Source organism: Rhinolophus hipposideros (assembly GCF_964194185.1).
Source record: "Rhinolophus hipposideros genome assembly, chromosome: 11".
NCBI lineage: Eukaryota > Metazoa > Chordata > Mammalia > Chiroptera > Rhinolophidae > Rhinolophus > Rhinolophus hipposideros.
Window position 1 is genome coordinate 5146926 of NC_138057.1, and position 124280 is coordinate 5271205.

The 124280-nt window shown below is 41.1% G+C and overlaps 2 protein-coding genes across 6 annotated transcripts; both read right to left on the bottom strand.

The window, feature by feature from the left end:
• Nucleotides 1–1630: 1630 nt before the first annotated feature.
• On the bottom strand, nucleotides 1631–11723 carry NXNL2 (nucleoredoxin like 2). 3 transcript variants are annotated; one of them, XM_081065529.1, is made up of 3 exons: nucleotides 11593–11723; nucleotides 10728–11079; nucleotides 1631–2198 (listed from the first exon to the last, which is right to left on the bottom strand). In XM_081065529.1, exons 2-3 carry the CDS (start codon nucleotides 11027–11029, stop codon nucleotides 2030–2032), a joined length of 471 nt encoding a protein of 156 aa, XP_080921655.1. In that variant the 5' UTR covers nucleotides 11030–11079; nucleotides 11593–11723; the 3' UTR covers nucleotides 1631–2029. The 3 variants fall into 3 exon arrangements, with proteins under 3 accessions (XP_080921655.1, XP_080921656.1, XP_080921654.1); XM_081065530.1 differs by lacking the exon at nucleotides 11593–11723 and adding an exon at nucleotides 11339–11431; XM_081065528.1 differs by lacking the exon at nucleotides 11593–11723 and adding an exon at nucleotides 11191–11431.
• Nucleotides 11724–32428: 20705 nt separating this feature from the next.
• Nucleotides 32429–100177, bottom strand: SPIN1 (spindlin 1). Of its 3 annotated transcripts, none has more exons than XM_081065531.1 (6): nucleotides 100057–100177; nucleotides 80346–80553; nucleotides 59394–59442; nucleotides 44429–44682; nucleotides 39551–39784; nucleotides 32429–35973 (listed from the first exon to the last, which is right to left on the bottom strand). In XM_081065531.1, exons 2-6 carry the CDS (start codon nucleotides 80395–80397, stop codon nucleotides 35774–35776), a joined length of 789 nt encoding a protein of 262 aa, XP_080921657.1. In that variant the 5' UTR covers nucleotides 80398–80553; nucleotides 100057–100177; the 3' UTR covers nucleotides 32429–35773. The 3 variants fall into 3 exon arrangements, with proteins under 3 accessions (XP_080921657.1, XP_080921658.1, XP_080921659.1); XM_081065532.1 differs by lacking the exon at nucleotides 100057–100177 and adding an exon at nucleotides 99749–99906; XM_081065533.1 differs by lacking the exon at nucleotides 80346–80553 and having other exon boundaries at nucleotides 100057–100152.
• Between the last annotated feature and the right edge of the window lie 24103 nt (nucleotides 100178–124280).

Below are 124280 nucleotides of genomic sequence, written 5' to 3' on the forward strand. Positions count from 1 at the left end.
AGTTTTGCTATTGTAATACAAGCGGCAAAAAGGCACTTGTAGAAACAGCAACCAGTGACATAGTTCCCTGGTAGAAGGCTCGGTATACTCTGCCTGGAATGAAGAGAAATGAATTGTTAGTGGTGTTACTAAGGGACAGGTCTCTGGTAACAATAATAATGTAGAGGACGGTCATTCTCCCGGCATGGGCCATGCCCTGGGGAAGTAGGCACATGCCCACAGGGCAGGTATAGCTCTGCAGTGGCCTCTGCCCAGGACCTTCCCTCCCTCGAGGTGCCCGAGTGCCAAGTACACGCAGCTCCAGGAGCTCCCCAGCCGCAGCCACGCTGTTCCAGCCCACGGAGTTAGCATGGATCTTGGGCTCCCTGGTGGCAGCTATGAGCATGTTTACCAGGAGGGCTGTATCTCCACTCTGGCTTTTAAGAAGTCCATGGTCGTAGTTACACACACACACACACACACACACACACACACACACACACACACGGTTTGTTGACATTCCACCTGCAAGAGATGCCCACCCATCCCCAAGAATGTGTGGTTGAAATACCATAATTAGATTATAAATGTTCTCACTGAAAATAAGCCATGGCAGCCATGTGACGGGAGGTAGGCGTTAGCTTAGCCATGGTCATCATTGTGCCATACATAAATGTAGCAAATCAGCATACTGAACACCTTAAACTTACACAATGTTGTGTGCTAATTATATATCAATAAAACTGGGGAAAAATACTACAATTAAATGAGTATCCCATGTATTGTTGTAGGAAGATAACTGCATTCCTACATGCTTTATTTATGGGGCAAATAATTCCACCAACTACACTGTTAAGTCAACGCATGGACCCCAGTGACGCTGCGCCTCAGTGTCCAGTGGAGAGAACTAACTGGTAGAGGACAGGAGAGGGAGGTCGAAGTGATTGGGCCATGGAGTCCCCAGCTCTGCTCTGATTAAACCCACAACACGGTCTCACCCTCGAGGACTCAGCTCTCACCTTCAGGCACCAGAGCAGCCCAGCGCCTCCATCGCTCTGCCCCACACTGCTACACATAGGGGCTCTTAGGGGAACTCGGGGCTTCCTGGGTCCCACAAGGGACAGCTTTGCTCCAGTTCCCAGATGAGGGACCCGTCAGCCCAGCGGGGTGGCAGATGGGGACTGGGCCAGAGGTGGATGTCAGTATTTCAGGCTTCCAGTCATCGCGATGACAATGCAGTTAGAAAAGACGCTGGGGGACTGGCCAGGTGGGGCAGGCCGCCAGCGAGAGGAGGGTCCGAGGGCTGGAAGCTGGTACCTGGCCAGCTCCCCTCTTGCTGTCAGCAAACACTGTGTCTGGGCTTCTGCTCACTTGGATCCGTAAGCCTCTCTTAAGAGAGGTCAAGGTTTGATCTTGAAGATGTGACTATACAACCTTGAAATTTTCACCTCTTTCTAGGCTATGATGACGCCATTAAAAATAAATGTGAAAAAGAAAACAAAGAGAAGACAAGAATCCCAGGAAGACTCATAATTGGAGACTATCCTCTCTGAAAAACAGAAAAGGTGTTTGAGAACAGTGTTTCCCGAGGGCTTCACTCGCTTTGGAAGGGCACTTGCTTTGCCGGGAGAAAAAAGGAAATCAGAGGTCTCCCATGGAAACAAGTTTGTTTATTAAAGCATTGAGATTCTGCAAACTTTAGTAATAAATGGAGCTTTGAAACCACATCCTTATAATAAATAGATCTCCAGAAAATGTGTCAATAAATGTATTGCTTTAAGCCTTCACATGTTTTGCGTAGATTTCCAATAGCTCAGTGTGAATACAGTTAAGCTGATGTGGCGAAAGCTGTGCTGAGAATAATGAAAATAGCTACAACCAAAAACAAAACGGGAGGACGTACTCCCTAAGGAGCGTTTTCTTTCTGCCACATCTGAGTGCTTCTGCGCTGACACACTGAACCGGACCACCAACTCTTCTCCCTGTGTTCTCCAGGCATGCAGCAGCCGGTGTGTCGCACACCTGTCCAGGTCCCCCGGCTTCCCCCACTTCAGACGGAGAAATTCTGAAAGACATCGGCCGCCTCCACCCAGTTCCGGAAGCAGGCCCGCCCCAGCTCCCGGATCTGCTTGCGCCCTTTGTCCGTGATGACCTCCCCGCTGGGTTTCAGGATCACAAGCTTGGGCGTGGCTGTGATGTGGTATCTGGTCCTCAGCTCACTGTGGGAGACAAGAGGGCAGGCCAGGGGTTAGTATGGGGGCAGAGGTTCCTTCTAAAAGGACCAGGGCCTCCCCTGTGCCCACAAGCCCAGCAAAGCGTCAGAACCCAGCCTGCTCGTGCCCTCCACCTGTGCTGGGGGGTGGGGGGGTGTGCTTTGACCTTGTCTCCTTCTTGCTCTTTTCCAGTCCAGACAGTCCTATCCCAGAAAAGTGTCTACAGTGGTGCGTCTGCCACAGGGGACAACTGAGGCCTCAATGTGTGGCTGCTGTGCCTGAGGGACTCAATCTTTCATGTCAATTTCAATTTAAGAAGCCACAGGTGGCTAGCAGCTAGTGGCTACAAAGTATTACAAAGTGCAACTCTAAATACACAAATCAACCCAATAAATTGCTATCCCTCTCTGCATCTCAAGAGGTTGAAAAACATCAAGTACATAGAATGGTGAAAGTTAAAATCACATGAGTTCTAAATAAATGCAAAGCCTTATTCAACTCTCTGCCCTACAAGTTTAAGGACACGCTGATGAACAGTAGGATGAACCATTTCTTGACTACTTTCCCATCAAGTGTAACCCCATGAGTGGCCTTTCTACCAAATGATTTGTATTTATCTAGGGAAAGGAGCACCGTCCTTCTTAGTTTCCCAAATCTCCCTATAACCTTCACAGGGATTACTGCCCTCAGGACAGGACAGCTGATGAAAATCCCCTTCCTGTGTCTATGACCAGCTTGCAAAGGCTTCACGTCAACAGTAATCTGATTTCCCTCATATGTCACCCTCAGGACTGTGAATCTGAGTAGAAGGGAAAATGCACTTAAGACCCTCCTGTTACCAAATCTTCCCTGACATCTCCATTAAGGTCTTCCCACACCCAGGTCAAAGACAAAGCTCAACTGGAACAGGAAAACCCAGTACCTACACCCGAGAAAGGGAGAATATACCTTCTTTTCAAACATCTAGGAGACAGTGACAAACTGGCCGTGCTCTCAGTCACACAGGGGGTCTTATTAAATTTCAAATAATCAGTAGCACAGAGACCACTGAGACCATAACGTAATGGAATTGGAAACCAATAAAACTAATTTTTTGGGGAACTGTTAAATGAAGGCTTCCCCATTGTAAACTTAACTTTCATTAAAATCCTATTCATGTTTTAAAACCTCTTGATGATCCTAATCATGCTATTATTGGTGAATTGATTTCTTCAATAACCTTGGTTGAACAGACCGGTAAAGTTTATGAATGACCTCCCTCACATTTTTCTATTTCCGAACTCTCCAACAGAACCACTGAGCTCACCTGATAGCACTGTTCCAAATGCTCTTACCATTGGTACACTAACACTTAGAATGACTTAACTAATTTCAACTTCTTTCTTTTTCATCTGCCAGGTCTTCTGTTGTCTCTGTTGTGCTAGGGCTATATTCTCCAGAAACGTCATCTGTTTGACCAGACATAACTTCATCAGTCTTGGCTGAAGGGTCATCACTACCTTTCTGAAGAATCTCCGTGGCTTCATACTCAAGTACCTCTGATGGAGTCAAAGGTTCCAGACGAACACTGCCTTGCTCACTGACATCAGAACTAACAGATTCAGGTTCATCTCTTTTTCTCAAAAACTGATCAATGTTAACATCACCAGATGTTAACCGCAAATCCTTCCAGACTGTCAGAGCATGTAAACAGAATGTTTGAATCCGTGTACCTCCATACAAGTGTTAGCCTGCCAGGCTGTAAGCTTACCTTAATTAAACTTTCAGTGAAAGTGAAATTATTAAAATATAAATTTATATTTGTGCTTTTTGTCAGTGTGTAAACTGTGCAGAAATCCCTTGATGTACTAGTTGTATAAAGCAGAAACCCAGTGTTGAAACTGCTGTAGCAATTATGCTTTTAATATTGTTTTAATGATCTTTAGAAATAGACCCATAAAAATGGTCTGGAAACCAAACCAAAGTGTGGCATAATGTAGATACTGGAAAGCATTAAACTGAAAACATGTTCTGGCATGAATTCAGCCATGTTTAAGTGACTTTTTCTTTAATTGTAAAATAAAAACTTCAGATGGGACCTAAAGCAGTGATGTAAAAATTTGGTTTGGGATATTTAGTCTAATTTATCCATAAGACAGCTGCTAAATTGATTTTTTTCAGTTTTTTATCACCTAGAAAATAATAGATCTAGAAATGAATAATATGAATTGCAGTAGTTTGCTTTGAAGTACTAATAAACTTTTATTTAAAATGCTACATTTTTACTTCTTAAAATGTGCTTTGAATTCTTAAATTTTGTTTCACTGAATGTTAAATGTTTTAAATGGCTATTAAAATTCTGCTGTATATAGTAGTTTTTGAGTAAATATTTGCAATAAAAATCTGTCCCTGAAAAAAAAAGAAAAAAAAACCTAATTTTTTTTGGAATGAGCTTAAGAACTAAATAACCATATGTTATATGTGAAACAGCAATGCAGACTACAAAATAACACAGAGCAACATGAAATATACTACAGATCCCAAGCTGGAGATACAATTTGACACAGTTAGGAAGCTGTGGTCTTAAACACCCTGATCCAAAACTAGAAGGCGTCTAGAACGAGTTCTGCCTTTAATTCAAGAAGCTAGAGAAACAATGACGGAGCAAACGCAACAAAAGCGGAAAGAGGAAAAAGAAGACCGAGGACAGAAATCACTGAAATAGAAAATGAATCACATCAGGGTGAGCAATAAAACTACACCTGGTTCTTAAGAAAGACTGAAAAACGGAGCAAAGCTCTACCAAGACTGGGCCAGGGAGAGGGAAGCCAGGGACACAGGCAGACGGCTCTTGTCACTCCTAGAACACATGGCAACTGCTGGGAGGCCCGTTCCTGAAGGAAACCCTGCACACGGCTGCCGGTCTAGCAGCGTCTGGAAACCGGTCCACACGTGTCCTCTACTTATATGAGGAGGAAAAAGGAAATGGGAGGAAAAGAAATATGGGCGCTATTACATAAAAATGAACATGAATAATGAGAAAGACACACTACAGACGGCCCTGATGTAACAGCATCGTGGGACTGACAAGCCCGAAACACAGAGTAGATGCAAATCCACATCAGACTGCAGACTGAGGGACAAATGGATCTGTCACAAAGAGCCACGCAGGTATGGGCACTCAGGCAGGGCCAATGAAAAACATGGCCGAGATGACCCTCCCCAATGTTTTCAGAATCCTGCACAACACCTGAATTTTTTCTGCACAGGCATAAAACAAAAATATGAAAGAACCCAAGTAACTCGTTGTACACAAGCTGTGGGGACATGGCCGGCTTTGTCTGGCTGTGTGGGCAGGTGGGTTATGTCAGCACCTGACTCTGGACAGTGGGGGCAGGGCATGCAGTGCCCACCCTGCTTAGCAGGGAAGCAGTGGCCCTGCCGGGGCTTTGCCACCCAAGGCCTTGGGGCTTACCATCAAGGAGGAAGAGCCTGATGGGCTTTTGGAGGGTGGTGAGGTGAGGGGATCCTGGAGGCGGAGCCCACCTGGAACCTGACTCAGCCTCTGCATTCTTGTCAGGTCCCATCACTGCTGCCACTGGTCCAAGGTCCAGCCTTTGGGCAGCATGCCCGGAGCAGCAGCACCTCTGATTGTGGGATCCCGGGACCAGCAGCAGCGGCATCGCCCAGGAACTTGTCAGAAATGTAGTCTCGGGCTGGCCCAGTGGCTCAGGCGGTTAGAGCTCCATGCTCCTAACTCCGATGGCTGCCAGTTCAATTCCCACATGGGCCAGTGGGCTCTCAACCACAAGGTTGCCGGTTCAACTCCTCGAGTCCCACAAGGGATGGTGGGCAGCGCCCCCTGCAACTAAGATTGAACACGGCACCTTGAGCTGGGCTGCCGCTGAGCTCCCGGATGGCTCAGTTGGTTGGAGCGCATCCTCTCAACCACAAGGTTGCCCGTTTGACTCCCACAAGGGATGGTGGGCTGTTCCCCCTGCAACTAGCCACGGCAACTGGATCTGGAGCTGAGCTGCGCCCTCCACTGAGGGCGCCTAAGACTGAAAGGACAACTTGAAGCTGAACAGCACAGCACCCTCCACAACTAAGATTGAAAGGACAACAACCTGACTTGGAAAAAAAAAAAAAGTCCTGGAAGTACACACTGTTCCCCCAATAGAGTCCTGTTAAAAAAAAAAAAAAAAAAAAAGAAAGAAAAAAAACAAGAAATGTAGAGTCTCCTGCCCCTGATGGTGGACGTGGAGCCCACTAACCCAAGTCTGCCAAACCTCCCAGGGCCTCCAGCATCCCCTCCAGGGACCAGGAGGAGAGGGGAAAGAGCAGGCAGGAGCGGAAGCTGAGGACGGGGCCCTCCACAGCTTGGGGAGCAGAGGCCTGTGGCTTGCTGCTCAGCCTCCATGACCCTCCTTTAGAAAGCATGCCTCCTCCACTTTCTGGCATTAACCAGCTGTGTGACTTGGCAAGCTATTATAGGTAGTCTCCCTACATCCCCGATTCCTTGTCTGACCGCTGAATAACAGAGCCCACTTCCTGGAGTTGTTACGAGGATGAAATGAGTAATACATGTACAGCTTAGCTAAGGGTTTGGTGTATAGTAAGTACTCAACAAACGCTGGCTGTTCTCTTTGGGTGGGATGACCCAGTACCAAGTCCAGCTTGGCCTTGTGTGGTGAGCAAGGCCTCGGCCCCGGCTATACTGACAGTACACGAATGAGTAGGTAGCACACTCAGAACCAGTGAGTTCTGTGGAGCACTTACTTATGTGCTAGGAAAGAGGAAGGTGTGAGAGTGTGCAGCCCACCACAGCAGCCACTGTGTCACTGTGAGAGACTGCATTTGCCAGGCGGCCACTGGCTGCAGCCTGGGCATGAAGGACATGGCCGAAGGCAGAGCCACAAATCCTCAGTGGCCTCCCACCTCCCTCGGACCAGCTCCTGGGTGCTGAGTGTTCCAGGTAAGCTGATTAATAACCTTTCTTGTTTAGGCTTTGCTGTTGTTTTAATCACTTGCAACATAAAATCAAACTCTGAGGCAGTCAGGGGAATGCAAGGCAAGCTGGGTTTTGAGGAGCACGGAGGTTTGGAACAGATATTTTGTTGCTCCAGGTAATCTTCAAAAAAATCACCAGTGTGGGCGCTCAAATCCCCACCCAGGCAGCGTCTGCCTGGGGACAACTGTAACCTTGGAACCATGAAAGAGGCACTTAACCACCCTCCTCCCCTGGAGTCATCTCAATCCCCTCTGGGCATTGAGCTGTGTCCAGAGAGACGAGACTGTGCCTTGGAAAGGAGAGAAACTTGTTATTGGGCAGACAGAAGCCATTATAACTGGGCATTTAACCATTTGGGGGAAATCGAGTACCCGGTTCCTCTTTGCCCCTGGTGCTGGGTGCTGTTGCTATGTTGGCCCCCTCGCTTCACCTAACACAGTGTGTCCTTGTCCCTGGCACAACCACTTCTAGGTTGCCATGGCAACTTCTGGCTCCAGTCTCTTTCCATCTCAACCACCAGCAGACTGTTACAGAGCAAATCTATTTGCTCCACTCACCCATCCAACAAGCACCCTGCAGGTGCCAAGCCCTGGAGAAGGTCTGGTCCAATCTTAGGGCTACAGAGAACTGCCCCCAAAACACACACTGCTACACAGCCTGGCACTGCACTCCAGCTATGAAGGGCACAGGCCTCCCAGGCCAGAAATGCTCCCGGTGTCTCCAGGGACATGCAGGAGGGGCTGCCAGGGGACTCCAGGGTTGGGGGCTGTGGCATGTGCAACCTTTGGGGATGGGAAAGTGTGCGGAGTGTTCTGGAGCTTCAGTTGTCCAGTCTGGATAATAGCCACCACCAAGGAGAACGAAAGGCTGTCAGGGGCATCCAGGCAGCAGTGGGGAAGTTCCTAATGTGTGCAGAACACAGCACTCTGCTGGCTGCTGTGGGCAAGTGGGGCCAGGGCAGTAATCTCCTCGGCCCCTTGGTCACAGTGAGGGACCCATGCTGTCTTCCCTCAGCGGCTGTCCATTGGATTACTGCTGACTACAGAGTCTAAGGAGGAAGAGAGGACATCACCACACAGCCCCACAGGTGTGGCGAGTGGGCGAGAGGAGGGACTGATCTTCGAGGCCTGAACACGTGGATGGCACCGAGGACAGGCCATCCTGCCTGGCTTCCTTCTCTTTGTTATGGGCCCAAGAAAGAAGGAACAACTAAATTTGCCAGCAGGAATTCCTGTCACATGCTCTCGTGCAGGCAAGACCTGCTCAGTAGTGATGTCACACAGATTTTTTGATGGTTTCTCAACAACACTCATGCCCACCCAGGCTCTGGAACCTCAGCAGACCCCAAAGCGGCCTGGAGCAGACCCCCCTCCTCCTGCTCTGGCGCTGAGCGCTGCTCCCCACCATAGGCCAGGTGCATGGAGCACCTTGGCTTCCAGGTCTACAGGTTTGGATTGGATGGAAAACCCAGCTGGCTGTAGCTTCGTTTCCTGGGTACAGTACGGTTCCATTAGAGACCTCGATGCAGTGGGGTGGAGTCGTTGCGTGTGCCAAGCTGCTTGGCCCTGCCCTCTCAAGCCTGGGTTTCTAGCCCTTCTGGGCCTCCTGACTCATCAAGTCCCAGTCAGGCCCCAAATCCACTGAACCTGCAGCTCTCCAGTCCTTTCCTGCTTTCTACTCAGTGCTACTTTCTTCATGTAGATCCTGGACCATCAGAACATTCTCACTGGTTCGCACCCAAGAATCCCCACAGAATATCCCATTTCCTAACGTACACACAGCAGTGACACGGTGAAGGAAGTGCAGTCTGGAAAGGGACAGGACAGGAGCTAACTTCCCCAAGAGGAAATACTGAGGGATAAGGCTGGGTCCCCCAGGGAGATCAGACGCCTGGACTGACATGGCCAAATGAGGCCACCTGAGCCCTGAGCTGCTCAGCTGACTGCAGGGAACCTCAGCAGCTTCAACCAGATAACCAAGGAAGTGGAAGAGAGATCCGATGACCCTCCTCCCAGCTTGGGGCCCTCAGAGAAGAGGTAGCTGGGGCAGAAAGACGGTTCCAGGGCTAGAAGTGCTGGCCTCTGCACCTCAAGGCACATCTGTGAAATGGGCAGTACACACCAAGTGCTGGCACACAACCAGCTGTCCTCAGGTGCCTGTGACGTGTAATTATACTCAGCCTCCAGCTCACCCCATGGGTGAATCCCAGAGCTGGGCTCCAGGGGCCTGAGCTCTTGACTTGATTACTATCACTTTCAAAACTAAATGTGTTCTTTCAAAAGCTGTGTATAAGTCAAGTACTAAGCAAATCAAAACACATTTTACAACCAACACAAGATGCAATGCTATAATGCATCCTTTTGCCAAGTGAATCTCGGTCATTTGGATTTATCTGGTTGACTTTCCTAGTCGTGCTGTGACAGAGGCCTGAGGAAGCAGGCTTGCCCCTCTCATCACTTCCTCTACATGACGGAAAGCAGGTGTTGGGGGGGGGGGGAGTTATATTTCCATTGAACTTCCAAAGTTAGCTCCCATTTTTAATTGGCCAGAAAGAGTGTCATCTGAGGACAATTAATTTGGTGGTTAATGCCACAGTTGAATAATCCCCAGAGAAATGTGGCACGTACCCCTCCCTGTAAAACAAAGCCCAGAAATTCTCCTCTGCATCTAAGGGGATGGTGGGGTAATGTACTTTGTGAAGCACGATTTAAACCCAAATCTGGACGCTTGCACCACAGGAGACCCAGCATCCTGGACTTTGGGCCCCTATCATACTCCTCCTCCGCTAACTCCCCCCGTCCTCCCTCCTCCGCATCGTGGAGCCCGTGACCAGCCAAAGGAGGCCTGTGGTCAATTCACAAATTCTGAAATCCAACAAATCCCTGTCATGTCTTTTCTAAAGCAAGGGCAGAATGAGATCCTTGGGGCAAGATTTTAGTCGCCTCTGACATCTGTCTCGGCAGGAATCCAGGAACCAGGTTCCCTGTACAGTTGTCGGAGCAAGAATCACCTCTCCTGTTAGGAAATTCCAGTCACTGGCAGTAAAAATAAAAGTGCAGCGTAGCCAGCACTGGGTTCCTCCAGCCCCGGAGCTCCTGGCCTTCCCCCCGCACCTCGCCCCAGCCACCACGCACTGCAGGCCTGGTCGGCAACCCCCCAGTCTCCGGTTCTGGCTGAAGGGCCCTCCCGGGTTCCCTCTCCGGCTCGCCTGTGGGCGGGGCGGGGCGTTCCGGGCTGCGGCTCCCAAGGTGGGCTCCGCTCGCCGCAGTATCACCGGAGCTCGTGAGAAATACAGACCCTCCGAGCCAGAGCCTGGGGTGCGACAGGGTTCGAGGTCAGCAAGGCCCCGCGGTTGCGGACGCTCCAGGCTGCCAACTGCTAGAGCCTCCCTGGGAAGCTGAGAAGAGACCACAATGTACCCCAGAGCCGCCCAACCCCGACGTGCGTGGGCAGGATCGTCGGAGGCCGGGGCTCCACACGGCAGGGAAAGGCACGAGGCACGGGCCTCGGGACGCCCTGGCGGCCCCACTCGGGGCCCCACTCACTGCCGATAGGGGTCGTGGAAGGGCACCGCTAGCCAGGCGCCCGGGAGCTGGCGCAGGAAGTCTTCCATCTCCTGCGCGCTGCGGTCGGCCGACACCAGCACCACGGCCAAGGGCGCGGGCGGCAGCGCCTGCTCCACTAGCTCCGCGTAGAAGTCCCCGAGCAGCGGCGTAAAGTCGCGGCTGGGCGCGCACCTGGCTGCCGCGAAGTACAGCGCCACCACCTTGTTCTGCAGCACCGCCTCGGCCTCCACCCACGCGCCGCCGGGGGTCACCAGGCGTCGCCCGGCCAGCACGTCCACCATAGCCCGCGCGGGGACACCTGCGACGGAGGACACCTGACGGGAAAGGACACCTGGAGAGAGAAAAGGGAGAGGGCGGCAGTGAGCGAGGTGGACGTTCACCAGCCCGGTACAGACACACCTGCGGGGGCGAAGGGCGGCGGTGAGCGCAGGTGGAAGGTCACCTGGAGGAGGGCTGCGGTGTCCCGCCCCTCTTCGCACCGCCTGGCTCTCGGGCCGCGCAAGACTCTTCAGACCTCCACGCCAGCCTCGGCCTCCGACTAGGGAAGGGGCGTCCGCACTGGGTGGGCGCGGGAGGACACCCCCAGGCACCTGCGGCCCCGGCTGCTACCTCGGTGCACCCGCCTCTGGAGAGCCGAGTCGCCCGGGATTCCTGCGGCTCCAGAGCGCTCCTCTCTGCGGCCCGGCCCCGCCCCGCCCCGCCCCGCCCCGCCCCGCCCCGCCCCGCCCCGCCCCGCCCCGCCCCGCCCCGCCCCGCCCCGCCCCGCCCCCTCACTCCCCGGCCCCGCCCCTCACTCCCCAGTGCGCTCCGCCCCACGACCCTCTTCACCTCCCATCCCCCTTACCGGCTCAGCTCTCCGTCTCGTCCCACTCCGCCCCGCAAGCTGCCTCCCGGCTCCCGGCCCCGCGCGCTGTTCTCCCCTCCGCGCCCTGGCGCCCAGTCCACGCCCGCTCCCCTTCTCCTCGTCCCTACTCTGTGCTCTGTCCCGCCCCACCTGCCACGGGTGTCCCGCAGACAGGGGAGGAGCAGGGCTGTTTGGCCTGGAGGAACAAGGGCGGGGCGGTGGGGAGACGCGCCCAGCTCTTTCCCGGGATTTCCCAGACTTCTTGCGCCCAGGCTGGGAGGTTCCCAGAAACCTTGCAAGTAACGGGGAGATTTTCAAAGGACGTTTTTCACGGAGAAGAGTGTGAATGTGCCTGGCGCTGTAGGAGGCCGTGGTATAGGCCTTGAGTCAATAGACTCAGCTCTCGTCCCCGGCGGGGGAGGCACTCGCGTGGGTGTTGAATTTGTGAGGGCCAGAAAACTCAGCAATAAAAGAATTCTAGTGCAATATTTAAAAAATTCAAAATCAACGTCAAAATGTTCAGTATGACCAAAACTCAAACGTGTAAATAGGACAGGATCCCACCCTGATCTCAGACGCCAAGGGCGCGCACCTCACCCTGAGTACCAGCCCACACGCCGCCACCAGGAGCTTATATTCCAGTGGGGACTAAACAAACAAAAACTAGGTGAATGAGGAAAATTCATTGTGTGTGCTCTGGGGAGGGAAGGGGTAGGAAAAAGGACAGGGGAAGGGCGGAGCCGTAGGGGGCGGAGCCGTAGGGAGCGGCGCGGTTTGAATGAGCCGTGGGGAACGTGGAATCCCGCTGACCCCTCCCGCTTCCCTGTGAGAGGAGCAGGACCCACGGGGACACTGCACTACCGTGTTCCCCGGAAAATAAGACCTAGCCCGACAATCAGCTCTAAAGAGTCTTTTGGAGCAAAAATTAATATAATATCCAGTCTTATATTATTATAAGACCGAGTATTATATAATAGAGCTGACTGTCCGGCTAGGTATTATTTTCAGGGAAACACGGTACTAGCCCAACCTCCGGGGGTCGGTTGTGTCAGTGCACTTGGCAGAGCCGGGGCTAAGGGGAAACTCTGTCGAAGGATTAATGATGCCCATGAAGCACGCTGCCAAAGCGTCTATTCACTGTCCTTTTAGAAGAGTAGGGATTTATAGGCGAATACGAAAAAAATCGAGAGGAACTGTGAGCAGTATAAATCTTGTATGTGGAAGCCCCTGACTTTTCTTAAATGTTAGAAATAAGGTGAATGGAATGTCGCCAAACTCTAAACATCAACAAGACTGCATTTTCACCTGTTTGGCCTTTTTTTCTTCTAGCACAACAGTGAACATTCCTTTTAGTACCATCCCCCACTGGAGAAATATCTAATTATTTGTATAAATGCTGTGTGCTGAGGGTTGGGTGCCTATTTCTGGGAAAGCAGCCCATCCAGGCATTCCAGGGAAGCCGGGCAGCCCTCCCCTGCCTCCAGGAAAATCTGGACACAGTAGAGGCTGAAGGGCAGATGTCCCTCCTCACCAGGGGACCCTCTTCTTGTGGCCACTCTTGAGTGTGTGTGTGTGTGTGTGTGTGTGTGTGTGTGTGTGTATCAGTGTTTTGGTAAATAAAGTTGGACAAAATAATATGGACAAAAAAATGGCATTTCACTTCCATTCTGTGCCAAGACTCTTTGGTTGTCCCTCTGGTCCTGCCTTTCTCATGAGTCTATGCTGTCTTCCAGATTGAGCCCCGTCCCGTGTTCTCCAGGCAGAATCACAGGCTGTCAGTATCACAAGGGACCACCTGATTAGCTGCTGCTCACCTCCAGGCCTCACTGCAAGCACTGGATCGCCAACCACTGCTGTCCCCCAGGCTGCCCACACGCCATGTGCCAGAAGTCTGCCACCCAGCTCTGCGAGGACACAGAGCTTCTTTTCTCATTTTCCTGCCTTTCCTCTCAGCTTTTCAACAGTGTCCACTCATGATGACCTTCTGGTTCTCACCATTTATTTTCCTAAAAAATGAAAACTTTAGTTTTTCACAACTTTAGCCCTGACACTATTCCCCAGCATTTGACCCAAAGCACAAAGACACTTTGTGGAGATCACAATCTGCCTCGTTCAAATGAACAACATATAAAATACCACACTCTTGGTCTAGCCCCCATTTTCTGAAACAAAAGTACCATCAGAACCTTGTTAGAAACACATATTCTCAGGCGCCAGGCCACACTCAGAATCACAAACTCTCCCTCTCTCCTTTTCTTCTTTTTGGAATTCGGGTCTCATCTCAGGAGTCTCCTAAAATATTTACTGAGGTATAATTTACGTTATCATAAAATCACCTATTTTAAGTGCATAATTCATTTTAGTAAATTCAGAGTTGTACAAACATCGCCACAATCCAATTTTAAACATTCCCCTCACCCCAAAGACTCCTAGTGTCACTGGCAGGTGGTCTCTATTCCTAGCACCAGGCAACCAGTAATCACTTTCCATCTCTAGCTTTCCCCTCTTCAGGACATTTCATAATGCTATGAGCATTAATTTACACGTATTCTGTAGACATATACATATTTTCAACTATCATGTGTATATTCCTAGGAATCTGGAGTCTTAGGATAAATTTATAATTTACTTTTTAAGAAACTGCTACTGTTGTCAAAAGGGGCTGCACCACATTCTCCACATCTTCACCACCATTTATCATTGCCTGTGTTTTGGATTAGTCATACAAGTGGGCGGGAAGTAGCATCTCAGTTGTAATTTGCATTTCCTTAAGGACTAAGAATGTTGAGCATCTTTTTGTGTTTATTGACCATTCGTATATCTTCTTTAGATAAATGTCTACTCAAATCCGTTGCACTTTTACTTGGACTATCTGTCTTCTTGTTAAGAGTTCTTCACCTATTCTGGATACTAATCCTTTATTAATGATTTGCAAGTATTTTATCCTAGCCTGTGGATTGTTCTCTTTTTCTTAGAGAGGCTTCACAAAGGGTTTTTAAATTTCAATGAAATCTATTAAATTTATGATTATGGTTTCAATGACATATATAAGAATTCTTTGTCAAATCCAAGGTCATGAATATTCTCACCTATGATTTCTTTTAAGTTTTATAATTTTATCTCTAACATTTAGTTCTATGGTCTATTATGATGAAAGGTCTAAATTCATCTTATTGCATGTGGATATCCTATTCTTCCAGTCTCATTTGTTGAAAGGGCAATCTTTTTTTCCATTTAATTACCTTAGTACCTCTGAGGGAAGCCAATTGACCATGAATGTAAGAATTAAGGATTAATTTCAGGACTCTCAATTGTTTCACTGAGATGACAGATAAATAGGTCTAGATATATCCTTATACCAGAACCATGCTGTCTTGATTTTGTGGATTTATACTTAAGTTTTGAAATGAGGAAGTATACGTTCATATTTATTTTTCAACATTCTTTTGCCTATTCTGAGTCCTTGCACATCTCCATAAAACATTTAGGATCAGCTTGTTTGTTCAAAGCCTGCTAGGATTGACAGGGATTGCCACATTTTCTTCTGATCCATGAACATGTAATCCCTCCCTTTCTTTAGATTTCCTTTAATTTCTTATCAGTATTTTGTAGACTTCAGTGCACAATCTCACACTTTTATTAAATTTTTTCCTATTTTAACCCTTTTGATGCTATTGTGGATGGAACTAATTGCATTTCGGATAGTTCACTGCTATTCTTTATATAGAAATGCAATTGATTTGTTATCTAGATCTTCTATCATTCAAAAATGCTGAATTCATTAGCTGTTTTGTGTGTATCCATTAAGATTTTTAAGATAGAAACATGTCATCTGCAAATAATTTTATTTCTTTTTTCTTGATTGATTGCAGAGCTACTAGAACTTACAGTGCAATGTTGAATAGAGGGGTGAGACTGGACACCTTTCACATTCCTGATCTTAGGAGGAAAAGTTATTCTTTCACCATTAAGTATGATGTTAGCTGTTGAAATTTATGGAAGAAATTAATCAGGTTAAGAAAATTCCCTCTATTCCTTTTCTCCACACTTTGAGATGACTTGTGTGTCCTCTGGAATACATTCATTGGTTTTTTAATTAAATCTCTCTTGAGTGAATTTGAGAGACGTCACCAAAACGGCGGCATGAGGTGAGCCTCTGTAAAGCTCCCCTGGAATTTACAACTAATCGAACACCAATAACTCCACAAAGGACTCCCTGCATAGCAACAGGCAAGATGAAGAGGCCCACTACAGAATTCACCTAAAGGTGGGAGAATCGCGCAAGCAGCTGGGGGGAGGGAGAAGAGCGGAGACAGAGCCGCGAGGGTGCAGGATGCAGACCTAGCTCAGTGCTCTAAGCTCGCTGCATCCCGGAACTACCGCCGCTGCGGGAGAGAGAAGAACTCGGACAGCTAGGGCTCCGCTTATGGCCCACAGGGCTGAGGGGGCAGCATATAACACGGCTGAACCCAACGCTCACGGCAGAGACCTCGGAGGAAAGACTGAGGGAAGAGGGCTGAAATCGGTGGTTTAAGCCCTCACTGCCCAGCGGAGAACGGAAGCCTTAGGCGCTGAGAGTAGCCACCCCCTCCCTACCCTCCCAGAGCTCGCCCCGCCCCCACCTACCCGGTGCTAGAAGCAGAACAGTAGCAGCGTCAGATCAAAAGAACAGAATATTTGCTGTTCTGAGTACTGTGGCCCACAGACACAGATTCGCAGCCCAACTAGTTCCAGCAAAGGGGAGGGAGCTGTGGAAGCAGGATAGGCTGTGGTGGTGGTCGCTGCCATTGCTCTGGGCCACCTCTTACAACTCACCCCACCAGTGGCCCCACCTATCTGGGCAGATCCCTGGAGGAGTAAACAGAACTGCTGAAACATATGGGCTCTGAATCTGGTGCAGGAAGAACCTGGGAACTTCAAAAGCTCTCCACATACCCACACGGACACTGAACCCTGTGACCCAGGTGAACTATTAACAGAAGAGAAGCCCGTCTTCCAGGGAATCCCGCCATTGTGTGAGAAGCTGGAATAGTGCAGAAAAAACACAGCACTACCATGTGAGAGAGAAAAAAAAGGCTGCAGTTGGAGAAAAAATAAAACATTGTACCAACAAGTGCTGGAAGACAAAAGAAAGACCTCTTCCTCTTCCTGGCTGTTGCAGAAGCCACTCCCGTAGATGTCTAGGAAGAGAAATAATAAATCAATAATTGCCATTAATAACCAAGGCAACAGGAAAGCTCAGAAAGAGAGTGAAAGTCTTCAGCAAGGGAACTTAAAGATATGGAAATATGTGACTTAAGTGACAGAGAATTCAAGATTGCAGTTCTGAAAAAACTCAACCAGATGCAAGAAAACACAGAAAGGCAATTTAATGAACTCAGAAATGCAATCAAAGAACACCATGAGCATTTTATGAAAGACATTGAAATTTTTAAAAAAATCAAAAAGAATTTCTGGAGATTAAGAACTCAATAGAAGAAATTGAGAATTGAAATAACCAGCTTAGATAGTAGAGTTGACCAGGTGGAGGAAAAAATCAGTGACATCAAAGATAGAAACCTAAAAATTACAAGATGGAAGAAGAAAGAGACTTGAGACTTAAAAAGGAATGAAAGAACTCTACAAGAACTTTCTGACTCCATCAGAAAGAGCAATATAAGAATAATGGGCATACCCGAAGGAGAAGAAACAGAGAAGAGAACAGAGAATATATTCAAACAAATTGTTGATGAGAACTTCCCAAACTTGTGGACAGAACTGGATCCTCGAATCCAAGAAGCAAATAGAACACCTAATGACCTCAATCCCAACAGGCCTTCTCCAAGGCACATTGTATTGAAGCTGTCTAAAATCAATGACAAAGAAAGAATCCTCAATGCAGCCAGGGAAAAGAAGACGGTAACCTACAAAAGAAAGCCCATTAGATTATCATCAGATTTCTCAGCAGAAACTCTACAAGCCAGGAAGGAATGGAACCAAATATTTAAACTATTGAAAGAGAGAAATTAAGAGAGAAGAATAATATATCCAGCAAAGATATCCTTTAGGTATGAAGGAGGAATAAAGACGTTTGCAGATATACAGAAGCTGAGGGAATTTTCTAATACATGACCTGCACTACAAGAAATACTAAAGGAGCTATATATAAGGTCGATTACTATTCGACCACCATCAATAGGGACAATCTGTGGCAATCAAAGCATAAAAAGGCCTGAACCAGAATATGGGAATGGAAAAAGTAAGCGTGCTGAAGAAAATGGAATACTTAAATATCAAAATTTCTTTTACATAAACTTAAGGGTAACCACTCAAAAAAAAAATCCAGAACTGAAATATGTACTGTAATAAAAGAAGAAACAGAGGGAAACATCACAGAATACCACCACACAGAATTCACCCTAAATGTAAATGGACTGAACTCACCAATAAAAAGGCACAGAGTAGCAGATTGGATAAAAAACCTAAACCCAACCATATGTTGTCTCAAGAGACACATCTCAGCTACAAGGACAAGCTTAGACTCAAAGTGAAAGGGTGGAAATTGACACTTCAAGCAAATGGTACCCAGAGAAATTCAGGTGTAGCCATAATGATATTAGATGAAACAGACTTGAGGGTGAAAGAGATAACAAGAGACAAAGATGGACATTTCATAATGGTAAAGGGGACTATACTACAAGAAGACATAACAGTCATCAGTATTTATGCCCCCAATCAGGGAGCACCGAAATATACCAAGCAACTACTAACAGAACTAAAGGGAGAAATTCACCACAACACAATTATACTAGGGGACTTAAATACATCATTGACAGCTATGGATAGACCATCCAAACAGAAAATAAATAAGGAAAGAGCAGCCCTAAATGACACGTTAGATGAAATGGACATAATTGGCATATATAGAGCACTTCTTCCTAAAACATCAGACTATACATTCTTTTCGAGTGTACATGGAACATTCTCAAGGATAGACCATATATTGGGACACAAAATCAGCCTCAGCAAATTTAAGAAGATTGAAATCATACCAAGCATATTCTATGATCACAAAGCTTTGAAATTGGATATCAACTGCAAAAAGAAAGCAGGAAAAAACACAAATACATGGAGATTAAACAACATACTTTTAAAGAATGACCAGGTCAAAGAAGAAATTAGAAGAGAGATCAAAAGATACATAGAAACAAAAGACTATGAAAACACATCCTACCAAAATTTTGGGGATGCAGCGAAAGCAGCTTTCAGAGGGAAATTTATGTCATTACAGGCCTATCTCAAGAAACAAGAAAAATCCCAAATAAATAACCTCACGTTACACCTTAAAGAACTAGAAAAAAAAGAACAGATGAAACCCAAGGTCAGCAGAAGAAAGGAAATAACAAATATCAGAGCAGAACTAAGTGAAATAGAGAACAAAAAGACAATAGAAAAAATTAATGTGACAAAGACCTGGTTCTTTGAAAAGATTAACAAAATTGACAAATCCTTGGCTTGACTCACTAAGATAAAAAGAGAGAAGACACTAATTAACAAAATCAGAAATGAAAAAGGGGAAGTTAACACAGACACCAAAGAAATACAGGAATCATCCAAGGATACTATAAAGGACCATATGCCACCAAATTCAATACCCTAGAAGAAATGGACAAGTTCTTAGAAACTTGTCCTTCCAAGACTGAACCATGAAGAACTGGAAATTCTAAACAGACCGATCACCAATAACGAAATTGAATCAGTCATCCAAAACCTTCCAAAAAGCAAAAGTCCAGGACCAGATGGCTTCACTAGTGAATTCTACCAAACCTTCAAACAGGATCTAATACCAATCCTGCTCAAACTCTTCCAAAAAATTGAAGAAGAGACAGTACTCCCTAACTCATTTTATGAGGCCAACATTACCCTGATACCAAAACCTGGTAAAAACAACACACAAAAAGAAAACTACAGACCTATATCTCTGATGAATACAGATGCAAAAATCCTAAACAAAATTCTAGCAAATTGAATGAATACAACAATGCATTAAAAAGTTTATTCATCACGACCAAGTGGGGTTCATCCCCGGGGCACAAGGATGGTTCAACATCCGCAAATCCATCAATGTGATACATCACATAAACAAAATAAAGAACAAAAATCATATGATTATATCAATTGATGCAGAAAAAGCATTAGACAAGATACAACATTCATTTATGATTAAAACACTTAATAAAATAGGTGTAGAAGGAAAATACCTTAACATAATAAAGGCCATATATGACAAGCCGGCAGCTAATCACATCATTAATGGTGAAAAACTGAAGCCCTTTGCTCTATGTTCAGGAACACGACAGGGCTGTCCCCTATCACCTCTGCTTTTCAACATAGTGTTGGAAGTCCTTGCCAGAGCAATCAGGCAAGAGAAAGAAATAAAAGGCATCCAAATTGGGAAAGAAGTAGTTAAATTGTCACTCTTTGCAGATGACATGATGCTATATATAGAAAACCCTAATGACTCCACCAAAAAGCTGTTAGAAACAATCAACGAATACAGTAAAGTTGCCGGCTACAAAATAAACGTACAAAAATCCATTGCATTCCTATATACTAACAATGAAATCTCAGAAAAAGAAGTACAAAAAACAATTCCCTTTGCAATTGCAGCAAAAAGAATAAAATACCTAAGAATAAACTTAACCAAGGATGTGAAGGACCTATATGCTGAAAACTGTAAGACATTTTTGAAAGAAATTGAAGAAGACACAAAGAAATGGAAAGACATTCCGTGCTCATGGATTGGAAGAATCAACACAGTTAAAATGGCCATATTACCCAAAGCAGTATACAGATTTAATGCAATCCCCATCAAAATCCCAATGGCATTTTTTAAAGAAATAGAACAAAAAATCATCAGATTTGTTTGGAACCACAAAAGACCCCGAAAAGCCAAAGCAATCTTAAGAAAAAAGAACAATACTGGAGGAATCACACTCCCTGACTTTAGCTTGTACTACAGGGCTACCATAATCAAAAGAGCATGGTATTAGCAGAAAAACAGACACATAGACCAATGAAATAGAATTGAGCACCCAGAAATAAAACCACATAAATATGGACAGAAAATTTTTGACAAAGAAGCTAAAAACATACAATGGAGGAAAGACAGCCTCTTCAATAAATGGTGCTGGGAGAATTGGATAGCTACGTGCAAAAGAATGAAACTGGACTGCTATCTGTCACCATGTACCAAAATTAATTCAAAATGGATCAAAGACTTAAGCATAAGACCCGACGCAACAAACTGCATAGAAGAAAACATAGGTACTAAACTTATGGACCTTGGGTTCAAAGAGCATTTTATGAATTTGACTCCAAAGGCAATGAAAGTAAAAGCTAAAATAAACGAATGGGAATATATGAAACTTAAAAGCTTCTGCACAGCAAAAGAAACTATTGACAAAATAAAGAGGCAACCAATTGAATGGGAGAAGATTTTTGCAAACTGCCTCCGATAAGGGTCTAATATCCAAAATATACAAGGAACTCATGAAGCTTAACAACAAAAAACCAAAAAACCCAATTGAAAATTGGGCAGAGGACCTGGAGACATTTCTCCAAAGAGGACATACAAATGGCAAATAGACATATGAAAAAATGCTCAACATCACTAATCATCAGAGAAATGCAAATAAAAACCACAATGAGATATCACCTCACCCCAGTCAGAATGGCTTTCATCAACAAGACAAATAGTAACAAGTGTTGGAGAGGCTGTGGAGAAAAAGGAACCCTCATACAGGGTGGGAATGCAGACTGGTGCAGCCGTTATGGAAGGCAGTGTTGAGGTTCCTCAAAAAATTGCGAATAAAATTACCATATGACCCAACAATCCCTCTCTTGGGTATCTACCCCCAAAATCTGAAAACATTTATTCATAAAGACACGTGTGCTCCAATGTTCATTGCAGCTTTGTTTACGGTGGCCAAGACATGGAAACAACCAAAATGTCCTTCGATAGATGACTGGATAAAGAAGTTGTGGTATATATACACAATGGAATACTATTCGTCATTAAGGAAAGATGATATAAGAACATTTGTGACAACATGGATGGATCTTGAGGGTATGATGCTAAGTGAAATAAGTCAGACAGAAAAAGCAGAGAACCATATGATTTGACCGATATGTGGTATATAAATCAAAAACAACAAAAGAACAAAACAAACAAATGAGAAACAAAAACTCAGACACAGACAATAGTTTAGTGGTTACCACAGGGTAAGGGAGGTGGGGGGAGGGAGATGAGGGTGAGAGGGATCAAATATATGGTGATGGAAGGAGAACTGACTCTAGGTGATGAACACACAATTTGATTTATACATGATGTATTACAGAATTGAACACCTGAAATCTGTGTAATCTTACTAACAATTGTCACCCCAATAAATTATAAAAAAAAATGACAGTTCTCTTATACTAAGGCTTCCAGGTAATAGAAAAAGAGGAATACATCCTGATTAGCCTTGATATTAAAACCTGTGTAGTACATAAGTAAAAATTCATTATAATCTCTTTGTCAATATGGATGAAGAAAAACAATTTAATCTATGTGTAATATATTCACTGATTTTTAAAGAGGGACAATACAGAATCATGTAGTACAGAAATGTAAACTTGAAACCTATGTCACTTTAAGAACAATTGTCACCCCAATAAACTTTAATTGGGAAAACAAATCTCGCTGGATAACTCATATATACCTAAAACCTTTCTGTGTCACTAGATTTGTTGAAGATTCTTTTATCTCTATTCATGAGGAATGTTGTTCCATAGTGTTTTTGTCTGGCTTTGATATCATAGCATACAGCTAGTAAGTATTCCCTCTTCTATTTTCTGAGTCTGTGAAAGATTGGTGTTATTTCTTCTTTAAATGCCTGGTAGCATTCACCAGTAAAGCTATCTGGCCTCAGACTTTATTTTTTGACAAGAGTCCACTTTCTAGTTAATTCCTTTACTTGTTATAGATCTATTGAAACTTTCTATTTCTTCTTGAGTAAGTTTTGGTAATTAGTCTAAGACCCATTTTACTTGAATTGTCCAATGTGTTGGCATAGAGTTGTTCATAGTATTTCCTTACAATCCTTTTAATTTCTGTAATGCTCCCTCTTTCATTCCTGATAACGGTGATTTGTGTCTTGCTTTCTTGGTCAGTGGAACTGAAGTTTTGCCAAACTTGATCTTTTCAAGGACCCAACTATTGGTTTCATTGATTTCTCTATTGTTTTTATTTTCTATTTCTTCCATACTAATCTTTATTATGTTTTCCTTTTGCTTTGGATTTATTTTGGTCTTCTTTTTCTAGTTTTTTTTTTTTTAAGGTGGAAGCTTAGACAATTGATTTGGGATTGTTTTAATATACATTGAGCTATAAATTTCCCTCTAAGCACTGTTTAGCTATGTTCATTAATTCTGACACTGTTGTGCTTAGCACTTATTTGAAAGTGACGTTCAATTTATTTTACCAACACCTCTTCAATGCTCACTTATTACAGATTTTGCTTAAGTCAGACTCCCTTTAAGGAAGGTAACAAAGAATTTAATATAAAACATAGGTTGCTAGTTAACCAAGTCAAGCTCTGTATTTCAGATTCTGAAATGTAACATTAAGCATATTAAGATGTCTCTTTCTCTACCTATGCATGTAGTCCAGTAATCTGAGTAATGTGAGTTACCTAGAAAGTACACATGGGTGCATTCGGTATCAAGCCACTGCACACACATCCCATGTCCGAACTCATATGGTTTGTAGCCCAAGTTCCAGCCTCACAACAACTATGAACTCTGTCAAATACACAGCAAAGGTAGTCGGTTATTTAGAGAAACTCCAAGTGCACTTGACAAATTAACTGTGATAAAATACTATCATTTTGTTCCTATAATAAAGTTGTTTCTTGTAATTAATACTATCTTCCAAACTTATGATATAAATCTACTTTCCAAAGTTTACTTAATGTATGAGAAAATGAGAGAGCGTCCTGCAAGAGAAAATCATTTGGTACAATGTATTTCGGTCTGCAGGTTTCTTATGTATTGTTTAAAAACCATCACTGGGTATCTTTTCAGGAATGGAATGAAGGTCATCTAAATGTGACTTGAGTTTCATTTCAGATGGAACTACCAACCTCAGTTGAATGCTGAAGCCTGAGGGTTGTTTTGCATCAGGAAGTCATTCCTAATGGCCAACACCAGACAAGGGTCACCTAGAACTAACATAGCCTGGCTGTGAACGGGCAAAACACAGGACTCCACGTGCTTGCTGATCATCTGAGCAACCTGGGAAACACAGTCAATGAACTCCAAGCAAAACAACTTTAATCATTTCCACAGTTCCAAAGTCCTTTAAGAATAAGATTCTCATATTGATATAAAATTTAATCTGAAGGTTTAAAACAGAGATTTAGGTCAAGGTTATTAGAAATATAAAAGTATATCCTCATCATCCCTGAAATGCAGCCTTGCAGATATGAAAAACTCCCCGACTTTAAACTCCCTGTAAGACCTAATATGGGAAGTCTTGAACTTGAGTGTACACGAAATTTCTCAGGGGTAGGGGAGTAGTGCTTCTTAGACTAGTTTCCTGGGTTGCAATCTCAGTCTACGTGAAGGCCAGGAATCTGTAAGGGTCACATTTTAATGTGACATTTTACAGAGGGTCACATTTTAATGACCCTCACCCAGGAAACTATGCAGCAGATTCTCACAGCAGATTCTCTGAGCCTAAGAATTTCTCATTATTACTCACCTAAGAATTGAGACAGGAGCCTAAGAATTTCTCCTTCTTACAGATCATTCTTAAAACCATCCATTTCTGATGATTAAGAAAATTAGTATGCAATAAACTTGTTTCTTGGCTCTTTAACCCCTTCCTGCCCCCAGAAGAGTAAATAATGGTGCGTTACCAATACAATGTCAGACCCTGAGGAAAAAGCACACAAAAAGCCACCTTTTAAAGATAAAAGGTAGCAACTGGATTTTCTGGAAGGGCTTACCTGGGCTCATAATAGACCATTAAAAGCATGTGAACTGTAGACAGTGCAAGGGAAATAAAGGTATCAAAAGATGAGGACTAATTTGTGTAAAACAAAAAGGTCACATCAACAAACATTTCATACGTTACATGGTGCCTGCTTAGCCACTGCTGCCAACAGGCCACCTGGACTAGTCAGCTGCTCTTTTCTCAGCAACCCTGGGTCACCGACGCATGGCATAAGATAGAAGGGGGCCAGTAAACCCTCACTGGCCTGCTCAGGCACCACTCAGAGAAGGAGTTCCCATGCTGAATGAGGAAAGTGCTCCTAACTACCATGGCAAACCCCGCAATCAAACACATGCTCTTGTCAGTCAGGCAGGACCAACTCCCAAGGCTGCAAATCCAGCATGGTGACCTGCGATTGCGATATGGCTCTGCAGTCTGTGAAGCCCTTTTCTTCTTGCGCCTCCTGACCATCCACAACAGAAGCGTAAGTGAGATAGTAGTTACATGACAGATCGCTGTGCAAACAAGGCAGCTCTCTCCCTTCCAGGCAGTAGTCCGAGGGGAAGCTGGGAAGCAGGGTCCTTGGGGACATCATGACTTCTGAGGTGTGTCATCTCAGCATCCAGCTGACAGGATACAATCATCTTTACCGGGGACTACATTCGCCACTGGCCATCAGGCCTGGGCCGCTCCCTGGACTTCACAGAGGTGGTGGTAAGTGACAGCACCAACACTCAGGTGGCCTGTGACACCAACCAGGACCTTTCAGAAAGGCTGTGGAGGAGGTAAGAGAGGACAGGACAGCAGAGGTGTGCCCTGACTCTACCTGGGCCTCCACCCAAGTGCTCAGCTTCATACTCGAAGGCAGTCAGAAGCTAGCAGGCACCTGACATGGACAGCTTTTTAAAGATGGACTCTTGGGTGAACTTGAGATGAATCTGGTCAGAGCGTTTTTTCTTAATGCTTAAAAAGGTACCCTCAGCACTATATGAACTAACTCACTGCTTTTATCAATGATATACTTTCATAAATTTCCCTTTTCGGGGACAGTCTTCCCATGGTCACTCAAATCCAAAACTTTTTCAAAAGGATACTCTAGATAGTACTTCCCAGTAAACTAGGACTTATCCGTCTAAAAAAATTCATGACGTAAGATTCTTAAAATCTTGCCTTTGAAGATCATAAAAGGAAAATCAAGCACAAAATTGCATTACCATGGTCCTTAAAAAGGATTGTTAATAAAGGTATGGCAATTTCAGCTTAACTCATAGACATGATTTCACAAAGTACAAAGGAATTTTGGTAATATGGTTAGTTCTAAAAGGGACTTCCTTTTCTTGGAAAAATTAACAATTAGCATCAGAATAAATCAGTTGATTATAAAGGCCTCGCAAATCAATTTTGAAAAATTTCTAATTTACCTTCAGTTCAGTGCTTAATCAGCACATGAACTATTAAGTCAAACCTAGGATTCTTTCCACAGTATAAGGGAAACATTAAAATACCTTGATTCATAAATCTTATTTTAATAGTTTTCTGTCCTCAAAATATTTAAACTTTTCTGAAATCCACTAAATCCTACAATATCCCCATCAGAGAGGCAAAGATGATCTTCTCAAAGGAGGAAGCGATAAGAATACAGAGCCATGTTTAATTGGGTAATTCACCCAGTTACCGTTAGCATGGGTATCTACCCAAAACCACACCTAGTGCTTCACACCATTTCAGCTTGACACTGGAACTAGAACTGTTTTTAAACAGGAAAATGTGACATTTTTAGGATATTTTAAATTATGAAGACATAAAAACTAGGAAAAAGGTTTGGGATTTTTCTGATAGTAATGGGAAACAACCTGAAACTTAACTTTGCAATTCATGGTCAATACAGGGCAGTATGCACATAAAACCTGAGAAGCAGCAGATATGATGCCCGACCAGCAAGACCCCGACCACAGCCAAACGGAAGTGGTCCTGACCAGCGCCACCAGGGAAAGCTCGCGAGCGCTGCCTACTTGGGGAATACAGGGCAGAAATAGCTCTGGTGGATTCCCAAGTACTAACATCCGCTGCTTGCGGTCAGCTGCAAGAATCAGGGTTGTAAATGGAGAAATTGCTGCAACTTTCGTTTCGCTGTGTTCTTCATAAAAGCCAAAGCACCTCATTCTGTTTTCAGAGAATTAAAATGCCTGAGTGGTCGCTACCAGATGTGAGCCCTCCGTGGAGCATGGCTTGGGGGAGAACGCTGGTTATTCATAAACGCTCATCAGCCAAAGCCCAGGTGTAACTGCTGGTACCAGACGGCTGCTGAGCCTGGGATGCAGTAATACTTAGAAAACACATAAGCTTGCTAGCTCTAAATTACCTTGACAGTTTTATATGCAATAAGGACTGTCACGTATTCTGAGGCATTTTGTAAAAACAAGTTTATCTTTCCTAAGTGCTTTGAAGAAGTAGGAAATAATATTATCCTGGATAAACACATTAGAGTTCAGAGATGTTTAAAAAAATCATGTAGGGAAAGAAACTGAGGCACAGAGACGTTTTAAAATAGAGAACAGAGACCAGACTCCAAAATCCCTAAGTGTATCAGGCCTGGTGAACTCATCCGGCCAAGTCTAGCTGCCACACAGAACAGTACCCCCCAAAATCCCCAACTCATAACCACCATGACTTCATGTGCTGGCGAATTTTAATCATGTTAACAGTGACAAGTTTTAGGAACCAATTCAGTTAACTTCCTCTGAGGTTAAAGCCCTCTGAGGAGGGGGTACACAGTATGGATTTACATTTACCTCAGAAAAAAAAGAGCAGTCTTCCACAGGACAGCTTAAAATTTCACAAAGGATGGAGAACTTTCAAAAAATAATTACTATTCATGCCCACTTTGTTCTATAAAAGATTTTAGGTAGCTTATCAAATTATTTGTATATATCCACATTTACAAAATATACTCGAGGAAAATGTGCATTTTTGCTACCTGAATAGCATTAAAGCTGAAGTAGGTTTTTTATAAATTACAGTCAAGACTTGGAAGATATCCACATTTGGAATTCCACTCTTCAGAAGTTTCAACCCTCGCCTCCTGTTAACATTTCTAAACTGGAAAACTAGAGTGTCCCCTAAGCTGTTACCCCTGTAGAGTAAGTCAGCTGTTAGTTTCGCATCCTTACGACAAAAACATGTGCTTGGTGCCCACATCCTCCACTTGCCCAGGCGCCAGTGGAGTAACACGGGCAGCGGTCCTGTTGTCAGCTTCCCGTCACCATCCTCTGGCAATTTTCAGGTTCTTTGAGCACACATTTAACATAGGATGAGATTCTGCTGCAATTTAAATAAAGCAGCTGGCTTTTACTTAGAGTGTGGGGACCAATGTTAACTATCCATACCAGAAATTTAATGATGGGATGTCCAAAAACGAAGGTAGATTTTAACACCTGCAAACTTTCCCGCCCCCCCCAGGAACATAATCAGCTTTTAAGACTTCTCCAAAGAGGGAACAATTTCAGATTATCTTAGAATGGAGAAGAGAAGGCAGTAATTAAACCGAGTGTGCAAAGGCCCAACTAAGGGTGGAATGCAGGCAGTGATCACTACTCCCGCACCGCACACACAGCTCCACTTCATCATGGGCATAACCGGCCTTTTTAAAAAAAGACAGCTTCTGTCTTTGACAGCAATACATCCTGAAAATGGACCTGATATTTAAATAACTACCAATCAGACCATGAGCAGACACTGCGAAGTCTAGCACCTTATGTTTCCCAAAAGCACAAGGAGTCAGTTTAGCGCTCATGACCACTGTGACAATGTGAAAACGTGAACAAACCACAGAGGTGCACGTACCTTTATTCATAAAGGGTAGTCTAGTTCTCAGTCACAATAACATATAAAATGTGAAACATCCCACTGACATTTCAAGAGTGCTTATTACTACAATGTTTATTATGCAGGAGATTAGTGTTCTGAAAAAACGTAAAAATTGACATCTTCCTGACGTCACATGATACATGAAACTACGTGGAACTAAAAGTGTGAGCTCAAACATCAAAAAAAAAAAATCAAAGCAAAACATGGCAAAGTCTTAAGTAACAATGCTGCCGTCTGTATAAGGCACTGCCTCCTGATAAACAGCATGAAGGTGACATTTCCCCTTTACGTCAGGCCCGGTTTTACATCATGCACATGTTCAGCATCTCAAAGTCAGGGGCAGGATGCTCCCCATTTATAGACAAGGAAAACAAGTTAGAAAGGCTAAATCATTTGCCTGAGATCACACCTGTAGCACTTGGACAACTCGATCTAGAATTGAGCAGTTTGGCTCCTCTTTCAATGTTCTTTTTAGTACACTAAATTTATCCATCCCTTTTATATCAATAGAACATTAGTACTATTTTTAAAAGTCTGTCAAAAGTAATGCCCTGCCCATAGAATTTATTTTCCATTGTAAGGTTAACAATAAGAAAGCCCAATTAAGTTTTAATATTCTGCTATGGGCTGAATTGTATTCCCCCAAAATCCATATATTGGGAGTCCTAACCTCTAATACCTCAGTGTGACTGTATTTGGAGATAGGGCCTTCAAAGAGGTGATTAAGTGAAAATGAGATCATAAGTGTGGGCCCTAATGCAGTATGACCGGTGTCCTTTTAAGAGGAGACCAGGACAAAGACACACAGAGGGAGGGACACGTCAGGACACAGGAGGAAGACGGCCATCTACAAGCCCAGGAGAGAGGCCTCAGGAGAAACCAACCTGCTGACACCTTGGTCTTAGATCTTCAGTCTCCAGAACTGAGAATAAATGTCTGCTGTTTAAGCCATATTGTCTGTGGTATTTGTTACAGCATCCTGAGCTAACTGTTACACATGGTACGCATAATTTTATCACAAAGCACTCCTACAGTGGTCTACCACATGCATTTGATTAATCAGAGCATGACCCTTTTTAAAAACACAATTACCAAACAAAAAAAGGGCCAGTGATGATGGCTGAGACATTTCTGTACTTTTCCAGAATGTGTTTAACAAATGGACATCTGGTAGCAGGTGTTCGTTTCCTGTGCAGTGATATGATCTCTCTCCCTTCAAACTGCTCGGAAGCAGTTATTCCAGTTGTGGGATGATGTAGACTGTGGACTCCGTCTGCCCAGATTTATTTTTCAGTCTTTGGCATACTGCTTTCTTTACCACACAGGACTGTTGTGATAAAGACCACAATCTTGTCCTTCCTAGTGTGACAATTTGGGATAAATTAAGAAACAAACTCAGTGTTTAGAACTACGTGACCATAGTATACAGGACAACTCAAAGCACCCTTTTGGTAAAAGAATGTCCTAGTAAACAGCAGACACAGACACACACACACACACACACACACACACACACACACACACACACACAGTAAACACAGTCCACAATAAAGAACCACTTTCAGGAAAAGGACCAGAGGACCACTCTCGTTTTTCTAACGGGAAGGCCCAGAGCCTACCACGTGTACGTGGCACAGAGCATGGATAGTACCTCCCAGATTTCTTGCAAATTGTTTAGGAGATAAATTCAAGGCAAAAGCTTGAAAGCTATTTTTGCAATCTATATTTGAAGAGAATTCAGAATGCTGAATTTCAACTCAAGTTGTTGATAACTCTGTATGTTAACATTGAGGTTTTAAGGTCTTCCTTTCCAGATCATAATCTGCTTCAGCAGCTCCAACATGAAGACACAGAATTTTAAAGTTATATGTAATATGCCAATCCTATAAAGGATTTTAGGTAATTCACATGGTACTCCAAGCTTTTACGTTCCCCTAAAGCATGAATTTTCAAGCATAAATGAAAGTAACAGAGGAGAATGGAGATAAAAGTGGAGGCACGAACATGTCTACAACACAGTTGGCAGCCTAGTCGCCTGCTTTTAACAACCAACGAAAAAAAGACATGCAGGGAAAGGGCCCACCTGTACTTCAGTGTCAATGTTGCCACCTGATCCAGTGCCCTCACATAAAAATTAAGCAAAATAATGCAATGTCATATTTATCAAAATGATATGCCAAGGCAATACCCTCTAACCATCTACCCAAGTTACCAAAACTTAGTTTTAAGGACAATATAAGGGCGACAGAGACTATCTAAGAATGCCTGAGGAAAATAATTTGAAGACTCACTGAATTCTCTGAAACTCGGCAGCCTAGAAACTTACAAATACATGACATAAAACAAACTAATTACTATAAAAATTAGATATAAGATTGTGTACTATGGACATCAGAGGTCCAGGTTTTGTAAGAATATTAATTTAATGACATGTTTTAAAGTGTCTTTAAAAATAGAAAATAGTATCTACATTCTTGTAAATTATTTAAATTTCAGCATAATTTCACTCCAAAATAAAAGACATTCAATTTTTAAAAAATAATAACAACTTTGGGTTCTAATTCTTACCATACAGAGACATAGATCCCTACATTCTAGTGACCAATGTAAAACCATTTATTAGGCAATATGGAAATAAGGAAACACCTTTTGCTATGAACCTACGATAATTCAGGTTACAAAAAATTATCATAGAAATTAGGCTATAGATTATTCAAATCATTCCACCGAAGTCATTTCATTCTGAGGCATTAACAGCGTGGAGCACGGAGCCTGGGCACAGCGTGGAGGGTCCAAGTCCTGATGACCTCTGAATCCTGGACAGGTGACCCAACCCCTACCCCCTCCTCATTTGCACAACACAGAGAAAAGTTGTGCCTTCCTGACGGGATTAACAAATAAATGAAATAATGGGTGCAAAGTGCTTGGCACTGCTTTTATCATCAGAGAGCTGGAAAACAACTGAAAGGTGGGCCCATCCCTGCAGTTCTCCAGTAGTGATGGTGGCTGCTTTAAACAGACTGGATTTATCAGTTTACAAACAGCAATCAGCAACCACCAACCATCAGGCTTAACTTGCTTTGATATGCGTATTTTGGGAGGAAAAAACTTCCCAAGCTGTACCTTCCATACCCCGAGAAAATGACTGTAAGGTCTAGCCCTGGTGAGGGCCTGTACTTCAGGGCTCACGTCCTCGCAGCTCCTCCCCTCCAAAGCCTGAGAGGCTGCCCTACACCCACCTGGCCATCCCCTTGGCCATCACAGCTGCTGTGCAAGACAAGCCTCCCTCAGCCACTCTGGCAAGAGGGAAAGGCGAGCTGGCCTGGCCTGAACCACAGAACCCTTCAGCCAAACTCAACAAGGAAACATTTAAAAACACACACACACACACACACACACACACACACACACACACACAAAACTCACCAGAAAAACAAATCTAATTAAAGGAACATCATAAACTCTACTTTTTACAGGTCATAGTATCGCCTATATTTCTTTGTCCTTGCCACTAAGAAATGGACACTTTTTACTACAGAATCTCATGGATTGGTATTTAAGTATTAATAAAGCATTAGAGGCAGTATATAAAGCAAGAATAGATGTGAAAGTATAAAGTATACATTTAATTATATTTAAAACAATTCGGTAAGTTAAAAACTCTATGATAAATTAAAACTTCTCCTTAATGGCAAATCATAAATTTTAATATTTTTGAACTATGTATCTGGGATATGGATTATTGTGCCCTCTCCTTTCAGATATTAAATATTATCATTCAAATAAAAATTCTATGCTTGTTTCTATGTATATCTAACATTTATGTGGTGAGAAAAGGGATAAAAAAAGGTTACTTAAAATCTTAAAGAAAAACTTTAAAAACTTTTTTTCAGAAGCAGGTTTAACATATCACATTTTGCTCAGGAGCACAAAATTTACAGTCAAAAGTTGCACATAAAGGGTTTATTTTAAATGTTTTAAGGATAGGATAGAGTTACATCATAATTATAAAAATTACTTACAGAATTAACAGATTTATATTGTTTATACTTCTAAATGCAGAAAACAGGGAACTGTCTACACATTGTATAAAATTAAAATTAAAAATGAATTCAAGCTTGAAAGGTGAGGTCATTTACCTAATTTGAAGATGCGAACACGAAGACCTCTGAACTATACACATTCGTTCAGACTGCACTAGAATGATGGAAAAGACAAAAAAGCGCAGCATTTCCAAGGAACCACAGACATTTCAACCATAATTATTTTGTTATAATAATTGTTCCTGTTTTATCTTTGGAGTTTTTTTTTGTTTGTTTGTTTGTTTTTTAAGACATCAGCTTAAGAATGTTTTCAGGCACTACAATTTGTGACAATCAGAACAGTCTTCTAATGGGTCCACAGCGTTCAGAGATTCAAGCCCACTGCACTTTGGGGTTTGGCACGTAAAACAATAATAGAAATGAAATCCGGTTTAGAAGCAACTGTGATTGTTTCAAGATGCACAGTCCCTTCAAATGCTGCATGACACACACAACTGGAAAATCACCTTCGGTTGGTGCTACACTTGCTTCACCAGTGCATTTTATCCTACATCCACTAAACAGCACAGTAAGCAAATATACAGAAAACTGAAAACAAATAAAAACAAAGATAGAAAACAAAAAACCTAAATATCTTTAACATGCACTTTTCGTTAGTTACATTGAACATTCTACTTAGAATAGAGCATGCAAAAAAGGATGGTCTGCTTTTAAGGTTTTCCTTTGAAGCTTTACGTGGCAGCCAGACATCACACACACGCACACACGACACAATAATACTATAGCAGGTCAATGAGGAAGGCCAATACATTTTATACAGAGATTCATGTCTTGTGTTGTCACAAGTCCCATGATAATTTTGGAAATTAATGTTGGATTCCTAAAACAAGGAACCAACATTCAGATACAAGGAAAACGCAAGCAATGCATGCAGATCTGAAACATGAGCCTAAAACGAAGCCTGAAATACTTGGCTAGGGAGCAGAATAGTCACAGCATCAGTAAGTGTGGTTTAAGCCACCAAAAGAAAAAAGAACAGGAAAAAAAAAAAAAGGAAAAACAAAAAAACCCCTTCCCCTTCCTTCAGCCTTAAAGGCAACAAATGGAACAATAATTAATGATAATAATCACTTGTCACATTCATATAGAGTGGCAGATCATGTGATATTGAAGTTGCTAAAGGTACTTGCAGAAAAACCACAATGCAAGTCAGTAAGTAATGCCAGAAATGTTCCAACTGACCCAACCCTCAGGATACTTCCAAAGGATTTTGTTTTTCAGCCCAAAGTCCCTGGACTGGGTTTGCCCAGTGTGCGCCCTAAACACACTCACTCTGTGGGCCACGTGTCCACTTGGGCATGGGGAGCCGGACTTGGCTGTGAGATTCACATGCAGGGACTCTTACACGAGCCACCAGGAACACAGATGACAGATGTACAGCATGACACTTGTTCAAGCACGGGAGGAGCGTCTAAGACCTGGGTACTCACTGCTCGCCCTGGGCTGCCCACTGGGCACACTGCAGAGAACAGGGCATGTATGTACACGGTAGGTGGGGTTACCATCCAAGGGCACAAGGCACACCTTCCTGGAAGTGAAAATGGGCGTCATGCAGACCACGCGTAGCAAGACCTTGAAACTACAGAATCTGTATGCTCAAGGACGGCCACGGGGGAGGTCGCAGGGACCTCTGGTGTTTGACTGACAGCCCGAGCGTTTAGCCTAAGTCTCAGATTAGATTGCCAGTCTCCACAATAGACTGGTTTCACATACAGCCTTTCTTCCAGCTTTCAAACCGCCAGGGCTTATCCAAAACAAAGTGACAGATGGGCGTTTTGTTGCTAAACCAACCACTTTTTTGGTTAAGATCACCTTGCAGGAACAAGCCACAAGAGGATTCTGTGGCTGAGGGCGGCTATCAGTCCCATCTGCAAGCTAGTGCAGGCGACTGCCCTGGGGTGGCGGGCTCCACCGCATGAAACGAAGCCACATCAGCAGCACACTGGGAGCAAAAACCACAGCACCTCCAAAGGTGTTAGGAGACCTCAGCTGGTATTTGTCTAGACATTCTTTGTGGGGGAAAAGCCGGGGGAGAAGCCTTTGGACCATAATCATGTTATCAGTAACAACAGTAATAAAAATAAAAGTGTCCCAGAGAACTTGTTAGAGGGCAATACCGCCATTCTTAAGCCTACATTTCTAATATAAAAGCACTATGTTCCTCCAGGAACTTACCACATACACACAAATGACTGATATACAGTTGCCTTTTAAATCCAAGTACTAAAATCCAGATTACTGATTTGTACAAATAATAGACCAAATGTGCCGTCCAAAATACACCAGCATTACACTGTGTGGACCAAGTACCTGGGCTTTGCAGAAATAAACAAAACAAAACAACAACAACAAAAAACCAGTACTTATGATAAAAAATGTAAACAAAAAATTTTACAAAGCTTAGACTTAAAGGCAGCCTTTTACAGATTTCTGTTTTTAAAAAGTCTATTATGGGTCATTAACTGCTGAGAAGTGATTCATATTTGGACTTCCAGTTTAAAGCCTCCAGGCAAAAGGTGCTCTGAACTGTTGACTTTCTAAACAAGCTGAACATCCCTATGTGCTTCCTGTACCCCAATTTAATTTCAAATAAACATAGTAATATATTAAATATGACTGACTTGGGACAAGCACTCCTGTTAAACTGGAGAAAATTATTTAACCCCCATCCCAATCCACAAAGAAAGGACTGCCAATGAAGTGTGTGTGTGTGTGTGTGTGTGTGTGTGTGTGTGTGTGTACACAGATCTGTGTGTGTATATATATTATATATGTATACACACAGATACAGATAGGTAGATATCAATACATATATATCTCAAAAAGGCAGTAACAAAAATACCAAACTATGCTTGCATTGTGGCAGCAGAATAAGAGTGTTAAGAGTGAAGGGGAAAATGGACAAGATCTATTACAGTTTTAATAGACTATGATACTTGCTTAACTTTTACCAAACTTGCCTGTAACTCCCCTCCAGACAGACTTCTTTTAAGAGGAAGGAGTTCCTTACACAAAATGCTTTGTGTTCACATAAATCTGTACTATTCAGAACAAAACCAGTTCTGCTGGCAGAGATTGTGGGTTCGCAGGGACATTTAAGCTTTCATTAAACTGGAAAGCAATCAAGTCTTTATGTCTACAAATTATACATTTAATAGTTCCACAAATTTGGCAAAGTTCATGATGACATCTAGGATGTTTTCACCAAATCGTAGACATAAATATGGAAATCATCATCAAACTTGATGAAATAGACAGACGGTTTAGCTTCTACTTGATGGATGACCATGCCAGTCCTTTTAGAGCCATCTTCTTTGGCATATTCCACTTGTTTGCCTACCAGGCTGTCCACAACTTCTCCTGGTTCCCGTTCTGCTGGAGGTGAATCATCTATATTTAAAGGGGGAAAAAGAATTTAAAGTCAACTGTAGACACACACCAACTCTCGTGTCTATTTTAATGAAAACTTAAAAAAATTTAATATCCTGTATTCATCTTATCTAGACCAAGTGTCAGCAAACTTTTTCTTCAAGACCAGACAATAAATAACTGGGCTTGAGGCCAGTCTTCGCTGTGTGACAGCAGCCACAGATGACACATGAATGAAAGGTGTGGCTGTGCACCAGGAAAACGTCCATTACAAAAACAGTGTGCCAACCCCTACCATCTAGATACGTAAACAATTAAAAAAAATCATAACCAGAAATTCCTTTGCCTCATGTTTTAATTATGGCCGTAATTACTAGAGGAGGTCAGGACTAAAAGAAGGAAAGGGCCAAGAAAAAAAATCTAAATAATTACTTATCTTCTTAAAAATAAGTCTGAGTTACTCTGAAACAGGATTTCAAAGCAGACAATACCTACTGGGATTACTGAGAATATGCTACACATTTAAAATGCCGGAGTACTTCTGGTCTTACCCTGTGAGTAAAGCTTCTTTCTCAACTTCACTGCCTTACACACCGTCTTCCTAACCCAGTTTCAAAATACAAGAGATTTCCCATGCTTTAAAAATAGGTGCTAAGTGACCTCCATCCCAGGACCAATTACAACCTAATCTCTGAGGATGCTTGAGGCACCTGTACTCTTTAAAAGGTCCCTAGGAAAACCTGAGTGTTGGAACACAAGGCCCTTATGACCTAGCAGGAACTCCGTTCTAGGAATAGACACGAAGTGAGAGCAAATCAGGGCCACTAACAAAGAAACAAAGTAAAAGAGAAAAATTGGGGGGATGGAGCTAGGCAGTTAACAATTCTATTTTAAGAAATCCTTATACTGGTAGGTGCCGGAAAGCTCAACCTCTTTTCCACGTAGAGGGTCTCCAGGTAGGGCAACCAGACATCTGGTTTCACACCGGACCACCCAGGCTTATGCCAGCCTCCTGGCATAACAGTTAGCAGTGCACCGTTTTATTCTCACAGGTATCCTGCTTTGGATCATCATCATGTATTTATGTTAATGGTAGTTTCCTCTTTGATTACAATAAATTCTCTCACTAAATGACACAATTCAAACCCTATTCTTATCTCTGGTACTAAGAGTCACACACAATACAACCAAAATGCTTGCACATACACGTTACCAGTAATGCTTTTAAACAGGGTTGTGAAGAGGAGACCTAAGCTGAAATCTTCTCTTCAAAAATGCCTTTCCCTCAGGAAGCAGCAGCATTCTACCATGTTTTCATGACCCTTCATGTTTACAAAAGAATTCCAAAAGCATGATCCCATATATTTTACAATAACCCGAGCAAAGCAGCCAGAGATTCCAACAGAGGCCACTGCAGAGCGCTTGGATTCAGAGCATCGCCACCACTTCTAATGGCAAATACACTTCCACACCACTCACAAAAATATTTAGCAGTTTGGAGAACTAAAGGAGGAAAACGACGTGTGCGAGGGGAGAGGGAAAATATGCAAATGACCTCACACTTCCTATAATCAAGTCCGCGGTACGTACTTACTTCGACTGCATATATCTCTACAAAAAATAAAACTCAACTATTCATACAGATTGGAGAAATGCTTTTAAGGATGGTCTCATGATCATTCCTACCTATACAAATATTTCCTATTACACATTTATAACAAATGTACATACAAACTTCAAAAAATCTCAGAAGGTAGAAAGTCAGAGCTTAATGAACACGTGAGTAGGTTCACTGACTGGCTTGTTCACAGGAAGAACTTTAAAAGAAAAAAAAAGGAATAGAGATGGTGTCACATTGCTAACATAGCAAGTGTCTGTCCAGGGCTCCGTGTGTTTAAGCAAAGGCTATAGAGTAGTTTAAAAAGGAACAGGCTTACCCAACAATGAAATTTAGAAAATAACTCCATTCACAATAGCATCAAAAAGAATAAAATACTTAGTAATAAATTTTAACAAGTATAAAATTTATACTCTGAAAACTACAAAACACTGTTGATACAAATTTTAGAAAAAAAAATCTCAATAAATGGAGAAACATCCCATGCTCATGGGTCAGATGGCTTAACACTGTCGATGGCAATACTCCCTGAACTGAACTAGAGATTCAACACAATCCCCATCAGAATCCCAGCTGACTTCTTTGCAAAAACTGATGAGCTGATTCCAAAATTCATATGAATTTTTGCAAGGGACCCAGAACAGCTGAAACAATTCTGAAAAAAAAAAAAAAAACAAGTAGGAGAATTCACACTTTTGGACTTTAAAACTTACTACAAAGGAATATAAGCAAGTGTGGCACTGGCATAACCAAACATATGGGCAAATGGGACAGAAGTGAAAGTCCAGAAATACACTCATACATCTATAATCAACTGATTTTCAAAAGGGTGCCAAAACCATTCAATGGGGGAAAGAATATGTTTTTCAAAAAATGGTCCTCAGACAACTGGATTATCACATGCAAAAGAAAGAAGTCAGGCCTTTAAGACACACCTGTATCAAAGATCTAAATAGAAAAGCTAAAGACCTATATGTAAGAGCTAAAACTATAAGACTTAGAAAACGGGTAAAGCTTCATTCATAGCCTTGGATTTGGCAAGGGATTACAAAATACAACACCAAAAGCACAAACAACAACAGAAAAAAATAGATAAAATGGACTTCACAACACCATCAAGACAGTGAGAAGAGAACCCATGGAAGGAAAGTATCTGCAAACCACATTCTGACAAGACTTCTACCTAGAACACCCGAGTATATCTCAATAGCAAGAGAACCCAACTGGAAAAAGGGCATTTCTCCAAAGACATACAAATGGCCAATAGCTATGAAAACATATTCAACATCTTTAGTCACAAAGGAAATGCAAACCAAAACCACAATGAGATATCACTTCACAACCACTAGAATAAACAAGCCAGATAACAATTAGTGTTGGTAAAGATGTGGAGAAATCAGAACCGCATACACTGTTGATGAGAATGCACCATGATGCAACAGCTCTGCAAACAGAATAACCACCAGCATCAGCCTATCAATCCCACTGCCGTGTATATACCCAAGAACTGAAAACACGTGCCCACTCAGAAACTTGCACACAAGTGTTTGTATCAAGTCTTCATAATAACCAAAGGGTAGAGAACAATCCAAATGTCCATCAGCAGACGAACAAATAAACAAAATAGTCTATTCATACAATGGAGTTATACTTGGCCATAAAAAAAAAAAGTGACACATACAACACGGATGAGCCTTGAAAACACTATACTAAGCGAAAGAAGCCAGTCACAAAAGACTACTATATACTCCATTCACATGAAAGTCCAAAGTCCATAACAGGGAAATCTATACAGAAAGTAAATTACTCTTAGCAAAGGCATAAAAAATTTCACCTGCTTGGTGTGTGCCTGAAAGAAACATCACTTATCTCTAATAATTAAAGTAAAACATGTATCTGCAAGTAATCATGCATCTTGTTCGAAAATTCAAATTGCTTTTGAATTATCAAAAATAAAAGTTGTCAATCCATAATACTTACTAGAATCCGGCATAATGCGAAGGTCGCCTTCTTTATAATCATCTAAGAGCTGATACATGTACAAGACGGGGTCTTTCTCATAGGTGATATAAAACCACGTGTTCATTATAGGGGCGCGTGCTAAGACCATTCCCCTCCACTCGTCTTTCGAGCCATCCTCTGTCTCAAACATGTGCTCCACCGCTTTGCCAATCATTGTGTCGGCGAGATGCGCATCGCTGATTCGAGAGGTTGCTGGGGACAAAAAAGCAAACATTGGTCTACAAAGGGTTTTACTGAATATGCGCTGTAAAGACCGAACACATCCCAGGAGGCTACCTGAAATGCTGTTCGCACGATACACGCCACACCAGTCACCTGGCGGGATTAAGGACAGCCATCAAACTCACACTGCCGGGTCACCCAGATTTGATTCCATAGGGACTATTTTGTTGTCCCATGTCAGGTATTTTGAGATTCTGTTTTTTCCTTTTCTTTTTGTTCTGAACTCATTTACATTTGGTACTGTTATCTAAATTAGTGCTTTTAATTGTTCATTCAAGGTATAAAACGTTTTGTTATTGTTTAAGTTATATTAAATTTTGAGATAATAGACTTACAGAAGAGTTGCAAAAGGAGCATTCCTATATAACCTTCATCCACCTTCCCATCTTACAATAACCACAGACCATTTATTAAAACTAAGAAATTAACCCATTCAAGGCACAGTTTTTCCCTCTTGCTCCTACAATCTATGACCACAACAACCAGAGATCTTTGCGGCACTTATACCAGACTGCTGTTCATTTGCCTGAAGTGCTCCAGTGCTTTCCTTTCATAATTTGAACATGTGCTTCTCACGGGCCACCTTCCTGTGTTGGCCCTCTTCCCTTCCGTTCTGTCACCTTCCACCTGACTGCGTCCACCTCAGTGACACCCTCTACTACTCCCCATCCAGGTCACGCACTGCTCCCGCACCTTCAGGGAATAAATCCCAAGAAGGTCCCCTCCTGCAGACTCTCCAGGACCATCCTGGTGAAAGCAACCCCACCAGTGAGTCACCTCACCCAGTTTTGTTTCTTAATGGCATTTACCATTATCTGCAGTTATCTTGTTTCATATGTTTGTTTATTTGTTTTTGGCCAGACACCATTATGCATGCAGAGGCCTTTCTGACCTGTTTCCAATACCGAACCCACAGTAGTTCAGTATTTGCTGTACGAATGAATTATTTAGGGGAGCTGACCTCCCCACAGGTTCATCAACAGCCCTCTGCAGCCCTGCTCCACATTCTTTACAGTAGGTAAAAATTACAAGCTTCATTCCTTTTTTTTTAATACTGGGAAATTACGGAGATTCCTACTAAATATAAGGTTTCTCCAGTCCTTAAGTTTTAGACAAATGTCTCTAAAAGAAATTAGCATTTCTCTTTTCACTCACGAGTGCTTCTGTTTCTGTTAAATGAAATTCAAAGGAATAAAGACTAGAATTTCTTGGTAGACATACTGCTATCCAGTTTAACAGGACATTCTAAACACATATGATGGTTTTCTTTGCTTAATTAGGCAATAATTAATAAAAAGTACACACTTTTTATTAAAAATTCCCCACTGTGCATAACGTTAAAACAAAATCCCACTAGTTTCTTCATACCAGAAGTTATCATCTTTTTGATCTCAGGACTCCTTTACATTCTTAAAAGTTTTTGAGCATTTGAGCAAATAAAAGAGTATCTGTTTATGTGGATGACAACTATCAATATCTATTTTAGAGATTGTAAATGATAAAACTGAAAATACTTATTTAAAAATACCTACATAAATTTTAATGAGAAACACTATTTTCTAACAAAAATTTACTAAGACTGGCATAATTTAAAATTTTTGCAAATTACTTAATGTCTAGCTTTAAAAAGAACAGCTAGATTCTCATATCTGCTTTAGCATTCAATCTGTTATATACCTTCTTTTGAGAGATGCTGCTGAAAATGGAGTATTCTACTAGTCTTTTCAGATAATTCTAGATAATTTATGATACTACATCAAAATTCAACACGTAGTAGCTCCTTAAAGGTTAACTGCAATGTAGAAGCTAAAACCATTATCAGTAAATATGTCACACTGATAAATTAAACCACATTTATCTCCAGAATATATAAAGAACTGTAATCCAACAAAATAACTTGATCAAAAAAATGGATGAAGAACTTGAACAGACATTTCTGCTAAAACTACATGTCACCGGCCAAAAGACATATGAAAATATGCTCAATATTACTGATCATCAGAGAAATGCAAATCAAAACCAATCGAAAATAATAAGCATTGGTGAGGATATAGAGTAATGTTACATACACACTATGGAAAACAGTATGTATGTTTTCAGAAAACTAAACAAGGAATTGCCATGTGATTCAGCAATTTGACCTCGGGGTACACCCAAAACAATTGAAAGCAGCGTTCAGAAGAGATATTTGTTCACCCATGTCCATAGCAGCACTGTTCACAACAGCCAAAAGGTGGAGGCAACCAAAGTGTCCATCTACAGATGAACAGACGAATTGATAAATATGGTCTATACATGCAATGGAGTATTATTCAGCCTTAAAAAGAAAGCACATTCTGACACATTCTACAACATGAATAAATCTTGAGGACATTATACTAAAAGAAGCTAATCAGAAAGAGAAACACCGTATAATTCTACTTATGAGGTATCTAAAAGAATCAAATTCTTACACATAGAAAGTAGAATAGTGCCAAGGACTGAGAGGAGGGGGAAAAGGGAAGTTGTTTAATGGGGACAGAATTACAAATTTGCAAGACGAAAAAGTTCTAAACATCTGTTCCACAACAATGTGAATATATGTTAACACAACTGAGCTGTACACTTAAAAAACGGTTAAGGTAGTAAATTTTATGTTGTGTGTTTTTTACCACAACAAAACAAAAAAAATCTTTTGGTCTTCAAATGGATCTTTTGCAAATACATCATTTGGTAATGCCATGCATTATTCATATAGAAAGTACTGTGTTTGCTGAGTTATGCAGATCTTCCAAATAGTGGGAAACTCCAGTGTATAACTGAAAGAGTGAGCGTGAAAAGGCAAGTTTTATCTTAGTATTATTATGAAAATACATTTGATCTCATCAACCTCCTAAATGGGCTTTAGAGAATCTCAAGGGTTCCCAGGCCACACTTTGGGAACACTTACGCTGTACCATCACATGCTTTTAGGCTCACTGATTTACTTCTTTCTCTGCCTTTAGCTTAAGGAAAACAAAATTCTAAATATAGTCAAATGTACTGCCTGAAACAAATTAAAGACTATTTTCTTCCTACATGGAAAATAATTTTTCAGACTAAAGTATCACAGGGACTACTATATTTAGTTATTAATTAAATTAGGCACATGATATACTGCTAGTTTGCATAGAGTCCCTTGTTATTTCCTTTGCTAAATTGCTTTGCTATTTACAAAAGCAATCCATGCCTACTGTTTGGAACTGGGATGACCCAGAACTAGAAAATAACACTGAGTAACCCATCACCAGAGATACTTACATATTTTGGGGTATTTTAGTTTGATCAAATCTTTTTTCTTTTTTTTTTTATTAAGATGAAAATATTTTTTTCTGTTCTATGATGACAAAAGAATGAACTAACACAGGTCATGCAGCATAACGTAGTAAATTGCAAATGAGCTAGTAGTCTTGTCCTAAAAGGCATGGATACTAAAATTCTGGGTTTAGAAAAAGGAAGCGTGATAATTATTTAGTACAAATAATTGATATAAAGGTATGGATAATATTTTTTAAGTCATGAAGGTCAGAGTCATCAATGTTAGTTTGTTAGGTGGGAAATGCACTGATGTCATGATCAAGAAGAAAGAGAATGTGCCTCATAAGGAAAAATAAGTGCTCAGTTACACTTAGGATAAAAATGTTAAAAATGACAATTACTATCACACAGTTACCTTTGGGAATAATAATTTAAAGAAAGATTTCTGTGAAAACTGGACTGTGCTGATACAGGATGAATAAAGACTTAACATTTGCCATCTAAAGAGAAGATTAACAAAAACTTGCTGCTCTGGCAAAGAATTATGTTTGTTAATAGCATAGGCTTTTAAAGACAGTTCCAAAAGCATAATAGCAGCATCACCTGTAACAGTATCAGCTGTAATAGTAAGAAAACATTTCAAAACAACTGCTCTGAAGGAAGTAACATTAACTTGGGTGTATCCATCCCACTGATCTGAAAAGTATTTTATTTTACTCTTAAAAAATAAAATCAGTCATTATTTAACCGACAGCATATGCCTTAAAGCATTTTAATTATGCAAGACAAAACTGACACTGTACATATTTTTTATAAAGAGCTCTTCATTTTCATAAACATTGTGAAAACAAACCCTAAAGGATATATAATAAAGTTCACAATTTGGTTGCTTAAATTTAGCTGAATATACAATTATCATTTACATAGTAACATAATGAAAGATAAACTTCACATAAAGATTCTAAAATACATGCATAACATTTTTCTTAGTTATTATAATCCAATGAAATAAATACATAATATATTTGAGCTAATGAGAAATATTCTTACTCATCAGAGGGCAGACAGTGAGCAAAAAGGGAGACACATTAAAAATGATTAAATTGTAAACTTCTTGGGGAAATTTTACACATATTTATATCCTCCACAGTTCCTTGAACTGTAGTTTTAAAACATTCACTGATCAATTTTTGTGGTATTAGGTGACTGATTTAAATGTGGAGTGCTTGTGCTCCAATAAAAGTAAAAATACCAATAATGCAAAAGAAGAATCAGAAAGCCCCCATTTCAATAATCATTTTTAAAGCATATAAAGCACAAGTAATAAAGAGAACTTACCAACTCTATCAGGGAGGACTTCAAGTGCAGAAACTCTTTCGTCTTTGTTAAGTTCTAGTCCATAAACACAGTCAAATCCATCGTATTTTATAAGATACAAAGAAGGGTTCACAGGCACCTGGTCCAGTACGGTGCCTTTCCACTGGGTGACAGGGCCACTCCCTTCCTTCCACCCATGCTGAATCCTGCAGCCAACGATGTTCCGCCGGGGCTGGGACACAGGCTTGCTCGGCCCCACGGTGCTCCGGTGTTTTCTGTATTCACACATACACACAGTTAAGGGACGCACTCCTAGACCCAACACCACTGATGCTCGCTAGCACGCTCTCACTAAAGGCCCCCGCCTGTGCCAGCTCATGTGGCCACTGCCCAGTCCCATCGCTATGCAGTGTGGCTCACGGGTGGGGCCCTTCTCCACCGTATGTGTACACGCTGTGTTGTCAGTAGGAGATTCTTGTGATCCCAACTGTGGACAGGCACAAAAACTTGACTTGTCAATAGCAATTTAAGCCCCAATATTAAGCATCAGGTTTTTTTTGCTGAGTTTCCTACTTCAATCAACTCACAATTATCCAAATTAAAGAGCTACATGCATATGGCTTTATAGAATATAAACCCATTTCTAGTCAGAAAGAAATTTTAACTATTCAATTTCACCCATTCTAAATGCTTACATAATTTTGCTCCCACTGACTTAAACAGTAAGATTAAAGTAGACAAATGTCCAGACTGGTTTATATCCATGCATTACACCATCATTACTTCTCTAGAAAACATAATCTTAAACACTTAAAGTTGTGACAAATATTTAATACAAGAGTAAAAATTATTGAAGCCAACACCAAACTACTGGATCTTTCTCAATCATTAACACTTGAAAAATCTACACATAATGTTTACAAATAACATGTCTGGCTCCTGATATCAGGAAAAATATATTTGTTTCACCTAAATATCCAAAGATATCCAAAGGGGACAAGACTTGGCCTGAATACAAACCGAAAGCCAAAGCCATGCTGGCACCTGGATGCTGTTATATGCCAAGAAAAGAAAATTTAGAGCAGAAAAGAATTCCCCTCCTACATGTACATGGGCATAAAGCTCATTTGGTACACCATGAATAAAAGTGATTAACAACCGGCATAAACACAAACTTTAAAAAAAAATTATTATAGGCTGTACTCAATATTATATTAGTTTCAGGTGTACAGCAGTGTTTAGACATTTATATAATTTATGCAGTGATCCCCCAATTAGTTTAGCACCCACCTGGCACTATACATAGTTGTTGCAACATTACTGGCTATATTCCCTATGCTGTACTTTATATCCTCGTGACTATTTTGTAACTACCGATTTGTATTTAAGCCTATCACCTTTCCCATCCAGCTCCCCAATCTCCCCTCCCCTCTGGCAACCATCAGTTTTTTCTCAGTATCTACGAGTCTGTTTCTGTTTCACTTGTTCTTTTTGTTCTTTAGATTCCATAGATAAGTGAGATCATAAGGTATTTGTCTCTTACTTATTTCACTTAGCATAATACCCTCTAGGTCCATCCATGTTGTGGTTACAGTAAGAGTTCATTCTTTTTATGGCTGAGTAATATTCCACTGTATAAATGTACCACATCTTCTTTATCCAATTGTCTATTGATGGGTATTTTGGTTGTTTCCATATCTTGGCTACTGTGAATAGCACTGCAGTGAACATAGAGTTGCCTGTATCTTTTTGAATTAGTGTTTTGGATTTCTTCAGATAAATACCCAGAACTACAATTTCTAGTTCATAAAGTAGTTTTAATTTTTTCAGGAACTTCTATTGTTTCCCATAGTGGCTGCACCAATAGTGCACGAGGATTCCCTTTTCTCCACATCCTCTCCAGCACTTGTTTGTTGCTTCACTGATGATAGTCATCCTGACCAGAGTAAGGTGATATCTCATTGTGGTTTTAATTTGCATTTCTCTGGTGATTAGTGATGCTGAGCATCTTTTCATGTATCTATTGGCCATCTGTATGTCTTCTTTTGGGAAATGTATATTCAGGTCCTCTGCCCATTTTTTAATTGGATTTTTATTTTTTTGGTGTTCAGTTGTATGAGTTCTTTGCAAATTATGGATATTACTGCTTTACCATCAGATGTATCATTGGAGAACATCCTCTCTCATTCAGTAGGCTGTCTTCCTTTTGCTGATGGTTTCCTCTGTTGTGCAAACTTTTTAGTCAGATATAGTCCGTTTGTTTACTTTTTGAAGTCCCATTTGCTTCCCTTGCCCGAGGAAATAGATCAGAAAAAAATACCACCAAAAGCAATGTCAGTTTACTGCCTATGTTTTCTTCTAGGAGTTTTACGGTTTCAGGTCTTACACTGAATCCGTCTTTAATCCATTTTGAGTTGATTCTTGTAAATGGTGTAAAAAAGTGATCCAGTTTCATTTTTTTGCATGTATCTGTCCAGTTTTCACAACACCATTTATTGAATAGAGTGTCTTTACCCCACTGTTCTAGCCTCCTTTGTCACAGTCTGGATGACCATCTAGGTGTGGGTTTATTTCTGGGCTCTCTATTCTGTTCCACTGATCTACGTGTCTGTTTTTATGCCAATGCCATGCTGTTCTGATTACTATGGCCTAGTAGTATATAGTTTGATATCAGGTAGCATGCTACCTCTAATTTTGTTCTTCTTTCTCAGGATTGCTTTGGCTATTTGCGGTCTTTTGTGGTTCCACACAAATGTTAAGATTATCTGTTCTAGTTCTATGAAAAATGCCATTGGCATTTTGATTGGGATTGCACTGAATCTATAGATTGCTTTGAATAAGTAGTATGGCCATTTTAACAAGTTCATTCTTCCTATACATGAGCACCGTATATGCTTCCATTTATTTGTATCTTCTTCAAGATTTCTTCAGTGTCTTATAGTTTTCTGAGTACAGGTCTTTTACCCCCTTGGTTAAATTTATTTCTAGGCATTTTTTGGATACAATTACAAATGGGATTGTTTTCATTTCTCTGATTCATTACAGGTGTATAAAAATGCAATCAATTTCTGAATATTAATTTTGTATCCTGCTACTTGACTAAATTTATCAGTTTATAGTTATTTGGTGGAATCTTTAGGTTTCTCTATACATATGTCATCTGCAAATGAGTTTTATTCCTTCCTTTCCAATTTAGATGCTTTTTGTTTCATAAGCTGTGGTATTTAAAACTACAACTGTATGTATTTTAAATAGACCCATTTAGTGAATTTAGTAAATTTGGTGTAAAAGAAACAGGTTACAGCAACTATCTGGGCTGCCTCGATGAGGCTTGGAATTAGTTCAGACAGGCCTTTATCTAAGCAAGATGGAGAACATCGTCTGGAGAACAAACCCTAAAGGAAAATTCCAGTCACACTGGAAAAAGGTTCGCAAGGTTCTGTGCAGGACTGTGAGAAGAACAGAAAATGCCGGGCACGCTCCAGCGCTCGAGACTGCAAACACCAGCAAAACTGCCTTCCAGGAAGACAGCACCTGCGCTGAGGACACACTGCTGGGGACAACACTCTAAAACAGCAGGGTAGGGTGGCAAGACAAAGAAAAGAAGAGGTTGAGAGGTTGAAGGGCAAAGCCCAAAGGAGGCGGACCGCAAAAGGTCTGATCCAGGAGACCACACAGAGGCTTGACTTTAAGTCTGCCAAGGAAAACAGAGAGCTGAGAGCTCTGTAGAGGACATGAAAAGGGTAGTCTCACCCTTTTCATGTACAGGAGACCAGGAGACAACTGTGCTGGGACCAACTCAGGATGATACTATAACAATCAGAATGAGAACCAACTGGAAATGGAGGCAGACCCAAAACATACACCCAACACACTATAGGAAACTATCACCTAACTCAGACACACAACAAAGGCTATGAAAGAGGACCTGACTTCAGAAACAAGACAGCTACACAAGACATGAGGAAAATCAGGCCCAGTTCAGGAAACAAAGCAGCAATTTGAAAACTTTTCAGAAATGAAGACTAAATTAGAGGACTAGGAGAACAGAAACACAGGACATGTAAGGAAACAGATGATGAAAGAGAGACAGATGGGGCAAAAGATACAGAATTAAGAGATGGTGACAGATACGAAATTCCAACTTCTATATAAGAGGATTACCCCAAAACTAAAATCAAATAAATGGAAAAGAATACTCAATAATTCAAGAAAAAAGTCCTGGAATAAAAACTTAAATGTACAAATGCACCCCTAGGAAAACTGACCCAGAACTACTGACCCTAAGACATTCTAGTAAAATAAATGAACTTTAAAGAAAATAACGTCTCCTGGGCATCCAGGCAAAAGAACTACATTATGTGTAAGGAAGAGAAAATCAGAATGACATCAACGCTGTGTCACAAGACAATGGAATGACAAAATTAAGGTTCTCAGGAAAGAAAATATGAGCCAAAGGTTTTATAATCAGCCCCAAATTCTATACTGACCTCAAAGTAAAAGGCCACAGACAAAACTGTGAATGTGTAAGAATCTGGGGAACACTGTTCTCACAGATGCTTCCCGCAAAAGTTACAGACAGGATAGGAGTTGCAGATAATCATAGAACACCTGGAAGAGTTTCAGCAGAGGGCTAATAGAAATGGAATACTATCTGTTATCTGCCCTGACAATCATTTTAACATACCACTCTGAAAATGGGAGGAAAGAATATGTAAAGTACAAACAACTTGCTGAATAAAAGGGTATTACAAGGAACAAACTACTTTACATTCAATGCAAAGAGGAAGGACACAGCCAAGAGTTAAATTCAACATTGTTCACAGGAAGGAACCAATCTGTATCACCAGAAAAAAAAAAAAAAAAAGACTCTGCAATGTAAAACTTAGTGCAGACAAAAAAGCTTAACGAGGCATTATCAAGTCTGTAACTTCTAACTACCAGTAATACGCAAACATAAGACAAAGTGAAATTCAAGACCTTTTCATATTCCCTGGGATTGCGCCACTACATCCACTGGCCTTCTGTGGAAAATGGCTGGTGACAGTGATAACATTTCTCCTTTAAAATACAAGAATCATTTTTAGTATTATATTTTTCTTCAGAGACAATCAATTATCTATTTTCTTTTGATCTTCAAGCACAAAGTCCTAGTGATACATGCTGTATCCAGGATCAGGCTTTCTTTCCCAAACCTCACTAAGGAAGTTATTTACTCATATGCACCATTTTGTAATTCACATAGACATTACACTATTACTACCCAAGTTTCAAATACAGTATCTTCACTGATGAGGCAAAAAAGGATTAATAAAAGTGAGCCTAAAGGGGGACTGCCCAGGCCTGCATCCCTTCCCCAAGAACAGCCCAGGCTCATCCCCTAGAAATCAAGATGTCCAAACACTCCTAAAAAGAGGAGCTAAGACCCTAATGGGAGTAATCTGGTTTTGATGCCTGCACAAAATGTTGAAACCTGTCTCTTACTTGAACTCTACCCTCATTATAATACAATTAACATAAAATGAACATTAAGGCTTGCCCCCACATGAGCTTTTCTGTATACATTCTGGGTCGCTAAGAGCATGCAAAAGCATGCAGAAAGAAACTAGTTATATAACCAACATGTGTCAATCAAATTACCTCAGTCACATCTCCTGCTATAAGCAAATTCAATTACCCTTTCCTATATAAGAGCTAACCTAACGTTAGGCGCAGTTGTCTGCCCCAGCAACTTCTATGCCGGCATCTTTCTTCTTGAATAAACTTACTTCCTTGCTCTCCTCATTTCAGGCCGAGTCTGTGCATTTCTTCACCTTTTGCAAACAATCAGGGGTTAATTCCAATGATACAACATTCACCAGTATGATGGTTAATTTTATTTAATGTGTCAATTTGGCTGAGCCACAGTACTCAGGTATTTGGTCATTATTCTAGTTTTTTTCTTGTGAAGGTATTTTTGTAGAAAAATAACATGTTATGTCAGCAGACTGCCCTCCATAGTGTTGATGGACCTCGTCCAATCCGTTGAAGGCTTAAGAAAAAGTGTTCTCCCCCAGTGAAGAGGCTATTCTGCCTTGGGACTTCAGCTGCAACATCGACTCTTCCTTGGCTCTCTAATCTCTACATATAGTTACCTACACACTTGCCACACGCATGCACACACTACTGGTTCTGTTTCTCTGGAGAAAACTGTCTACAACCAGAAAAAGATTCTATCCTAGGCTCAGAGACACGACATTTCTACTACCTTGATTCTCAACAAAACCCATATAAACTTAGCAGAGAGAGCAGAAAAGGGCAACTGGCAGCCTCAGAGCAGTGATTTTCCAGCACAGTCACTCAGCCTCTCCACACTCATTAACTGCATTCTTCTGTGCTGTGCAGTTGGCTCCTGAAGAGGGAGATGCTTGACGCTCCTTTAATCACATTTCAGAACAAGCGGCTTTCATCCCAGTCACCTCCAGCGATGGTCACAAGGCTCACTCCTCCCTCTCCTGAGCTTTACAAGGGACTCAAACAGGGCCAGTGGGCACTCTCTTTCAAGTGGCTCCGGTATCCTTTAAGACACATGACCCTTTCTATTGCATGGATTTTATTTCCTCAACTTCTTTAAGGGAATTTTAACCACCTTTTGCTGTGGTATATAATATGCTTGGATCTAGTCTAACACTCAATTTTGTGCTTATAATGCTTCCATTTCCTTACCCCTTTCTTCCTTTATCTGTACGTTAGAATGAGGGAGGTTTCTCCGTAACAAAGTTTCTAAAGAAAGCTACAGCTCTTATTTCTAGTCTTACAGCAATTCCTTCTAATTTTTGAAATACCAAATTTAAACTTAAACGTACCTTTCCCTTCCCCAGACCAAGCAACACTAAAAACAAACAAAAATTCTTTAAAAAAATAGTAAAAATTGTAAAAGCACATAGTAATCCCAACTACCCACTTTTACCACACTGCTGAAATTCACGTTTTTGTTCCCAATTATTTTTCATTTTGCTACTATCTTAAGAATAATTTTTTAAAATATTTCCCTATTTAGAAATAAACAAGAAAGGATTTTTATTGCTTTTTCCTTAACGTTTTCATGCATTTTCTTCTTATGTCTATTTTGTCTTTCGAGATGTAGCCTTTGGTCCATCAGATAGGATTCACAAATGCAAACTCTAAATTCTTGCAAGCATCAAAATATTATTTTGCCCTCATCCATGAATACCCGAGGTGTACAAGTCAGGTTCTGAATCCCTTTCTGCTCAGCACTTTTATTGGAAAAAACTATTTTCATTGTCTTCTCTCTCCCAGTTACAGATAACAGATGCCAACCTGATCCTTGCTTCGAGGGTAATCTGTTTTTCTCTTTGAGCTACTTTTAGAATTTTCCTTGTTCCTGGATTCTGAAATGTCACCAGAACGTGTGACACATTTTTAATGAACCTTCACTAGCACTTGGTCTAGAGAGTTGTGCAAAATCATCTTCCTCCTCCAGCCCCTTCGAAACTCTGTTAGACGCACGGTAGCACCTTCATTCAGATCTAGCCTCTGCGACTCAACTCCCACTCCTACTGGTCACCAAACAGCTTCCTTATCTTGAATGGTTTTTCTAGTTAATGCCTCTGATCCCTGAGGATAACCACTTCCTTTCCTGATCCCTCTATGAACGCTTTGGTGTGGGCCTCATCTGTGTTAGTCCTGGAGCTGTCTGAGTGGTGGTATTTTTCGTGCTTACTAATTCCTGTTTTGCTCTCTTGTTCTAGGTCTGAGTTCCTTTTGTGCTGCCAATGCTCCTCAGTAACTGATGCTTCTTCATGCTCATATTTAAAATGCAAGAAAAGACAGAGTGGAATCTGTGGCCGTGGTGTACTTCTTCAGACCAAGTCGGGGTACTGGAGTCTGAGCAGTAAGTGCAGATTCTGATAAGCAGCCATGACCAGGCAGTTGCAGCGCAGCTGGGAGTGGTGACAGGTTTAAGTCAGGAGAGGAAAAGCAAGCACCTGCTGCTCCACTGACACGGCTGGTTTCTCGCCCATGACTTTGGCGACTGTGGCTGCCTTTGCTGTCTCTGACCTGGACTGGACAGTAGGGGTCTGGTGTGAACATTCAGTTTTGGAGGTCTTCCTTTTCAGCTCAGAATGGCTAAGAGTTCCTCAGCTCAGCTTAGTTTTTCTATAAATCTGTTCTCATCTGTTTCACATCTTCCAGAAATTTCTCAGTGTTCTAGTCTGCTGGTGAAATGATCTTTCTGTATCAATAACAAGACTGAAAAATTTGAGGCGTTATTTAATGTAAAGTATAGTGAGGTATTACTTTCTATCTGCTTACAGAGCAAGTACAGCCCTCTGAGTAAACAAACACGGTAGTGTTTTCCCAAAAATAAGACTGGGTCTTATATTAATTTTTGGTCCAGAAAACACATTAGGGCTTATGTTCAGGGGATGTTATCCTGAAACATCATGCTAGGGCTTATTTTCCAGTGAGGTCTTATTTTTGGGGAAACATGGTAGCACGCCACTGTCCCACTAATTCCATGTCTAGGAATTTATTGAAAGAAAATAATGGATGAGCACAATGATGGCTACAGTGATATTCTGAGCAGTGATCGTAACGGGAAACAGGAAATAAAAAATGTTCCACAATAGGTCCCACTGATTCAATAATTAAGAGTGTATCGACATGATAACTGCATATCTATTAAAATCATGGAAAAGAATTTAAAGACATTTAAAAAAAGCACAAATGAAAATATGACATGGAAAAGTTTTATACACACAATTATAAAGAGACTTCTAAATTATACATTAAGTTATTAACAGCTGTAACCTCTGGATGATGGCATTAGAAACAATTAGGTTGTCTTCCTCTGTGTTTACCTGTTTTCAAAATTTTCTACGATGACTTAAGCATTTCACATTTACAAGTAGATAAAACGCATTTTTTAATTTAATTACTGCTAAATTAATGCAATGCATGTCCCAATCCTACAAGGATTTCTATATAAAGACAGACTTACACATTTTAATGTTATCAATTCCAAATTCTATTTCTATTGCCTTTTCTCAGTCAAGGGTAATTTCTACTTTTAGAACATCTACTTTTAAAACTAGTTCTAAAAGAAGACCTAATACAGACACTATTTCTGTCCAATTTGTTTATTAAACAACTTACTTTGACTGAAAAGGTAGAGACAACAAAGAGTTTTCTCCTCAAAGAACACTGAAGGTAAAACGAGTAATTAGAATAACATATTACTTTTCAAAATCATTAGTCAAGCTTTTTTTTTTTTTTAAAAAAAAGATTTTATTGGGTAACAGCAACAGGACTTTATTGGGGAACAGCGTGTACTTCCAGGACTTTTCCAAGTCAAGTTGTTATCCTTCAGTGTTAGTTGTGGAGGGCGCTGCTCAGCTCCAGGTCCAGTTGCCGTTGCTAGTTGCAGGGGGCGCAGCCCACCATCCCTTGCGGGACTCAAAAATTGAATTGGCAAGCTTGTGGTTGAGAGCCTGCGCTCCAACCAACTGAGCCATCCTGGAGGTAGCTCAGCTCAACGTGCCCTGTTCAATCTTAGTTGCAGGGGGCGGAGCCCACCATCCCTTGCGGGACTTGAGGAAATTGAACTGGCAATCTTGTGGTTGAGAGCCCAATGGCCCAGGTGGGAATCGAACCAGCAGCCTTTGGAATTAAGAGTATGGAGCTCTAACCGCCTGAGCCACCGGGCCGGCCCTAGTCAAGCTTTTTAATTAATGGAACTTGAATGCCTTTGCAGCCAAAGTTTACAAAGATTATTTTAAAACATATATTAAAATAGTAAATATTATTTAATTTTAAATGTAGAAATACGTAGGTTGTTAATTAAATTCTTCCAACTAGCATCTACTTGAAGACAAGGTTTAGTGTGTCCCTAAATAAAAGTAATACAGTAAGAATATCTAATATTGGGCAAATGGTGGTAACTACTGAAGCTGGGTAATAGGGATTCCGGATATGTTGCATACTACTCTATAAGTTATATATTAAACAAGTTCTTAAATTTTAACATCTAATTGCTAATTTAAAAAGAACAAGAAAAACTTTAATAAAAATTAAATCTTACTTAGATGAAATAGTGTATACAGAAGTAAACAATAGCACATGTCAGATTACTGGAAGAAGGTATGAAAAGGACACAAACACCCTTTGGTCATCTCTAGATCGTGCAATCAAAGACCAGCACAAACAGAAATGTGAGATTAACAATAAAGGAACTTTTTAATTTAAAACGAGGGTTCCTTGAACATGGTGATTTTGATTTATGTTCTCCCTGATATATGTATTTTTAACAGCCCTCAATCTCGACTTTCTTGGGAAAGCGTCTAAAATATTAACTATCACCTACCAGGTAGTCAACAAACAAACAGCAATATCGAACACAAACCCTAAGACACTGCATTCAACCGAGGTCCTCTGGAATTACAGCCAAGTGGAAACAACAGGTTGTATTCTATCTTAACCCAAACAATTCAAAGATAAAAGTAGAAAAACCAGAATTAAATACCAGTCAACACTTTCTTTGTTTCTTATCTCCAGAAGGTATTTCTTAAAACAAATGTTCAAGAAAAAAAAAAATAAAGTGATTGCAAAGTATGTGGCTTCATTAGGCTTGAACTGACATTTGTCCTGAAGGCTAAGAACACCTTTTCTTAGAGTTGCGTTGGGAGTTAAGTGCTGACCAAGTACACAGCATCTGACCACCTTTCGTTGCTGTAACTGTGTATACTAACTTCCACGCAACTTGACTTAGTTCTCTGACGTGGCTAAGATATCAGCCCTGATGATGGCGTGGGCCAGCACTTCTCACACACTCTGGCATGCATCCATCACCCGGAGAGATGCTGAAAGAAGGGTCTGATTCCACCGCCAGGTGTGGAGAGGGACCAAAGGCTCTCGAACAAGCTCCAAGTGCTCTGCTCCTGCTGACCCAGGCACCACAGCTGGGCAGCACTGATTCAGAACCAATCCTAATTTCTATGCATCCATAGTCCCAAAAGGAAAAACTGACAGTGTGGCAGTTATCTACTTTCCTCAATACTTCAAATAAGTTCTGAAAGTACCATTCTAATTATTTTGTCATCAAGAAAAGAAATCCTGTGATGGAAGACCTTTCGTCTTTTATCCTCGACTCCCTTAATGACTTAAATTGACCACATTCCCATCGGTAGTTAAATGTCTTATTTTGGTGGCCATACTTGTTACATCATCACCTATCACAATTCTATGAGCCATACCTGTCACACACTATGTACTTTTTTATATGAATTAATTACTGACACTCTTTCCTTAATTTATTTAACACTGTGATATAAAAGCAGTTCCTTACTGTGTTCCAGCCGATTTCAGAAGAAAAAAATGATTACATCAAAATTGTCTTTTTGCAAGATGCACACCAGCAAATAAAGAGGAGAAAAAAACTGCTTTTCTGATACTTGTTGCTTGATAAAAGTTCTGTAACTGATACCGTCATTCCCAGCTTCAAGTGACAATACAAAAACAGGACAGAGAAAGAAATCAAGTTTTCCACCCCAATCACTAAGGTTTCTTTCATTACTTAGTCTACAGTTTACCCTGAGAATACCTGAGCCGTCCAAATGACCTGAGGGTCTCCCCCAGTGCTATCCACTTTCACTGGGATGAGGAAGAGTTACTGCGAGTTGATTAAAGAGTATTACATGTTTTGAACAATTGAAAACTGTCAATACCATGTTTGATTTAGACGCCCACTCTAACAGTTATCTAGTTTGTGTGTTGATGACTCAAAGGTCACATTTTTCAGATATGAGACAACAAAGCATGCAGTTCAAGAAATATGGTGTGGTACTGAATATAGGTTCTAGAAACAGAATGTTTCTTAGTTGTATGAACTCAGAGAAGTTACTTAACCTCTCTGCATAGGAGGGCTCATGGTTCCTACTTGAGGGGATGCCATGAAAACTAGATGAAAGCACAGCAGGTGTATGAGAAGGAGGGGGAGAATGACAGTCTTTGTCAGTGACTAACATTTATGACTTACAAAAAGGAAGAAAAGCATTCCCTGGAAATACCTCTACGTAGCGTATAACAGTAACAATTCCCGTCCATTTTCTAAATGTCTGTTAGTAAGAAATAGACCAAAGACCAATCTCGCCCTCCAACAGTACCCTGAAATGGAAACCAATCCACTACTCAAATAAGGGGGAAAAAATAAAGATTTACATTTGAGAACTGAAACAACAAACCTCTATAGCTAAATTCACCTTAGACTCCCCCTCAACTGTACTTTCCCTTCAGATGGAACTTTCCATGCAGACTCATTTCCCAACTTCCCGGGAAGTCGGGAAACACTTGTCCACCAGCTTGCCCCCAAACACAGCAAGGGGCTAGGCTTCCGGGGCAAAGTTATGTACCTAGAAAGAAGGTACATAACTTTCTTTCTATTTACTTTAAAAACAAAAACACAACCCAGCAACGTAAGGTTTCTGGGTGCAGAGGCACTGCTCCCGCACCGCAAACCAGAATCCCTGAGCCCTCCTGCCACGCACAGGGCAGGAGTTCCACCCTCCGGAAAAATGCTCTGCTGCACCCGTCTGCTGGGCATTCCTGTAACTCTCTCTCAAGCAAGCAGAGGTGTCTGCATGTGAAGTTACTGCTCAGCCCCCCTGTGCCAACATGAGCAGGGAGGCAGGCAATGGGAATCCCAGACTCCAGCTCTGCTTGTCTGTGAACACTTCATTTGCAGAAGCATTCTATGTTGAAAGCTGAAAACCCCGTGGGTCTAGTCCAAACCTGGGATTTTAGCCACAAGGAAGCCGAGCACCAGGCAGGTGAAGGAACCCACCACTGCGACGCTGTGGTTCCCATGTCAAAGTCAGCTCCTGGGTGGAGCCTCTCCACGAGCACCACCCAACTTACCTACCCTCCAATGGGGAGACTTGTTTCGGGTCTTTTTTTCCACTCCACCTACCTTTTGTACAGTGGTACCTCGGTTTTCGAATGTAATCCGTTCCGAAGACCGTTCGAGTTCTGAAACGTTCGAAAACCGAGGCACGGTTTCCCCACAGGAAGTAAATGGATTAATCCATTCTAGACCTTTAAAATCAACCCTTAAAACTGCAAATTTAGCATGAATTTTACTATCTAATCATACCATAGATCCCTAAAATTTATGGCATTCGTAAACCATAATGTTCATCAACCGAGATGTTCTCAAACCAAGGGGGACTGTATTTATTTGCATTGAGATTGGAAAAAAAATAGGAAAATGATGGATACTTTTCAACTTCTCCCTTTTGCTACACAGTAACATGCTCACAGCTTCTTAGTCTGTGAGATGGGCACTATTAAAGCACTAGATGGAGTCCCCGCATCACAGAACACCCAGATGGGAGACCCTTTTAGCTGGCACACACATGAATTGCAAAACTTAATAGGCATGTGTTTATTCCTAGCGCTTTAGGGGAAAAAGGTAACTAGTACAAAAAAAGCCATGAGTTAATGAACAATATAGCTTAGGATGAGGCAAATGAAATCTCCCTCACCAAAATGCATAGTAACAGCCCCAAGAACTCAGATCCATGAGTGCCTGAAATCCTACCTAGAAATTTGTAAAAACAGATAAAATATGTACATTACATCCTCAAAGCCACTTATTTCAACCAAAGTGGCAAAATCTATTTTGCATTAACTGTTCTGTTCTTGCAAATTTAACAGGTAATTTGCTTTTATTCCCCACTGTATTTGGCTTATCACCATCTTTTATTTGTGCCAAGAAATGGTTTACCATTATGATATGATGATGAGGAGATATGTTACATCAGTTATCAGATCACTGGATATGGCAGAGCCACGAGGGTGATGGGAAATGAAATGAAATTTGAGAAGCACTTTACCAACAACCTCAGGGACACAAGAGCACACTTACCTTCACATTTTTACTTTCCAGGTCATTTCGTGACCTGAGTTATCACAGACATTTATATTATGTATTCATGTATTCATTTAAATGGACACAGGTTTGCTTTCATCACCAAACATTACTAAAAGGCACTATCTTTCATGCAGACCTTCCCTAAGAGCCCAGAACCCTCTCTCACACTCTTCAACCAAAAAGGTGCAAGGAAAGTAACTGCTATAATGAGAGGCTCAGGAGGTACTAGGGTACAGAAGGGTCTCTTCCATATTTAACAAGCCACAATTAAGATCCGTGCTATCAGAATTGATTTGTTAGAGGGGATTCCATAGTGCAGTAGCAGTCACCAGTACTGGTTGGTAGTTGTGGAATCTATTAAATATAATATAGTACAGGTGGATATTATTATTTAAGACAGTATCTCAATTTTCTCCTTGGACAATTGCGTTACATGCAAAACAATTCCAGAGAAGAAAAAAGTGACTTCTGTAGCCTGGTACCTACAGAATTTAGGACTTCTAACCTATTTGTCACTTAAAATACATGGCTATTTTACTATCTTTCAACACACATATGCTTCCTCTAAATTACAAGCTCTTCATTCATCTGAAAATGTTATAAAGCAATGAGTGTGCAGGCAGTGCGTTGGCCAGGCCCTCGAGCATGAGCTATAGTCTCTGTCCACAAGGAGCTCCTAGTCCAGCAGCGGGTCCAAGAGCCAGAAAGGGATGTGAGGGCCAAGAGCGTGGAGCCCTTCCAGGGAGAGAGGCGGAGGTTCACCAGGAGCCTGCCACAGCTGACACTTCATCCAGCCATCCAGCTCCCATCAAGCTGGAGGTGAAACTGTGGCCCAGGGGTTTCTAAAGCCTGAAGGACAGAGCTAGGCTCACTGAGGCCAGGCACGGACACGGAATGTGCAGGGCCGTGGTCCACACCACTACTCAGGGTGCAGTGAGGCTGTGTGTGAGCAGGACCTCCTCACTCCAGAGGAGGGCCTCACAGGAGCCACCTTATACCCCACGTCACCACAAGCCACAATCTGCTATCTTAAAAGCCAGTTTCAGAATAGCTTACTTGTGGGATGTCCTCTTCTTCATCATGCTTGCAGATACACCAGCATGGCCTAAAAGAGAAATGAGTATAAGTCAATGAAAACTGGATAAAAAAGCAGTTCAAACTCAAGAAAAATATTAACTTACAAAAACTGCCATAAAAAGCATGAGATGAGAATAAACTGTAAACGGCCAACATGTGGGAAAGCCATTTGTTTACTGAACTTTCAAAAAGGAGACATAAGGGGTTCTGGGAAGATAAAACGATGGGAAAACAGTTCATTTTTCCAAATTGGCCATAAAACACCAAACCCAAATCATGTGGACAAAAAATGCAATAAAAAAAGTGACAATCCTAACCGTAAAGTACTAAAAGTTACAGAACCTGTATTCCTGCCAGAAACAACTAAAAATCTGGACAAAAGATATGCAACATTGAGGTCCAGACATTGAGAGAATGAGCAGCACAGGACTATGGGACCAGGGAACAGAAAGCCGTGCGAGTGTCCTGCATCAATCCAGACTGTGTTCCAAACACCTGTGGAGGAGGCTGTGTGAAACCAAGAACACTGTGGCTGTGCTCAGTTGGGAGTCAGGCTGGAGGTACCTGGGAGTTGTGGGCAGTGCTGGCAGTGAGTGGATCTCAGAGGAGGCTCCAAACACAGTGGGTGGGGGTGGGGGACGTGGAGGGTTAAAGTCTTCAGCTAGATAATAACATGCTAAGGCATGAAGGTCATTCAAAGTCCACCTAGCCACTCTTTGAAGCCAAGGGGGCAGTCAGTAAAAATCAAAAGGTGTCCCTTAGCAAGAAGACTGAAGTAGCCCTAAGAAAAAGAGCCACAGACCCATCCTGGCATCTACTTCTGAAACAAACTCCAACATTCTGTAAAAGACATCAACAAAAGCTCAACGCTCTACAACACATTTAAAATATCTAACTCCCCAACAAAAATTACTAGACATGCAGAACACCAGTAGACTGTAACTCTATAACCAAGTGGGTTATGACCAAAACAATGTAATTAGCAGGCAAAAAGGTGAAAAGAACTATAATAAATATACTCAAATATTTCAAATATTTAAAAGACACTTAAAATTTATAAAAGGGATAGAAAAACAATGAAACTGGTGAAAAATACATGATCTGAAATTTAAAAAGCACTGAATGTGATTAATAGCAGATTAGACCCCATAGATAAAAAGATCAGTGAAACTGAGACATTGTAATACAAAGTACTAAAAATGGAACAAAAAGGAAAAAACTGGGAAAATAACGGCCTCAGTGCCCTGAAGGCCACATAACATAAATGAAATTGGACTACTCCACAAAAGAGAGGACAGCAGGGTATAAGGGGGAAAAATCTGAAAAACTAACAGCGAAAGGTTTTCCAGATGTGATAAGTATACACCATATAGCCCCAAAGATAAATACAGCCAAAGTAAGATAAAAACAAGGAAAACCATGCCAAGGCACGTCCAAATTTCTGAAAACAATTGACAAAGAAAGTATTTCTAAAATAGCCAAAGAATAAAAGTCACATTAAATATAGGGAAACAGAAAATACTGGTTCCAAATTTGTCGTCAGAAACAATGTAAGCCAGAGACAGTAAACTAAATCTTTAAGGTGCTGCTAAAATAAACAAAGCAACCTACTTGTGAACTGAGCATACCTCACTCAGCAAAAATACCTTCCAATCCGAACAATGATAACATATTAAATGTAAATAGTCCCAACGCAGCAATTAATAGACCATATAACAATATAAAACAGGAAGATACAATATCAGACAAATTAACCAGGATCGTTATCGAGCATCAAAAAGGAAATTTCAAAAATGATAAAAAGGGTCAATCAATCAAGAAGCCATAACAATCTTAAATGTATGTGAACCTAATTATAGAATACTGAAATACATGGAGCAAAAACTGACAGAATGAACAAGAAAAATCGACATATCCTTCATTTTGAGATTCGAACTCTTCTCTCAGTAGTTAATAGAACAGTGGGTAGAAAGTCAGAAAAGATAGAAAACCTGAATATCACAAGCAGCCAATTTGAATTACTTGGTATTTATAGAGTGCTGACCCAATACTGCCAAAAACAAACATTGTCCCCAAGTTTCCATGGGACATTCACCCAGATGCACCATATGACACTCAGATGCAAACAAACCCTCAATACACTTAAAACAACATGCAATCATGAGGAGTATGTTCTCTGACCACATCAGAATTAAACTAGCAAGAAATAATAAGCATTTGGAAAGACCCCAGTATTGAAAATTAAACAACCATCTTCTAAAAAACTCACAGTTCAAACACAGAATCACAATTAAAATTCAACTATTATGAACTAAAAATGAAAACACAATCTATCAAAATCTGTGGAATACAGCAAAAGCAGTACTTACCCTATTAATCAAAATTCACACTAAATAACAGAAATATAAAGAAAACAAAGAAAGGACTTTTTACCATAAACCCAGAACAGAGGATCCCCTGGGTTGAGAAGAAAGGCTTCTGGGTTATCTGCAAAATTCTCTCTCCTTGGCCTTATGTTAAAGTGCCCATTTTTTAAACACAAAATTTCTGTACTACTGTTACATTTAAAATCTTAAAATGTTAACTGAGAAAGGAGGTATGTGGTGAATTGTCTACGTGACTGTCTGTTCTAGTGCAGCGACAGACAGCACGACACGGCCCTGCTGCTGAGAGCCGTGCTCACCCACTTTCCCCCAGCGTGTCTGCATGGACTCAAACAAGTGGGCAGCTCGTAGATGAAGGTAAAATACAAACAGAGGGAAAGTAAATCTACCCGAAGCATCCCTGAACGTGTCTAGCTTCAAGCGGATGAGGAGGTAACAAATGCAAAAGCAGAACTACAGGATTCAGCCAAGTGCTCCTGGCTGCGCAAGAGGCATGAGGACTCCCTCCCAGCCTTCCCACACTGAACACACAAGGAAAGGGCAGAAAACTTTAGCATTTGCTGTGCCCTCAGCGTAACGGCCACGTCCCCATCCCTGCATCCTAGACAAAGCTTATCAGGCCTGACACATCCCCATTTAGAGTGTACCATGGCAGAAACAATCTTCTACTGACCGCTCAAGAAAAGGTAAGCCATTTGTAATTGCCCCTTAATTTTTAAGTATGAACAGACAAACCATGATCAACACTTTATATCACTAAGCACATAAAAAGCCACATCAAGACTCGTAGGAAGGCCAGAGAGGCAGAAAGAGCAGGTCCCACACCCATGGTGTGGGGATGTGACGACTAAGAATTGCAAGGGACATCTGGGGCTGGGGAGGTCCCCACCCCAAGGAGCAAGGGGTCACTGCACCACACCGGGAGCCCAAGGCACCAATGCTGGGAGTACCCATAACATCTAGCTGTGAAAATCAGCAGGATATTGGGAGGAAGACAAAGGGCTGTAGGAGATTGAAACATGTTGCTCTTAAAGGGCCAGTGCAGTCTCCTCGCGTCCTTACAAACTCATTCGCTTGCTCTAAGCTCCAGTGCAGGGGCAGCAGTAGCTCAACCAGCACCAGGGAAACATGAAGCGATGAACTGAACTACTAACTAACTTCAGGGTGAAGGCTGGAGCAGCAGGATTCAGGGCAACTCTCTTCCAGGGACCAGTGCTGGCAGGAGCCAAATCTGTGCTCTCCATTAACTTGGTTAACACTGCTTGCCACCCCCGCCCGCTAACCCCAGTGATTCCCGGAGACTCCACCCCACCCGACTCATTTCTCTGGCCCAAGCTTCTTTCAGTGGCTCCTCCACACAAGCAGCCTGCCTGCTCACTTTCCCAAAATCTCTCGAAATTCCACAAGCCACAAATAAGCAGTGGCCACCTCAGCATGCCCTGTAGCTCTTGCTAAGCTGATGCAGGCCCAGCACAAGTGGCAACCGGTCATAATTTGCACTGTAACTCCGATCAGGTGACCCCAAGCCTGGCATAAGTGGTGGCCAGTCTTGACCTGAAACGTAGCTTTAACTAAGTGGCCACAAGCCCAGCACAAGTGGCAGCTCACATCATGGTACCCATGGTACCCAGCTCTTGTGGCAGCCGGCCTCAGTTCATAGGGTAGCCTCTCCCAAGCGCCTCAAAGCCAAGCACAGGCAGTAACCAACCACAGATCACTGTGCAACTCCTACCAAGGGGCCACAAGCATGGCACAACCTGCAGCTGACCTTGGCCTTCACTGGAGCCCCCCCAAGAGGCTCCAGTCGCAAAACACCTGGTAGCCAGGTTCAGACCACACCAGAGCACCGTCAAACCAGCTCCAAAAGACACATCCAAAGGGCGGGCTCAGCTGGCATCAGAGACCCACTACAGCAAATCCTCCTCCATAAGAAGTCAGCCCCTTTACAACAGCTATAGTCACAGCCAGCCCACACAGCCAGTCAGCCTGAGGGTCGGTCCCACCCACTGACATGCCAATAGCAATCGAGGCCCAACTATTACAGGAGGGCACACACAACCCACAGGAGGGCACACACAACCCACAAAGGGGACAATCTGGAACACAGGGTTCAGGTCACCAGGGTGACTGTACCAGTAGGCCTCATAGGACACCTACTATATAAGGCCACTCTGCCAAGACTGGGAGACATGGCAGATCTACCTACTACATAATAACAAATAAAGGAGTCAGTCAAAATGAGGCGACAAAGAAACATGCCCCTAATGAAATAGGGCAAAATTCTAGGGAAAAAACTATACAAAATGTAGACAAGCAATCTACAAGGTACAGAGATCAAAACAGTGGTTATGCGGGCACCCAATGAACTTACGGGAAGAATAGATGTCCTCAGTGAGAACTTCAACAACAAGATAGGAAACATAAAAATGGAAATAGAAAACATAAAAAAAAAAGTCAGAAATGAAGAATACAATAACTAAATGAAGAATACACTGGAGGGAACCAACAGCAGATTAAAAAAAGGAATCGAACCAGCAATCTGGATGACAAAGTGGCAGGAAACACCCAATCAAAACAACAAAAACAAAAAAGAATTTTATAAAATGAGGACAATTCAGGGACCTCTAGGACTTCAAACGCAACAACATTTGCATCACAGGGGTCCCAGAAGGAGAAGAGAAAGGGATGGAAAACCTATTTAAAGAAATAACCACTGAAAACTTCCCTAATCTGGTGAAGGAAATAGATACACAAGTTCAGGCAGCACACAGAGTCCAATCAAGATTAAACCAAAGAAGTCTGCTCCAAGACACATAATTAAAATGCCAAAAGTTAAAGACAAGGAGAGAATTCAAAAAGTAGCAAGAGAAAACAGTTAGTTACATACAAGAGAGCTCCAGTAAGACAAGATGATTTTTCAACAGAAACTTTGCTAGCCATAAAGAAATGGCACAAAATATTCAGAGCGATGAAAGGTGAACAGATACACCCAAGATTACTCAGCAAGGCTATCATTTAAAATCAAATAAGAGATAGAGTTTTCTAGACAATAAAGTTGTTCGTGACAACTAAACCAGCATTACAAGAAACGTTAAAGGGACCAAAATAAGGGATAGGAAACAGGAAAAAAAAAAAGTTATCACTGACAAAGACAAACACTTAGTAAAAGATGTGGATCAACCAGCTATAAAACTAGTACAAAGGTTGAAACACAAAAATAGGAAGATCAGGGGTAATTCCAACAATAAATTAAGGGACACACACGCACACAAAATAAGTAAAACATAATGACAAAACCATAAATGTTCAGGCGGTGAATAAAAATTGTAGTTAAGTGTAATATATTCACACTTGTGTGACCATCAACTTTAAATAGACTGCTATAAACATAGCTTGTATAAAGGAAGCATATGGTAACCGCAAACTAAAAATTTATAAGAATATACAGTAAAAGAATCCAAACACAACACTACAAAAAGTCATGTACATACAAAAGAGAGTAAGAAAGGAACAAAGAAGAACTACAAAAACAATCAGGAAATAATATGATGACAATAACTATGTACCTATCAATAATTACTTTAAATGTAAATGGACTAAATGTTCCACTCAAAAGACATAAGGTGTCTGAATGGATTAAAAAACACCACCTGTACATATGCTGCCTACAAGAGACCCAGTATCAAGAGACACACAGACTAAACATAAGCGGGTGGAAAAAGATATTTCATGCAAATAGAAGCAAAAAACCAAAAAGCGGAGATAGCAAAACTTATATCAGACAAAATACTTTATAAACAAAGGCTGTAATAAAAGACAAAGAGGGACATTTTGTAATAATAAAGGGATCAATTCACAAGAATTTAACTCTTGTAAACATCTATGCACCCAATATCGGAGGGCATATGTATGTATGTGTATATATATATATATATATATATATATATATATATATTCTAAAGCAAATATTGATGGGACACAAGAAAGAGACAAACAGTAAGACAATAATAGTTAGGGGACTTTAACACCCCATTGACATATGTGGAAAAGATATTAGGAAAATTTGCCTTCATTGGCTGATGTTAGCTTTTGTCTGTTAGCTTTTTGTTCCCTCACATGAGAGATTGCATGTGAGGCTGGTTAGCTTAAGGTTAAGAAAATTCTCCCTCATCTCATTCCAGGCAGGGGAGATAATGAGGTGATGAAGAGTCTTTTTGTCTGTTTCGCCTGCATCAGATGAGGTGAAGAAGTAACTAAGTTATGTCAGAATGACGTGATATACAGAATGAGGTGACAAGCACACTGCCAGGCTTTCGAAGGCCTTGGGCCGATGGTCCCAGGCAAGAACAATAAGTATTGTTTGTCCGAATGAACTGGCCTTCAGCCGGATAAACAATATTGTTATCACAGTAACTTCGGAACGCTCCCGGAACTGGCCATTCCCTGAGAGGGAGGCAGGAACAAGGAGGTTGGCTCTAAGGTACATCTGAAAAAATATATAGGACAGACCTCAGATGGCACTGTAGTTTCGTCATTTGTCATTGGTGATTCTTCATTCTAACGTTTTGGAAACATGTATGCAACATGCAGCTTACAACATCAGGAGATGCCCCAACTTCCAGGCACGGACCTGGGGAGGTCTGGCTGGTTCCCCACCTCTTCAGTGTTGTTCCCCGGTTAGCCTTCTTAAGTACTTGTTAGCATTTTGCAACCTTGCATACAGCTTGCAGCTTGTAACATCAGGAGACTCCCTAACTTCCAGCAATGGCAACAGCAACAACATTCTTGAGAACTTGGCATTTTGGAAACTTGTGTGCAGCTTGCAGCATCAGGAGATGCCCTGTCTTCCAACAACAGCAGCAGCAGCAGCAGCATTCCTGGGAACTTGTGAGCATTTTGGAAACTTGTGTGCAGCTTGCAGCATCAGGAGCCACTTCAGTTTTCCAGCCATGGACCTGACAAGGTGTTTTTGTTTTGTTTTTTCTAACAAGGTTTTGATTCCTGACCTTTCCACTGTTGTTTCCCCAGTTTGGTGACCTTCTGACATCTACTGTAATAGTTGCTATTCTATAGAGTTTATTACTGCATTTAAATACTCCTTATTGATGTCATTTGTGTATTTCGCCAAGTGATTTTTGATCAATAGTAAACATATGTTGGGATCTCTTAAACTTATATGTATACTCCTTTGATATGACATTGTATCAATGTGTATAGTTTAATCTTAACCACCTTTACTTTCTCTCACTAGCACATTCTATTAATTGCCTTTGTCTTTTGCTATTGCATATTGCTAAATAGATTAGATATTGCTAAATAAATCAATTAGTCCCACTCTACCATGTGCTCCTCTTTCTTTCCCCTGCTCATCGTTACAACACAGATCTTTCAGACAAAAAAATCAACAAGGAAACAGCAACCTTAAATGACATGTTAGACCAGATGAATTGAATTGGTATTTAATAGAGTATTCCACCTCAAAGCAGCAAAATATACATTCTTTTCAGAATATGCAAATGAAATATTTTTTCAAGACAGACCACATATTAGGCCATCAAACAAGTCTTAATAAGTTTAAGAAGACCGAAATCATATCAAGCATGTTGTCGGACAACAACTGTATGAAACTAGCAATTACAAGAAAAAAACTGGAAAACACACAAAACATATGGAGGATAAACAACATGCTATTAAACGATGAATGGGTTAATGAGATCAAGGAAGAAAACAGAAGGTACCTGAGACAGATGGAAAGGAAATCACTACGACCCACAATCTATGGAACATAGTAAAAACAATCCTCAGAGGGAAATTCATAGCCATGCAGGCTTAACTCAAGAAACAAGAAAAATCTCAAATAAACAATCTATTCCTACACCTAAAGGAAGTAGAAAAGGAACATCAAACAAAGCCCAATGTGAGCAGATAGAAGGAAATAAAGATTAGAGTGGAAATAAATGAAATAAGGTATTGAAAAAATACAAAAAAAAAAAACAATCAATAAAGCCAAGAATTGTTTCTTTGAAAAAATAGACAAAATTGGTAAACCTTTAACCTGATTCATAAAGAATAAAAGAGAACACCCAAATAAATAAAATCAGAAATGAAAGAGAAGTGACAATTGACACCACAGAAGTACAAAGGATTATATAAAAAAAAAAGTACTAAGGAGAATTATATGCCAACAACAAATTGGACACTCCGGAAAAAATGTATAAAGTCCTTGAAACATACAATCTTCCAGACTCAATCACGACAAAACAGAAAATCTGAACAGACCCAATTACCACTAACAAAACTGAATCAGTAATCAGAAACTCCCCACAAATAAGTCCTGGATAAGATGGCTTCACAGGTGAATTTTACCAAACGTTTAATGAAGAATTAACACCTATCCTTCTCAAGTTATTCCAAAACCTTCAAGAGGATAGAAGGCTCCCAACCTCAGTTTACGAGGCCATCATTACCCTAATTACAAAGCCTGACAATTACAAAGAAAAAAAAAATTACAGGCCAATATCCCTGATGAATATAAATGCAAAAATCCTCAACAAAATATTAGCCAAGTGAATTCAGCAATATCCTAAAAAGATCACACACCATGACCAAGCGGGATTTATTCCTGGGATGCAAGACTAGTTCGTTATCTGCAAATCAATTAATACAATACATCACAAACAAAAGGAAGGATAAAACCATATGATCATATCAATAGATGTCGAACCAGCATTTGACAAAATGCAGCATCCATTTATGATAAAAACTCTCAGCAAAGTGGGAATAGAGGGAACGTACCTCAAGATAATAAAGGCCATGTATGACAAACCCCCGGCTAATATCATACTCAACGGTGAAAAGCTAAAACCGTTTTCCTTAAGATCAGGAACAAAACAAGGATGTCCACTTTCACCACTTTTATTCAACATAGTACTGGAAGTTCTAGCCACAGCAATCAGGCAAGAAAAATATATAAAAGGCATCCAAATTGAAAAGGAAGAAGTAAAACTGTTTGCAGATGACATGATAATATATAGAGAGAAAACTAAAGATTCCACCAAAATACTATTAGAACATATGAATTCAGTAAAGTAGCAAGATACAAAATTAATATTCAGAAATCAGTTACATTTTATACATCAATAACAAAGTATAAGATAAATTTAGATAATACCATTTACAATTGCATTAAAAAAAACACCTAGGAATCAATCTGACCAAGGAAGTAAACAACTTAGACTCAGAAAATTGTAAGATACTGAAGAGAGAAATTGAAGGAGATACAAATAAACAGAAGCACATACAATGCTCACTGATAGGAAGAATTAACATTAAAATGTCCATACTACCCAAAGCAATCTATAGATTCAGCGTGATCCCTATCAAAATACCAACGGCATTGTTCACAGAATTCAAACAAAATAATCCTAAAATGTATACAGAACCACAAAATACCCCACATAGCCAAAGCAATTTTGATAAAGGGGAACAAAGTTGAAGGTATCACGCTACCTGATATCAAACTATACTACAAGGATACAGTAATCAAAACAGTATTGTCCTGGCATAAAAACATCCACATAGATCAATGGAACAGAATAAAGCCCAGAAATAAACCCACGGCCTGTATGGTCAATCTATGACAAAGGAGACGAGTCTACAAATAAAATGGGGTGAAGAAAGTCTCTTCAATAAATGGTATTGGGAAAACTGGACAGAAACATGCAGAAAAATGAAACTAGATCACTTCCTTACAATATACAAAGGATAAACTCAAATAGATTAAAAGCCTTCAATGTAAGACCTGAAACTATAAAACTCCTATAAGAAAACATAGGCAGTAAATTCTTTGACATTTCTCTTAGCAGTATCTTTTGGGATATACTTCCTCAGGCAAGGGAAACAAAATAAAAAGTAAACTAAAAGCTTTTGCACAGTGATGGAAACCAACTAAAACAAACAAACAAACAAAAGACAACCTACTGAATTGGAAGATATTTGCAAATGATACATCCAATAACAGGTTAATATCCAAAATATGTAAGGAACTCATACAGCTTAACACACACAGGAAAAAAAATCCAATTAAAAATGGACAGAGGACCTGAATAGACATTTCTCCAAGGAGGACATACAGATGGCCAACAATGCTCAACATCACTAATCATCAGGGAAATGCAAATTAAAACCACAATGAGATATCACCTCACACCTGTCAGAATAGCTATCATCAATAAAACAAACAAGCGCTGGCAAGGACACAGAGAAAAGGGAACCTTTGTGTACTATATAGGTAGGATTTGCAAATTTGTTCAACCACTATGGAAAACACTATGGAGGTTCCTCAAAAAATTAAAAATGGAATTACTATGTGACCCAGCAATCCCACTTTTTGGGTATTTATCCAAAGATATCCAAAACACTAATTTGAAAAAACAAATGCACCCACCCCTCTGTTCATTGCAGTATTATTTACAATAGCCAATATATGGAATAAGTAAAGTTAAACTTTCATTTTTCTTAGCTATAATCGAACTACTAATATTTTGTTCAGAATAATATTAGTAAATGGAGAACAAGAGAAGGAATTTAGAATACTTTGTATTATTAGGTATTCTCACTACCAGTGAAGGAAGGAAGCACTACAGGATTATTTTAAGGTGGACTTGGAATAGTTATAAACTATTTGTATTGCAAACTCTAGGGCTAAAAAAAAAAAAAACTGTTTTAAAGCAACTGTGCGGAGGGAGCTAACCTTCCACATGGTCAAAAATCCACTTTCTGACTGCCCCAAAACTTAACTAGTAATAGCTTATTGTTGACCAGAAGCCTTACCAATACCATAAACAGTCGTTACCACATACTTTTATGTTATATATATTATGGTCTGTATTCTTACAATAAAGTAATGTAGAGAAAAGAAAATGTTATCAAGAAAACCGCAGGAGAGAAAATACATTTACAACATTAAATGAAAAAAAAAAAATCCACATAAAGTGGACTTGCAGAGTTTAAACCCACATTGTCCAAGGGTCAACTATAATTGATATGCTAAGAAAGAGAAAAAAAATGCAATCACGTAAAATGCTCAATATAAAACTAAAAGACAGATAAAGAGTGATGTCAAAAATTCAAAGAAAGTAAGAGTAAGGAATAAAAAAACTAATAAATATGGCAAACACTAATCCCATAATCACCTTAAATGTCAATGGTCTAAACACACCAATAAAAATACATTAAAAAAAGAGAGAAACTGTCATAGGCCATCAAAAAACAAGACCATATTGTATGCTATCTACAAGAAATGCACTTTAAATACAAGTTACATTTAGATTAAAAATAAATAAATGGAGAAAGATATACCATGGTAACAATGACCAAAAGAAACCGGGACTAGCTGTCTTCATTTCAGAGAGAGATTTCAGAACAAGAAAAGTCATCAGGGATAAACAGAGGCATTCCATTATGACAGAGATATCAATTCTCCAATAAGACATAACAATCTTTAATGTGTACATAACAACAGGACATCAAACTACAGGAGGCAAAACGGACAGAACTACAAGTGAAAATACATGAACCCACTATCGTAGCTGGAGCAATACCATTCTGTCAGAAATGGACAGATCCAAAAAGCAGAAAATCAGTGAGGACATAGTTCAACTGAACAGTACCAGCAATCAACTGGATATAAATGACATCCACTGAAAACTTCATCCAGCAACAGCAAAATACACCTTCTTCCCAAGCTCCTATGAAGCATTCACCAAGATAGACCACATTCTAGACCACAAAATACACCTTAACAAACTTAAAAGAATAGAAATCATACCACATACGTTCTCCAACCACAATGGAATTAAACTAGATTCAGTAACAGAAAGACAGTTGGAAAATCCCAAACTACTTGGGAGATTAAACAACACACTTCTAAATACATGGTTCAAAGAAAAAATTTCAAGACAAACTGAAAAACATTTTGAACTAAATGAAAATCCAACTTACCACAATTTGGGGGATGCAGAGAAAATTTTGGTCCTTAACGGGAAATTCATAGCATTGAATGCATATGTTGGAAAATAGGAATGATCTAAACATTTTTTAAAAAATCTAAATTCCATCTTAGGAAACTAGAAAAAGGCTCAAATTAAATACAAAGTAAGCAGAGGAAAAGACATTATACAAATTAGAACAGAAATCAATAAAATTTCAAATAGGAAATCAACAGAGAAAAATTAATGAAATCAAAAGCTGGTTCTTTGAAAAGCTCAGAGCCGATAAATCTCTAGCCAGTATAACTAAGAATAAAGAGATAAGATACAAATCATTAAAATGAGAAATAAAAGAGGGGACATCACTACACATCCCATATATGCAAGATATATATGAGGTGAACTACAAAACTGATAAAAGAAATCAAAGAACTACATAAATGGACAGATATTCCATGTTAATAGATAGTAAAAACAACACTGTCAAGAAGTCAGTTCTTCCCAACTTCATCTACAGAGTCAACGCAATCCCAATCAAAATCCTAGCAAATGATTTTGTGGATGTATCAACAAACTGATTCTAAAGTTTGTAAGGAAAGGCAACAGGCACAGAATAGCCAACAGAACACTGAAGTAGAAAAAAGTTGGATGACTGATTCTACTAGACTTCAAGACTTCCTATAAAACTACGCTAATCACAACAGAAGATCTATTTGTCCACTCTTATTGGTGAAAGAGTAGACAAACAGATCAATGGAAGAGACTAGAGCCCATAAATAGACTCCATAAATACAGTCAACTGATCTTTGACCAAGAAGCAAAGACAATACAACAAAGAAAAGATTGTCTTTTCAACAAACGATGCTGGAACAGGACATCCACGTGCGAAAAAAAAATGTAGACAAAGACTGTACATCCTTCACAAAAATTAACTCGAAATAGATCATAGGCCTAAGTATAAAATGCAAAACTATAAAACTCCTAAAAGACAACATAGGACAAAATCTAGAAGACCTTGGTTATATTGAGGAATTTCTAGATACAACATCAAAGGCCTATCCATGAATAATTGATAAGCTGGACTTCATTAAAATGAAAAACTTCTGCTCTGTGGAAGACACTGTCGATAGAATAAGACAAGACACAGACTAGGAGAAAGTATTTACAAAAAACATCTGAAGAAGGACTACTATCCAAAATACAAAAGAACTGTTCAAATTCAGCAATAAGAAAACCACCTGATTGGGTCAGCCGATGGCTCAGGCGGTTGGAGCTCCATGCTCCTAACGCAGAAGGCTGCCGGTTCGATTCCAACATGGGCCAATGGGCTCTCAACAAGGTTGCCAGTTCTACTCCCGCAAGGGATGGTGGGCTGTGCCCCCTGCAACTAATAATGGCAACCGGACCTGGAGCTGAACTGCATCCTCCACAACTAAGACTGAAAGGACCACAACTTGACTTGGAAAAAATCCTGGAAGTACACACTGTTCCCCAATAAAGTCCTGTTCCCCTTCCCCAATAATGAAAAAAAAAGAAAAAGAACAAACAACCTGATTAAAAAACGGACCAAATACTTTAACAGACACCTCACCAAAGAAGATATACAGATAGCAAATAAGCATGTGAAAGATGCTTCACGTGGTATGTCATCAAGGAAATGCAAACTCAAAACAATGAGGCACCACTACACACCTATTAGAATGGTGAATATCCAAAACACGGACTGACAACACCAAATGCTAGAGGATGGAGAGCAACAGGAACTCTCACTCAATGCCAGTGGGAACGCAAATTCGGCAGTTTCTTATAAAACTAAATATACTTAGGTTTGTGCAAAAGTAATTGTGGTTTAAAGGTTAAGAATTGCAAAAACCACAATTACTTTTGCACCAACCTAACATATGATCCAGCAATTACGCTCCTTGGCATTTACCCAAAGGACTTGAAACCATGTCCACACACACACAGAACATGGATGTTTATAGAAGCTTCATGCATAATTGCCAAAAGTTGGAAGCAACCAAGAAGTGTTTTAGTAGGTAACTGCATAAACTGCACTACATCCAGACAAAATATTTTTCAGTACTAAAAACAAATCAGCTAAAAAACCATGAAAAAACACTGAGAAATCTTAAATGCATATTACCAAAAAAGAAACCAATCTGATAAGTATACTTACTGTATGATTCTCACTATATGACACCCTGGAAAAGACAAAACTATGAAGACAATAAAAACTCAGTGGTTAAAGGTATTAAGAAGTACAAATTGGCAGTTACAAAACAGTCACGGGGATGGAAAGTATAGTATGGGGAATATAGTCAATGATATGGTAATAACTATGTATGGTGTCAAGAGGGTACTGGATTTATCGGGGGATCACTTTACAAATTATATAAAAGTCTAATCACTATGCTGTACACCCGGAACTAATATAACATTAAATGTCAACTGTAACTGAAAAATGAAAAAAAAAAGTCGGTGGTTGCCGGGGTTAAGGGGACGTAGCGATGAACGGGTGGAGCACAGAGGATTTTTAGGGCAGTGAAACTGTTCTGTAAGACACTGTAATGGTGGATACATGGCATTATACGTTTGTCAAAATCCATAGAATGTGAAGAGTGAACCCTAAGGTAAACTATGGATTCTAAGTGACAATTATGTGTCACAGTAGGTTCATCAATTCTAACAAATATACAGTCTGTGTGGGACTCTGCCCGTGGGGAAGGGTAGGGAGAGGAATGGGGTGTATGAGAAATTGTCTGCCCAATTCTGCTGTCAACTTAAAACTGCTCTAAGAAAATGAAGTGTATTTTTTTAAAATCCTTTAAAAAAATGAAAAGGTACCAGACTTATTTTTCCATCATGAACACTGGGCTAGGCAACAAGAGGTAAGTGATGCCTTCAAAGTTGAGGTAAAATGATTTGAACCCTGTACCCAGCTAAATTACAATTGACATTTACATTCATGTATGCATTCAGAATTACATCTCACACAATCTTCTCTCAAAGTTATTGCAGGATACTCTTCAGAAAACTAGAGAGAAAAACATAAACACACAGGTGCCGAGAAACCACAGGTATAACCCAGAAGTGCAGGAATCCAACAGGAAGTCGGCTGAAACCCACACAGATGGAGCAAGAGAACAGGGACTCAAGGAGGGTTGTCGCCAAGTAGCTGACACCACACAGTAGGGAGATACATTACTCATACCACAAAGGTTGGCAACTCTGACATTTTTTAAAAGAGCTTCTGAAAGTAGAGAAGAAAAACGGATGAGACAAAGGAAGGCCAAGAGGCCCTTACAAACAAGTAAGACAAGATATTCAGCCTCCCACTTAAAACTACACTGAGACACCATTTCTCACCCATCAGATGGACAAAAGTCCATGCAGTTGATAACACACTACTCTGTCAAAACAACGGGAGAGAGAAACACTTACATACTGCTTGCCAGTAGCAATGAAAACTGGCGCAGAGCCCACACAGGGGTATCTGGTGGTATCTCACAGAATAACACGGGCATGTAAAATGTGACTCAGTTCTACTGCTAGAAATCTATCCCAAAGACACTCTGGCAAGACATGGACCAGCCTATTGACCGCAGTTATTATTTCTAATAGCAGAAGAGTAGAAAGAACCCAAATGTCCAAATAACTGACTACTGAACCAACTAATATGACACTCCAACACAATGGAATCCTATGCAGTTGTGTAAAGAAAGAGCCAGGAGGATACTGCTAAGCACTGATGTTAGTTTGTCATCAAGAGTGGGTTATATCACCCATCTGAGCATCACAGATTTTCCAGAGGAAAACAGAACAAGATCCTTTACTAGAAAGCTACATCTACTGATTGAAATGAGAAAAGAAATAGAGCCACATTTACAAAACAAACTGTTCTATGACTCACAAGTTATTTCAACTGTACTAAACCATAACGGGTAAGAAAACCTACATTATACTCAAACTGTTCTAACAGAAGCTCATTCAGATACATGTTCCAAATGACCAACTTTTAACTTAACTTTGTGTGAATTCGGATACTGCAAAATAAAGACCAAGCAAGGTCTGTCCCAGCAACTCATGTGGATTAGAAACACTCACCGACGCCCCTCTACACCACACTCACTGCTTCCATGCCTCAGTTCACTCATTCCTCCCCGCTGAGCACCTTTGCCTCTTGTGAAGTTTCCCTAGGAAGCTTGTCAAGGTGACATTCTCCCTGCTGCTCAGCAAATTTAATAAACCCAGCTTTGAATGACTGGCAGCGGTCTCTGGGGGTGCCACTTCAACAGATGATAACAGAGTATGACTTTATAACTTTAAGGGAGAAATCAGGAAATCTCATCATACAAGCAAGAAATGTGAAATCTCATCTGTTGAGAAACCCACGAACGTGGGCATGTGGAGGCCCCAATAATGCAAGTGAAGTCCACCAGACAACAATGCCCATCTTCACAAACAGCTTCCAATCAACTTTTCTGTGCCTTGCCTCGGATCCCAAGAGATTTTGGGAAAACCTCCAGATGAAACAGAGTAAAAGTAAAGAGACACAAAGACACACATAAGAGGCTGAGCTAATTCAAGAAACGCTTTTTAGAACCACAACTTACAGCCTCAGAAGTATAAGCTACTTCTATGCATGAAATAAGAGAATAACAACAACAACAACAAAAATACAGCTCCTAGAAATTTAAAATGTTTATTGAAATTTTTTTAAGGTTGGAAAATAAAGTTAGTAAACTTCCTCAGAAAGAATGGGACAATAGAAATAAATAATTGGAGGTTAAAAAAACAATCGACCTAAGAGGCATAACATCCAAGTAGCACGTGTTCCAGAGAGAAGAGAAATAATGAAAGACGGTCAAAGGAATAACACAATTGCACAGGAAGGATGAAGCCAAGGACTGAAAAGCCTGAAACAATACATGTAAATAAATGTAAAGTTTCAGAACACATAAAGACAATTCTTAAAGTTTCTAGAAAAGAGGGGAAAACCACTGGACACATACAAAGGTTCAGAAATGAAAATGGCATCCAACTTCCTCAAATAGCAACACTGGGATCTTAAAGACAATGAATGGAGTAGTGCCTGGAAAATTCTGGATGAAAAGTCATTTCCAATCTAGAATCCTTGACTGAGCATAAGAGTAGAATAAGGACAAGGTTGATGCAAGGTCTCAATAAAAACTTCATTTTCTATGTGTATTTTTGAAAAATTATTAGAGACAAGAGATAATTTCAAACAAGCACAAAAGAGCATGAACATTCCACTTGCAGCTTTAACAACCAACTCAGTTGCTGCATACTCCTGAGGCTTCTGAGGATGTATATGCTTACCCTAGGCGAGAGGCTACACTGAAAAAGGAAAGGTCTGGCATCCAGTAACAAAAAGAAGCCAATGTATGCAAGGAAAAAGGAATTCCAGGGTGATGATGTTGCAGCAGGCAGAGGCCGCAATCCACACAGATCAGAAAAGGACAGAAGGCACTAGAAAAACTCTAAGAAAATCACAAACAGGTGAGTTATCTATCACACTTAATATGCAGGAAATTATACTGAGAGGAGTTTCATGAAGTTATCGGAGGGTTTAAGAGACTCCAAGTTGCAAAGAAATTTAAGCAAATATAAAAAAAATAATGCAATCACTAAATTCCAGGAAAAACAAAATGCTGTACAAAGAAAAAAGTAATCATACTGCATTACTTGGCTCAAAAATACTTATACAGTAATTATATGGTAATTATAATCAAAATAACAAATACAATTTTATCCAAGATCTTCATTAGGAGACTAATGGCAGAAGGAGATGTCATGTGAAAAAGCCAAAATCCTCAACAGATGTCAATACATAATATCTAAAATTGTACAAAAAGAGAGTAATTTGTGTACTCAAATTATTTATAAATTTTGAAGGTAAAAAGAAAAATCAATGAATGGAGCTCTTTTTACTATAAATCTCTGGCACTACTCGACATTTTTAACTGAATTTTTATCAATTTGGATAAAAATAAAATCAACATTTTTAAAATACTTGAATTAAATATAGCAAAAATTAGTTGTTAAATCTGAGTGTTAGGTACATGGGTATCTATTATTACCATTCCCTGTACCTATCCGTCTGATTAAAGTATTTCATTAAAGGAAAAAATTGCAGCCTTTGGCAAACTAGTAAAAATGGAGGCTAATGCCACGGAGAAAAAAATAAATGAAAAACGTTATATAATAAGACTTGCTGTCCAATGTCATTAGACATACATAAACTATTATTTTAGTAACCGATTAAATTCCAATCTAATTATATAAATAAACCTGTTATTTTTAAAATAGAAATCTCTACTATGTTGAACGAGATGTATAAAAAGAAAGTAAAAATTCAATTTTCACACTGATCGCTGACTCACACTACGTCAAACACAGCGTCAGGTACGGGACTTGCCTTGCCTGCCCAATCCATTTACCACAGCTGCGTTTTAAATCCTCTGCCACTCCTCCCATTCACAAAGCACATGCTCCCTTCCCTTGAACCTGGGCAGGCACCGTGAGTGCCTCGATGAGTAGAATACAGCAGAGGCTCCGCCAGAAGAGCACGCAGCTGTGCCCGTTTCTCTTGGGACACTCCCTCTTGAAGCCTCATGTAAGAAGCCCGGCTACCCCAAGGTCCAGCACAGAAGAGATGCCTAGGAGCTGGACCTGTTGAAGCCACCGCGCTTTAACCTTTGAGATGGCACCAGCCTAAGGGCAGAGCTGAGCCACCATACCAACTCTGGAATGCCTACGTGGGCTTCCTGTAGTGTAAGTGAAAGAAACCCCCCTTTGGTGAATTGTCTTTTATTTGTAAATGGGCACGTTCGTTATTGACATAGGGATTTAAAAGCGAAGAGCCTTTGTCTATGTAACAGGAAGAATGATTACCACAATTTTATAAACAATACTGTAAAGGAGTCAGCAATCTTTCTAAAATAGGATGTATCACATAACCGTGAGAAACAGCATGACCTCATGGTCTAACAGGCCAACTAGAATTTACAGAGTACTCACTTTGTCTATCCCTATGCCATATCCTCTGAAAAATAACAAAAAAAAAAATATAAGATCAAAATACCGACTAGGATTAACAACCTCTCCCTGGAAAATAGTAACGTCTCTTGATTTAACTCCTTCGGCTCCTTATACCACACTACACATCACTTTCATCAGCTTGCTCTCCTAACAAGGTGACTTCAAAATCAGTGAAGAATCTGCAATGGTGTACATAAAAAGAACTTCGGAAAATGAATTACTATTTCAAGTAACAGAAACATGGGACACTTCACTGACCAAAAATTTGACAGCAATTTTTGCAACTAATGAGATGAAATAAAAAATATTTTTCTGTGAACAGTACGATGAACAATGCTTTTTGTAGAGCAGCTATAATGGGCCAGGCACCCAGCTAAGCACCTGACACACACAAGCTCATTTATTTCTCATAACCCCAACAAGTACCGGCACATAACCTAATAGTCCCATTGTTTAGATGAGAAAACCCAGGGTTCAAGAGGATACAAAATGCACCAGTGTTCTTTTATACAGCTAATTAGAGTAGGATAGAGCCCAGGAGAGATGGGATTGGAATAACACAGTCTCAGATGCCTTACTTGGCAGTCTGTCATCACTACCACAAATTAATCTTACTGACAAATATTGAACAGTTACATCAATGTTATCATTCTAAAAGAGAAACTGAAATAAAAAAGAGATAAGGAGTACTTAAAAATCAGAATCCCTGTGGCTCTTCTACAAAGGAATTCCAAATACTATAGTTAATAAACGTAAGAAATAGTTCTAAATCACACTGCAACCATTTCTGTCAGATTAAGAATTTTGCTAGCGTAATTCTCAGACTCATTTATCAAAGAACCTTAAAATGTTACGATAAACTTTTTCAACACTCAAATGTATTTCTGAAAAGGAAAAGAATCGAAGTCCTAAAGAAAATATCACTTACCTATTTTACAGTGTAAGCCTGTAAAATTTATCTTTGTTTTGGGGGTGGATAAAAATTATACAAAGTCTAAACTTCTAGTTATATTAGCTGTGTGCCACATAAACAAGAATAATTTCTATTAAATAGCCATTTCCATGCATTTCATTCCAGTAAAGTTATTTCAAATATACAAAAATTCCGAATCTATCTTTTCCCCTTAAAATTGCCATAAATAACCTAAATCTTACTAAATCTAACACTCATCTAGTTGCCTCACTGTCACTTCTTTCAAAAAGAAATGGCAAATCCTTTATATACTATAATCCTATTAACTAGTTATTTACATTCACTTGCTAAATTTATTGGGCATCTATAACTTGCTAGAAGGTGAGACCACAGGGAAAAAATTATGACCCCCGCCTCTCAAAAAACTAAACCTGTTTTTTCGCATGTATGTGTATGAAATACTGGAAACCACAACGCTTTCAAAAGATCAAACCACTAGGAATTATGTGACAGTATTCCTCAGTTTTACACCTCTTTTCAGTTTGTTGCACTAAGGTATGCAGAGAACTGCACTGCCTACCTGCATCAGCTCTGGACCGCTGGCCAGGTGTCTTCCCGAATGGGGTCTTCATTCATCTGTATTTAAGTGAGCAGCAGAGCTGCTGAACTAGGGTGAAAATTCAATATGCTCCAATTTGAAACTGCACAGAATTTCAATGTTCTTGTTAATCCATCATCCAAGTGCCTCTTTTACAAGTTCAGCAAAAATACGTGAAATCATAAGCACTCTGTAAAATAGTGAAATAATAGTTCATTACTACAGCATCACAAGAGCAAAATTATCCGAGTAAGCCATCAAATGTGACATCAAATTTCAAACATAACATTAGCTAAAATGCACCCTGCCCAGAAGCAATTAACTTTTATTTCCTCAGACCTAGGTGCCTGGGACAGCTCACAGTGAGAGAGAAAAGGAGGTGCTAGACCCTTCCATGAGTAGGTCTGGAGCATTTCCAAGCCCTGAAGTACAGTTCCTCAGAGGACACAGCATAGCATCTGGCTTCCTCCACAGTAGCTCTACCCATTCTGCTGTCAAGGTCAGAAAAGGGTGAATGCTGGCTGGGGTGCCGGAAGAGATTCAGACCGGCATGAATGGCCCACCTCCTTGGTGGGACACAAAGACCTATCGCATGGGGGCGACGACATGTGAGGTCAGGGTGGAGGAAAGGTGGAATAACAGCTGGAGAGGAGACAGCACAGGAGTCAAGTTCAAGACAGAGCCACAGCTCAGTGGAAGGTCAGCAGGCCAGCGCCTTGAGCAAGAGAAACAATTACAGCCAAAAAGACTACAGTCCGCTTTCTGCTCCCAAGCTTCCAGAAACCAGAGGAAAAGACCAAGTAACTTTGAAGGAGCCTCAAAGAAACTTCAACTCATGCAAAAGTTAAGATATCTTACAGAAGCAGTGTATCATTTAAGCCAATTTGGTTCCAGTTTCAGTCCACATAGTACAACATATATAGAGACATATTCTCATAAAACACAAAATGTCCACTGCCCGACATGACTACATTCAGTTCTCATGTATTAGTTTTAATGTCTGTAATTTATAGCCATGTGTTCAATGCTGAATTAATTTTCTAGAGACTAAAATGTAACAAAATAGTTGAAATAATTTAAAAGCTTAATGAGAAAGAGAGGAATTAGTTTGGTAAAAATTCTTAACCATGTAAAACTTTTATTATTCAAGGATGATAGATTTAACAGTGAATGGACTGTACAATTCATCAATGAATATTCAGTGAATGCCTACTGTTCAGAACTTAGGTAGGAGGAGAGAGTACACAAATAAGTAAGGAACATAAATAGTGTCTCAAGTAACGATAATTCTGATGAATACCCAGGAGCAGCATCTTTTCTGGAAGTAACTCTTCCCTGTTCAAGGTCCCAAGTGCTCTTCCTACGAGCTGCACCAGCCTGCCTCATGGCCCCAAGCCGAGGGCAGTGCTGTCAGGACAACTGGCGGGTCACCCATCTTTTCCTAAGAGTCCATCTAACAGCCACGCAAGCCCACATCCCTCTGCAGTGCTCAGCACCAGACTCCTCAGCTTCCCTCATTCCGGGCTCCCACACTCATCTCCCCTGACCTCCTGGACAATCCCTGTCTGTGCAAACTCTCCGCCGGCTTCTGGAAGGCCGAATGCTTTTAGCGAAGTCTGTTAGGTGTTCCATCACCCTGCAGTTCTCTCAGTGCCGCTGTGTGTCCTCCCCATGTCTACACTTACGCACTACCTCCTGCCTGAACCCCCACAGGGAGGCGTGCGCGCCAGCACTCCCAGGGCAGCAGCCCCTTTCGGCTGCAGTCAGGTACCTATCAGGCCTCTAGCCATCTGCCCACACCGAGGACTCTGGTACCTGCTGCACCTGTTTTTCTACCACTATCATCACAGTCTTAGCAACATGTGATGCTTACAACAACCTGTCCCCAGTTCTTCAACATCCTTACTTCAGACGACCGCCTCCTCCAGCCACCTATCTCCTGTCACAAGCGACCATTCACCACCTGTATGACTGCAATACCTCTGGAATCTTGGCTGCAAGCATCTCACACTCAGAGCCACCTCTGATCATTCCACTGTTTAACACTAACACCCCTCGCTTAACAATTCTTTGGTGCAACCGTTACCTCCATCATGACCATTTTGTCTTTGTCCCCTTGTCTTCCCTGGGGACTGACTGAGATCCATGGACAGTCAACCACTACAGTGACTTCCTTGCTTTTCTCCATTTTCTCCCTCCTCTTCTTTTCACTTTGGTGGCGAAACCATAACCCAACTACCTGCCTACTATGCCTACAATTTAAGCTGGTAACTATGGCTGAAAAACCGCAAATTTATAATCTCATGTCTCAAGTGATCATTCAAGAATACCACCCCAACATCAGCAAATGACCTTGTTATGTGCTAGGAAAACAGAAGCCAACAAGAGAACTACTCACCTTCTCACCGCCAAATTCACCATTAATTGCTATCCCCTGCTGATACAGTAACGTGATTGTTTAAGTTCAAGCCTTTCACTTGTCTTATCAATCCCATCTCTGTCTTCTGTATCAATTTCTCTCTTACCACTAGTATTCCCACGATGTAATTCCCAACTTTAAAAAAGGTCCCATGACACCGCTCCTTTTCTCCACTTCTATTTACTTCAAAGATTAAGGAATGTTTTAAGCTACACAAATGTCAATGTAGAGCCTACCTTAATAAATTACATTGGTTCTGTAACAAGACAAATTTAGCCCACCACCATTCTTAAGGGTATACATTCTCCTCTCTAGCGTTAAACTTATCTTGGTAATACTTTCTATTGTTTACCACTTCGTTAAAATTTTCAGGATGAACTCATTAATACGTTTTTAAAGTATAAGATATAAATTGAAGAGCTGCAATGGGGGAAGAACACAAGGAGCTTTTTTGAACAATATAAGAATGCAAAATTTCAGAGGAAAGTCCTCCATTTTTGACTTGCAATTAATATTCCAACTGCCAAATCTTATCCCAACTCCTGTAAGACCAGAAAGAAATGTAGAGACTAAGTGAAAGGAAAACACTGAAGAGTGCTAACTAATGAAACCGTGGCTTCATTTTTCTTCAATAGTTGCCATATAATACTTTGAAAACTGAGATGAATTGGAGCTTTCCTGAAACAAATCTCACTCTCTTTTGACTAGAAAGGGCAAAACTTAATTTTTTCATTTTTAAAAAGAACATACTATTTTTACCTTAAGTTATACTAAAGTGCGTAATTTAGTAAATAAGACAAACGGGGGGGGGGGAATTTAAACTTTACATGCTGATAGCAAAATCTCACTTCTAGGATAGCAGGAATTATATGTACAAGTTTTTTCAAATATTACAAAAAATGTTCTTAAATGGAGCTTAACTTCAAAGCCATAAAAAAAAAAAGACAGTCCTGTATTCCGAGAGACCCCCCCACTAGGCTGAGGAGAACAATACTGCACAGCACCACAGGATGACCCACGACTACCTGATGATAAACGCTCCCTCACGACAACGGAGGGACCAAACATTCAGCACCACTAACAGTGAGCACGCGCACTTTACAGAGGCGCGTGCTCCAGATGTGACACGACGCGGAATACATGCATCGCTTAGAGCGCATTCTTGTCCAAAGGGCTGTATCTACATCTACTTGATTCTAGAGCTAATTTACAGTTTATAAGACATACAGGTGATACAGGAGCAAGTGAAAGTTTCTACAAGACCAGTGGGCCATACTCTTCAAAAAGTCGTTATCATATGAAAAAAGGTAGACATAACTGCTCTAGATTAAAAGCAACTAAAGGGAGACAATAATTAAACCCTGAATGGAGAAATAAAAGCTCGGAGAAATAAAAGCTATAGGAAATATTTAAGACAAATAGGGAATTTTAAACAAGGGCTAGTGTATGAAGTTATAGAATTATTAACCTTTAAAAGCACGATAATTACATTGTGATTATGCATGAGTGTACTTATTCTTAGGAAATGCACGTTGAAATTTCTAGAGGTAGATTCAGAATGTCTGCAGTGAATTTCAAATGGTTCACAGGAAAATGATACATACACAAATACAGAAAAAATGGCAAATAATTTTGAATCTGGTGAAGAGCATACTGTTATTCTTTTAACTTTTATTTCAATTTGAAATTTTTCATAATAAAAATCGGGGGGTGGGGGAATCATGATTTCCCTTTGCTAAGTCCATCTTTATTAAATATAGCTAACTATTCAGCCTTGCAATTTTGCTAAATCATCTTTAAAATGCGTCACTGTGAAGGCGAGACTGTTCCATGCCACGACTGCTGCTGAACCCTCAAGCTAGATCGGGAGCATAACACAGACTGCCTGACCAACGCCTGCCCTATGCCCCACGGTGCGCGGGTTCCTGGAACAGGCTGCTGCCCTGCCCTGCCCTGGGCAGGCACGTAAGGAATTCTGCCTTATTGGGGCGGGCCCCACACCAGTACCCTACACAGGCTGCCCTGTCCTATATAACTCCTCAGGACCTGCCATGCGGCAAGGAGGATATCCATATCGTCTTGCCTCCGCCCCAAGACACACCTTCTCTGGAAGTTCCCTTAATAAACTCTTGAAGAAATACTGGAGTTGTTAGCCTCTTTTTTGTTCTCTCAGCCTCCCAAAATTTCCCAGCAGTCATGAATTTACTTTTGAGACTCAAAATTCTCAAAGAAGGTCACGAGATTCTCACAAACTATTTTGCAGAAAAACAAGTGTCCCAAAGCACACACTGTGTGTCACGCACTGCAGTACATGATCAACTCACAGGCTCCTCACAACCACCAGAAGGAACAAGCTATAACTGTTCTATTTTGGAAATTCAAAAACCGCTTCACAAAAGTTAAAATAGCTCACGCACAGTCACACAAACTGCAAGTAGTATTGCTGAGATAAATTTCCTATTTTAAAAACACATAGACAGCTCCCACAAAGGAAGAAGGCACCACAAAAATCAATGCCACCCTATCCTGTCTCCATCCAAAAAGGTTAAGAAATGGTGTTTCAACATTTCAGATATAAAAGCAGTAATAAACAAAATAGAAATTACATATCAAAATATTTGCTGCCAGCTGCCATCACCAAACACTGCTGTTTATAAAGAGAAACTGACTTTCTAAAACTGTTCAAGTAAAAATGCTAAGTCCCAAAGAGGTACTCACACCTGGATCACTAATGGAAAAGTACACAGGAGCACTAATGTTCAAACACGGCAAGTGTAAGCTGAAGTCGGGCTGCCAACACGTTGTGTTCCAGTTGTTGTCCCAGAGGGGTCAACATGGTAGCAGGAATGTGTTATCACAAATATCTAAATGAAGAAGGACATATGGATAAAATCTGAATAGGACCTAAATACTAAATACAAAGTAATTTTCTCAATTGTGATATTTGCGTTACAAAGAAAAACACCTATTTTAACAAGCCTCATGATGTCTGAAATTTACTGTACTTTTCAAATAGCTTAACAAAAAATGTTAATACAGCACAATATTAGCAAACGAATGTCAATGGAGGGTACATTTACATAATTCACTTACAGTTTCAACTTTTCTACATATAGGAAATTTCATTTTAAGTTTGGGGGAAAACAGCAGACAGAGGAGAGCAGCCACACTTGGAATTGGTGGCAACACAGACTTACTGTAGGTGCTCAAAAGTCTGTAACCTATTTCCTAAGTTATGATTTTTCAAAACAGATTAAGATGACAAAATATTTGTAATTACTGAATCTGGACAGTGAGCACGCAGATGTTCAACAGCCTACTTCAACTTTTCTATATGCTTGAAATTTTTCACAATAAAAACTCAGAGGCATCTAAAACTCAATGGTTTTAAAATTTTGTAAATCTGGAAAGGAAAAGCAATGGAATACAACTCAAAGCCTTCCTAGGTACCTAGAAGAATTTACCAGCAAGTGCAATCACAAATGCTTCAATGGATGGCACCTAAAAATTACAGCCTCCCATATAGGCTGTCCCTTTGCCGAAAACCTCCTCAATATTAAAATAAAGGACTCGGGGCGGCTGGATGGCTCAGTTGGTTAGAGCGTGAGCTCTGAACATCAAGATTGCTAGTTCGATTCCCACATGGGCCAGTGAGCTGCGCCCTCCTCAACTAGACTGAAGCTGGAGTTAGCGTCCTTGGTCAACAGTGCACTGACTCTACTTACAGTTACACACCCACATTCCGGAGGGTGATGATACTGCCTCCTTGGAAGAGAACCAGAAGCCTCTGAGGCCCTCCCAGACCGCACCAGACGTGCTTCTTCTTCTGGCTGGTCCTGATTTGGATCTTTTTCTGCTATAATAAAACTGTAATTCATAAATATGGCACTTTCTGGAGTTCTAGTAAATTGTTGAACCTAAGAGGGTCATGAGAACCCCAAATTTGTAGCCAGCTGGTCAGAAATGTGTGTGGCCTGGGTAACTCCAAGCTTATGGCTGCTGTCTGCACTGAGGGCAGTTTTGTTGGAGGTCAGTGCCTCAGCTTGTGAAGTCTGTGACCTCACTCCTAAGTCGCTGTGTGTCAGGACTGCAGTGCAGTGACACACATATCTACAACGCTCTCTAGTATTGCCTATTATCAATTATTTGTTGGTCAATATGTGAAAGGGGTAAGTCAGAGACCATCTCAATATACTTTTTGATAAGCATCAAAACCTGTCATTTTAATATCTTAATATATAAAATTTTTATCTGTATGTTAACAATAGTCACTTAACATTACTAGTCATGTTACTACATAAAACTTGTTTTCATAATTTTATAACTATTTAAAAATAATTGATTTCTTTTGTGATCCCTTGTATTTTATTTATTGTATTCAGAAACATTCTAGGAAAGTACCCATAGGTTTCAGACTGCCAAAAGGTCCATGGCCTAACAACCCCCGCCTAAAACCACTGGTAACAAGCAACTATGAATCTGCGTCGGGTCTTTAAATGCCACCTGCAGGCATCAATGCTAAAAATGAACTTCTAGTAGGGATGGACTAATAATTTAACTTCTCTCCTGAAAGCTAAAAAAAATCAAACTGAAATCTAAAAGAACACCCCAACAGAAACTACCAGGAACCAGGATTCCTTACTGGAATAGCTAATTCCAAGTCAGAGGTGGGAAACGAGAAGCCGAGAACACCTCTGTCATGCCTGGCAGAAGCCAGGAAGCATTCAAAGCCAGAAAGACAGACATCACTGGACTGGTGTCAAAGAAACAAAGGGGGTTGTTTTACACTCTTTTCTTTACTTGTGCATATTATCAAAAACTTCCAAGACAAAAATTTTACACTGACACATACACTAAAACTGCTTGAAGGCCTCAAAGAACTTAAAAATAGTAGTACTCACAATGGCACGACCTAGGGAAGTAAACACCACATTTGGAACCACTTTTACCCCCCCCCACCCCCCGCCCCCAGCAACTGCCAAGTGTTAAGGGACAGCTGAAAGGCTGATGGCTTTGAAAGGTGTGGGGCCAGAGGCAAGCACGAGGACCTACCAAAGGAAGGAGAGGACTGGTGAACTCATGTCACAGTAGATGGAATACTAAATTGCTCGCAGGTGGCTGGAAGAATTGTAAGAAGCCAGGCTAAGAACTGCAGCCCAGCTACAACTCATCTTTACCTTAAAACTGAACTGAGGTGATCTCAGACTGTCCACTCCCTCAGATGCCTGGCAGAAGCAAGCATAAATCCTCTCTAGGAATATCATCCTAAATCCCAATTATTTCAAATAATTTTAAAAACGTAATCTACTGCATATGCACACATGCACAATCTAATTCACAAAGAGACAAAATAAAAACTTGCAGAAACAACAAAGTAAGAAACCACAAAAAGCAGACCCATAGGGCCGCCAATTATTACACAGGCAAAATCATAATTTAAAACTGGGGGAAGAAGAGTACAGAAATAAAGAAAATTATTAAACAAAAAAAATTAGAAAGTTGTGTAAGTATTATGGTCAAAAAGATAAGACATAAAATAGAAAACTTTGGTAGAAAACGATCCAAGAATCAGATTTTCCAAAAGTTGAAAAAAAAAAACAGAAAAACCCCAATAAACTCAATAGATGAGGTTAACAGCAGGCTAATCTTGTGTTTTTTTAAAAAAAAATAGTGAACAAAGAGAGATCAGAAGAAAATATCCAGAATGAAGCATGGAGAGGTAAAAGACTAGGAAGGCTAACATGCATATAAATGGGCTCTCAAAAAGGGTAGGGGACCAGAAACATGAAAACAATGCCTGCAAACTTTTCTAAACAATAAAAGGCATTACCACAGATCCAATCGGACCCATAAACACAAAATAAAAAAATATGTACATAGACACATCATAGTAAAACTGTTGAACAACAAAAACAAAAACAAAAACAAAATCGTAAGTCTGAAATAAAAAAGACAGGTTCCATTCGTGGGAACAAATATTAAACTGGCAGTTTACCTCTCTTCCAGAAAGAATAGAAGCTGAAGATGTAATTCAGTAACTTCTTTCAATGCCTTAGAAGAAAACTGACAAGTTAGGATTCTGTATACATTAAAAATATCCTTCAAAAAGGAAGATCAATTTGAGACATATTTAGACTAACACATACTCAGAGAATTCATTATCAGCAGTCACACAACAGGTGGGAAACCTAATGCATTCTTCAGGCAGAAGGAAAATATTTAAAGATGGAAGGGTTGGAATTACAGCAAGGAATGAAGAGCAAAGCGGGTAAATCTACAAGGCTACTGACTGCACAAATTAATAATGTCTTAAGATAAAATACACACAGAATTTTAACACTACAACAGTGATATGCAAGTGAAAATGAGATAAATGTTAAGTGCCCAGGAAAAGAAATAACCAAATATTAGATTCTGATAATGCAAAGATGCATGTTTTAGTAACTTTCAAGAGGAAAAAATATAAAAATTAAACACATGGAGGAAGGCAAAAAAAGAGAGGAAAGGCACATAAAACAGGTACAATAAACAGAAAGCAATTACTAAGTAACAGATTTAAACTCAAATGTCTGTTATTTTGTTAAATGTTGATGGGTCCTGGAAAAACACACTTAAAGTTGAAAAAAAAGTAAAGGTGGAAAATCTCCTAAAGAAGGAAAAAAAGGGTACAAGTATATATACACTACATGTACTAACCAAAGATAGTACAGCTACTTTACAAGGAGGGACAAAATTTGAAAGACTGAATTCATGAGGAAGATATACAATTCTGAACATGTATGCACCTAATAACATAACCTCAAAATATATAAAGCAAAAATAACCAGAACTGAGAAGAAACAGACAAAAGCAAAAGCAAAGTACATGTGTACATTTCTTTTGTTAACCAATACAACCAGAAGACTGAAAAGAAAAGGAAAAAAAGAATAAGGATGTAGAAGAATTTAACATGATTAACCAAGTTGAACTGACAAACGTAAAACACAGCACCCAACAAAAAGCCGTATTCTTTCCAAGCGAACACAAGACATTTACAAAAATCGATCTGTTGGGTTATAAAGCTTCAAAAAATTTCACAAGCTTTTAATTACAGTGTTCTGACCACAATGGAATTTAGAAATCAGTAAAAAACAAATAGGCAGAGAACAAAGGCCTCTCAGAGCAGTGAAACTATTCTGTATGATACTATAATGGTGGCTACATATTTTAAATTTGTTTAAACCCACTGAATATGCTACACCACCAAAAGTGACCCCTAACATATAAACTGCGCTGGACTTTGTATGACAATGACGTGTCAGTGTAGGTTCATCCACTGTAATACACGTATAATCTGGTACAGGACACTGATCATGGGGGAGGCTGTGCATCTGTGGGGCAACAGCACAGGAGAACTCATCCTTTCTGCTCTATTTTGCTGCGAACCTAAAACTGCTCTTAAAAATAAAACCTATTTTAAAAAGATAGGTTAGTAAGTATGCTGTGGTTAAAAACAACTCCAGAAATCTTAGTTGCTTAATCTCACCATTGCTCTTAAGTTTGTGACAAGTCTCCTCTGCTCACATGTCATTGCGTAAGACAAATCACATGGCCACACCTAACTTAGGAGGCAGGAACCAGGGTAAGATACTACTACACATCCACTGGCACGACTAAAATTAAAAAGACCAACAATGCCAAATATTGAAGACGGGGAGCCACGAGCATGCATTCACTATAGCAGGAACAGGAACTGGTATGTCCACTTTGGAAAAGTCTGGCACTACCTACAAATACTAAACACAGGTATAATATGTGACCCAGCAATTCTACTCCTAACTCTACCCCACAGAAAACTGTGCCAGAAACGTGTCTGAATGTTCACAGCAAGTCATCTCACAGGAGCCCCAGGCCAGCTGCCAGGTGTGAATATGGAAATGAGGTGAGCCCCCTGGACCACCTACCCTGGGGAGCTTCACCTACCAGGCAGTTTAGCTGAATGACTCAGCAGCTCTGCTGAAGCCATCACTGCCCTCCTTCCAGCTGCAGGCTCCCCATACACAGACTTTCTAGCAGCAGAATGATAAAGCAGGCCCACTCCTGCAGGACAAGGGATGCCTCTGACCCAATTTTGGCTGGAGCACCTCTCGCTGGCCTTGCTTAAACTTTCTCAGAACTGCACTGCAGTCATAAGACATTTCCCCCTTCTTCCATCAGTCCCACCTCCAGAGGGAAACACTGGTAAGACTTTTCAGCATCTACCAGCACACTGTTGTGCAAATACTTAAAACATAATACAGATACACAAACATCTTGAAACGCACACACACCAAAATGGATATAAAGACCATTTACCATTAACCCCAATACTCCCACACATACAGATTTGTATACTTGTGCAAATATACCTATACAATAAATTCCTAGCAGTTGAATTGGTAGGCCAAACAGATTATGCACCTTTTAAATTAAGTATAGTGAAGTCGCTTTCCAAAAAGGCTCTACCAAATGAATAGTCCCACCAATGATATGAAATATTGAAAGACCGTGTATTTTAGTTAGGTAAACCTTATTTTGTGGACTAATATTTCAAAAATAGTGAAAAGTATGAATGAAAAGTACATGGGATTGCTTTTATCTTTTACTGTGTAATTTAAAGGAAAAACTTTTTAAGATTCAACAATACCAGAGTAAACCAAAACAAATGACCAATAGTTGTAACCCAGAGATTAACTCTCAATTAAAAAGGCCATTCAACAGACCTGCCACCCTCAGATCCAACTACCCGCACTGCATTTATGGACACCAGTTCAGTGCAGCATTTCCTGCTGTGATTTTTCTAACCTACAAAGAACAGTGACCAGCGCTCTCAAAAATACAGGGCTCCTCTTGCAAATGTCTTATGGCTGTGGGATAAGACACGAGTACTGAATGCCCCCAGGGTGGGCAAGCAGGTCTTTCACAACAAATCCACTCCAACACTCCAGTCTCAGTAAGTTTTTGGACCCTTCCTGTATTGTACACCAAGGAAGTTCTAGCATCTCCATTTCGCTTAGAAAAGGCCACCTTTTGGGTTGTTTAAGGCAATCAACCAAAGAGACCTTTCTAACCATTCAAGCTACAACACTGAATTCAGAATCTTGGCTTATAGGCCCATATCAACGAATTCAGCCTAACCCTACTTTATGTTCCTTCCACCACTATACCACTCCCTTAAGATCCATTCCCACACGTATTCCCCAAGTTCCTATGTATAGAATGCCAAAGCAGAGGATCTTCTGGAGGGCAGCACACCTCCTCCTGAGTCACACTTTTCATCTCACCCTTTGGGGTTTGCAGGATTATCATAAGAGAGGCCAATTACAGGTTTTTCCAGCAAATGTAGACTAAGTTGTTCAGGCATAAAATGGAAAGGCTGCTTTTCTTGGCAGAGAGCCCAGCAAATTTTAGGGATTCAAGGTCTCCATCTCAATCGGAATCTGACCATATGCCCCTAATCCAATTTTCAGGATCCCATTCCTTACCAATCAATGCTCTCTTACAAACTGGGAATTCAATTTGTACTTTTAGGGCAGACACAGAAACTCCCTTATGTGGAACCTGAGTTGGAAATTTAAAACCCTAAGTTCATCATTTCACTTTGTAATGTTTTAACTTAGCTAAACTGAACCACAGTCCCCAGAATTTCCTTTCGTGTTTGTTTCTGGTTTGGGCGGGCCACAAGGGCTCCTTGTACAGCAGGTGGAGGGCACAAGCAAAGGGGCATCTCTGTAAGCTGCACCCACTGACCTCGCCACCCACCTCACTCATGAAAGGTGTGCTGGGGCCTGCAATGACTGCAGCAACTACTGGATCTTCTCTCCCATGCTCTTCACGCTCCGACTCCTGGCCAGGAGAGTGTGGTTAGTTCCATAGCAAGGGCCCAGCTCTTGCAGGTTATCCACACGACCAACATCGCAGGCACCAGAACTGACACAGCTTTCAATTTGGCCTGCTGTGGCCTCAGCTTGCTCGTGTTCTTCCTCACTGCACATCCATCTTCCTTTCCCAAATGCCTGCCCTGTGGATTTCAATCTCCAGCATCAGGCACATAGACAGCAGCCTTATTGTATATAAGCTGCTCCATCAGCTCCTACACAACAACTCAGATACCTAATTACCACTGTCTCACAGACCCCTGTGCAGCAGACCAGACATAACCGCACAGCCTCCACCTTCCCTTGGACAATTCTAGCTACTGCCCAGGGTGGTTGAGCACCCACAACCCAGGAACTGAACAAAGTACTAGAAAAGTAATTATGGGCAAAACCAGGGATAATGTCTGCTTTCATAAAGCTGAGCCCTTTTGGGAAAATAAAAATCCTTTAAGTCATGTAAACTACTAAAACAAGGACAGAAAGTATTCCGGACAGAGGAAAAGAACAAGTGCTACGCTCCCTTGTGGAGGGCAAGATGGTGGGCACAGAAAATGGTAGAAGGACCAGCATGGCTGGGACTAGGAAACCAAGGGAAGATTTAGTGTAGTGAGGCAAAAGCCCCAAAGGATGACAACTTATGTATGCACTTGAGGCTCTGTGATGTAGTTCTGCCCTCAAAACAATTCGAAGCTATTGAGAGTTTTAAGTAAAAGGGTGACATAATTAGATCTGCCTTTTTAAAATGAAATTTTTTTTTAAAGATTTTATTGGGGAAGGGGAACAGGACTTTATTAGGGGACAGTGTGTACTTCCAGGGCTTTTTCCAAGTCAAGTTGTTGTCCTTTCAGTCTTAGTTGTGGAGGGTGCAGCTCAGCTCCAGGTACAGTTGACGTTGTTAGTTGCAGGGGACACAGCCCACCATCCCTTGCAGGAGTCGAACTGGCAACCTTGTAGTAGAGAGGACGCGCGCTCACACCAACTTAACCTTCCAGGAGCTCAGCGGCAACTCAGCTCAAGGTGCCCTGTTCAATCTTAGTTGCAGGGGGCAGAGCCCACCATCCCTTGTGGGACTCGAGGAATTGAACCGGCAACCTTGTGGTTGAGAGCCCACTGGCCCATGTGGGAATCGAACCAGCAGCCTTCGGAGTTAGGAACATGGAGCTCCAATCACCTGAGCCACCGGGCCGGCCCTAAAATGTAGTTTTTTGACACTAACAGAATTACAAACATATGTATCCATTTTACCCCCAAATCTCACTATCTTAAAGCTGTTCCTGCACAAATACAAAACAGTATAGCCACAAGATTTTCACTACTGCAATATTTACAAGTGTTCGTCATTAAGAGACAAAATGCAGGCACAAAAAAAGTGGAAAAGAGCTTATATAAAGTGACCTTCAGAATATATTAAGTAAAAAGAAGGCACACATAGAGTTCTATATTTTAAGGAAGAAGGAAAATGAAAATACACGTTTGAGCTTACATTTACAAAAATGAAGCAACAGAAGAATAAGCCAGAACTAATAAAAATGGGGCAGGAGAGGAACGAATAGAGGGGGCAGGACGGAAGGGAGGCCGTAAACATACCCTTGTAATACAGCTTTAACTTCTGAACCACGTGTTTTACGTACCAATAAAATACATTAAATTAAAGCAATCCTTAAAAGTTAAGGAGGGCTGGCCCGGTGGCTCAGGCGGTTGGAGTTCCATGTTCCTAACTCCGAAGGCTGCCGGTTCGATTCCCACATGGGCCAGTGGACTCTTAACCACAAGGCTGCCAGTTCAATTGCTCCAGTCCCTCAAGGGATGGTGGGCTCTGCCCTCTGCAACTAAGATTGAACACCGCACCTTGAGCTGAGCTGCCTCCTGGATGGCTCAGTTGGTTGGAGCGCAGATGCTGCACCACAAAGTTGCCGGTTCAACTCCCACAAGGGATGGTGGGCTGCGCCCCCTGCAACCAGGAACAGCAACTGGACCTGGAGCTGAGCTGCGCCCTCCACAACTAAGACTGAAAGGACAACAACTTGACTTGGAAAAAAGTCCTGGAAGTACACACTGTTCCCCGATAAAGTCCTGTTCCCCTTCCCCAATAAGAAAAAAAAAAAGCTAAGGATTTCATGCAAATAAACCAAACTAATACTCAGACTGGTACATAATCAGAGGGAAATTCTTTTCAAATGATTCTGAAATCCAGAATGTTAACTTTATATCCTTACGTGGATACATTCTAAGAATAAAAATAATGATATAAACCCATAATCAATTTATTTATTAGTGTTTTCAAACTACTATATTTATATTGTAGGGCAAAGGAAAGTGACTAATGCTAAGAATGCAAATTTTCAATAGTGTGAATTGGAAACATCAATACAAAATCAAAATGTATGTATTTCCCAAGTAAACCCAGTGAAAGCTGGGGCATCCCAGTAGCAATCAGGGTGCACAGCACCAGGTTTTGGTACCTAAATTCCGCTCCCAGATAAAAGGGGCTGAAAGAACCAGCTGACAGGTACTGGGCAAGAAAAACACAAAACGCATCTCAGACATCTCGTGTCAGGAGCAAGAAACAGTTCAAAGATCAATGAGGTTGTATCCAAGGGAAGCGAATTAGCTTCAAAGGACAACACCACCCTCAACTTAAGGCAAGCTGGGGAAAAAGAATGATAAGTAATTGATTAAAAGACACTGAATACACAAAAATCCGTGGGCCACAGTGATCCTCGAGAGAGAGCAAAAAGGAAGCTCACAACAAACCAATCCTTACAAAGTAAAAAGGACATTCTTATCACTTGTATCAGAACCTAAAACTCAAGCTAAGACTATTCAGATAGATGATGAGTTAATATTACAGATAGATACATAGATCATATACATGTCTACAACGTATAGATGATTTATAAATAAATATATGTCATATGCAGATTCTAAAATTAAACGTAGGTTATAAGGATATAACTATAAGCAAAATGAACTCACTAGAAACAAATAATCTAAATTTTTAAAAAGTTGTTTTGCTTTTGTATTTTAAAGACATTACTGCAATCTAAAAACATCTAAAATGTTAAATATATGGCGATGGAAAGAGAATTGACTCTGTCTGGGTGGTGAACACACAATGTGATAATATAGATGATGTATTACAGAATTGTACACCTGAAATCTGTGTAAATTTAACAATTGTAAATTTAACAAAATTAACAATTGTCACCCCAATAAACTCTAATTAAAAAACAAAGAATGATTTACTAGTGTTTTCATTCACTCTCTCAACATTTGGATAATACCCGTTCAATGAATCCTTCCTCCCCCCCACCCAACCCAATCCCCCAAAAGTCAACACATGCAACATTCTAGTAACTCCAGACTGATTCCTCCTGCCTCAAATGAGTTCACCTAACTTCTCCAGCAGGCTAGACGCTAAAGACTAGAGATCCTACACTGGCAGGTTACTCCAATACACCTTTCATGATGTTCAATGCCTGTCAATGGCTTCCATCACCTACAGGATAAACACCCATTGCCTTAATGTGATATGTAGAATTATTTAAAATCTGGCCCCAAATTGATCCCTAGACAAACTGGCGATGACAAACTACAGGTGGTGTCAGCAGGGGTGGTCATCATCGTGATCAATCCCCACAGAGCACTTAATGTACCCAAGAGCCACTGCACTGAAACGTGACACCTGATGAAGTAGACGTCCCCGTCCCATTCTACAACTTAACATACACAAGAGTAAAACATAACGAGGATTATTGGGATTCAAACCCAGGATGGTCTCAAACACTGTCTTCATGCCTCTGCTCCTGCTGTCGCTCCATCTAGACTTCCACGCTCTCCTACTCTGTATTCTGCAGGGGCATAACCTTCTTTCCAGATACCCTCAATAGAATTTCCTCATTATATTATGTGTATCTTCCTACCAGACTGTGAGGTCTCTAAAGGCACATCTTTATATATTATGTTCATACATGACTTGTTCTAAAAAGGACTTATGCCAATTTTAAGACCGTAAAACAAGCACCCAATAAAGATTTAATTAAAAATTAAATTGAATACTGGGCACAACTAAGCAACCTGGTTACTTCAACATGAAAAAGTCATGCTAATAACTACAGCAAAGTTCAAAAGCAGGAAGGGGGAGGAAATCAACAATGTTTGGCACCAACTGCTCTTTTTCAGGAACTGTATCGGAAACTCGAGTGTCCATTTAATTTAATTCTCATAATAGCTTTAGATGATAGGTTTCATCCCAGTTTACAGCTGAGGAATCCAAAGTTTTAAATGGCTACGTGATGAATCAGCTATGTGGCTTTGGACCAGTAGGGCTGAATTGCAACCCAACTCTTCTGAGTTGAAAGGCCATACTGTCTCCACATCCAACTCCAGAACTCATCTCCTTTTCACAGTACCATAATGTCTTCCAAACTGAACAAAATACTTGGACAAAGTAGTTGATTCCCCTCTTCCTTTTTACTCAAAGAGAACTATTTAATTAAGCATTTAATAAACATAAGTATTTACATGGATATACATTAACTGTTCTTTCTAAGCAAATTAAGATCCTGCTAACAGCCAAACCAAAAGAAATATCCAACAGCATTATTTTCAATCTCTAAATAATCCACATGAGTAATTCCAGAAACAACAGTATCCTTTTCATGTATTTCTAACATCCCAGGAAAAAAATGCTAACAATTAAGGAATGCATCCAGGGAAGTTGTAACTGTGTAATCAGGTAAGTCATGGGGACATGAAAACATTGTAATTAAATTTCTTCTAGTTAAGACTTCAAATTAATAACTCTCATAATATCTCGATACAATAACAGTCAAATTTGAGGTACTACGTCCCATAAGTGCACAGGCACACACAAACCACAACAATCTCCCAGTTCACAATTAAAGGAGAAGAACCACTCATTATCTAAGATATACTGTGGACACCCATGACCAACATTACCTAGACTTCATGGATGTTAATAGACATTACACTAACAACAAAACAAAAAGGGATCTGGGGCCGAATATGGAAAACACTACTGCACTGTTTCTCTCAGGCCTTAATGTGATAGTGTGAATTGTGACCCTAGGGGAGAAGAAAAGGACACAGCATTATTTCCCAAACTTACCACTTTTCCTGTAGCATCTCTTAGAGATACAGATGCTCCTCAATTTACAATGGGGTTACATCCCAAAGAACCCATCGTTAAGTTGAAAATACTGTAAATTGAAAATGCATTTAATACACCGAACCTACTAAACATCATGGCTTTGCCTAGCCTACCTTAAACGTGCTCAGAACACTTACATTAGCTTTCAGCTAGGCAGTTAGGTTAGGCAATTACTCATGAGTAACTGCCTTCCTCATCTTCTAACCAGAAACAGGACACACAGATGGGTATTTTGTAAACATGATGGGATGCAAAAACCCAAAACACAATACCCAAAAATCACTGGCAACACAGTACACAGTAGTGTTGGTTGTGACCACAGGCCTGACTGGGAGTTGTGGCTCACTGCCCAGCATCACCAGAGTATGGTACTGCATATCACTAGATAGGGAAGAGATCAAAATTCAACGTCTGAAGTCCGGTTTCTACTGAATGCATATTGTATTCACACCATCATAAAGTCGAAAAATCGTTAAGTGGGATGTCTGTTGTGTCACAAATAATGCCACCTTAAGCAACACAGTTTTGGATTCCAAAACTAAGTAAATATTGTTACCATATTCTGAGTCGGTAATTAAAGGTACTGTCAGAAACAGTCTTAGCGGAATTCCCGGGATCATTCAGTCTTAAAAGTCCTAAATTAAACATAAAGAGATGACTAAAGGCCCTTTTTCCTTACCCATTTCACAGCATTTTAACAGTAACCATTTCACTACTCAAAAGATTAGAAATTCTACTTTATTTCTCACAAACTACCAATAATTTCGACACATAGTGTGCAATCTTTACAGATAATCAAAACTGATAATAAACGTTCTGTACATTAGTAGCTACAATTTTTTGGTGTTTGCCCATTAATTAGGGCTGGGGGAGGGGATTTGGCAGAAGCCCTCCTCATTTCACTTGAGCCCCAACTGAAATTTCACAAAAGTTCAGTCTCTAAGAGTGTTCACAAGCTCAATCTGTTCTAGTACACACCCCCAGTACAGGTTTAATTTTCACTTCCTAACAAAAGCTACGTAGAAAGTAACTACTGTATTCTCTATCAATTCTTTCCAACTGCAGAGTTCCTTCCAGAAAATTCCAACAGGAGAAAGTTATATAGGTATTCGCATTTTGGTAAGTATGTCGTCTTTGGCAAAAATCACGTGACGTAGTGTGAGCCTTTAAAACACTGAAATGTATTGTGTTGCTTTTTGATGTGTGGCTAAACAATCCTCCTTTGCCACTTCAACATGCAGGAAAAACCATCTCCAAAATCCGAAATTCCATCCCACAAGTGAAAGAAAGCCAATAAATAGGAAACAACTGCGCACACAGACTTGGGGTGCCTATTTCGTGGCACTGACTGCGGAAGCCGTCACTAAAAGCCAGGCTGGTGATGTGGGGGTCGCACCCCAGGGCAGAGGCGGGCAGAACAGCCCCGAAGGCACTGCGCAGTTTCCGCGGCGTGCGATTCCTCTCCACACGCTGCGGAATGCGCTCAAGGTCACAGCGAGAGAAAAAGTGTGAGTGAGTGCGCAGACCCGCCGCCCGCCCGTCTCGGGGAAGGCGCCCACGGTGAAGGGCGCCGCGAGAAGAGCGGGGCGGCGGGCGTCACGGGGAGTGCCGGGGCGAGGACAGGAGGGCACCGCTGGGCCGCCGGCGCCCGTCCCCGGAGCTCCCTCCCTTCTCTCCCCGGGTCACAACCCTGTCCCTCCCCCAGCACAGGGTCCCGCACCGCCTAGCCCCCGGCCCAGGGACCCGTCCTCTCCTCTCCCCTCCCCGCGTCCCTCCCTCCCTCCAACCCCCCTCCCGCGCCCCGGGGGACGCCCGCCCTCCCCCTTTCTCCACCCCTCCCACGCCCACAGGGTCCCGTTCCCCTTCCCCAGCCCAGCCTGGGTTACACAACACTCACCCCGCCCGCCCCCGCTGGCACCCGCCGCAACGATCCCCCCCCCCCTCGGCCCGGGACCGCGCAGCCGCGGCGTCCGGAACAAAGCGCGCGGTGCGGCCGGGCCGGGGGCGGCGGCCATGTTGGCGGGGGCGGCGAACAAAGGCGTGCGGCCCGAGGCCCCCACCCACGGCCCGGCCGGCAGGGGGCGCTGTGCAGGCGCCGCCCGGACAATGAGCCGCGGCCCGTCGCTCCCCGGGCGCCGCCGCCCCTCATCGAGCCCAACGCACCCCCCTCACGGCGCCCTCTCCCCCACGACGCACGTGCCTCACCTGCCGGCCACCGAGGCCGCTGTCCGCAGCCCGCGGGGCCCGCCGTCCCGCGCCGCGCTCCCGCCCCGACCGAGCCAGACGGCGCCGCCCCGCCCCCGCTCCGCCGCCGCCACCGCCGCCGCCGCCCGCCCCCGGCCGCACGGCGCACGCGCACTACGCCGGCCGAGTGCGCCGGCTGCGCGGTTCGACCCCGGCCCGAAGGGCTGCACTGCGCAGGCGCTGCAGGCAGTGGGCGGGGCCTGGCGCTGCTCACCTGGCCGCAAGGTGGGCGGGGCAGGACTGAACTCTGCAGGGCCTGGCCGGCGACGGGGCAAGGCCCGGTGGGCGACGGAGCGGAGCCTGGCGCGGCTCACCTGGAGGTGGGGCGGGCGGGGAAGGACTGAGAGGGGCGGGACCTGGCGGGTGACGGCGCGGAGTCTGGTGGGGCGGGTCCTGGAGCTGCTCTCACCTGGTGGCGGGGCAGGCGAGCATGGCCGCCAGGCTCCAGGTGCTTTCCGGGAAAGGGCGGTGTTCAGGCCGCGTAGTCCCGGGAGCCGAGGTGGACGAGACTGGCGCCGGAAGTTAGGCCTCCAGGGAAGTTTCGTTTTCGCTCATCGGGAGGCCTTTAACCAGCCCTCCTTGTCCTTGTATTGAAGCAGCAAGTTGGTCTGCGGCGCTCACGCTGCCCGCAGGATGAGGCCAGGCACCTTGGCAACGGCGTCCGCAGGCTGAGCCGTGCTATCCACCGCGGGCCGCTTCCCACGCGGACTCCGCGGTGGCCCGGACCGGGCCGCACCTGCTCACTGCCCTACCTGGCGGAGGGGTGGTCTGGGAGGCCTCTGCAAGACCTGACGTCCTCCCAGTGGCCGGCCCCCACCGCAAACGGGAGTACTCGCGGGGCTCACCTGAGATCAGGAGCCAGGCATGCGCACGTCAACTTATTTGACTTTGCTTCATCCTAAAAGCCCTTTGAGCGTTAGGGTGGGTGTTTGCAGGGATAGAGAGGAAGGAACAGTTTTGACTCCTATGGGGGACCTGGAGGCTGAATCCCGGTTCTGAACCCCAACCCCTGCCCGGTGCTCTCCCCTTCCCCCAATTTGCCCCACTTCCAGCCTAGGCTCTCCCCTTCCCCCCAACAACCCTTCCTCCAGCTCCCACTAGCCGGTGTTCTCCACGTGGTTCCTCAAGTGCGAAAGCACAGCCATATCATAATACACCGCCTCCCCAAGTGTTGTCAGTGTAAATGACAAGACTTATTATTAGAAAGCACTTCGTACACTCTAACTTGCAGCACACCTGTTTGCAATACTCTTTGGGATTTCACTAGCACCCTTTTCTCCAAATAAGGTTGGTACGTGCCTTCTCCAATTGATCATGTCAGATAAGCACTGGCAGGCACGGGAAGTTCACAGGCCAACTAGAGGGCCAATTTAGATACAGACATATAAAAGTGAATCATCGTACTTAGCAGTTAGGAAGTATTGGGAAATTGTTACTTCTGTTTGTGCGTTTAATGTTGATGCCCCAGAGGGTAGTGGAGCATTTCAGGAACAAGGAGGAATGGTGCCAAGGAGCTGGTTGGAACACATCAGTGGCTCCCTGGGTTTTTCCACCTCACCACTATTGACATTTGGGGCCAGATAATTTTTTTTCAAGGGGAATGTTTGACAGCATCGCTGCCCTCTTCCCTCTAGATGCCAGTAGTATACCCACTCTCCCAACAGTACCACAACCAAAAATGTCTCCAGAAAAAGCCCAATGTGTTGTGTCATGTCCCCCGCCTCCTCCCTGAGAACCCCTGGTTTAAATGTTGCCTCTAGTGATGGTCACTGAAGCTATCAAGGCAGCCAGCCCTATGTCAGAAAAGGCCACGTTCTCCAGAGGACAACTACCAGTTCTGCTAGTAGTATCTCAACTGCCCTCTGAAGCCTTGCTCATTAGCATGCCGAATGTCAAAAATGGGTTTTTACATCACCCATGCATATCTGCCAAAAATCTTTAAAATGAATCTGGTCACCACGGAGTAAAAAATCAGACATCCCTGTACATTCTGCAAAACAGCTCCACCAGACTCTTCGAAAAGTCTATACAGTAGTACATCGATTTTCGAATGTCTCCATTGACGAACATTTCAGTTTACAAACACTGTTAACCCAGAAGTAAATGCTTCGGTTTTCGAACTTGCCTCAGAAATGAAACATGTCACACGACTTCCGCTGAGTTGAAGATCCTGAGGTCTAGCCGTCGGCTGTTTTCGAACGTTTCAGAACTCTAATGGTCTTCCGGAACAGATTACGTTCAAAAACCGAGGTATCACTGTATCAAGAAAAGCACAGAAAAGCTAGGGAATCACTCCGAACATAGTAGGAGACCACCAACAAATCATCACAGGACCCTTCATCATACACCAGGTTGAAGGAAAGAAGTTATGAAAGAGAATTCCAGGGACAATTGGAGAACTTTGTGGAATAATATTAGTCTTACTGAATCATAATTAAAGGTTTCAGTGTGGTAATGGCTATTAATGAGAATGCCTTGTTATTAGGAGATATGTGCTGGATTATTTAAAGTCAATAATCTTTGACTTTATAATAATCTCTGACTAATTTAAAGTCAATAATCTTGTGGTGGCTACAACTTCCTTTCAAATGGCTCAGAAACAGGTGTGTTTTCTATAGAGATAAGCATATAGTGCAAAATGTTAACAAATGGGGATCTAGATAATGGTATATGTGTATTCATTGTACAATTTTTTTCAACTTTTCTGAAAAGCTAATTTCTTTCAAAATAAGCTGGAGAAGTGGAATTCAAGTTATTTCATGAATTGCTAGAATGCTCAGTAAGCCGCATTGCTTCAGCTTCACAGGCTCCCCCTGTTCTTTTCCAACTTGCTGACCAAACATTTACAGAAACCTAAATATACAGAGCATGCCAAAAAGTGTATACACACTTTAAGAAAGGAAAACTATTAAAATTGTAATACTCACTATATACTGATAACAATAGATGAATACAAGTCACGTTGACTTCTGCAATTACAAGAGGTGCTCAAAGTGGGTACCATCAGCATCCAGGCACTTCTGATTATGGCGAACTACTGCTTCAGCAACGTTGACCAAAGTGTTCACTTGTATACATTTTTTTGACACCCCCGGTATAGTTCATTCCTTTACAATTTCTCAACCATATTTGACTTCTGGATTTTAGATCTGCGTGGCCTACGTCTATTTTCCTCCTACAGGAAGGAATTCATATTTGCTTATACCTGTAGTAGGGCCTATGTTTCTTTTAATGCTGTGTCCCTGGGTTCCTACTTGGGAATATGGGAATTTCTGCCCCAGAGATGAATACGTTTGTTGACCTAAAAATAAATGGCCAAAGTGAGGCAGCAAGCATATATTTGAGATCCAAAAGAATAGCCATTGGGGAAGTACTGATTCAGGCAGAAACCCAAATAGCGTTCAGGTTAGGAGGCAGAGGCAAAGGGCTATTTATAAGAAAGGGAATGGGAACAATTACATCATTAGAAGGAAGGAATTTCTATAGGGGTAGATAAGCTAACTTAGTGATGCTAATTCTAAAGAATGTTTCTAATTCTCAGTCCAGTAGTCATAATAACTGCTTTCTGGTTGTTTTTGCAAACAGTTGTTTGGGATGTAATGTTGCTTTAGGCCCAGTCCAAAGGTTATTTTGCCCTGTTTTAACATTCCAAAGGGTTGAAGCAAAGACTGCAAGGCAGCTCTGGAATGGCAGCTCAACTCCATTTTAAAGTGGCTCCATTTAGTATTTTTTTTACACATTTGTGATATGGGAGTGGAGCGAACTCAGACCCACTGGTGAACCCTGGTATATCTACCCTACTGACATTGATGTGATACTGGAAACCAACCCTTTTCAAATTAGTTACATAATTATTCAATTACGCAACATAGCAGAAAGTATTCAGAATCCAGTATATACCCCTTACATAGGGATATTTCTTTGTATTGGCTTAACCTCTAGGTGGATGAGCTTGGTGGGCATGCTCTCTCCCAGTGCTGCCTGGGTCACCCCCAGTTGGTCCCACAGCCTGGTCACAGGCAGTGGGGGCAAAGTCATTGAAATGGGAGTGTTCAGGGTTTTTACACAGGGAACACATTGATCCTCATGGATGGGGCTCATGCTGGCTCTCCCACTCCCACCTGTGACTATATGTTTGTGGCTACACTGATGAAGCAGCCCGAACATGTGAATCCTGATAAAATGGTGGGCACACTAGGACAGAGGCAGCTCTTCTCTCATGGTCCTGATCAGGCGCTGGGCCAGATCTCTCTGACTGACAGCCATGTTGGTACACACTCTACAGAAGGAAGTATAAGATCCAGAGCCTTCCTGGATGGCCAGCAGTAGGACCAGAAAGAGGGGAAGGGGTAAGGAGAGCTCAGGAAGGGCAGAATCAGCTGTGCCGGGAACCCCTCCACTCGTGGCTACAGGAGGCTGGAATTGGTGCCAGTAGATTCTCCAAGCCTCTCATCACCCTTTGTCATCTTATCTTTTATCACCCTTGCAGAGGACAGATCCTTTGATTCCTTTCCCTGCTGTATCTCTACTGCCTAGGATAGAGCCTGTGAAGAGAAGGGGTTCATTAATGACTCTACAGAAGAATCTGTGGTCTCTAGACGGCTTCCCCAGGTTTGTGTCACAACATAAATGCTAAAGTTATTCTTCTAGAGGAAGTAACCCCTTAGGAAAAACAATCAGGTTCCCATCCTAAGATGCTAATGCTGGCCCTGGAGAAGCCACACCCAGTTCTAGGCCCAGGCCCCTGTCTTCTGACCCCTTCCCCACTCCCCCAATGCCCTCTCTAGGGTCCACCTCAACTAGGGTATGAGTCCCCTCCTTTCCCATTCAGAATGGAAGGGGTCTGGCCACCTAGATTCCATGGAAGCCTCAGGTCAGGTAGACCCCACACTAAAGTATCTTCCTATTGAAGGGGGAGGGAACTGGCCTGCTGCAACTCTCTCTGCTTGGATGTCTGGCAATAGTGGGATTAGAAGTGTCAAAGAGGGCCACTTTTCTCTCTGGAATCCTGTCTCTCAGAAGGTACTCTCTCCACACTCATTTTTGGCTTGATATCTTGTTCCTGGAACCTTAGCAAAATCACAAATGAGAGTGCCATGCCGCTTCCAGGCTTCTCTCAAACAATTGAAACTGTCACTGTCACAGCACTGTTGAATGTAAAGTTATAACAGAAGAGCTTTTCCACTCCCTGGCTCAACAAGTATCCAATGGACCCTATCAGCAGGAGGAGTTGCATTCGCCTCTGGAGAAAACGCTATGTGTACATACACAAGCTATGTACGCTATGTGTACATAGGGGATGCTATGTGTACATGTCACATTTACATGTGACAAAAAGGTCATGGAGAGAACATCACATGGTGCTAAGGAAATGTTTATTGAATCAATGACTCCAAGAGAGAAACAGCAGAAGCAGAATTTAGCCATCTGGTCAACTACATACGCAGCTTCCTCCTCTGGCTCCCTCTTTCCTCCCTCCAGGTCATTTTCTATAAAGGAGGCAAATAAATGCTTATAAATGTCACTTCTTCAGAGAAGCCTCACCTGATCACCTGCACAAGTAGATTGTCCTCTCTATTCTCTTTTACTTAGATCCTTGTGTATTTTTCTTTGCAGTTCTGATTCTCTTTTGTAATTACATACATTGTTGATTTGTTTACTGGGTATTGTCTGTTGCCCTCCCTATTATAAAGCCCAGAGGGCAGAAACAAGATCTATTTTCCTTAGCAACATACTTCTTAGGGGACAGTAAGTGTTCAACAACTATGTATTATAAATTAATGCATGACTTGTTCTGGGAATACTGGATCTTATGGATTTATTAGGACACAGAGATTGTGAAGGGCCTCAAACGCCAGAATACTGGGAACTTTAAACTCTCCTTACCTACTCTTACAACGTTATGTCAGGATCAAAATAAAGTTTACACGTGTGTAGGACACGTGTAAAAAGTTTCATCATCCAGTAGGAAACAGCTAAAGATGTTCGGTCAGGTTTGTGGTTGACTTTGTTCAATCAATCTGGTGCTATCTAGAGGAGAATTTGCAATGGGAATCATGAAATATAGCAGGCCATGAAGAAAGTTACTATAATAACTTTTGGGTACAGGATTTGAACTGAATGGAATACTTACGAAAAGAATAATAACTTTCAAACAGCAAGCAAACTGGATACTTGATAATAGTGGGGAGTTATTATTTTAGTGGCAGGGGGATGATAGTAACATTATGGTTAGGTTGAGAAGGAGGAAGTTCTCACTATTAAAAGAAACATCTTGAAAGATTTTAAACAGTATGATGATACAATTATACTGATTTCTCTCAACAAATTAGTTTGCCTGTTTTTGAACTTTTATAAATGGAATCAAACAGTGACATGGCTACAAATCACATATTCCTTCAATATTGTTTACGTATCCCTATATGCAATCTGGAATATATACTTGTAGGATATATTCCTGGAAGTGGGATTCCTGAATACAGCGTGTGAGTCTTTGTGTTAATAGACACTACATGCACACAACAATATCAAAATTTTAGATCTTTGTCTATTTAACAACTGAGTAAAATCATATCCCATGATAGTTTTTATTTGCATTTCTCTCACTGCAATAGAGATTGGTCTCTTTTCATATGTTTAAAAGTCATTTGATCCTAAGGAATCCACTAAAAATATCACAAGAAATAAATGAGTTCAGCAAGGTTGTAGGACATAGATCAATGTACAAAAATCAATTGTATTTCTATACACAACAATGAACAAACCAAAAGTGAAATTAAGAAAACAATTCCTTTTATGATAGATTTCAAAAGTATAAAATAGAAATAAATTTTAACAAAAGAAGCTCAAAATTTATACTCTGAAAACTACCAGAAAATGTTGAAAAAAGTTAAAGAACTAAATCAGTTGAAAGTATCCAATATTCACAGATTGAAAGAATATTTATACATGGCAATACTCCCCAAATTGATCTACAGATTCAATGCAGCCCGTATCAATATCCCAGAAGACATTTTTGCAGAAATTGACAAGCTAATCCTAAAACTAAGATATAAATTTAAGGACTCCAGGATCACCAAATCAACAGTGAAAAAGAAGAATTGAGTTTGAGGAATGATACTTCTTTGTTTTTAAAACTTACTACAAAGCTACAGGAAGCAAAACAACATGATACTACCATAAGAGTAGATATATAGCTAGATGGAATAGAGAGTCCAGAAACAAACCCTTACATTTATATTATTCTTTATTTTTTAAAAGACTTTTTATTAAAATATAGCTAATGTACAATATTATATTAGTTTCAGGTGTACACCATAGTTATTCAACATTAATGTACCTAAAGAAGTGATCACCATGATAAGTTCAGTAACCAACCATCCGACAACGTACACTATCACAATATTATTGACTATATTCCCTAGGCTGTACATTACATGCACATGACTTATTTTATACCTGGAAATTTGAATCTCATTCCTTTTCACTTTCCCGCTCCTTTTTTAAATTTTTCAGTTACAGTTAACATTCAATATTAATTTATATTAGTTTCAGGTGTACAGCTTAGTGGTTAGACATTTATATAATTAACAAAGTGATTCCCTGAGTAGTCAGTCTAGTACCCACCTGGAATTATACATAGTTATTATATTATTAACTATATTCCTTATATTTTACTTTACATTCCCATGACTACTGTGTAACTACCAATTTGTGTTTCTTAATCCCTTCATCTTTTTTCACCCGCACCCAAACCTCCTCCCATCTACTAGCAGCCATTAGCTTGTTTCCTGTATCTATGAGTCTGTTTGTTTTGTATGTTCATTTATTTTGTTCTTTAGATTCCATATATAAATGACATCACATTGTATTTTTCTTTCTCTGCCTGACTTGCTTCACTTAGCATAATACCTTCCAGGTCCATTCATGTTGTTATAAATGGTAAGATTTTTTCTTTTTTATGGATGAGTAATATTGCATTGTATATATGTACCACTTTTTTATCCAATCATCTGTTGATGGACACAGTTGCTTTTGTATCTTGGCAATTTTAAATAATGCTGTAACAAAAATAGGTATGCATATATCTTTTCAAATTAGTGTTTTGGATTTTTTTGGATACCCAGAACTACAATGGCTAGTTCATAAAGTAGTTCTATTTTTAACATTTTGAGGAACCTTTATACTGTTTTCCATAGTAGTTGCTCCAATTTCCAATCCCAGCAACAGTGCATGAGGGTTCCCTTTTCTCTACATCCTTGCTAACACTTGTTGTTTGTTGATTTATTGATGACGGCCATTCTGACAGGTGTGAGGTGGTATCTCATTTTAGCTTTAATTTTCATTTCTCTGATGATTAGTGATATTGAGTATCTTCATATGTCTACTGGCTATCTGCATGTCCTCTTTGGAGACATGTCTACTGTAGGAAAGATGTTAAAGAAAATTTGCCTTCATTGGTTGATGTGAGCTTTTGTCTATTAGCTTTTATCTGTTCCTGTAGGTGAGGTGATTTCTGTACTGTGATCAGGGGTTGAGTAAATTCCCCCTTTGGTCTCATTCTCCTGAGCAGGGGAGACATGAGATGAAGTTTGTTGTTCTGTCCGTGTTGTGAGGTGATAGTTAGCTTAGGGTTAAAGAAATTCTTGCTCAGAGGTTGAGAGCATTCCCTCGTCCTTCTGTCTGTTTCACCCACATGAACAGATGAAGTGAAAAAGTAGCTAAGTTATATCAGGACAACGTGCCAGACATGTTGCCAGGCTTTGGAAGACCTGGGGCTGATGGTCCCAAGCAAGAACAGTAGATACTGCTTATCCAGATGAATTGGCCCTTTGGCAGGATTGGCAACATTCATTAGCAGTAACTGCCGGACCCTTCAAGAACTGGCCATTCCCGGAGGGGAAGGCAGGAACAAGAAACTTGGCTCTAAGGTACATCTGAGAAAATACACAAGACAGACCTCAGCAGGCAGTGTAATTATTATTATTTCATCATTTGGTCATTTGTCATTGGTGATTTCTCACCATTCTAACATTTTGAAGACCTCCTGTAAGCAACATGCAGCTTACAACACCAGGAGTTGTCCTGACTACCAACCGCGAACCTGGTGAGGACTGGCTGATTCCCAGACTCTCCAGTGTTGTTCCCCACTGGAGGTTAGTCCTCTTGAGAACTGGTTAGCGTCTAGACAACTTGTGTGCAGCTTGCAGCTTGAAACATCAGGAGACATACTAACTTCTAACAACAACAACAGCAACGACAGCAACAACTTTCTTCAGATTGTTAACACCTTGAAAGTTGTATGCAGCTTGCAGCTTTTCGCATCAGAAGACACCTTGACTTCTAACAACAACAACAGCAGCAACAACGCCAACAGCAGCAGCATTCTTGGGAACTAACAAGCAGCGATGTGGGAGACGCCTGAGTTTCTCTCAGCTACAGACCTGGCAAGGTTTTGAGTTATGACTTTTCTAGTACTGTTCTCTCCCAGTTTGATGAGCTTTTGACATCTACTGTAATAGTTATTATCCTATAGAGCTAAGTACTGCTTTTGGATACTCCTTAACGATGTTATTTGTGTATTTAGCCAAGTGATTTTTAATCAATAGTAAACATATGTTGGGATCTCTTAAACTTGTATTCATGTGTACTCCTTTGACATGACATTGTTATCAGTGTATATAGTTTAGTCTTAACCATCTTTACTTTCTGTCATTAGCACATTCTATGAATTGCCTTTTGTCTTTTGCTATTGCATATTGCTAAGTAAATTGATTAAATATTGCTAAATAAATTCATTAGCCCCACTCTATCGTGTGTGTCCCTCCTCCTTTTCCCTGCTCGTCATTACATCTACTCAGGTCCACTGCCCATTTTTTAATTGGATTGTCAGTTTTTTTGATGTTAAATTGCACGAGTTCTTTATAAATTTTGGATATTAACCCCTTATGAGATGTATCATTGAAGAATATCTTCTCCCATTTAGTAGGTTGTCTTTCTGTATTGTTAATGGTTTTCTTTATTGTGAAAAACTTTTTAGTTTGATGTAGTCCCATTTTTTTATTTTTTATTTTGCTTCCCTTTCCTGAGGTGACATATCAGAAAAAAATATTATGAAGAGCTATGTCAGAGAGTTCACTGCCTATGTTTTCTTCTAGGAGGTTTATAGTTTCAGGTTTTACATTTAAGTCTTTAATCCATTTTGAGCTTATTCTTATATATGGCATAAAAAGGTGGTCTAGTTTTATTTTTTTTGCATGTATCTGTCCAGTTTTCCTAACACCATTTATTGAATAGACTCTTTAACCCATTGTATATTCTTGCCTCCTTTGTCATAGATTAATTGGCCATACAGGTGTGGGTTTATTCCTGGGCTCTCTATTCTGTTCCATTGATTTACACATCTGTTTTTTTATGTCAGTACCATGCTGTTTTGATTACTATACCCTTGTAGTATAGTTTGATATCAGGTATTGTGATACTGCTATTTTATTTTTTTTTTGTAAGTAGGGCGCAGCTCACAGTGGCCCATGTGGTGATCGAACCGGAAACCTTGGTGTTATTAGCACTATGCTCTAACCAACTGAACTAACAGGCCACCCCAATACTTCTAACTTTGCTCCTCTTTTTCAAGATTGCTGTGGTTATTGGGGGGTCTTTTATGGTTCCATTTTAAAATTATTTGTTTGGGTGCTGTGAAAAATGCTATTGGTATTTTGATAGCAATTGCATTGAATCTATAGATTGCTTTGGGTGTTATGGACATTTTAATAATGTTAATTCTTCCTATTTATGAGCACAGCATATGCTTTCATTTATATGTATCTTCTTCAATTTCTGTTTTCAGTATCTTATAATTTTCTGAGTCTAGGTCTTTTACCTCCTTGCTCAGATTTATACCTAGGAGTTTTTTTTTATGCAATTGTCAATGGGATTGTTTTCTAAATTTATCTTTCTGGTACTTTGTTATTGGTGTATAAAAATGCAACTGATTTCTGAATATTAATTTTGTATCCTGCTATTTTACTGAATTCATATGTCAGTTCTAATAGTTGTTTGTTTTGTTTTTTGGGTTTTTTTGTATGTGGAATCTTTAGGGTTCTCTCTCTATATTATCATGTTATCTGCAAATAATGACAGGTTCACTGCTTTTTTTCCAATCTAGATGCCTTTTATTTCTTTTTCTGACTTATTGCTGTAACTAGGACTTCCAGTACTGTACTGAAGAAAAATGGTGAAAGTGGGCATCCTTGCCTTGTTCCTGATCTTAAGGAAAACACTTTTAGCTTTTCACCATCAATATGATGTTAGCTGTGGGTTTGTCATAGATGGTTTTTATTATGTTTAGGTGTGTTCCCTCTGTCCCTACTTTGCCGAACATTCTTATCTTAAGTGGATGCTGGATTTTGTCAAATGCTTCTTTTGTCTCTATTGGTGTTATAATATGATTTTATCCTTTTTTGTTTATGTGATGCATTACATTAATGATTCGCAGATATTGAAACAGTTTTGCATCCCAGGAATAAATTCTACTTGATCGTGGTGTGTGATTTTTTTAATGTATTGTTGAATTCTCTTGGCTAATATTTTGTTGAGGATTTTTGCATCTATATTCATCAGGGATATTGGCCTATAATTTTCTTCTTTTGTAATGTCTTTGTCTGGCTTTGGAATCAGGATATGATGGCCTTGTAAAATGAGGTTGGGAGCCTTCTATCCTCTTGAACTTTTGGAATAGCTTGAGAATGATAGGTGTCAATTCTTCAATGAATGTTTGGTAAAATTCACCTGTGAAGCCATCAGGTCCAGGACTTTTGTTTGTGGGAGTTTTTTGATTACTGATTCAATTTTGTTGGTAATAATCAGTCTATTCAGATTTTCTGTTTCATCTTTATTCAGTCTAAGAAGATTGTAGCCAAAATCCTGCTGAGTCAAAACATCTTTTTTACATGAGGAGCTGTACATCATTTGAAATAACTCAAATGATATATAAATCCAAGATACTTATGTTTTTAATAATATGGTGCCACTGCAGGGGGTAGAGACAGTGAGGAAGAGGAAGAGAATAACAGGGAGGAAAAAAGAATTGACCTAAACTAATCACTACATGAATTGCTTCGCAGCTTTTATTTATGGAAAATCCTCACTTGGGGTATCTGAGAAACAATCTAGTAAATGTATTTTGTTTCATATTTTGTAGCAGTCAATTATCAACCAGTAAATAATATCTTTGATACTTGTAATTATTGCATACAGAGTATTTTTGTTAAAAAGGTGATTAACTCTTGCATTTATTTTACAATGCTTAATGTAATAAACTTCCAGTCAGATTTCCTGTAAAAGAAACCAGGTAATATGTGTATTTAAACCACAGAAATAGTATACCAAACTATTTAAAAATTAGTTTTTTTCTACTTAAAATATTGTTTAGCTTAAGACTTCTTGGGGCATTTGTAGAAGCAAGTTAAATTCAATGTTTTTTTATTATTTTTTTGTAAGCAGAGATGGTTTTTACAATTGAAATAAATTTCAGCTAAATAAAATATTGCTAGATATTTTAGTTAATAAAAAGTTGCCTGTATAATTTCTGTAAATTATACTTGTTCTGAAAAAAGTGTAATAAATGCCCTAATGATAAAAAGATTGCTAAACAAAGAAAGAAACAAACAGAAAAATCCTACTGAGTCAGTCGAAAGAAAATTCCCCATCTTCGATATTGTAGAAGAGGAAAGACTTTCCCTCTGCCTCCTTAGGTTCCATGGCTGAGTCTATGAAATATACTGACAATAGGCAGATTAGCAGGAGAAAAGGCATAAAAATTCATTCATTTTTAATATTATATGCATGGAGGCATCACAGGAAAAAAAGTGAATACCCCAAAAAAGCAGTGAGAGTTTATATACCATCTTAATAAGGGGGAAAGATAGGGGATGTGGGCCTCTTAGGAGAGAGTCAATGATGTTTAGGAAAGATGACTGGGCCCTTAGAAGAATAGATAGGAGGTTTGGGACAAATTTTGTTTGGATGTGGTTGTCACCTCTAGTATCCTCTCCTGGTGGATGGAACTCCCAGGGAGGAAATTTAGGACAATAGAGTTATTTTTGGAGACTCTTTCTTTAGGTTAATCAGGGAAGTTCAGAAAAAGTCCCCACATTTGTTGTTTTTCAAGTGTCTTCAGCTTAAAATAAGCAATATACCAAAGTGGCGTATTTGGGGGTGGCGTGTCCTAATTCTTTCACTACCTGCTCGCCCTGTGTACCCTTGATGTCTGACAACCCCAGCCTGCCTTCAGCAAGAATTCTGTTAAGTAGCTTTAGCATGAATCCCCCACTCTAGCTATCTCTTAGTGATTCTCCATGGACTTGACCACTACTCTGCTTGTCCCCTGTAAACCCCGAGGCGTCTTTCCTGCATTCACAGTTGGGCCTGATCTCTTACTCCTGTTATAATAGTTTCGACACCTATTGCCATAATCCTGAATAAAGTTTTCCTTACTATCTTAACAAGTGTTAGAATATATTTTTCTTTAACAGGGCTATGGTTTTAAGAAGTTCGAATTGAATTTTCTAAGCTTTGAAGCATTAGAAAAACCTAACTCATAGATTTTTTTCAGTATACACTTAAAGTATTGATTCCTTTTCATGGGGTTCAGGACATCTCTGCCTCTTGGCATATTGATATTTTAAGGTGAGGGAATTTGAGAAATAACAGGCACAGGAAGGGTTCTCTGACCTCCCCTTTCCTCTGGAGCAGGTCATAGACTCTTGGGTAAAAGGTGCCCTCCCTGTACCTGGAGGAAAGGAGCCTCCTTAGCTCCAAGACGGAGGGATGCTGAGAAGATTCTGAATGAACAGGACTGGCTGTCTCCCCCACTTCACTACCTTGACTTTTTACTCTTGTCCTGTCATATTCCTCCACAACCACCTACTTTTCACCAACCCTAACATAAAAACCCAGGTTTCTTTGGGTTTTCATTTCTTTATGAAGGCTCCCATGTCACGTAAAACTTATATTAAACAAATTTGTATGCTTTTCTCCTGTTATTCTGCCTTTATCAGTTTAATTTTCAGACTAAGCCAGGGACCCTGTGAGGGTTGAGGACAACTTTTTTCCTCCCCTGCACTTAGGATACCTATGTTAGGTTTTTCATTGTCAGTTATTTCTACTGGACAAATAATTCTCCAGGTAATCCACCAAAAGAACGGTTTATTTGGGAAAAGAAAAGGAAAAAAGCCACCAAGGAGTGTGTATATGCAGACTTGCCAGCCAGTGTCCCAACCGGCCACCCACGTGGAAAAAAGAGAGGCCAGGACCAACATGGCTTCCCCCTTTATTTGCATCCCTCCCCCAGAAATTACCACAAATTTCAACAGGAGGAAAGACTGGAAAGTTAACAAGGGGCCCGGCTCCACTTAAGTGAAATGAAATTAACAGCAACCTATTGTTCCCAAAGGCTTGGAAAGGACAAGGAGACAGAGAAGCTTGAGAGACCTGGACCAGGAAAACATGGGGCATACCCTCATGGGGATCTAGGCCCTTTTTGACTCCTTTAGCTCTGCGAGGCTCCAGTTCCAGTGAGAATGGGTGTGTTTGGTCTCCCAGAGCTGCGAATCTTAGCTGTGCCCACAAGCTGGAAATCTACTGGGAAATGTTTTATTTTAAAATGTTGATTTCCCAGCCCTAGCCCAGAGATTCTCATTGATGGTAATTGGCTGGGCTTCCTCTGGGCCTTTGTCTTTTCCAAAGTACCCCTGGGAAGGGAGCTCCTGCTGGGGTGGGGCCAAGAGTCTGCACCCACCTGCATGTGCTCTGGTGCAGGTGCACTGAGGATTGTTCTCTGTCAATGTGAGGGAAACATAGTGGCAAATAAAATCTTCTCCCACCCCAGAAAACCATTCCACAAAGGTAGAAGAGAAAGAAAATGTTATTACCAAATAAGCATTAAACCAGAGTATGATGCACATTATAAGCAATCTACTAAAAGGATTGCAAAGACTGAAAGAAGTCTCATTCTTTTGTGCTCCATAATCCCTCACTTTAGGTAGGCTTTGCCGTCTGGAGTCAGGTGACAAGGCAGCCCACCTCCTTCTGGGGGTCTGGAGGATGGGGGCTTCTCTGCCTTGATGATGACATTTCAAAGAGGCCCAAGCCCAGGGCCTCAGGAAACATTCCTTTAAGACTGGTAAGAAGCATACTTGGTAATTAAAAACTTAACATGCATTTGAAAAGGACAAAGAAATTCTGGAAGAAAAGGGAAAGGAAGAAGTCTCTCCTCCTAATTTCACAGGGGAAACTGAAAGCTCTTTTCAATTCACATTTGCCTCATCCCAACTGGGGAGCCCTCTCCATTTGCCGGCTAACTCACACACAGCTGCCCTGTAATTCCTGCATTGGCTGTGATATAGGCTCACACACCACCTTCCACCAAGACAAGGGCCATACTTACCAGAATTCTCCAACTTTCCAACTGAATCACCTTGTTGGTGCAAGGCATCACTGGCCTAGAAGGACTAGCTCAGTAATGGTCCTGAAGTTTGGCACAGCAGGGCCGGTGTGCGAGAGCTCTCACTGCAGACTAGGATTTGGGCTCACAAGGAACCTGCTGGTCTTAGACTCAGAGCTACGGGAAAGGACGGTAGGACGCTGGCTGCCAGACTGCAAACTCTCAGCTGCACCCAGAGCATCGTCAGCACAGCCATAGTTGGTGTTACAGATGGGGATGTTTTTGCCAGTTTCCAGTGTTCTGAAGGGACTTCCTGTCTCAAGGGCTGCTTTGCAGCATTCTAAGGAAGAAGGTTTCATCGTTGTTGGGGAGAAGTCATGTGAGTGGCAGGCACTTGGCCTTTTTACAAGAGCAGACATTTTCTCTTGTTTAATGGAAGGTGTTGATAAGGAAGAAACTCTAGGTGCCACCCATAAAAGGAGGTACTATCCTTAATAAAAAAATCTCTTGCCACAGCAAAGAGGCACCACATCTTTCGTTTTGGACCCCTTTGTCTTTCTCTAATTAATCTATTCAATAAGCACCAGGTCTGCTTCTCAGAGCTGCAGGGAAATCTGGAACAACCCACACAGTAGTGGGAGACTTGAAGGTTTTCAGTATGCTTGCAATTTTCTTCTCATTTCTCCAAGTCTGGATAATCAAAGACCGGAAGTCACGTGTACTTAAATTAAGGTAAATGCCCAAAGGGTCACTCTGCTTAGCCCAGCCCCAGGCCCCTGATCTGTGCCAGCCTGATGCCCGAATCAGGTGAGATGACAACTAAACAGAAACTGATCTGGTGGGTGATGGCTGCCCCGAGGGGGCTCTGATGCAGGGATGAGGGGCTCATGCAAAGTGTCAAGTAAAAGACAATCAGTGCTCATGGCACTTCTCAATGTGATTAGCAACATCATTTTCTTTCCCTTTTCTTAATTTTTCCTCAGAAACATGATTTCTCCACATCGTTTTCCTATTTTATCAAAGGAATTGCATGTAAAGATAGTGTTTTTGTAAATGCACATTTATTCTACTTTTGATACCATGCTAAGGTCTGGCTGCACACCGCCCACCGCCTGAAAAAGTTAAAAATCAAGAGATATGGTTGGTGGAAAGAAAAGCAGGTTTATTTAGAATGCCTGCATTCTGGGAGGATGGCGGACTCTTGCCCAAAGGCCATCTCCCTGTTCCTAGATGGGTCAGAAGTTCCTATAGGTGCACAAGAAGAACAAAGGAAAGGGGGAAACAGTCAGGCAGGTCCGAGAGCTGACATCCTTCCTGGGGTCTGGTCTGTTTTAAGATAATATTATCTTTGGACTCTGGACTTGGACTGAACCACAGAGGCCTGGGGCTTTACATGTATTCTGGTGTCCGGGCGCCTGAGGATTAAGAAATTGCCCTTTCCAGGTTAAGATTTTGTTAATTAAATAGAGTAACGAGATATGGGTAGCCTTGAGAAAGGGAACAAAGCAGTTTTTCAGTTAATTAGTGAGGGGAAAAACAAAGAGAAAATAGCTGAATATCAGGGTGGATTAAACTGCAAACCAAGTCTAACTACAAGTGGCTAGATAGTGAGCTATGCGGTGAGGTAAACCGCAAACTAGCTAAGTGTAATTCCGTTATTGATTTACCGAATTTCACCCTTAATGCTTTCTTTATTTTTTTAAAATTTTTATTGGGGAATATTGGGGAACACAGGGTTTTTCCAGGATCCATCAGCTCCATGTCAAGTCATTGTCTTCAATCTAGTTGTGGAGGGCGCAGCTCATTGGCCCATGTGGGAATCAAACCAGCGACCTTGGTGTTATGAGCACTGTGCTCTAACCACTGAGCAACCTGACTGCCCCACCCGTACACTTTCACACTAAGTTTCAAATTTTTCTGACAAATATGTGTCAGAAAATGAATTAGCATTTTATTGGCACTATTGCTAGCCCTAGCTATTTTTTATGCTATTTGACTGAATATTTTATTGTAAACAAGTTTCATTAGAACTTTGAGCAAATCTGTTAGCTGTAAAGTTATCCTTCTACATCTTTAGTACAGTTTTAGAAAGTAGACTTTATTTTTTGGAGTAGTTTTAGGTTCACAGCAAGATTGAGAATGGGCAGTGATTCCCCATATGCCACCCACCCCCACACATATATCCCCCACTATCAACACCCCACAACTGTGGTGCATTTGTTAGAATTGATGAATCCACGCTGACAGATCATCATTATCCGGAGTCCAGTTTACATTAGGGTCACTCTTGGTGTACATTCTGAGGGTTTGGACAAATGTACAATGCCATGTACCCACCATTATAGTATCACACAGAACAGTTTCACTGCCCTAAAAATCCTCTGCACTCCACCCATTCATCCCTACCTCTCCTTAACCCCTGGCAACCACTAAACTTTTCACTACCTCATTAGTTTTGCCTTCTCCAGAATGTCACAGAGTTGGACTCATACAGTACGTAGTCTTTTCAGATTGGCTTCTTTCACTCAGGAATATGCAGTTAAGTTTCCTTCATGTGTTTTCATGGCTTCATACTTCGTTTCATTTTAGTGCTGAGAAATGCTCCATTATCTGGAACACTAGCTGTTTTTACAAAATTAGTTTAGAAACTACTCCTTTCATTACTCCTTACACCAAAATGTATGAGGAAGTAGAGAAGGTAAGTATTATGAAGGTGGGCGCTATGACTTACTACTATTTTGTCCTATTTCTCAAGGTGTTCAGAACCCCAGTGTAATAGGGATACAATTGATGAGGTGCCCCTTAGAGATTTTATTAAGTGAGATCGCCTTATAAAAACAGTCATGGGGATGCAATGTACATCATAGGGAATGTAGTCAATAATATTGTGATAACTATGTATGGTGTAGATGGGTACCAGACATATTGGAGTGATCACTTCATAAAGTATATACATGTTTAATCACTGTGTTGTACACCTGAAACTAATTATAGGTCAAGTGTAATTGAAAAAATTTTTTAAATAAAAATAACTCAAAGAGCATTATACAGTACTAATTTTAAAAAATTAATTAATGGATTTTTAAAAAGATGTTATCAGGCAATGAAAGATTATATTTTTAAAAGCGATCTCCTGATATTATTAACCTTATCAGTGACTGACTTCCTACCTTTGTAGTTCTTTTTTTGTTTTAAATTGAATAAATCCTACCACGATATCATCAAAGTTCTTTTTTTCTCTGCGTCCTTCCTTGTTAATTGCGTCAGTGTGAAATTTTCTTCAGGCAAGATTTTCTGTCTGGGACTAAATAAAGGTTGTTGCTTCTTTCAGCAAGATTGAAATTTCCTTATCCACATATAATCTGTAAAGAAGTACACTCACCCCAAAGTTCACTCACCCCAAAGTGTTTCTATGACTACAAATTATTGCTATACTCTTTTCATGTCTAAATAATAATAAGCGAGGGGAACGGCCAGATGGCTCAGTTGGTTAGAGTGCCAGCTCTAATCAACAGGGTTGCCAGTTCGATTCCTACTTGGGCCAATGAGCTACTCCCTCGACAACTAGATTGAAGACAAGAAGCTGCTGCTCAGCTGCTGGATGGCTCAGTTCGTTAGAGTGCAGAGCTCTTAACAACAAGGTTGCTCTTATTTAACAAGATTGCCAGTTCAAGTCCTGGATGGGATGGTTGCCCCCTGAGACTAAGATTGAAAATGGCAACTGGACTTAGAGCTGAGCTGCACCCTCCACAACTAGATTAAAGGACAACAACTTGAAGCTGATGGGCTCTGGAGAAACACTATTCCCCAATATTCCCCAATAAAAAAAAATAATAATAATAGGCGACGTTTATAAAGTACCTACTATGTGCTGGGTAATATGCTAAGTATTCCATATATGCTAATTCATTTTGTGTTTACAACAGCCTTAGGAGGCATTTAGGATTATATCTCCACTGAATAATGAGTAAACTGAGGCCCGGAGAGACTGCGGAACTTGTCCATAGCTCTCCAGCTGGAAGGGATAATGCCAGAGATCTGAACTCTGCTAGACTACTGGGATATAAATTCTGGTTCCCCATGATTGTGCTGAAACCGGGGCACTGCAGATTTGGCCACCATTCAAAATTTGGAATGATTAAGAGCTGTAGGGGATCAGAACATGTCACCCCAAAATATGTCACCTTAGCATCAGGGTTATTTTGAGAGGAAGACAATTGGGAAGGAGCAAATGCCAAGCAAAAATCTCTGTCCTCCCCTGTCTGCCTAAAAGCGTGACATAAATCCCCATTTTAAAGTGTACCAGGAAGAGTATGACCTGGACTCTTATTTAATCGACTCTTATTTAATTAGGTGAAATGACTCTGTTCTCCTACCAGCCCAAAGATGGCAGGAGAGGAATCTACATAACAAACCTACTAAAACAACCCGTCTTCCGTGCATTCCCCCACATATTTAGCTCCCCAGGTTTGCCACCACTAAAACTTGAACACCTTTTCCTAAGTCGAAAACCTGAACACCTTTTCCTGAGTCGACATATTTATTGTTTTGTGTGTGTGTGTGTTTTCAAAATTGGGGAATATTGGGCAACCGTGTGTTTTTCCAGGGCCCATCAGCTCCAAGTCAAGTCGTTGTCTTCAATCTAGTTGTGGAGGGCACAGCTAAGTAGACCATGTGGGAATCAAACCAGCAACCCTGTTGTTCAGAACTCCCGCTCTAACCAACTGAGCCATCTGGCTGCCCTACAGATTTATTGTTGATTGTCAATGTGGGGAGGGGAAAATTTTCCCTTTCCTCCTCCGGTTCTTTCAGCTGGTTAAATAATTTAAGACATAAGACTAATTAAGAGGAGAAAATCAAATTTAACTTCTTGTGCACGGGAACCCCGCAAACATGAGACAATTGGAGACCCCACTACATGAGATGTTCAGAGCCAGAAAGGTAAGTGAGGTATTTAAGACATCCTGAGCTAAGAATGAGGTAAGGGCGGCTGCGGCTTCAGAGGGGAGGAAGGTCACTGCAGGATGATAAAAAGAGCAGATGTTCAATAATCAGTAATTTGCCCTGCCATATAGATAGGTCATAAAACGTGTGGGGGCTAAAATAAAATTTCATATTTTTCCTCCCATCTTCTGAATTCTTCTAGCTGGGTAAATAATCAAATTAACAAAGATAGATTAAGAGGAGGAAATCAAATATTTAATACATGCACATGGGGGATCGACAGAAGCATGAACATTCCAAAGACAGTGAGGCAGAGTTGGGCATATAAGATATTTAGGGCAAAGGAGAAAGAAAAGGGGGGAGGGGTATTAGATTTCAGAAGTGAGAATGGGCGATTTACAGGTACTTGAAGAAAAGGCAGGAACTTTAACAGGTGCCTGCCTGATGTCTTCTTATTTACCATACTTAATTCAAATTAGGCTAAAGCAGCTTTCTAAAATTTCCTTCCTGAAGCAGCTTCTGTCTGAATCTCTTGGGCAGGAAAGAAGGGGGAGGGTCAAAGGTCTTTCTGAGGTTTGTTTCTTAATAAACAGTTTAAAGTCAATGTCCCAAAAAGTAGCTTCAGGGTGGCAAAGTTTTGGATCCCTTCATGTTATTTCTGGTAATAACTCTTATTATGGGCAAGGCTCCCAATGTAGATACTTCTAAGGTAGTTAAGGGAAAAGCAGCAGCTCTTGAGCTCGGAGGGTCCTTCAGCCCTCAGTGCTGTGCCCACCACAGACGCGCATCTCGGAGCCACTCGTTCTGACCCCTACATTAAGATGCCACACAAGCCCAAGTTCTAAACACCCCTTTGAGTCACTCATCACTGAGTTTCCCCTGTCTCTGTGCTCTGCACACATTAATAAACTGTCTCCTAATCTACGTCTTTTCACTCTAATTTGCAGCTGGAGAACAAAGGGAGGAAGAGGGAAAGGGTTTGTTTTCTTCCCTGCAGAGCTAATACCCTTCCCTCCTAGAGGGGTTGGACATCTTCATCAACGTCTTGGGGACTTGCTTGGTGCCTCAGAATACAAAAGAGCAGCGGCAGACAGGAGGTAGCATTGCCACACCAGCCAGGAGCTCATGGAGCCACAAAGTAGTGACTTCCTTTCACTTTCTGAGAGGAAGAATAGGTTTGTTCATTCGCTGAATCTTTTTAAGCATCTACGTGCCAGCAGTCAGCTAGGCACTGGAAAAGTACTGGGATTAAACACAACAGCAAAACAAATTCTCCTATGATCGGGAGCGTTGGGAGGGAGGAAAGCTTCTCTCTATGCCGGCGAAGCGAATCCCCAGAGTGGGGACTCGAGCCCTGGGCTAAGAAGGTCCTTGGCTTCCCATAGGAAGGAATTCAAATATGAGCTGATGTAGAGTTTAAGGTGAAAGTAAGTTTATTTAGCAGAGAGGAAGAAAGGAAAGGCCATCCCACACACGGAGTGACGGTCTCTAATTGCTAGTGGAAGAAAGACCCCTTCTACCCACCGGGGTAGTGTTTATATGTGCTTCTTGTTTCCATGGAAAATTTCTGGTACGGGGGAAAAGGAGGAAAGAAGAACAATGGTAAGTTTAACTTCAGCAAGGTACAAGAAGAATAGAAGAATGTTTATCTTTAACTTTTGTAAAGTACAACCTGTGGCTAGTTTGTCACAGGTTTAATTATGGGAATGGCCATTACAATGGAATCTCTTTGCTCAATAGGCTTCAAATGGTCTGTTCTGTGTGATTGATTCACGCCTGCCTGAGTTCCGTGTCTGGTGACACATAAGTAGCACGCTTGGAATCCAACCTCCTAGTTCCTTCTTTTGGAATAGTCCTCAAGCCCCTTCCAGGTTTTACTCTGACTTAAACTCCTCCCCTTGTCTTCTTTCCTTCCCCAGCTTCCCCATCCTCGGTTTCCTCAGGGCCCTGGGAGTGTTTGCTTTCCCACCTCCTCTCCCAGGCCACAGGCTCCCCAGGACAGGGGCTGGATCCGCAGCATTTTCTCAGGGCTCATTTGAGGTTCACAGAGGTCTCACCCTTAGGGCTTAGGATGCAGATCATCCCAACATTGTGGGGATGACGCAAGGTGCGTCTTGCAGGAGGAAACAGATGAGTACAATAGTGTGTGTGGGCCACTCCCCCGTCTCACTTGTTTTAAATTTCCCTGGCTGGTTGTCCCTGGGGGCAGATTATAGTTATACTTCCAAAAAAGCAAATGGAGCACAACTTTGATGGGTCACATCTCCGTATAGACCGTGGGGGCAGATCCCCATGCTGCCTGGAGGAGCGACCTGCCTCAGCTGAAAATAAGCTTGTTTCGGCTTCTTCTATTTCCACAATTAAACACACATGTATGTGTACATACACACACACACACACACACACACACACACACACACACACACACACACACACTAGCTGCCCAAATTTAAATCTGCTGGTTCACAAAGACTCTCCTTGAGTAGATACTAGAAAGGCTCCTGGTCATTGGCCTGCGGAAGACAATATTTGCAAAGAACCCTGCTAAGTCGGTTTAGCCAGATCCCCCACTCTAGACATCTGATCAAATTCCTCACCCCTCACCTTGAGGTTGAATCACCCTCGCTGGGTTCAGTACGAATCCTGTTAAGTCTGTTTAACCGGAATCCCCCACATGGATGTCTCCTCTCACTGAGCACCTTTGCTGCATTTGGAGTAGGACACAATTCTTGCCCCCATTGCAATAGTTTTGAAAAAAGTCTTCCTTACTGTTTGAACAAGTGTCAGAATAATTTTTTTTAGCTTGTTTGAGAAAGAAACAGAGACAGTCTAGTTGATGCTTCTTGTTCTGTTCCTGCAAGTGACCGAACTTCGGACAGTGTGACTTTGGGGTGAGATCCAAATAAATAGCCATTGGGGAAGCACTGATTCAAGCAGAGGAGCAAAGAGTGTTCTGCTTAGCAGGGGAAGGCAGGGGTTATTTATGAGAGAGGGAATTACATGAATAGAAAAAAAGCTTTTCTATAGGTGCAGACAAGCTAACACAGGGATGCCAAATCTGAAGCATGTTTTTAATCTTCAGGCAGCACTCACAATGTCTGCTTTCTTGTTATCTTTATCTTTGCAAACAGTTGTTTGGGATACAATGTTGCTTTAGGCCCAGTCCAAAGGTTATTTTGCCCTGTTTTAACATTCCAAAACATTTGAGGAATAGGAAGTGCAAAGGACTTCCTCTGAGATAACTGCTCTGACTCCATTTAAAAGTGGCTTCATTGATATTATTTTTTTATAGCTTATATGGAGATAATATATCTCTACAGCTTAAAAAAAAGGAGTTCTAGGGAAAAAATATTCTAGACATCAAATAAGATTTATAGACAAAAATGAATCCAAAGTGTTAATCTAATACAACACAATTTACCTTATGATTATTAAAAGTTCTATATAAAACCCAGGGTAGAAAACATATAAAATTTTAAAGTAACATTTTAGATCACCTTCCTAGAGTGTCATTTCTTCTTGACCTGGAGACTAGAGACCAGGGCCCAACTGTCAAGGAAAATTAAGAAAAAAGGAAGTAGTGGTGTGTATGTGTGTGTGCGCGGGGTGGCAAGGAGGGGCCGAGGCCTGGAGGGCGGGCAGTGGCCTTTAAAACCACCCATTTCACTAGGGAAACAGAGCTATAAATACCAGATCAGTTAAAAACTCAACCAAACAAAACACAATTGTCGCCGCAAAACAGGTGCTTGATATACACCACAGTAAAGAATTCAAGGACACACTCAATAAGCCAAGCAAC

Excerpts from the sequence above, each read along its gene's own strand:
- NXNL2 (XM_081065529.1), bottom strand. The coding sequence starts at position 11,029 with ATGGTGGACGTGCTGGCCGGGCGACGCCTGGTGACCCCCGGCGGCGCG. Across the intron at positions 2,199-10,727 it reads TTCCACGACCCCTATCGGCA|TGAGCTGAGGACCAGATACC; the intron begins GTGAGTGGGGCC and ends TGTCTCCCACAG.
- SPIN1 (XM_081065531.1), bottom strand. The coding sequence starts at position 80,397 with ATGAAGACCCCATTCGGGAAGACACCTGGCCAGCGGTCCAGAGCTGAT. Across the intron at positions 39,785-44,428 it reads AGTCCTCCCTGATAGAGTTG|CAACCTCTCGAATCAGCGAT; the intron begins GTAAGTTCTCTT and ends TTTTGTCCCCAG. Across the intron at positions 35,974-39,550 it reads TCGCATTATGCCGGATTCTA|ATGATTCACCTCCAGCAGAA; the intron begins GTAAGTATTATG and ends CTTTAAATATAG.